General features: G+C 41.9%; 6 protein-coding genes across 16 annotated transcripts; 2 read left to right on the top strand and 4 right to left on the bottom strand.

Moving 5' to 3' along the window:
- Positions 1-10,923: 10,923 nt before the first annotated feature.
- FAM241A (family with sequence similarity 241 member A) lies at positions 10,924-15,359 on the top strand. The gene is made up of 2 exons (XM_021532643.3): positions 10,924-12,938; positions 13,656-15,359. The coding sequence occupies exon 1, from the start codon at positions 11,614-11,616 to the stop codon at positions 11,929-11,931; it is 318 nt and encodes a 105-aa protein (XP_021388318.1). The 5' UTR covers positions 10,924-11,613; the 3' UTR covers positions 11,932-12,938; positions 13,656-15,359.
- Positions 15,360-33,928: 18,569 nt separating this feature from the next.
- Positions 33,929-90,761, bottom strand: SLC20A2 (solute carrier family 20 member 2). Of its 8 annotated transcripts, XM_021532635.3 has the most exons (15): positions 90,661-90,761; positions 80,565-80,780; positions 72,151-72,294; positions 71,417-71,647; positions 69,912-70,102; positions 65,813-66,363; positions 61,038-61,178; positions 59,711-59,796; positions 57,601-57,697; positions 55,491-55,607; positions 54,632-54,835; positions 52,621-53,209; positions 41,940-42,125; positions 41,158-41,242; positions 33,929-35,572 (listed from the first exon to the last, which is right to left on the bottom strand). In XM_021532635.3, exons 6-15 carry the CDS (start codon positions 66,099-66,101, stop codon positions 35,408-35,410), a joined length of 1,959 nt encoding a protein of 652 aa, XP_021388310.1. In that variant the 5' UTR covers positions 66,102-66,363; positions 69,912-70,102; positions 71,417-71,647; positions 72,151-72,294; positions 80,565-80,780; positions 90,661-90,761; the 3' UTR covers positions 33,929-35,407. The 8 variants fall into 8 exon arrangements, with proteins under 8 accessions (XP_021388310.1, XP_077639076.1, XP_077639079.1 ...); XM_077782950.1 differs by lacking the exons at positions 69,912-70,102; positions 71,417-71,647; XM_077782953.1 differs by lacking the exons at positions 41,158-41,242; positions 69,912-70,102; positions 71,417-71,647 and adding an exon at positions 40,570-40,654.
- Positions 90,762-91,377: 616 nt separating this feature from the next.
- SMIM19 (small integral membrane protein 19) lies at positions 91,378-93,840 on the bottom strand. The gene is made up of 3 exons (XM_021532641.3): positions 93,677-93,840; positions 93,475-93,599; positions 91,378-92,267 (listed from the first exon to the last, which is right to left on the bottom strand). Exons 1-3 carry the CDS (start codon positions 93,838-93,840, stop codon positions 92,194-92,196), a joined length of 363 nt encoding a protein of 120 aa, XP_021388316.1. The 3' UTR covers positions 91,378-92,193.
- Positions 93,841-98,113: 4,273 nt separating this feature from the next.
- POMK (protein O-mannose kinase) lies at positions 98,114-104,274 on the bottom strand. The gene is made up of 2 exons (XM_021532632.2): positions 103,721-104,274; positions 98,114-103,211 (listed from the first exon to the last, which is right to left on the bottom strand). Exons 1-2 carry the CDS (start codon positions 104,006-104,008, stop codon positions 102,438-102,440), a joined length of 1,062 nt encoding a protein of 353 aa, XP_021388307.1. The 5' UTR covers positions 104,009-104,274; the 3' UTR covers positions 98,114-102,437.
- Positions 104,275-104,467: 193 nt separating this feature from the next.
- Positions 104,468-116,454, top strand: HGSNAT (heparan-alpha-glucosaminide N-acetyltransferase). Its single transcript, XM_021532630.3, has 17 exons — positions 104,468-104,582; positions 104,854-104,993; positions 105,532-105,653; positions 106,584-106,653; positions 107,251-107,320; positions 108,240-108,343; positions 108,817-108,893; positions 109,528-109,558; positions 110,449-110,609; positions 110,951-111,060; positions 111,766-111,887; positions 112,290-112,416; positions 112,532-112,618; positions 113,770-113,847; positions 113,959-114,029; positions 114,165-114,277; positions 115,267-116,454. The coding sequence occupies exons 1-17, from the start codon at positions 104,499-104,501 to the stop codon at positions 115,446-115,448; spliced, it is 1,749 nt and encodes a 582-aa protein (XP_021388305.3). The 5' UTR covers positions 104,468-104,498; the 3' UTR covers positions 115,449-116,454.
- A 105-nt stretch (positions 116,455-116,559) lies between these two features.
- On the bottom strand, positions 116,560-137,641 carry INTS10 (integrator complex subunit 10). Of its 4 annotated transcripts, none has more exons than XM_021532625.3 (18): positions 137,482-137,641; positions 136,539-136,606; positions 135,736-135,839; positions 134,642-134,781; positions 134,063-134,144; positions 133,630-133,770; positions 133,053-133,224; positions 132,436-132,605; positions 128,754-128,887; positions 127,875-128,031; positions 127,145-127,227; positions 126,135-126,287; positions 124,905-125,013; positions 124,458-124,537; positions 123,842-124,004; positions 122,719-122,812; positions 118,801-118,878; positions 116,560-116,903 (listed from the first exon to the last, which is right to left on the bottom strand). In XM_021532625.3, the coding sequence occupies exons 1-18, from the start codon at positions 137,608-137,610 to the stop codon at positions 116,747-116,749; spliced, it is 2,214 nt and encodes a 737-aa protein (XP_021388300.3). In that variant the 5' UTR covers positions 137,611-137,641; the 3' UTR covers positions 116,560-116,746. The 4 variants fall into 4 exon arrangements, with proteins under 4 accessions (XP_021388300.3, XP_021388301.1, XP_021388302.1 ...); XM_021532626.2 differs by having other exon boundaries at positions 127,875-128,028; XM_021532627.3 differs by lacking the exon at positions 118,801-118,878.
- Positions 137,642-142,802: the final 5,161 nt, after the last annotated feature.

Below are 142,802 nucleotides of genomic sequence, written 5' to 3'. Positions count from 1 at the left end.
CTAGAAAAATGGGGCAGAGCAGAGCACATGCCCGAATGTAGGGTAAGGACAGGACAAGTGCACCAAGGGGGGCTCAGAGTTCTTTCTGTGTCCATAAGCCCTCCTGCAGGATGTCACAGGAGACAAGTAAGGAATACTTGCTGATTCTGGTTACTGTTCTCCCTGGAAGGAGAGGTTCAAAAGTTGCATCAGATCATCTCATGCATTACTGTGCTCAAACTAGTTGTAATTCCTTGCCAAGGAGCTTTTCCCTGCAGTTTACAGCTGCTTCTTAGCGACGGGTGTGTTGTGGTTTCAGGGGATGGTGCAGGCTGAAAAGCTGCCTTCCAGTGGTGCCTAAACACATGCTCAAATGAAACTGATAAAGGTACTGCTTGGGTGGCCACAGCCACACTTGGCTGACAAATTCTCTTCCCACTTTCTCAAGCACAGGTAGGGATCCTGGCCCTTTCTGACAAGTTAGGGTGTAACAACTGGATAGCAGAGATTTTAAATATGCCACAAGGAAGAAGGAGAAAATCCTTCCTGTTTATTGGATGTTTCAATGTCATAGCATAGAGTAGTTTTCCTGCACACAGAGGTGCAGTTAGCTGGGAAAATAATATAATAATTGGATAAATAAGCAGTATGATTCAGTATTATTTTATTTTTATGTGTAGGGAAGACATAAGGACATGAGAGTTGGTGGTACCTGCACTTGCTGCAAACTCTGACAGAAAGTCCCACATTATCTTGTTCAAGAGAAGAACAAACTTGTATCTTGATTTGGAGGGGCTCCTGTGTCACCAAACTTTGTCACACTCAGTACCTTTTTTGCTTTCTTGAGTGTGTTCAGTTTTCTCTCAAAATAATCAGTTTTCCCCGCCCTTTTTTGCTCTTATGGAAGAATTGTTGCTGACCTCTGCTTTTCCAGCCGGCAGGGATCCTGTTTCCAGGCTGGGTCCTTACTGGAGTCTCTGGTGGAGGCCCGGCACTGTCGCTGTGTTTGCTGAGGGTATTTGCTCTGCCAGCACAGACTCTGGTCCTCAGCCTGTGTTTTCCTGTTCCGTGTTCTCTCTTGAGCTATGAACGTGTGCACCACCTTAGTCATATGTGCCATGCAAAAGAAAGGGGGCAAAATCTGCTGTGCTCTTGGTATAAATTCTTATTGCTCTCATCTGGTGTGAAGTAAAGCCTGCATGAGAGAAAATCCTTTGGCCTTTTTTGAGAGGGACTTTTAGGACTCCGAGGCTTCAAACCTGGGTATGATTTGGTTTTTCCCATTTCCTGAAAAATAAACACAGTTTGTGTAAGATCATACCTTGTAACAGAAAATGAAAAGAGTACCTTCTTGACAAGCAGAACCTAAGTAATAATGAGTACACCCTCTTTTAAGAAAGAGTATTCCGTTGGAAATAAATATATCTAATACCATACCCTCTGGCTTTAATTTTTTATTGAAGTTTGTTATTGTGCCAGCACAGGCATGTTTAATGAAATTATTGACAGGTACATTTTTGAAAGAGTGGAAGGATATGTATGTTATACATTGTCTTTGAAATTCGTTATTGCAATCAGCTGTAGAATTACCTACTTCTGTCATTAGATTTACAAACTGAATTGGATGATAATTTGATTTGTATCCTTTGTAGGTTTGCATGCAAAGGTAATTACACCTATTTTAGTCTTCAAAGCACTGCAGGACCTGGGTAGTTTCTTCCACCTCTCCTGTATTGCAGTGCTGGGGTTCAGAAGTAGTAAGTGAAAGCACCCAAAGATTCATCTACTCCTGAAGCCATGGGAGGAGGAGGTTGTTGCTTTGCCCCTCAAGATAACATTTTTTTCCTAATTGTTGATAGTTATTAATCAGACACATAAATTGTCCTGTATTTTCAGTATCACTAGAGATAAAGACCTCTGACCTCCTTCTCTAACCCACTTCCTAAAATAGGCTAGCCTCTGTCACATTACTGCATTCTAATCTCATCAACACCTATAAATTAAATTGTTAAATAAGAATAGAAAAGCATGAGGTGTGTATTAATAAAAGTTGATGCAGAAGTCCTGTGTTTGCATCGCCTGCATCCTGCACATGCCCACAGCAGGACATGAGGTGGTATTAGCAGGATGCAAACCCCCTGTCTGTCTTGAGGGACTTTGAAGCCATGCTGTGTGTCACACTGGAGCTCCTGACAGCTGTGGCACTGTGGTTGCCTTCTGTACTGAGAGCTGTGGGCAGTTCCCTGTCTGGGCAAGAATGGGGTTTAGTTCCTTGTAATCAAAGTTGAAAGCAATAAGAAAATTCCTAGTTGCTTCAGTGAAGCCAGGATCTCCACGCTGGTTTGGGATACACAGAATCCACAGTGCTGTTTAAGTGTGAAACCAAGGCTTCTAGAAAACGTTTAAGTGTAGAGTTAATATGTGATATGTGTATTTGCAGGTAGATTTTTAGCATAGACTATCACCTTTTCATTAACCTAAGTTTGTAAGCCTTTGGGATGTTTAATAATAATAATAATAATAATAATAATAATAATAATAATAATTATTATTATTATTATTATTATTATTATTATTATTATTATTATTACTACAGTGTTTTATGGCTATAAGTTGAGTATTTTATTTTCTAATAGATGACTTCAGATTTAGAGGTGCTCTTCCAAAAGGGCATTGAGAATTGATAATTTTGTTGAGGAGGTATGGGTGTCTTAACTAAATTCAAGCCCTGAACTTTTTGAATAACTTTACAGTATCACTAGTATTTCTCTAGAAATGGGGAGGATGAGCAGAAACAGAACTAGAGAATATCAACAGACCTGTGCTATGCCTTGTGTAAAATCTTCATTAGACTGTTGGGTGGCTGTGTGCTGTGTTGCTGATAATGAATGGTATAATTTCAGTAATAAGTCAGTAATGATGAAAAATGTTTCAAAGTACACTTGTATATGTGGAATTTGCAATGCCTAAGGCTGGAAACCTATTTCTAATTTATTCCACACTGAGATAATCTGAAAATTGTAGGTTTCCCTGGCTCACAATTGTTGGAATTTGTTTCCGAAAGTAGTCATACTTGACAAGGAGGACTTAATCCCAAATTTGTTCTATAGATAAATTCATTCTGTTGCAGAGGTTCATAACTATAAAATAATAGATGTTAATAACTTTCTTAAAAGCATTGTTAAGTTTTCTGGGGCTTAACAGAATTTGCAGGAAAAAAAAAACCAACTCTTCAAATATACCTGTAGCACCTACGATAGGTAGGATAATATGCTCTGTTTGAATGATGGGAAGATCCCATTTTCTTAAAGAAAAAGGTATTCTGGAGATAGAAGCAAATAGAAATATCCTCTCTTTAAAAGGCAAAAATTAACAGCTGTTGTTTTTCAGCAAGCCAGTGCATTTGATACCATGCTGAATGTACGGGGATTACAAACCTTTTTGCTGAGTCAAGCTGATCAGTTTTAGTAGGGGGCCCTGATAAATTAAATCAAATGGAAATTAAATGTTGCAGGTGTAATGAAAAAGTGGATTAAAGACTGCATTTGATTTAGTCTCTGTGTAAAATTGCAGTACAGATGGGATCAAGTTACAGGAACAGCAGGAGCATAAGAGGGAGTGTAAACAGCATCCTAAAATGGGAGAGAGAGGCCATAGATCTTGACATGGGGCAGGCAGGTTTTCTTTCCCATGGACCCTCCGGTGCCAGGTTCCTTTCCTGTCTTTCACACTTTCTCATCTGGTGCTGTATTAGTGGGAAATTTACTCGTGAAATTATGGGACATTTCTTGTGTTTATCAAGGGAAGCTTCTGTTCTTTTTGAAGCTATCTCTGTTCCATCCATAACAAGCTAAAGTATCTGGAAAAGCCTTTTCATCTCTTTAACACAAAACTTCTCCTGGTATTTCAGAGTTTGTTGAAGCAACTGTTGATTTTAAACTTGAGTTGCTGTAAAAGCTGACTGAAGGGAATCTGGCGCTGTTGCTTTTCTTATGTTGTTGCTTGTTTCTATAGAAACGTCTTGCCTCAATTTTATAAATGATTTCTAGATTCCTGCTGTAAAATAAATGTTAACCCAGTCTTTGGTTTGCAATCTTCTGTTTAAACTTCCTCTAAATATGTCACTTTCATTGGTAGCTGCTATAAAGTACCTTTGATATTACGGATTTTTCTAGTTTTCTTGCATTTACTTCTTTTTCCCAGAGGAAGAAGTTAAGCTTAGTTTTTTATGTCTTGTTTTTCATCTGGGATTGAGGTATTATTTTTTTTCATTTCCAAATCTATTGATCTTTTCATAGTTAAATATCAGATAAAAATTAGCCTAGAGAAATGAATGTGCTTGGCTGTTGTTTTTTTTCCCTCTCCAGACAGTTGAAATTAATTTTGTTATCTTTATAGTCTGTTGGCTCAATATCAAGATCTTTTTACTGCTTGCATTTACAAGGTTAGATACTGATTGTTCATTTTATGCTAGCAAAAGGTGAAAGGGAGACCTGTCTCTTCCTGTAGTAAAGAGGAAGAAAATAAGAAGCATTGCCAAAGATTCATTTGCCCTTGGCAAATTTCACTTTTCTTTTAATTAAGTGTAAGATATGTTTTAAGTACAAGAAAGCGGGGTGAGCTCCTGATCAGGTGCCAGGTGTTACTAGTAATGAAACTGTTGTGCCTATGTGGAGGAGTAGGAGGCAGAAAAGCAGTGCCCACCTGGCCAGAGCATCAGCAGGCTTGTGCTGGTGCCCTGCAATGGGCTGAGTTCTGCTTTGCACTGAGAGGAGGCACCAGCTGGGATTCTGTTGGCTGCAGACCTCCAGAGCCTGGCCGTGGCAATACACTGGGTTCCGTGGATGGCCGAGTACCGGCGAGACTGGATCGTTCCTTCCCTCAGGGCTTCCATGGCTGGCTACCCAACTATTAAATATTTGTCGCTGTGTGTTGGCTGGTGTGTCCCTGTCTGCACCCAGATAAGTTGGTCTCTTATTCTAGCGGGGAGGGAACTTGTGGTTTCTTCCATCCTGGTCTCTGTCATCTGCTCACTTTCTTCTCTTTTTTTTTTTTTTTCTTATGAGTGGTCCTGAAGTAGTTTCAGTTTGCATCTTCTAAAAAAGATTACTCTGAGGCACTCTCTTCTGAACATTAACATTCCCAGCTTACTGAAAAATAATCCTATGTTTTTGAGAGTAAGCTTGTTCTTAAAGTTATACCTCACTGCCTTTTTTGACATTTAGGTGTCTGTGGGCTTCAGACAGCAGACACACCACCTGTTCCTAGGAGTAAAAATAACCACGACTGGAGTAAAATAGGTAGTGAGCAGTTAAATACTGCAGGGAAAACTTCTTACTTGGAAAAAAAAAAGAAATGTTCAGATGGGTGTGTAAACGTGCTATCCCTGCATTTCTTTATTAGACGGTTGGGGTTTTTTTAATACCTCATTCAGAAGTCATCCCTGCATTCTTTATTCCAGGGGTTTTCTGATGTCTCATTTAGATGTCATTAAACACATGCTTGCTATGGAACTGAAAAGTGATTTCTTTTATATATAATGCGGAAATAATTCAATTAAATATGCCATTCTTTTTCTTTCTTTTATAACTGTACGTATGATGAATTGTGATCTGGGGCATGTCAAACACTTTGGAGACACTGATACTCTGTGATAGAGGTGAACATTGAGTATACTTTTTGTGTCCTCTCTCATTGCCTTCTTTGCCTAGCAGCACTTTTTTGGCTGTAAAATCATAAGCTTTTAAATGGAGTGTAGTTATTTTTCCAATTCATTGGCTTTTTTTCCCATTGTTGGAGTTCAGTGTTTGTTTAATGTCCTTTCAGGCAGTAGATGCAAGAAAAGAGGCAATTACAGACTTGTACTCAGTCTGGTGCTGTTGTTAAGTCTGTGGTGGGAATTTTTCAAATTGAGCAAGAGAAGACTTGAGGTTTCTTCTGTTCATTAGTCATGACCAAATAGAAGAATGCTACTTGGTTTGCTTTAATGAGCCTTGCACCTTCAGAATGGTTCAAGGGATTTTTTTTTAACATCCTGGATCTTCATGAGGAGCAGGTTCCTTGTGTTCATCTATTCTCTCCTCCCACAAAACAAAGGCTCTTGAACTTTATCCAATTATTTCACTCAAGTCAGTTACTTGGGGTTTTTTTTCCACACACACTCAAAAATCCCAAACTAAACACGCCACCTCAAGATTCTTAGGCTAAGTGTGGAAAACTGTGGCTCAGGCTGCTGCTTCAGCAGATCTAATGCCTGGAAAACCTTAACTATACCTGTTCTCCACACAGCCACAGGAGGAGTGAGGTTACAGAACTGAAACTTGTGGTTACTTTAGAGCTGTTCATGTGCTCCCATGCTCTTTTTGATTACACACATGAAAATAACTTCCCAAGTGTGTAGGGTTGTTTTGTGTCCCTCTTGGATCCATTTGTGTTCTGCATTCTCCAAGGGCTTGGTAGACTTTCTTGGTGTGATCTGCAAATGGTCAGGAGGAGGAGTGGTGTGCTTTCAGCAATTTGAGGGGAAAAGACCATAAACTGGCTATATTACACATTGGAGATACAGACAGGGATCAGTCTTGGGCCATTGAGAAAAGTTCAGTGCTAACTTTATCCTTCTCTCCCAGGGAATAGCATGTGACTCACTGCAAAGATGGCTTCTTTCGGGGGATGGATGTTCTGATGGGATCTCATGTTTCACTGCCTGGTCAAAGCACCCTTTGATAGGAAAGGAGTAAGCAAGAAAAAGGTTGTCCTGTCAGGCTGGTGTGGAGCAGCCTGTACTCGTGACATACCATGTGTTTTCCCGAGTTTGGGAAGCAGTGAGTTTCAGTGAATGTGTGGAAGTTTGCCATAAGCAGGGGTAGTTAGTGGTCGGAGCACAGGGAATTTTGTGTGTTGTGTTGATGACAAGCACAACTGGAAAAGCCACAGTCAGACGTTAGTTGGGTTCAGCAGGATGAGTAGGACTTTACCTTCTTTGTTCTTTTAAAGCTAGTCAAGGAAAAGATTCAGTTACATGTAGGATTTTCTTCCAGAAGCACTTCAGGGATGTAGGAGCATCAGCTGTTCTGGAAGCAGACAGAACTTGGCACTTAGTAGCTCCTCTGTGACCTCCTTGTAGGGTTTCATTCTGAAAAAAGGTGATTTTATGGTGTCCTGCATCACATCTGTGAGGGCCTGTCATGGTTCTCCTTGAAACATCAAAGCCCCTAAGCTATTTGACCTTAACAGAGGGGAAAATTTAGTTCCAGGTTTCAGTATAAAAGGTTTTTAGAGTTTGGATCTTCAAGTTCTGACTTTCTGCCAGTAAACAGTGGGAGACAGCAGACCGTGGCTTTGCTGATGAAAATCTGCCATTTTAAATAGGGAGGGAAATTTTAAAATATCAAACATCTGAAAAGACCAGAGGAAATTGAGTGGTTGGTGGAACCTGCAGATACCAATGGGTTTGTGAAGGGCTTTGTGCATGCTGAGCAGTGGAGCGGATCAGGTGCTTCCCTTTCTGTTCTGTATGATAATTCTGGTTTTCGCTTTAAATAATTTAAAATAAAAAGTTAGAAACCAAATACAAAATTGAGTATAGAGTGCTGCAAGCACTGGAGCTCCCAGCACAGGAAGAACATGGACCTGCTGGAATGAGTCCAGTAGAGGGTCATGAAGGTGCTCAGACATGCATACAGGCTGAGAGAGTTGGGGCTGTTCAGCCTGGAGAAGAGAAGGCTCCAGGGAGCCATTATAGCACCTTGCAGTGCCTAAAAGGAGAGAATAGGAGAGGGACTATTTACAGGGGCATGTGGGGATAGGACAAGGGGCAATAGTTTCAAGCTGACAGTATAGATTCAGAATTCAGACTAAGTCATCCCAGTAAGTCTAAAATAAAATTATATTGATCTAAAACTAATTTAAATTACAATAAGAAGTAATTCATTACAGTAATTTGATAAGAAACATTAGGTTAGGAAACAAATGCAATCAGCATTTCAATACATTCTGGTTTAGACTTCGCTTAGGAAAGCCTTGTTCTCATTTCTCCTTCAGGAATAATACCATATGTGTATATTTGGTGAGTGCCTTTCAGCCAGTTGGAGGAAGGGGGGAAGAGAATTCTTGTCTGGGAGGCAATGCTGCTGTTCTTTTCAGGAGTTATTTTGGGCATATATTAATCTGTATCCATCTAGATCTCTGGCTGCACTGCTGTTCCCCAGTCCCTCTGAATTTCTTCATAAGTCCTGTGTTTTAAAGAGTGAGGAAAGGCAAACAAATGAGTGAAGATGAGGTGGTCCTCTCTTACATTCCCTCCTGAGCTGTAGCAGATGAAGTCTGGGAGTTCCCCCTGCATGGCACCTGTTAATTATGAGAAGAGCAGCGGGGAAAAGCCTGGAAAGCATGATTTCTCTGGGGCTAGGGCAGATCAAGAAATTCCCTCTGCTCCCTCCTGATACACAATCGATTCTTAAAAGTCATGAAGCCTAGGCTGGGCTGTTGAATTTTAAAATAGCAACTTTGAAACAGAAACTTCTGCTTTTACATGAGGAAGCTCTGGTTTTGTAGAGGCAAGGGGGTGCAGCTGATCAGAATGGGTGCATTTCTCTGTCCACATTTTGTCTGTTATGGTAGTGTCTGTCTAGCTTCAGGCTGATTCAGCAAGATTAGTATGAAAATAGCCCTATGAAAATAGTTCAGTAAAAATTAAAGAGTCAGCTGGGAACTGTGTGTTCACTGAAGATGGCCAAATTCTAAAATTGTTTAGGAAAGTATTTTTTGGCCAAAAGAAAAAAAAAATTGGTTCTGAGGTTATGATTTGAGAGCTATGGCACATATATGCGGCTGCATGCCATTTTACTGTTGCCCTGAAGGTTAGTGAGAGAAACGAGAAATTCTAGCTGCAGTGTTAAAGCTTATTTATTACTCCTTAGCAATTTGGAGTATTGTAACTTTACTGGCATTTGCCCTAATTCTGTTTTAGCTACACCTCTGAAGAAATGCATTTGTCCAGCATGTGAAATATTATGCGATAGTAAACAAAAATATGCCATCAGTGTTTCATGACTGATCATCTGTTCTCAGCTTCACTTGCTTATTGCTGAGTTGCCTGAAGCTAGATATGCTTATCCTGAATTAACTGAAACAGACTTTGGAGTATTGAGAATTTCCTTGATCATTTTGAATGGTTTTGTAAGCTATTGAAAAATATTTGGAAAAATAACTTGACACTTGTTTTATAGTTAAACATACACTTGTCAATCTCTGTGCCTGGCAGCTCCCTGTGTGTAATTCCTTTGGAATCCATGAATCTATCCTTGTTTGAGAAGGTGAGGGAGGGGTAGTGAAAAAATAAAAAATACCTGACAGCCTAAGTGAGGTGGAATTTACTATGTCAACTTTGCTTAAGAGAGGGTGTGCAACTTCTTGCTGTTAGCTTATCAAAGCAAGCAGGGCAGCCAGTGCAGTTGTATGTCCTCTGCCTCGTACCAGGAAAGGCACTGTTGGCAGAAGGTGTGGTTAATCCTGCTTGGCCCAGTGGGAGCTGCAGAGGACCTGCAGACCTGTGCCCGCCGGCAGCCTCCTGGCAGCCTCACTTGCTCTGTGTGAAGGCTTCCAGGACCTTGCTGAGTACCACTGAGAAGCCTGGGGTAAAGAAGTTATGTGCATGTTTTTCCCCCTCCTGGTTGCCCTGGCCATGGCTAAAAAATTTAGTGATTTCTCAGCTCTTCTCTCAGAAGTGATCTCTGCACGGCTTGATGTGAGCTGTGCTCTGATCTTCTCCACCATCATCTGTCATGTGCTCCCTCTGATCTCTGCATGCAGGAAGCAAATAAATTTATTTTCCCTTCCCAGCACATCCCTTCACTTTTCCTCTAGTTGTTGTGATCAGTATACCAGTTGTTGTGTGAGTATACTCTTAAGCTAAGAGTCTGTTTGTCTCCCTGTGCTCTTTGAGAATGGAGGAATTGGAGTTCCACTGTATTCCCAGCCCCACTGAGTTTACAGGGGTTCACAAGAGGCTCTGTTTTTCCAGAATAGACTGATCTTGAAACATTTGGATTATCAATGAGTCAATGTTTCTTTGAATTTAATTGAATAAAATAAAGCACAGTTAAAACCAATTTGCTGAAGGAAATCCAGTAAGGGGGAGAAAATAACCTGGGCTTACGAAGTGAGCTGAAAAGAGGCAAGTGTCTGTACTGCAGTTCTCCCTGATCAGGATGTTCTGTAGAACCACAGAAGGAGTGAACAGAATGTTAGTTATGAATTAGTTATGAACACATTACTATTTAGGCTTCCTTCACCTCTCCCTTTATGGGACTCAGTACTGAAGCTTAAACCAGGCTCTTAATGAGTAAGTAAATTTTAAAAAGAAAAAAAAGTCCTGGTACTTTCAGCTGAGGGACTGTTGGGGTTTTCTTTTCAGCAGCAGCTGTAGGGCTTTACCCAGAGCATTCAGCCAGCAAATTCTGCATGGTGGCCTAAAGTCTGACCTAGAAAAACAATATTAGCTTCCATTGGTGTTTGCTGTATGTCTTTCTGTAAGAATGGTAATTCACTTTATTATTTGCTCTCTAATGGAGAGCCTGGTTCTGATGTGAAAGGGAATTTCTGTTTCTCTACCAAGACCATGCCATGGAACAAGGGATGCAGAATAGCATTCATCCTTGAAGATGGAGCATGTTTGCTTTCAATCTGGGAGTAGACTAATTGCACACAGAGCTTTTGGGCAATTTGTACGACCTATTGATCAGTCAGCTGAATTATTTATGAGTACCTGCTGTATGTGTTTTCACTGCTGCCTAATGGAAGCATTAGAAGACTCATGTTCATCATCTTGAAAGCATGTTTGCCCTGTCATACCCAAACACATGGCAATAAGGCTTTGTGCAAAGAATCTCTGGACACCGGGCAGAGAGATGGGATCTCAAGCTCTAATCTAGTTGCAGTTTATATGGTGATACATTCCTGTTTTCTGCAATGATATTTACCTGTGTCATCTTCATTTAAAGATGGATCTCTGCCTTCCTGTGCATTTGCTCTGCCAGTTTTTATTTCACAAAAGGTCCAGAACTTGTTTCTCCTTCCCTTTGGTTTTTATGCCACCACTTTGTGTCTGTGCAGTCCTTGGGTCTGTCTTCCTTTGCTGGACTTGCATGGCTTCTTAAACCAACATTGGGATAGATGTTTGTCACTTTACTAGTCAGATGCAGTGCCCTTCTTTCAGTAGTGATTAGCAGCCCTTCATTTACCTGGCCTTCAGTACACAATATTTCATAGTCCATCTTTAATAGTTTGATATCATTCTTGTAGTTCTGGAGATGTTCTGGAAATAGTTCAGCCAAATCTCCTCCCTGAAATGAGAAACATCTCATTCTGTGGTGGTTGCCCTGACAACCACAGGCACGTTGCACAGACAGGTAAGATGTATGAGCTGCAGGAGAGCTTTACACCTCTAGAGTGGCATCTGGAGGGGAGGGAGGCTGTCATGTATTTGTAGCACCACTTCAAATGTCCCAGGTTTGAACAAGTTACATCCGTAGCATTGTACCAAGGTCACAAGTTATGTAGCATTTTCAATCTTTTGATTTAAGGAGTAGATTTATTGCATGTGTACCTTAGTTTTATGCATTCAGATAGAAACAGATGAGAGACTTGTTCAGAATCACAGTAATAAAATTATACAACATATTTCCTCTTTTTGTCTTCTGTCTGCAGGTCCACCAAGAACAAAGGAACCACACCACGGAACCTGTGATAGATGACTATAAGAAGATGGGGACTCTGTTTGGAGAACTAAACAAAAGCCTTATCAGAATAGGCTTCACAAGGATGTACTTTGGAGAACGGATAGTAGAACCCGTGATAATTTTATTCTTCTGGGTTATGCTCTGGTTTCTTGGCCTACAAGCTCTTGGACTGGTGGCTGTTCTGTGCCTTGTCATTATTTATGTACAACAGTAAAATTTTATAGATACTATTTGGATTATGTATTTCTACACTGTCACTATGTCAGTGGATTTATGTGTTTAAGTAAATGGGTTGTATATCAAAAGCTGCAATGCTTCAAATTGCTGAACTTCCAATGAGGACTAAAATTACATTTTAAACCAAATCAGCACTGCCCTGCTACATCTTTTAGGGGGAAGAAAGGAGATGTTTGTAATATAATGGTGTGAAATGTACCGTTTTCTGTGCTTTTGGGGCCTTAGCCAAAGGAGTGGCTTTTCATTTTCCACTCCCCTCTCCCCATGTTCTTGCTTTGTATAGTGAAAATTTCATGTCTAGTTTTAAGAGAACACGTGCTATGAGTGCTCTGTTTCACTGCTGGGAGGGCTCATGTGCTGTTTGTTCCCTGAATTTGCATAATTTGTTTGTGTTTTGCTGAAAAGCTAAATCTGCATAAGGGAGGTTTGGTACCAAACCCGCATTTGTAAGATGAGTACAATTTCCAGACACAAAAGCAACTCGGGGTAGTGTAGTTTATAGTAAGCTCTTCCCCCAGGAAACAAGCTGTGCCAGTGAAATGTCCTTATACTAATGTTAGTGACATCACACAGGACTTCAGCTGTTGTTCAAGAAAAATTGCAGTCTGCATTGGCCAAACAGTCTGGTGTAGCACTGCCTTGGTTTTTTGGAAATATACTCAGCTCCTGCTGCTATTTTTCTTTCTTTATTTTTTGTACTTGCTCTTTCCCCCAGCCCTCCTTCTTAAGATAAATATTTGGATAATTCATGGAGTTTGTAGGTAGTTCCAGCTGCAGTGTTGGACACTTGCCATTCCAGACAATGTGAATGTTGTCTGCTTCCTCTGGGTGGTGTGACAAGTGGCTGAACAAGCAGTCAGCAGACCAGATCTCTCAGTGCTTCCCACATTTGCTGCAGTGTGGGCCCACACAAGCTAAAGCTTCGTGCACCTAAGCAAACTGGACCTGTTTCCTCATGCAAGGCAAGAATGGAGTTGAAACCAGGTGGTTATTTTATTTAGTGGTCTTACCTGGTTCCTTTCCATACTAGGCAGCAAAAATACCCACCTACAGGTATATGTCATGGGCCACACAGCCTAGGGAATAGGTTCTATAGATTCAGGATAAAATTCACTCAGCTCCCCAGTAACCACCCCAGGGTGTTCTGGGTATTTCCAAGTTCTCTTCTTCTCCTGAAAAGAAACAGAAAAATGGGACAGAATCTTTACTACTTATACTTTACTACTACTGCTGAATGGGCTAACAATTTAATATTTGTTGTACATTACTCTTAGAAAGAAACTTAATTGCAGAATTGATTTCATCTGTGGTAGAGTGAAATTACGTATTTGCTTAAAGAGATGTAATAGGAAATGTGAAATTTACAGAAAATTATTTAACCTTTTGCAGTGACTTTTTTCCTAAATGTTTTTACAACAATAAATTAGTTGAAGATGCTGTCTTATTCAAAGACTTTTAAAGTTAAGGGAGGGTTCCCTATAGTCCCATTCCTGCAGCTGGATTCTCAAGTCCATCTTTTTGCATGGATCATTTTGTCTGTTAGGCTCTGTTTCCAGGACTGCTGGCCCCATTTCTTACAGACTTTCCTTTTAGGGAAATAATTGTTATTTAGGGCAGTGAACATGAAAGTCCTGCTCCTCTAGATTATTTTGTATTGAAATGCCATCTCTTGATGTGTCTCTGTGCTTTTCTAATGAGCAGGTAGTATCCTTCTGAGGAGACAGGTCACCTCTCTGGATCTTCAGATGACTCTGCGTGTGGATTCAGGAGGCTCTGCTGGACCAGCAGGACTGCAGGGCACTGGGACTGAGGCCCAGCTGTGTAGCTAGATGGCAGCCTGTGTTGATTGGCACTGGTTAAATAGTTCTGCTGGTGGCAAGGAAACCTTGGACAGCAGGTAGAGGCTGAGCTCAGAGCCAGGAGCTCTGTACTCAAAAGTGCCTAGGGGTAAGCTTTGGGTTTGTTTCAAGTCCCCTATAAGGAGAACATCTGTTTACATCTTTGCAGATTTGTATAAATAGAATGATGGGGTTATGTGTATTCTCCTCCTGTATAAGGGTTGTATTACAAAAGCATCCTGTTGTTAAAAGTTTAAAAACATCCTTTCTTCCCACAATCCAGTTACTGTACAGAGGATCTCATTTAATTCCCTTCATCCCATAGGAAGAAGTGTTTCTGTGATACCCTTGTTGCAGTAGTTCTGTTGTGTAAAGGTGCTGTGCTGTGAGATAGCATGTGGTATTTTCTTGAAGTGGTGATTGTGCTCTGTACATAAGGAAGGGGGAACAGTGAGCCACGGGTGTGACCAACAGCTTCGTTTATATACATGTGACCTTTCAGCATGAGCAGAACTGTGACTGTTGCACTTGTGAATTCAGTTCAGTTGTTTGTTCGATGTTCATGTTTGTGTACATGTACTCTGGGGAAAGGTAGGGTAGCTTTGGGGCTGGTACTGGGTTTAGTGAATGCCTTAGGTGGTTTCTCTTAAGGGTAACTAATGGTCCTTTTTAGAAGTTTCGCGTTTTTAACCTGAAAAAACAGTGCTAGTGGTGTAAGGTTAGCTGAAAATGAAAAAAGAGGAATGCATTGCATGGTCAATTCTCCTCTCCTGTTTGGTTTCATACATTCCCTTGTGTATAACAGTTTATACTGAAATGTCTGTCCTAGTTTTGTGCTATTGCTGTACTATCTCCTTCTCATTTGCAGGAAAGACAGGAGGAGCTAAGGAAAAAGGGGAACTGGGATAGAATCAGACATAAAGAGTGGAAAGTGGAGTGGGGTGAAATGATGAATATATGTGTCCAAAGAAAACTGATCATTAATGTGTGCCAAAAGTGAGGGGGAAATAGGTGAACAGTCCTTGCTTGTGTTTTTTTATTCCATCCAGACATAGTAGGAAGGCAAAGGAAGCACCAAATGTTCAAAAGATGTCCCTAGTTAAAAAGGCAGGAGGTTAATTTTTAAAAAGAAAAAAAAGGCAATTTCACTGTTGTCTATATAGTAAAAATTGTTATTTATGCTGTTATTATTATTGATAGAACTAAAAGCACCTGTGTGTAGGACTGTATGAAAGAATTATGACCCTTAAATCTGTGTTTAACAACAAACAATATAATTCCTGTTGGTCAGTGTGACATTGCAAACGCTTTACATAACCTCCATTTTTTAAGGGATGGACTCTTCAGTGCTGCTTCACGACTGCCAGATGCATAAATGGTTGCAGTAGTGTGTACAGAGGAGCTCTGCAGGAGAATCTTGGAGAACTCTGTTTGCACTGAAACATCATCACATCAAAACTGTCCATATATAAAGGAAAAATCTCACTTCTTAAAAAACTCTGTATTGAATGAATCCTATGGGAAGCACTTTGTTACTCTTTCTAATAAAAAGTATTTCCATCAGTGAGATCTGTGAATTCTTTGTGGTGCTTTGTTCAAGTTACTTGGGTCCTTTCAAAATGTCATGCTAGGCCCAGATAAAATAGGGCAGTGTTTAGATATCCACTGAAATCAGTTAGCTCAGCTGATGGAGGAAAAACTGCAGTACAAGAGCTGAATAAACTGCATCAGGTCTCTATGGTTGTATGCATCAAGTTATGCTAAACTAAAAGAAAATAAATAGTAGATCTAGATGTCAACAAATAAGGGCAACGTTATGGTGTAAAGTAGGTTTTCTTTCACAGTGTGTCTGTTTTGTATTCAGAGCAGCCTCTGAAGGGAACCAGATGTGGTCAGGAGTGTGAAAAATCCTTTGAAGTGACAATTGCTGTGCCACAGAAAGGTTTGGGTGTTATCAGTTGGATTTTTTTAGATACACATAGAACATCACGTGGTTCAAAACAAATCTACTTCAAGCTGTTGTTTTGGTTTGCTTCTGCAGGTCAGAAAGGTGTTCATTCTGTCATATCCAGCAGACTCTTCAATGTATCTATGTTGCTCAGGATGCCCAGTGATTTAAGGAGTTAATGTTTTTTTAAAGTATCAAAGTTGAATTTTGGTCTTTTGAACTCTTACTGAATGTGCACAAAAGAAATAAGGTTCATTCCTGAATAAATTAAAGCCTTCCGATTTTTTTTCAGTTAAAGTAACTTTGTCAGGCCTTTTATAGAGTGCATGCAAATTCAGAACAACCTGGCTTTGACTCTGATTCTTTCCATCCTGGGCTTTGCTCTGGAGTTTAGAAACTTCTTAGCCTCTCCTCTCTGCCAGAAATGACAGCTTTATCTGCTTTGTCCATTCCTCCTTTAACTCTGGTATTTCCTTCTCTAGGGGTGTTCATGTTGAACAGTCTTTCTCTGTTCAGCCAAGGGTTTAGGCTTTTTCATCATTCAGTCTTATTTAAAGCCACCTAGACAGAAAATCTATTTTCAGATTGGTATTTTGTTTGTTTTACTGTGTGCCTGCTTAGCACCAGAGGGGGAAAATAGAAGATTTTTTAAAAAGATGCGTATGCTGGTCAATCTGTTCTTTTTTACAGTGCTTATCTGCTGGTTTAGATGATGGTTACCAAACTCTGGTTTGCAATCACCAAAGAGCACATTGCAAGTGTGGAGGGTAAGGAGCTGTTGGGAGGCTGGCAGCAGGATTTTGAGAATAGACAGGTCAAGCAGCACGTGGCTTAGGGTTGTTTCAGGCTTAAACAGGCAGGTGGACTTAAGTAGCTTCCTTTAAATCCTTGGTTGCTTCCAGGAATCTCTCCGAATGCATATAAAATTATTAGTTTTCCTTCTACTGAAGGAATCTCACTCTGAAGAAAACTGAGCTTTCACTAGCTCCGTTTTTCACAGAGGAATCAAAGGGAATGGGAAAGGGGAATTGGACTAATAATAGCAAGTTTTAACTTGCATGCAAGCTTCTGGTCTTTTCAAATTCTGGTCTTGTCCTATCCAGATAATATTTGTGTCTTGTGTGCAGTTGTCACTAGTCTTTATCGCCCCCCCCCCCCCCCCAGCCTATATATGTATTTTCTAAGTAGTAGGAAAGTGAAGTTGCTGTGATAATATATATTTTTCCCAATTTATTGAGAACTACACACCCTCTTTTTCCCCCTCAAGTGTCAGGAGGGGTGTGACTGGGTTAAAGCCCTTCTGGTGACAGGAGCTGCTCTCTGCAGCCTCAGGCTTCCAGTACTGTTGAAATACCTGGAGCCCAAGTGGCATGGAAGGGACTGTTGTACCACAGTCCAAGGGATTCGATCAGGCAGTGTTTGAGACAGAGCTGTTACAGAGTGCTGTCAAGATTTTATGTTCTTTTAATGAAATTTAATTAAGCCTCATTCTTTCTTGGCTTTTCCTGGTACCATTACCTTGTGTTCTGAATGAATGTTGCTTGTGGCAAATGGTTCTGCTTCTGGAACCCATCACTATTTGTCTAGGCATCCTTTCAGTTGTACCATTTACTCTTAATTGCATTTTAAAACATTACAAGGGGAAAGGGCTCATCTTCCAGTCCTCATTTGGATGAGGTTTTAATTAATATCTGTGAGAAGGGAGCCAAATTAGTTTCTGGCACACTGCTGAGGGCTTCCTTTCAGAGGAAAAAGATGCTAACTGATGTATGGGGGATGAATTTATGAGGTACATAGATTTGCATGCCGACCAGAATGAGTGGTAGAAAGTGACCATTCTTCTGTCCTAGTTAACAAGTTGTCTGGTTTTTATTGTAGCAATCTTCCTCAAGCTAGCTGGAGCATACCTCCTAGGTGCAAGAAGTCCATAGCAAGGAAGTGAATTACTAAGGAAAATTCTTTGTCAGCCAAAATCCTGGTCTATAACAGGAAGTCTCTTCTTGACTTGAATGAAATTTGAGTCAGTGCTTTGGCTTATTCAATCTTCATGTTGAATATTTTGCCTGCTTATTGTTTTAAACCATCTTTTCATTCATGTCCTTTCTAAAAGCTGGTAATATCAGTCCAAAATTCTTGAAGGCCACTCCTCTGTCAATAGCTGTGACTGGTGGGGCTGAAGGTAGCCTGTGAATATGGAATGACAGGTCACAGAGCCAGACTGATGTGTCTTCAATGCCACCTGGCTGGTGTTACAAAGCCTTCAAGCAGGTTTTTGGCATTTCCTTTGCTGTCACTTTATGTATTTATGCATCGTTAGGTGCTGAATGAGGGTTCACATTAGCCAAGTACCTGATTTCCTCAGGTGTTTCTCTGAGCTTCTTCTGTGCTGCTGAACAGACTCCACAGAGCTGGGCACCCTCATTACTGTCCTTTGCTTCCTGCTAAAAGTGGAAATACTGTTGAGCATCCCACAGTCATGTCCTCATCCTAACAGGGTTAGGAAAAGCATGATGCAGTTTTACTGAGGGAACAAACATTTCCATGCCTCTCTTGATCTTCCTGTTGCAGAAAGGGGAAAATAATTAGCAAGTTTTGGATCTACTTTTGATGCTTTGTAGATAAGAGAACTAAAGGCATGCAAGGGTTTGAGTAATTTTTTTTCATTTTGCTTCCTAGTTTTTTCATTCAGCTTCTGATTACAGAGATAAGACAGTATTTGGCTGAGCTCCATTAGCAATAGAGTTTAATTTGGCTCTTAGTTAACAGGGTATTCAACACTTACATACAAATTGCTGTATTTTTTTACCTTTCCTTCAGAATATCTATTTTTTTATTGTTATAATGAATTAGCTTACCTTTTTTCTTTTTTTTTTTTTTTTTTTTTAAACCAAACATGCTTTGAGGAGCCTCTGTTTCTTGCTTTGGATATACCTCAGTGGTGGTGGGACTGTTGGACAATTTAGTGTTTTGAGCCTCATTGTTAAGACATGCCTATCTTGTCACTGAGCTTTACCAGCTGCAGGGGAGGGGGGTTAAAGTACAGTTAAGACTTGAGATTAATCTAATTTTCTTGTGCACCAGTGGCTTGGCTCCAATTTCCAGGAGACTAAGCCATGTGTTGTAATGACAATGTTTTCCAAAGAACTTTAGAAACTGAGCTAAAGATCCTATAAAACAGAACTGAGGTCTTCATGAGTAACCATTCTGCCATTAATGCTCTATTCTTCCTTTGTTACAAAAAAAAAAAAAAAAATTCAGTGCATTTTAATGTCCTCCACTTAAGTTCTGAGACTGGTAGCACAGATCCTTTTTGATGTTACCCCTCTCCTACCTTTTCTGAAACTTCTTTCTTGATTGCCACCTTTCTTTTCCCCCTCCAAATTCCTGTGTAATACAGATGCTAGAGGAGAAAGAAAAATAGAAAGGTTTAGCAATTCCCATTTACAAGGCACTTGCTTCCTGTTTAGAAGTAGTGCAGCCTGATTTTTGCTTCCTAAGTGCTTCAGAGTTCTCCTGGGGAAGCTCAGAATCTATCTAATTCAGAGTAATCTCTGCTCCTCCTGTATCAAATGTTATTTCTTTTTACTTGTTTTGATGAGTAGCATTTAAAAGCAGGTTTGTGACTGAGCTTACTGGGGCCTGCTGCTGAAAACTCCCTTTGAATCTTCACAGTGATTTTGCAGAGAGGCAGTTCTGGATGAATTATTAAAGAAGACTAAGAGGACAAGAGCAGTTAGAGCAGGGCAAAGAATTGTGCTGGGGTGTGGGAGATGTGCCTTCCATTCCAACTTTAATTCAGCCCTGGGGACTTTTTCAGGGAGCTGAAAGCTGCAAAATCACTGTGAAGATTCAAAGGGAGTTTTCAACATTCAGTAACCTTCCCTGTAACACAACGTCATGAAGATGTGTGCCAGAAATAAGATGTTTAACTGTCATGGGATCTGATAAAATGCAAAGGGTTTTTTTGAGCTTCCCACAAAATAGTGGAAGTAGTTGAATCTTTTATTCCCTTAACTTTCAGCACTGTTAATGATTTATTTCCTGCATTCCTGGTGTTTGGGTTTTTTCCATGTTTGTAGTCAATGAATATTAGAGTTAATTTTTATCTTCTGAGCTCTAACATTCTCCATCTTGACATTTTTGCACTATGCTTTTAATCCATCCATCGTCATTCATAATGAGCTGAAAGCTTGTTAGATACTGCTGTTGACAGGGGATTTCTAGCCCTGCCCAGAAAAACATCCTTGTGTTGCCCTGTGTCAGCCTGGGGCCCAAGATGTCTCCAGCAAGGCTCATTCTGTGGCAGGTTTGAAGCAAATCTGCATCCCGGCTTTTTGGCACCCTAGGAAGAAATCCATCATCCATCCATGTTTCGTGGCAGCACTGGTCTGAGGGATAACGTGGTTTGTGACAGAAGTCACCTGCATCTCCAGTGACCTTCAACAGGGCAGGCACATGCTGCCCTGCCTTCCATAGGCAAGGATAATTCTGGCTCTTTCTGGGATTGTAAAGCATTTGCCTAGATTTCTGACTGATGGTTTAGGTGGAATCCTCTGCCAAGTGCATATTTGCATGGACTAAAATAGAACAGGCTTTGAGCTTTAAAAACAAACTGAGAGTTGGTTTCTGATTTTCCCCTTGGGGGCTTTCTATAAGAAATACATAGAATACTTTATTTCTGAAATAAAGAAGTGATATTTGAACTATTCTTTTGTTAAATGAAAACACAGAGAGTCTAAATATGAGTCTTCCCATTTCACCTCCCAGGATATCCTGGGGTTTCCATATGTCCTAGCAGTTGCCTGAAGAGCCATGCCACAGCCTGTTTCCTTGTGGTGGCTGCGTTTCAGCAGATACCATGCCAGCTGAATGTGTGTGGGTGTCCTCTGTGTGTTGCTGAATCAACATTTTTTACTTGCTGAATTCAAAAGCACTTTATCGCGAAGAAAAGAAATAGATTTTACTGCATGAAAAATGTATACAGGTACAAGGGTCCATGCCATCCTTACTGTAAAAAAGCACTGAAGCATTCCATGGAAAAATTTCACAGTTAATAGTGCCTTACATTGGGATGATTATCTTTGTTATCTCTTCCTACTTCAATGACTTTACAAACAGCAGAAATTTGTAAAACCATTCTAGCATTGCAGTTCACAGATGTGTAATATCTATTACCTTCCTGGCTGGATAATGAGCTGTCACAGTAAAAAAAATATTAAATGTTTGATTTGTTTCTTTCAGGAATGTCCTCTTCCTATTCTGCTACTAGTAATACATACATAAATTAAACTACTGTGTTATTTAGAAGTTTGATGCTACAAAACCCGGTTTAAAACATCTTCACATACTGCACACAGTACCTTATTTTACATAGAATATCGTGTCTTGAAACGTAGGTCTTTCATCTTAAGCATCTGTGCAGGGGCCTCCTTCCTTGAGCTGTGCCTGGCACTTCCCTGGCTCCCAGCCTGGTCCCCAGCCCCACAGTAAGCAAGGGGTTCTGCACTTCTCTCTTCATCAGTCACATAACATGCTGGTCTTGAAAAGTGTCTCTCAGACACAAAACTAAGGCTCACATGAAGATGGGAAGGAACTTCCAAATTCCCTTAAGGGTCACACAGAGGGGTGTTCAGCACTCAAAGGCATCAGTATCAGGAAGCCAGCAGGTGCATAGGTGCCAGCTTAGAACAGAATCAGCTGTAGGCAACTGCCTAGGACTGGACTGACTCCTGAGTTTCAGACAGGCTGAAGAGCTCTTGGCGGTTTAATTAAATTGAGCTTTTATTTGGTTTGTGTTTGATCATTCTAGAGATCTCCAGCTCTTCCCAGCAATGTATAGCTTGGACATGTGTGAGCCAAGCTGCAAATATGTCCTGTGGCTGAGAAACTTTTGTAGCAGTCCTTTATAGTGCCCTCTCTGCATAATTTCAATCCCTATTGTCTCCAAAAATTAACTACTGCAAAGCTTTTTTTGAATACTTTTGGACTCTTAACATGCTAAAGCATGTTTCTGCTTTAGCATGTTATTTCTGCTCTTGAGTGGGACTTCCTGCTTCTTTGTGGGTAAGGGCAAAGCAGGAACAAAGTTCTGCAGTAGCATTAACTTGTGCAGAGAGGGAAAAAAGAATTTAAATTCTTTATCTGCCTCTTTTGAGTTTATCTTCAGCAAACTCAGTTTTTCTTAAGCCTTTGATATTTTCATAGGTGAACCTTCTCCTTTAAAAAATTAAATAAAAATAGTTTTAAACCTTTTCCTGTATTTGGCTTTTCCAGGAAGTTAAGCATATTTGTAACTTTTACTTGGGTTTCCTATTTTGCCTTTTGAAAGTGAAATGGTTGAATGGAGCACCTGAAGCTCAGAGTCCTTAGAGTTAGCAGGAAACTGCTACACTTTTCTAAATTTATTTACTTAAGCTGCCTATTTCCATACCAGAAAACTTACCCCTCTGCACAGAACTTCAGAAAAAAAGCCCCGTGAATTTATTTCTTAGAGTTGTATACTTTTAATAACCGATTTCAGAGCCAGGACTGATGCAGCAGACGTAGCCAATCTCTAAATCAGTAATGTATTTATACAATACAGGAAGAAAAGAGTAATCAAACTTCAACTGAGTTGAGGAAATGAAGAAAAGCTGTCGGACCAGAGTAAGTTTTACAAGAGAACTCTTCACACTGCAGTCTTGTACACCTACCTTGTTCATATTTGCCATCATATAGTGATGGTAGCACAAGAATTAGGCATGTAAGAGACAAAAGCAATAGGAAGGATTATGCAAAATGCCTCAACATTAAGGCCTGGAGTTATAAAAAAAGGGAGAATTTACCATACTATGATGTGCAAGATGATACAGCTCTGAATTCATTCTTAGCACTAAGATCTCAGCTCTTGAAAGGGAGGGACAGAGGATAGCTGGAGCTTCAGTTGCACACTGGATGAACAGGAGCCAAGAATAAGATACGGCTATCAGAAAAAAAATAATCCTAGGATGTTTTGGACATATTTTTATTAGACATGTAATGAACCATAGTATTGCACTGATTTTCTTTTTTTTAATCTTATTTTTAATATAGTGTGGTACAGAAATTTTCAAACATTTTCATTAAAATCTTAATGGAAGGTGGCTTGTTTGTAAATTTAAAATGAAAAGCATGGGGCAAAGCATAAGTGAAAGGGTAATGCTGGCTGCAGGGTAGTTAGGTAAAAACTGTTAGTAACTTTAGTCCACATATTAGGCAAAATCCTCATTTGAGTAAGACTCTGAAAGATTTACAACAGTGACAACAAGAACTGGAAAGAACTTTTAGGATAAAGCTTGGATGTTTCCAAAAGAGTTACTATGGGATGGTTTTCTGCAAGAGTAGAAGACCAGACTCTGCCGCTGAAGCAAATCTCTTCCAGTTCTCTGGTACAGCTACAAATAAAAGCTGAGTTATTTCACTCGCCCTCTTCCAGAAACATCAGTGCAAGGGTCCCCTTTCAAGTTTTCTGCAGAGACTGTCTTTTTGTTCATTTCCTGTTTTCATTGTGAGCATATAGCAGTGTCGGAGTCACAGAGATGATCTAACCTTGTCTTTGCTCCGACTGTGCCTGGTTTAACTGAAAGATTCATGTCTGAGATAACACAGATTATATTTGCTTCATACTGTTCTGTTTCCAAGTATCTGATGTCTCCAGATTGGAGGCAGAAGTGATATTATTTCCTACTGAACAACCCAGCTGATAATGGTCTGTGTTAGACCATTGCAGCAGAAGAAAGAAAGGAGCTACCTTAGGTTAGGTTCTTCTGTTATTGCCAAATTCTTCAGTTATTGCATTTGGTTTGCTCAATAAACCATACATTGTAGCAATATGCCCCCAGCAACCTGGGTTGGACTGGGTTTAATTACTTGTGACCACAAAAATTGATAATCTCGTGGCCACTGGTGTGAGCAGCACTTCCCTTTCCAGCTGAACAGAAATTGCCCAACAGCTACAGCACTTCCTGCCTCAGCAGTGTGGATGCTTGGGCAGGCACAGCCTCCCAAGGAGCATTTGCAGCTCTGGCTCCTGACTCCAGGCTAACCAAGCCAGGAAAACCAGCAGGAAAACCACAACTGCCATCAGCTCCAGGATTGCTGCACCTGCTGCTGTTGGACAGAGTGACTCAAACGCAGCCGGTAAAGCGCTGATCCGCAAGTGGCATTGCTCGATCTTCATCTAGTGAGCCAAAAAATACAGGCTTAGGGGAACATGGAGCTGAAATCAGCTTTAAAAAAGGGGTAGCCCAAAGATTACAACTCTGGCTAAATTTTTCATATAACTTGGATTAATTTCTCCTTTCCTCTGTTGAAGGTGACTGTCTCCTGGTTTGTAAAGGTAAAAGGAAGAAGGGCATAAATAAAAGGGAACATCACTTAAGGAAAAATCAAAGCTATTGTAATGTGGGATGACATTGCAAGACCAGCAAGTTTATGCTGCTGCAACCTGCATATGATAGTTTTCCATTACTACGGTATGCTCTTCAAAGTGTGAAGTTCCCTGGAAACATACAGTTATGCAGACCTGAACTCCTAGCCTGTTGGTGGCTGTGGTTAAAACACATATGTTCTCTTTAAAAGCATGTACATACCTTCTCTGTGCCTGAAGAAAACGCAGGGAAAAAATGCCATTTAAGAAATTTACATCCCAGTAACTAATCTGATACATTATCAGATACCAACATAGGATCAGGGATCTCCCATGGGACAGAGTTTACTACCACAAAGGCAGCATAGGTTATTGTTTTCCATGAGTACCTGAAAATTTCTATGCATCTGATGCTGCAAAATCCTGTTGTAAGAAATGAAAAAAAGGTTGAAAACAGTGATTTTCTTGGGGAGGTATGGAATGGTTGTATCTGGGAGCAGAGATGAACAGAGCATGGCCCTGCAGAGGTCCAGTTTCACACTTCCCCGTGTTGGTTTCCCATTCCCACTTTTGCTAGAGGCCCACACTTCAGACAGTCATTTCAGAATGTGGGAAAACATCAGTGACCAGTGTGAATTCAGTTCAGTAACAAATTATTGGTCTCAGTTCTAGTGAGGAAAACATATTTTTCAGTTGGTGTGTATTTTCCCCAACAATCCCACTAGAAAATTGCCACCCAGCTGCTGAACCTACTGGGCCTGCTTGGGCAGCTGCCAGCAGAATGCCAAGAGCTCTGCAGGAAAGTGCTCCCAAGCATCCAACAGCACTTGATCTCATGATCACAGAAAGAACTTCCCATGTTTCAGGTAATCCAGTGGGAACACCTAGAAATTATATTTAAGTGTTTAAGCACACAAATGGATAAGTCATTATCTTTTATGTGGGAGCCTCATTGAAAGACACAGTTCTTGCTCAAAAAAACAAGCTTGAATTCCAAGATGCACTTAGTAGGTAGTTAGGTAAAGCCTAGGATGCTTATGTAAAGCTACACACCCTCGAATATCAGCCTGAGGGATGTGACTGAGATAAATGAAGGAATGGTGCTGGAGGGTATGACATGAAGTAAAACAAAGTCTGCCATAACCGACTGAAGAAACAAGTGATGTTCACTACCAGTTGAAATACAGCAGGGGCTCCTCTGTCCCACCAAAGTGCGTTTTTAAACATCCATCACTACTGTGGCTGCAGCCCTGTGTGCTGAGCTGTGCCACCATCTCAGGAGAGTGCAGATGCCGCGATGGAAACAGCACAGAGCTTTCCGGGAGCTTGAGGGCTTAACCTAAGTGGACCATTTGTTTATATAAAGGTGAAACTAATTGACACCAGCTTCGTTAGTCACATCTGCCGTCACTACTGCCCCCCAGCGAATGCTACAGAAGACAACCGAGTATGGCAGGCAGGATTTCTTTTTGTCTTCAAAGTGAATCAGGCAGGACAAAAAAATCAAACACATCCTCACATCTGCATTTCTATGGCTCTTTTGAAATGAGACGTGTTGCCAAGCCATTTGTAAGAGAATACTTATTTCTTAGTGTTTGCCATTTACTAACTAGAAAAGGTGTAAAGACAATTCCTGTTCTATTGAAAAATCTTTGCCTCATTAAAATTGTTCATAAAAATCCTAGGCATAAAGAACAAGATATTTGTCTCAGCCCAAATTCCATAAGGGCAGATTTTTTTAATGAAATACACTTTCTGGCAGGGATCTGTTGCTCAGTGACCTGTCTGTGAGGTACCCTGGTGCTGCAGGGAAGGATGACACACACAAGAATTTATCATCACCACCACCACTGCCTCATGAACACCAGCAGGGAATCAGAGCAATGTATGGGAGTCCCTGAAGCACCACATTCCAGGAAATTGTCCAGCTGACCTCCTCATCCAACTGCTCTTCTTAACAGTGTAATAGCCTTCTGGGATATTTTGGGGCCATCAGGATATTTTTGGCCAGCTACCCCTCCTATAACCAGGCTCCTTCCTCCCACATGGTTTCGTCTCCCCAGTGCAGCACCACATGGTCCAGGATGGGGAGATGACGATGATGATTATGACAAAAAACTTAGGGAAGGTGGCAGCTGTCAGGATTCAGATCTGCATGCCCTGACCCCCCAACTCCTCCAGCCATTGGAACAGCACTGGCACTGGGCTGTGTGGACACTTGGGAACTGCCTTTTGCCCCCAGACCTCCCCAGGATCAGCCAGGGAGCCTCAGGGCTGAGCCCAGAGATGCAGGGTCAGCACTCTGCTGCCAGCCAGGGAGCAGCAGCACTATCCTGGTTCCAAACCCCAAAGGAGAATCACAGAATATTCCGAGTTGGAAGGGCTCATGAAGTCCAACTCTGAAGTGAGTGGACCATACAGGGATCAAACCCAAAAGCTTGGCACTACCAGCACCAGGCTCTCACCAGCTGTATCCCAGCACTGGACTCCATCTATGCTTCTGAGCACAGCAGCAGACTTGGTCTCCTCTGTTACAAGCCCCAGATTTGACCAAATGAGCCTCATTTCAAGCCTCAAAGCAGCTCCAGTTAATCCCCATTTCTCAAACCACAGGATTTAGCCTCAGTTTTTTGGCCTCCAAGTTGGCCAAATTAATCTAGTTCCAAGTCCCCAAAAAACACATGACAGTGTCTGTTTCCAAGCTCAACAGTGCAAAACTTGGTCTCCAATTTGGTAATTCTAAAACTGCCTAAATGAGCCAATTTCCAAACCCCAACAATGCAGAGCTTCAGGACAGTTTTTCAAGAAGTAAAACACAATACTTGATATCAGTTCTCAAAACCTTAAACAGCCCCAGATGAGTCTGGTTTCAAATTTGTGAAACACAGGACTACTTCTGTTTTTCAAGCCCCCTGAAAAAGCACAACTTACTGTTTCTAAGCCCTAAACCTAGCCAGTTTGGAAAAGCCTTACTAGTTGCCTGAGGGCGGATGAAAGGAAAAGGTAAATTCAATAAAAACCTCATCTAAACCAGCTTCATCACTTTTAAGGCAGTGAAGAGAGGTAGTACCCATCCTGCTGCTGCTCTGTCACTGGGATTCCTGCTTCCATCACAGCCTTCAGCTTTGATGGCCCTTATTTGACACAACTGCATTAGCAGCAAACTCCAGCCCAACTGGCACAGCCTGGCTGTATCCTTTTCTATCCCTGACCCTAGTCTGACATTTCTTAGCCAAATTTATCTGCTCTGGCATGGCTGGAAGCAATGCAAGGGGGAGATGGAGGATCTCCTGGTGTCCCCATAGATGTGTACAGGTTTCCACCAACCATGCATGTCCCAGTGACGGCTTAGTTTCCCTTCTGGGTTGAATTGAGCTGCATTTAAATCAGTATCATCTGCAGGAACAGGTCCTGCTGCTCCTCAGAAGGCTCATTAGGGAGCTGCTTGGTTCTGTCAGGTGGGATACACACACCTCTCTCCACGGTAATGTGTCTTTGGCACACTCTAGAATGGCTGAACTTTTATATGAGCCTAAGGGCCTCAAAGCCTGCTGAATCCATAGACATCTGTCCCTGTAGCTAGAGCCCCAGTAAGCTCAGCCATAGAGCTCTTTCCCACTTAGTGTTATGGTATCACATCAATAGTTGTGACTCGTTTTTGATGGATAAAAAGGTGGCATTTTAGGGGACACTTGGTCTCCTCTATTTAATAGATTTGAACTGGAGGCTCAGCTCTTTGTCAAGTTCTTTCGTTCTGTACCACTGATGGCACACTTGCATTAGCACACCACAGGCTGAAGGCAGCACAAATCAACCAGCATATCCTGCCTAAAGTTGTTCCACTTAGTTTCTTCTGCATCTTGAATATACCTGTTTAATTGATTAAAGCATCCAACATTGAAGTACTGAGTAAAATAAGCAGAGCATTAAAAATAATTATACAAAACAAGCCCTGTATTTTGCAAATTTTATCACATATTTTACCTGGATAATTTTTTTTTTTTTTTTTTGGGAGGGGGGTTAAGTTTATTTGGTAAGAAACTTGCCATTGCCTTACCTAGACTTGCTTCCCAAGAATGACAAATTTCCTTTGCCCTCTATTTTTTTCTATCAGAAGGTTTGTAGCAGATTTGTGAATCACATTTGTTACTAAACTGTAAATGGAAATTAATTTCTGTCCTCCAAGTAATATAATTATGACCCAACTACATATCAAATAAACAAACTCCAGTGGGCCATAAAAGGATGCAAAGTGTTATCATAAAATATTTTTATTTGGAAGGGCCCTTAAAGGTCATCTAAGTTATCAATTTGCTAGGTACAACTGGAGGGTTATCAATACATCAGCATAAGCTGCAGATGGTTACAGACCACAGGCAGAACAACTTGCTGGTCTGATGGATTTTATGACTTCGTGAAAAATGTACTGTAATATTTATTAGCTCTTTATATGCAGAACCTTAGTGGAGGATGTAAACAAGCTGTATCTGAACTTCAACATCTCCAAGTGAGAGCCTCTCAAATAAGTGTTGTGGGTAGGATGAGAGAGGTTTTGAAGCATTTCCTGTCCTGACTTCCTCCATTACCCACTGAATGGCATTGCCTGTGATAATTAGAGCTTCAGGAAAAATAGCTGATAAACAATGATAGCAGAAAAGCCCTACAGCCATTTTCTCAATTAAATTAAGTGGAAATTTAGTCCTTGAGTACTGCTTCTGAAACTGGCTGAGCAGAATAAGAGCGAGCACCCTGGTGGCTTGGAAGATAATGAGGGCAGGAGAAAGACTGCTCAATTTGCTCTGTGACTATCTCTCTATGCTCCCCATTTGAAAAGTCAGTGGCCACCTCTGCCCTAGAGCCAATACTGGCATGAGAATAAAACCAACAGATTGCCAGTTGAATATACTCTAACAGAGGCCCCTTAAAGCTGGTGAATTTTGAGAAAGTCCATCAGCATCTCTGTACCAATATTCCTTTTCTGGTTTTCTATCAGCAGCTTGTGTTTCTGCCATTATTTGTTTGTCTCAGCCACAACCTCTTGATCTCCGAAGGCTATTTTGGTATTGTAAGTATGCCCTTCCCACCTCATTTATTTCTATCCTTTCTGTTTATCCTGGTACTTGTGCTTTTTATCAACACCATCTGCAAACTCCTCATATTTGTTACTGATTCTTCCAAATTAGAAAATTTTGTCTCTGTAACTCCTTTGCAAAGGGTATCTGGAGTAATTTTCAGTAACAAAGGAAATATCTTTATTTGGTATAAACCATCCAGAATGAAAGGCTGAAGCAAACAAGAAGTCTTTGCCATAATACATCTGACAAAAAAATATGATTCCAGGAGATTTTCTTCTAAAGATATCTAAAAGCATTTACTCCAGCCTTCATTAAAGGAAGGGAAACTGCATTAATGAACATTATTTGTGATAGGACTAGGACAGTGTTTTATGGAAGAGAACAGCCTGCAAGTTGATAAAGCCTTTTAACCTCTTTCTGCAGTGCTTAGAAGCCTTAACCAAAATATATAAAAAGGTTCTTAGCCGACCTTTACATAACGTAGCACTTGAACTGTTGTCTCAAAGATTCAGGCCACAGATTTCTGCATCCAAATTGTTCTACGTGCTTAGAAAAAAAAAAATCTAAAACTTTGGAAAGCAGCAAAAGCAGCACATGGCTGTGACCCAAAAAATCCAGGTGCATTCACCTTTGTATACCATCCAAAGCTTGTCCATAGAACTGAATTTGTGACATTGTCCCCATAAAGTGACCAAGCTCTTCATGGTCCTTGGGTCTAGCCTCAAGTTCCCTTTCATAATTTCTTGTGCCAGGTCCACATTGGTTTGTATTTGGGTGTATTTTGAGCAGCACTTGACCCCAGCACTGACAGGCACTTTATCAGTGCAACAAAGCATCTCTGTTCTCACGGGAAACAGAAGCAGTCAGCTGTCAGAAAGCAGCCAAGACTTCATGCAGTCAGAGACTGAGAAGAGAGGAATTGTCAGCTTTACCTTGATAAGCCTCACGAGTGTGAAAGACATGTCGCATGCAATTTCCATTGCAGAGATCATCAGGATTCCATGAGAAGCAAGAATGAGTGGAAAAATCAGGCAATATAGAAAATTATTCAGACCAGAAACCTTCAGCAGTTCCAGGTGTGCCCATTTTCCATAGGAATTAAGAGGATTCTCAACATTATCTTGCAAGATCAAGAAAAGAACATCTATTACAAAGTACATCAAGATAGCAAGGTAACATTTTCTGATTAACCTTCCTATATTTTTCCCCTTCAGCAAAAAAGATCAGAAATCCTCTCACAGTCAGAAAGCAGTTTTAGTATCATCCAAAAATGCTTTAGTCTTTTTCCACTTAGAACCATCTTCCTATTTTACATAAGAGCAGTGTACTACACCCTCCTCACCTTTCCCTGTCACTGGCAACTTGATCTGCAGGTACAAGCAACTTCTTCCTTCCTGCCAGGGGAAGGATATGGACTGGTGGAGTATCCCTAGTTGGTGAATGAAGTTAGCTTTCAGAGGCAGAGAACCTCAGCTGTCCTTACAGTGAGAGACCAGAAACAAGCTCTTCAGCAGCAACTTGAATTGTGTAAGCTGCATGAGCTGCTCACAGCAAAGGTGCTGGCATGCACTGTGCCATCATGTGGAAAGATCCATCCAGGGGCTGACTGCAACAGGGCAATGAGGAGGACTGGCCATCAGCTGGACACCTGCCACTCCTTTTTCTCTTCCTGAATCACAGCAATGAATAATAATCTATAGTAAATATTTGCACTGCAATAGCACATGTCACATCCTTGAATTTAGGGTTTATCAGATAAGAAGTCATCTTTCTGAAGTTGGATGTTTAGTGTCAGCTGGGGCAGATGCAAGGAGCCACGAAACCCAGACATTGTTTGTGCTTGGTTTCCAGGCTCTGACTTTGTTTTGAAGCTGGCTGCAGTCAAGGAAGGAAACAAGCTTTTGTTATTTGCATTCACCTTCTCACACAAAAAAACCTCTGCACCTGAAAGCTGGTAGCAGCACAGCATATTTGTACAAGTTAAAAATACTATTTCACTTTGGAAAAATAATACCCTCTTGAAAACTGCAATTACTTGAATAAGTTGTGTAATATGCTTATAAAATCTTTCAGACCAGTGCTACCCCTGGACAAAGTGTTTGCTCATCAATACAGTGCTAAAATAGCACCACTGCAGAAGGCCAGTGAATGCTTTAAAAAAAGAGCCTAGTTTTAAGAACTCAAGTGACACATTAGTTACTTTTGCAAGAAAAATCTTCTCATATCAATCGGTATGAAAATGTAATTAAATTCAGTGCAACAGTAATACCTTTTTCTCCTAGAACCTAGGATACTGGAAATGAAACTGAGTGTGCAATATTTAGTTATTTATAATAACTAAATTATAAATAACTAAGTATTTGGTATTTACAATTTTCACCTAGAAAGAGCACAGTCCACGTTTTTGTTACATATAATCCTTTTCTGTTCTGCTTTACTGCTTAGAAAAAGGAGGCTCACAAAGCTTCACATTGGCAATAAAAATCTTACTCCAGTTCAGACTTCTTTGCGATACCCAGCAGGTGGAGTCAAAGCTCCATCAAACCAATCATCAGTGTCACTAAAGCAAGTGCCACAGAAGGAGGAACACAAAACCAGGTGTCCTTAAACTTTAAAAAAAGAAACCCAAAACCAGAACAAACCACTTTCCCCATTATCTACCTTCTCTAGAGAAGCAAAAGCACGGGACACTAATGCAAACACTCTTCTGCCCTCCAAAACTGTGGATCTGTCCATCAGCATAATCTTGCAGTCCAGGAGCATCTAGGTCCCCAGGCCTGGGATGGGATATCTCACAAAGCAGCCCAGGTGTCTCTCTACCACAAGCAAAAGGCCCCTTTGCTTTGTCCTGCCCCATGCACCTCCCCACTGCATTTCCCAACCTTTCTCACCACACATTGCCCACAAGCTCCAGAACAAACCTCAGTGCCTGTGGCATGGGCAGAGCTCCTGCTCCAAGGGGTGCTCAGCCAGTCAGAGCAGTCATGAGCACACAGGACACTCACCTTGGAGGTGGGAGACCACCAGCAGGGAGCTGGCAAAACAGGGCTGTTCTGCTGGGGACAACAGACCAGGATGCACAGGTCACCATGCCACAGCATCTTCACCACCACAAAGCACTTTGCCGAGCAGCACAAGCAGAGCTAGTGGCCATAACATGTCCCAGCAGCATCCCAGTGACCATCAGACATGCAAAGGCAAAGCAGCTCCCAGGGCAAACCATAAAATCTGGTAGTGGGGTGAAAGCTGGAGGTAGGAGGAGAGGTTGATGAGGGTAATTAGTCTATTAGCACCTTCACTCTGCCAGCTGGCTCTCCTCAGGCTGCTTTGAGACAAAGATTTACCACTGGTCTATGAGGGCCAGTAGACACTTTGGTTTCTGAAATTCAGGTTGCATTTCATCAGCTAAAAGAGTTTCTACTTGGAAAAAATATTTCTATCAGCCTTCTGTCTCTCCTGACTCCTGATCTGTTTTTTGTGTTCAGTTTTCCTGCAGCCCCAGCAGCCTGTACACACTTCTCCCCAGCACACAGCAAGGTCTGTCTGATGCCACCCATGCTGTCCTGTGTCCTGCCGGGAGGGCTGCAGCCCTGATGTGAACCACGGTGGGAAGAGCTGTCAGGGGACAGAGCAGCCCTGCAGGGCACCAAGATCCCATGTCTCTGTCGAGGTCTATCAGCATCTGCTTGTTAAACAGGCCTTGGCTAAACAAGCTCAGCTCTCCAGCCCCACTGAGCTCTGATGCTGCTGAAAAAATGCAAACCCCCCAACCCACCATCTCTTCAGCTGAAAATAGACCTATTTTGATTGCTGCCTGAGCAAATGGAGTTGTAACTGTGCCCATATTTGACCATGTTTCACCAGTTGAACAGATTCTTCTTCTCTGGGGTGGCAAAGGACACCTCTGTGGTATGAAGAAAGTTGCTTTGGATTTTCCATCTCCCTCCACATTGAAGGTTATTGTAGCTGGGGCAGGAATATTTTGGAGATGCTTCCTTGCCAGCCAATTCCCTCACAGCAGTTTTATTTATATATGTGTGTGTTGACAGACACCCAGCTGTGTGTGCTGGGGGATTATCACATACCCCCAGAGCTGGCACAGCCCTCTGCATGCTGCCTTTGTCCCTGCTGCTGGAGTGAGAGAACTCTGGTTTGTCTCTGTAGATAAAACAAGGTGGGAAGCTGCTGGGCCACTGGGCAGGCATTTATTTATGCAAGTGCTAAGATAAGGTGAGCTCTTCCACAAGTCCCAAATTGTCTCTGTGCATTTATCGACTGCTCTGGTCATTCAGCTGCTGCCCACCAGTCCCACCCATTTGCCAGCACTATTTATACCACAGCTCTAGTGTTTCAGAGGGGTTGGAAACTGAGCACCACGGTGCCATGGCAATAGGGATGCTTCCAGAGCCCCAGAAAGAGAGCCAGAGTGAGGGAGGCAGTTGGAGGCAGCGAGTGCCCAGGGAATGCGGCTGAAGCAGCCCACGAGCTCCCAAAGCTCGACGGAGAGACGCCTGTGACCAAGCCTGGGCAGAGTGAGGCTGGACACTGGGGCTGCCAGGACAGCAGGAAGAAAAGGGAGGTTTTGTCAGCGCCAACAGAGCATGGTTTGATCCCACTGACCACAGCAGACAAAGGACAAAGGGCGGCAGATGCCAAGGAGTAGGTTTTAATTGCCTGGGGAGCCTTCCCGTTACAGCCGAGTAACACTCCAAAAACGCAAGAGGCAGTTATAGGGGCTGTTTATATTTTTATTATAAATTTGGTATGAATGACCAATGGAAAAATCACAATGGAGTACCAAGAACATTTTATCAAAATTTTAGCAGCATTTAAACAGTAACAGATTCCCAACCTCCTCTGGGCACCCCTTGCCCTTTGCCTCTCATGCATAAATCAGTAACCTTCATTCAAATGTGCTTTCCAAAGGCATCCAGGGGATGTAGCTAGCCATTTTCCCCTGAGCTGCCATGAAAAAAATCTCATCCCAAATGCTGATTACCATTCAACCTCCATCCACACAGGGCCAGGCTCCCGTCCGCTCCTTGCTGTAGGCGGCACAGCGGGAGGCTGGCTGGCTGTGAGACTTGCCAGGGGGGAGGCAGCACCTGCTCACGTCCTCCCCTGCATGGATCACACTCCTGTGGGTGCCCATTACCTCCAAGCACACAGCGAGGGCTGAGCCCTCTCCCGCCCGCTGCTGCCCTTCGCTTCCGTACGCGGGGGTGCCGTGCGCTCCACGGCCCCGCTCCTGTACCTGAGAGTGTGCTTGTGTCTGCATGGAGAGGAGGGAGGGAGGCTGATGGTCCGTCCTCCCGCAGGAATCCAGAGCAGGGCAACCAGGAGCTGAGACTTGAAGGGGAAAGGTGAGCGGTGAGATACTCAAGTATCAACCCACAAAATGAAGTCAGTCTACTGTCAGCTAATGTGGAGAGCCAGGGGCTGCCTACTAAGTACGAGAACTAATTTTTTGTGTGCGCTTTTTTTTTTTTAAGTTACATTAAGACATGAACAGTACTATCCCAGCCTCACTGGCCGGAGCTTGTTGAATCAGAGGTGGGGAAACACAACACACGTGGAGACAACAACATAGTAACGGCAAGCTATTCCCCTGCTTCTTTGGTACTTCCTAAACTTTCTTATCCAAAATATATAAGGGAAATGCACCATTTAAAAGTTACTGTTCATAAGTATTTACACAGCCATAACCATCACGCTATGATACACGAAAATCAATATGATATGAACAAAGTTATTTTATGAAAAGCACTTCTGCACATTTTATTTTGTTCCAGTATCTTAATAGCTTTAAAAAAGTCATGTATTACGCAGTCCTGTACCTCGCTTCTTCTTATATCAAATGGACAAGAAACATTTCCTAATCCATACTCTTCTTCAAAAGATTAAAAAATAGCCACCAAAATGATACACTATGTACAAATTTTACTAAATATTAAGTTCTAGGCAATTATTTTCACCCCACTGATGATATAACTTAGGTATTGTTACCTACTATATGCATATATATTTCTTTAATATATAAGAAATGGCACCACATCACCATGTCACCAATATGACACATTGTTATGTACAGTAGATAAGAAGTTAGGTATGGAAGATGGATCCTCTCCGACTGCTTCTTTCACGGGAACGCTTCTCCCATCGGTAGTAGCTCGGCCATTTCCCCTTTTCCCAGCAGAGGAAGCTCCTCAAATGTAAGGCAGGATCCCGTACATCAGCAGTGCCATCACGCCGGCGCTGAACAAGCCGGCCACCGGCACAGTCACAAACCAGGCCAGGAAGATGTTGCGGAAGAGGCGCCAGTCGACGGCTTTCTTGGAGCGGATCCAGCCGACGGCCACCACGGAGCCAACCTTGGGAGCGTGGGGAAGAGAGAGGGAGACAAGGTGTGAGGGGTAGGTCTGAGCACCTGCAACATGCCCAGGGCCACACCAATGCCAGTCAGCTGATACCAAGTGATGCTCTGAGATAAAGAAGCCCCTGAGGATGACAATGGCACTGTTCTGGTGTGGTGACAGGAAGGTGAAACTTTCAGGGTACTTAAACCTTTGTTTTTCAATGTTGTCCTATTTTTCATGGGTCTTGGCATCTGCCAAAGGCAATAAAATATGTTGGTGAGTTTTTCTCTTCCCTGCTAATTCCTACATGAGCCTTCAGGGCAACTGAGGCAGCCCTCCACCTGGCTCAGTCCACAGGGGAGAGAACAAGTGTCCAGTGGCTCTGGCCTGATTGCAGTTTAAATCAGGAAAACACCAGGAAAGCTGTTTTTGAGGTTCTGCAGGAGAGCATCACATGGGGCAGGCCAAGACAGCTAGTTCCTGTCCCATCTGCCTGTCCTCTTGCTGGCTTGGGATGCCCTGCCTGTTCACCCAGCCCCTGCTGAGCCTCTCTGTGCAGCTCCCAGCCCAGCATACAGCGCTGACTCAAAACCTCACATCCATATTCCAATACTGCAGGCTACAAACAGGATGGCAGTGGCAAGCTAAAAGTAGCTGAGCCCACTCTGTGGCAGTGATGGTGACTTGGCAGGGGGCAGAAAGGCAGTGCAGGCTTAGACCCAGTACATCAAACCCATCAATCTGAGCCCTGTGAGGGAAACAAATTCTTCTGGAACAGCTAGCCAAGCAAAGCACCCAGAACGAAAATCTTGTCCTGCAGACAAAGGCACCAGACTATATTACCGGGTACACTAACTGTTCACATACCAAGAGGATGGTGGGGAATGGATAAAACACCAAGATATCCTTCAAAGACACTACTACCAGGGCAGCTGGGTAGGTCAGTGGTTTTGTAGACAAAAACACACTGTGTTATGGCCAATGCTGCAACCTTTTCTTCCTTCAAAGGTATTTTCAGTTCATAAGCTCAGGAATAAACCCAGCATACCAGTTTTTAAGAAAAGAAACTGGACTGAGAAAAACATTTTCAATGAAAAATGACACAAAAATATCAGAAAGACTACGTTTTCTTTCTGCCCTGGAAGTGCTTTCCATGCTGTTAGCAAAACAGTGTAAGTCTATTCAAAGTGCATGGTAAAGCAGCAAGAAATGTGGATGAAATATCCTGTTTTGAAGGTAAGGAAACTCCAAGACACAGCTGGGCAGGTGCTCCCTGAAGTGCCATCCCTGCCTCCCTGCTTATTTTCTTAATGGGAGTATCTGTCCCTGCCTATAGATCAAAAGATGGGCTGCTCCCCTTGCGCAGAGCCAGGAAAATTATACGTGCCAGGAATACAGGGAATCAGGGAAAGATAGCAAGGGGATATCAAATCTGCATGTTTTGCTAACACCTGTTTAGCTACTGTTTAACATTCATTTTTTGGAGAAGAGTTACTTGTGGAAGACCCTAACAGAAGAAGGGAAAACTAAACTTGATATTCTATGACCACTAAGTCCTCTGTTGAAAAGTTTGACCCAGTAAGGAAATCTGTTTGATAATATTTCATCTGAATACTCCTAGAGTGAACAATATGCTGTTCTGCAATTAGGAGGCATAAGTGTATTTAGGAGGTGGAGGCATATCTAGGTGAAGAGGGACCCAACACTTGTGACTACATCAAAGCATTAACCCGAGGAAACAGCATTTGGGTTTTCAGCAGCTCAGCTGTTAGGCTCAGCTTTACATTTTGTGCGTCCTCAGCATCTGTCTGTCATGCTTGCAACAAGAAGCATTACTTATTGAGCAAGCCTGCAGTGTACGTACGCTAATCTCCGAGTCCTTCCTGAAATTTAAATGGTATCAGCAATGATGGCATTGGCAATCTGTTTTAAATATTATTAAAGTTTAGTTTATTAATAGTGATTTTGGATGGACTAGAGGTTAGGAGAGTAGCTAATCCTTGGGTGTAGGCACACTACACCTTCTGTAGAGTTTCAGATGGTATCTACTTTGAGATTGGTTTGAAACCAGTGCAGTTTGCCTTCAGTATGCTCTGCTTAAAGCATTACAGAAATGCTTTTGACTCTCTTGTTCCTGTGCAATGCTGTATAATAAGAACACAGAACATGATAATTCAATCATAGCAATGGAGAATATTTTTCAAAACCGCAAAATCATAATGGCAGAATGGAGCTGACAGAATGACCTCAGCAAAGTCACTTTTGCAGAGGAAAAGCATTTAACTGCTGCACTCTAAATTTATCTGTACATGAACACACTCTGTTACAGCTAAAAAATGCTTATTTCTAAATCTCCAGTCTGAGAACAAATAACAGGCACTCTAAGACTCAAAATTATCATGTGCCCACCTGGGCAGCAGAAAGGGAAGATATGCATTCACACCACACTGGCTTTTCAGTGCTAAATCCCAGAGGAGGTTGAACTGGTGCAGCCAGAGCAATGTGACTACTACATCCAGACCCACAAATTCCTTTGGAGGCTCAAAAGATAAGGTCTTTCCTACAAACCCTCTTGACTTCGAGGCTTTCAAGGGTCTTTCCTCCCCTCCTTGGATCTATTGCAAAGACAGTGCAGTTCAGGATCTCAGCAGGCATTGAGAGTGAAAAAGCTGCTTGGCCATAGATGTAGGACAGGCACATCAGGCAGTGACCACCTCATGTAGACCAAAAGCTATGATTTAGGACCAAAGGCAGGTCATGATCTTGAGAGGGCTTGACAAACCTTCCCCAGAAGCTAAATGCTTTTATTCCTGCTACCAACTTCTAGTTTGCCTCCACATCTGCTGCAAGATCTGAAAACTGCTGCTTAGAGCTTCATACTTGGTCTTCATTTTTCATTACAGTCTACTGTTTCCCCTCAAAAAGGTTTCCCTTCACCTCATCTGTTTCATGCTGCTCCTTATTTGCCATATTTATCCAGCTGCTGCACATTCAGTTGACTGACACCCCTCCAATAGGGCCTCCACTCAAGCAAATGCTATTTTGCAGTGGAGCAAATACTGAGAAGAATAATTCCCAATCCTTGATGCTGGAGGCTCAAGATTAGGCTCACCTCAAACCTGTTTTCTTTTGTATTTCTAAGGCAAAATAATTTTTCTGCTGATTTTTAAGAAGGCATTTTTGACTCAGTGATTGACAGCACTTTCAGCAAGGCATTTTCACATGGAGCAAATGATAAATTTAACAGTTCTTTTATTTCTTCCCTGGGCCCTCAAAGAAAACAAGGAATACAAGAATACATCAGTTACAAGTGTTTGCATTATCTTGTGCTGCTCACTTAGGATCTTTCAAGTCAGGATATCATTTTGCTGAAACACAGAGACAGTTATAATAACATGACATCCCTGGAATAGTCTAATCCTATTGCAAAGTGGATCTTCCCATTAAGAATGATCCATCTAATGAGATACAGCAAGCTACAGGGAGCAGACACAGACTAACCACATTAGCTGCTTTTATAGAAGTTCTTTTTTAAAAAAGAACTATTTTGCTCTGCAGTTAGAAAAGACCAAGCTTTTAGCTGCATTGAGTGAATGAATACCCCTCTCATTAGCTTCTGGCTTCCAAGACATTTTCTTTTTAAATTCAGTCTATTTGTTTGGACCAAAGTATGTTTTCTCTTTTACAACAGTTGGCTAGAAGTGTTTCAGGCACGCAACTGGGATAATCAAAGCTGTATTATTCTTCCTGGCAAATTCTTCATCATGCATTTGATATACTAGTCAGCCTAAAGGGAGGTGGTTTCAGGCTAGCATTTTTAGAAGTGGATAACATTGTTATTATTTTTCCCCTCCCTGCTTGATTCAGAGGAACCAGAGTTCTGTCAATGCCAGGAAATCTGAACAGCCTTTCAGAGCGGCTCAGTCTTGGCCGCTTCTCAAAGAGCACCAGGGTAGAAGAAATAAATGATTTTGCAATAGAGGAAGGCTTTCTGAAGAAGTGGTTTGCACTAGAAAAAGGCCAATTGAACCAACTTTGGACATTTTGTAGGATGTGTGGATTTCATTGACTCTTTTACTGGAAAGCAGGTCAATGTCACTGGCAAGGCTGCCAGGCTTCTTGCCAGTCTGCCTGCCATGCCATGGAGCAGTTATCCCCAGAAACCTGCCTGTCCCAGCCCCAGCCTGGGGCTCCAAGGTCCCCAGGGTGCAGCAGTGAATCCTACAAGGACTGTCTTTTTTTAGGGCTTGGTCTTGGTGGCATGCAGTGACATGGAGGGACTGCCATTCTGGGGTCTATGATTTTGGAGGGGCTTCCCTACATCCTGCCAGAGGGTGAAAGAAACAAACAGCTCTGCGTGTCCAAGAGCTTGAGAGTAACAAAGGAAAAAAGATGGGCTATTTGTCCTGAGAAGGGAACAAAATTCCAAATTCCTATTCATTCTTCCAGAAGTGTAAATGTCCACATGCTCCCTAATTTCTACAAGCTATATGTCTTCATGACACAATTAAACTGTGCTCATTACTCAGCCTATAAATGTACTATAAAGTGGTCTTTAAAAAAAAAAAGAAAGCAATGTACCTTGTTCAAAGGACTAATTACAAGGGCCAGATTCTGTATTACAATGCACAAAAGTGAGGACAAGTTGGTTTAAAAGAAGAGAGACATTAAAATATTAGCTTAATAATGTAGCAGTGTTTTTCATACAGTGGTTTTAAAATACACTTAACTGGGTTCACACAGACTACAAACCTATGTTATTGTAATATGTCTATATTAGTTCAATACAACCATGTAAGGGTGAAAGACAGTCCAGACTTTTGTGCAATTAGTCATAATGCTGACTTTGCTTGGCTGTACTGCCTTTGAAAGCGGGCCCCGTTATTTTGTGGTCACAGTTTGCAGGGCAAGGCACAGTGAAGGCAATCTGCAACAGTCTGTATCTCCCAGATTTTGTTATGGTTTGTCCTAGTGATGTGATTTACTGATAGTATCACTGCAAACTCCAATACCTTGCAATGGGTGGAGCTTATTGGAATACCCACATTTGAGGCTACAAGTACCGTTAGCGCACACATTACTTCAATGCAAAATCCACTGTGAAGAAATAAAAAAAAAAAAAAAGACAGATGGAAAACCTGTAGTAAAAGAGTTATATGCAGGAAATCCCATGCCATGCACTTATCAAGAAAGTCAAATATAAATGATGAATGGTGCGCAGCCTCTGAACAAGGGAGAAATGTTACCCGACCAAGTTCAAATGGCACTCTCAGAGGAAACCAGGCTCTTCCTCACAATCATTTGTTTTTAAATTGAGGTCAGGCTTTTGTAAGCACTATTTTTCTTCACCAGCAACTATGGAGTTTATTCTGTGGCCAATTCCAGTGACTTTACTGTGACAACTCCAATGCATTTTCTGGAAGCCTGATTACTTTCCCACGTTGCTGGCGTGACCAAGATGTGCTGATGCACCCCTACCTAACCATCCTCTGTCAGCGGCTGTTTTCCCCTCACCGTGCCATTATCCCTGGCTCGAGCAGCACAATTTTAAGATGAATAGTCCAGACTGCCTTGACTGCAGTCGCTGGGCAAAGGCATACCTTGCAGTGTGTAGTACTGACAGGAAGTCCAACATTGGAAGCTACCACAACTGTGAACGCCGAAGCCAACTCAATAGTGAATCCACTGCGGGAAGCATAAGAAAACACTTCACAATCACTCTTTGCATCAGCTCGGACTGATACCATGCAGCGTGCCAAAGTCTTACCCGTTTCTTCTTTCGACTGTTTTATCTCCAAGTGATTTTTGTCATGTGAGTAAGTTAAGAGAACAAGAAAGTTCTTGAATAATGGGAACAGCACAGTCATCTGCAGTACCCCGTCTGCACGGCTCATTGCGTCAGAGACCTTCACTACTCTATGCTGTGGTGAATCGTGCCTAATTAGTAATTCAGTTAAGCACCAGCAGAGGTCGAGTATGCATTAAAGACAAAAATTACTGTAATGAATACATATGAGTTTAATGGTCTCAAGCACACTGGGAAAGCCACTGTAATCTCGCCATTGGCAAATGCACCTTCTACCATGCTAATTAGGTACTGCTGTCTGTTCCTGCAGACCTCTATGCCGTAAACACATTCAGTATTACAGGGTTATCTTTTTTCCTCTCTCTCCTTCTTTTTCTTATGCTTTCTTTTTCTCCTTTTTCACTTATTTCTTTCACTTTTTTTTAGAAAGACAGAGACATCAAAGCCAGGTTATCATTAAAATCAAATCACAGCAAATCCAGCAAACTGCATTACAAACCAAATACTGGAGCAGCAATTTCTCAGATTGCCTCACACACAAAGTTCACACAACCACAATGACACCTGTGGACCTACCTCGATGGTGTGATTGGAGTGAGGTCTTTACCCATAGTCTGGATAACTCTTCTTCCCCAGACCCAGAGGCCCACACAGATCCCAACACCTCCATAGAACAGCAGCCAGATGGGAGTTGATGCTTCCTGCATTACAGCACCTTGCTCGTAGATAAGCCAGAGTGCGACGAGGGGACCGATGGCATTGCTGGAGAAACAGAAATGTGCCACCTGAGTCACAAAAATGCAGAGAGTGGCCTTGAAAGAAGTCTCTTATTTTCTGCATGATTTTTCTTCATCATGTGTGTATCACTACTCCAACTTGATCCTACAGGATCAAGTACCTTTCACCCTTTCTCACTTGGAAAGGGTGCAGCAGGCAACTCTTATCATGTTGCTTTTTCGGTTGTCACTTCTTCACTGATAACTAGAGCAAAGACTGAAATGAATTTCTCTTTTACAAACAGTTTCCTGAAATGTCAGAGTCAATAGTACCTTGTTATGTCTGTTCTGTGACAAAAGTCGGTATTCTCAGTACTACACTGAAACTATCTCAAAATTTACCAATTCAGCAGGTGTGCATTTTTAAAATTCAACTATCAAATCAGCTCTTTTTGTCAAAGAGGAGAAAATAATGAGCAAAATTACCATCACAGACAAGAATATAGAAATATTATCTAGTTTGACAGCCTGTACCATTCACAATATCTGAGTGCAGCTGGGAAGGTGACTTAGTCATCTTCAAGGGTGTTGCAGAGTGAGTTGGACTGGATCAGAGAGGAGCCTTTGTGACACAGAGCTGGTGTAAGCCCTTTTTGCTGCTACTATCTGGAAAAACATTGGAAGTCAGCAACACTGAAGTCCCCACTCATAACGCAGGTCATCTGATACTGGTGTCTGGAGTCAGACTTCTGACTCTGTTTATTCTAAAAAAGCATCAAGTTTCTAGACAGAAACTTCTAGCTAGAAGAAAAGTTGAAAGCCAGTATCCAATTACTTTGGAGGCCTAAATACTAAAAAGCAGATAAGAATTTCAACATCCCTTTTGTTTTCAGATCTTTTAATAAACCAAGTAGCTGCTTGCCTTGCTGAGCAATATTTATTCACCACCCAAAAAGTGTAATTAGTGAAGCAGTGCTATAGTTATGCCTAAATAATCATGAGAAGAGCAGAACAAACCGACCAATGTCATTCCAAAAATCGGAAAATTGTCAGGGAAGTTCCCCTCTTTTTAAACCAATAGGAAAGCAGGTCACAGTGAGCACCACAGGCAGGACTGACAGCCATGCTCACCCTGGAGCCAGGACCTGCTAAAATTAGTTCCTGTTTCCACTCCAAAGCACAGATGGAGTAAGGGCCAGTTTTAATGTCAAATGTTGTGCAAATCAGGCCACTGTATATGCCAGTTAATAATCTCCTTGAATCCTGTCTTTACCAGATATGAGGTGCCAGGGGCTGAGTGGTGATTGCCAAGAGACAAGGGTCAGCAGCAGTGCAAAGCTGGCTCATCTCAGCAACACGAGACCCTCCTGCTTTCGTCTGGCCCCTGAGAAATTGAGTTGTGAACTCTGAGAAGTGATCCTGAAGCAAAGGAATAAAGAAACACTTTTCCCTCGTAAACACACACAGCAACATTCAAGCTGCGAGGAAAACAAAAATAGTTAAAAATGCCCTTTGCTATAAAAAAAGAATTACTAATTGCTAAGGATTTTGAGAAAGATCCTGAAAATAAATTAGTGAGCTAACATGAATAATAAAATCCAGTGGGTTTGAAGATGCTGAGTAGTACAATGAAGAACTAAATGCTCTAAATAAAGAGTCATTTCCACTAGCTAAAACAATTTAGAATTCTGGTCTGATACTGTGCCCAAGTAAGCATTCAATTTGTTCAGTTTTGGAACGACAGTATGTGAAAAGTCCTTAGGGCCTAAATGCAAGAATTATTTTACTTCCATGGAAGAAGAGTTTATTGACTGAAGCATTTCTAATATTTTGAAATCAACCTGAAACTGCTTTTCCAGTGTTTTCAGGTATGGATTAAATTACTTGCACATTTAAATGCCTTCTTGGTCACAGAAAAAGAAAGCTAATTCAATGTGCAAAGGTACACGAATAAACTGATGGATGCTGAAGGATGGATAAAGGCAAATAATACATTGATCAGATTAATAAGGGCAAAACTGATCATCCCTTTTTATAGTGCTGTATGACATGGAAAAAAACTTCCCTGTTGAAAATAACAGCTACATCTGGAGTGAGCTCAGGTATTGATTCCTGACTGTTCTAAAGAGATTATGTATATGTATTTGTCAATCCCAATGTAAATGAAAAGGCAGAAAAGGTTTCCAAAACTGCAGCAGCAAACTATGCTCTTCCATACCAAAACATAGTTTTCATTATTTGCAAATACTACACCTGAATCAACAAAGCTTAACCCTTGAGGAAAAGGCTCTTATTTGTGGCAAGGGAAGACAAGCCAAAACTCTGCCAACTTATGCTCAGCCCCAGAGAATCTGAGTGTCTGATTCTGTCCAATAGATCAGAAGAGATAACACTGCTGCCCACAGAGGCAGCATTTCTGATCCCTCCCTGTAAGAAAAGAAAGCCAAACAGCAGTGGATGTGCTGATGACAGGCTTGGAAAGGTAAAAAGGTAAAAACTAACCTCATTTTCCTTAGTGGGTGTCTGCATCACTGTTTATCTATACCAGAGGGACATTTTTCCTCTCCCAGTAAATCATGTTCAATGTGACTTAAATGTTCAGCTCTTAGGAATAGTGCCATGTCCCAGCCTGAATATCTGCAAGTGGCTACAAACAGCAACGACAGTGGCTTGAATCTAAGCATCACAACAGCTTTCCAAGGGGCTCCTTCAGCTTCTACACTTGTTCAGGAGGTGCAGTCCAAGGGGCTTGTGGTATCAATGCTCCCTATGCCAATGGAAAACAGCTTTAGAAGAAGCTGCTAGGCCTGTCCCACCATGAAACTGCCAAAAGCTCGCAGCAAAGGGGTCTGACTCAAGCACTGCAAAGACTAGGATCTTCTGCAGTGTTAGATAAGAGAGTTTGCTTAACAGATGTCTCCTACAGCTGAGTGACTAACCAGATGAACCACAAGGATGCTGGCTAGACTGGGATGTGGCTTTCAGAATATTTCCCACTGGGTCTAGCTTTGATTCAAGACATGACTAGCAGGAAAGCAGACCTCAGATCTTCCGTGCATTTGGCTAACACTCATTTCACAAGTCTATTTTCAAGAAACTATTTTCTCTTACTCTCCCACAAAGGTTTCTACTTAACTAATTCTCCTGTGTGGTGGAGCTCCACATCTTATCCATGGTAGTTTAGAGAAGAAAAAAGCCTGAGATGGTCACACAGGGGTCTGAACCCCCATCCACATCTATCTACATATAAAACTGCCCTCAGGTTCCTATGAAACTGAAGTGCTTCAGAAAATCTGCTGTATTATCAAGCTATTGGTTTTAAAACAGAAAATAAGCTGCTCCTGTCATGGTATTACTTTAATTTTGCACACCTAATACACATTTTCCCACTGAGCACAAGGGGGTGGCCAATAGGAGTTAATTTTAGGATGAGTTTATAAAATGTTATGGCATAAGAAGCCCATATCCTGAGTCTGCCAGCTGCAGAGTGTATTCTCCACATCCAGCCCTTTTCCCCATCTCTGCTGGGCTCCCCCAGCTCCCCAGGGCACAGGGCTTTGCAGCTGGGGTGCTGCACAGGGGCTGTTTGCTTTCCTGGAGGTGCAGTGTGGGTGCCACCCACAGCAGTAGTTGCACTGGCAGAGTGCTCTGAGGTGGCTCACTGAAGGGCTGCTCCGTGGGTCCGGGGTGCTGCCTGGCCCTCGTGATGGTTTTGCCAGCGCTCTCGATTAACGTGAATTGGCACAGTTCTTCTTTTTCTGCTCGCTTGTGCCAATTTAGAATCTGTCACACAGCATTTATAAAACCCTTGTGAAAGATAGCATTTGACAGTGCATCTGAACTATAAATAGAGCTGGCTTCTCCTCTCCCCTGTGAGACAGATAGTATTACCAACAAAAATAACCACCCCACATTCAGCTATCATGAGGCAAGCTCAGAAATGACAGTTTCCCATGCACACACATACACACACAAGCAGAAATTTTTAGGTACCTTTTGGTCACAAGTCCAAGACCTTCTCTGGAGGAATAAGGTCCAACAGTTTTTGGTTTTTTATTATTTTTTTTTTTTTAGTAAAAAGTAAGGGGCCTTTTCCCAATAGCTCAGCCATCAGCTGAATGCTCTATGGCATTCAAACCCCATCAAACTTGTCATAACATGTTATGAAGTAGCAATATTGCTATTTCCTTGCTGTTTTTTGAGGGGAGTAGTGAGGTGCCCAAGAAGAAAATCTAACTGTATTTGAAAACTACACTCTGAATATACTTTGTGAATAATGTATAGACTCCTTGATGACCATGCTTAGGTTCTCTGCTGCCTGAAAAAGGACACTGCTTTTTAGCCACTTTTTCTAGGTGAGTGAAAGAATCTTGAAACGTACATTATCACAAACTAAAGCTGAATGACAAGCAAAACAGCCACCTGAGAAATCTGTATGAGGTGTCCAATATTACAAGTATAATTACAAAATGTCCAGCCATTTGACTATTTCCCAAACCAGGATTTCACAAACAAACCTTCTACTGGGAAAATATTTCTAAATAGGCTGCAGTTATGCCTTGAGCCAACACCCAGCTAGAGTGAAAGCTGAGTGAAAGAATGAAAGAAAGATACTCCTGTACATAGCAACAGGAAAAAAACATGCTCTATTCTCCAAGGATATCAGATAATCAGGAGAGTTTTAGCCTACTTCAAAAACTGGGCAGTCTTGAAATAGTGCATCTACCACAGCACAATAAAAGTGTGTCAGAGCCGTGCCCTGTGAAGTGCAAGCTTTGGGTGTGTTAATGAGTCAGGGGGGACGTGCTTTTATTCCTGCAGCTCATCTCTGTGTCCTGCAAATACTGGCCCTAAAACCCCACCTCCCTGGGTCCTGGAGGGTTGGGTCCGTGCCCACCAGCATCAGCTTTTCCTCTGGCAAGCCCAGCCATGAGCCCTGCTCACAGAGGGATGGGAAGGGATTCCCATGCCCACTGGAGACCTCATTTCTTGCTGCTCTTCTCTAACTTGCCTGCATGGCACTACAAAAATGTCCTGCACATGCACAATTAAGGACAGAAATGAAGATTCACATCTACTTGGGGCACAGGCTGGACTTGTAGGATGGACAGTTATTAAAATGGAAGAAATCAGCAATCAAGCTTCCCCCACTAACTATAACAGACAGATTAGCTTCCTAAATATTCTAAGTGATCTTGACTGCAGCTCTCAGGGAGGAAATAAGAAATACCTGTTTTGTAATCCAGCCTTACTATAGCTCCTTTAGACTCCTTATTTAGCCAAGGGGCTGAATCCCACTAAGCTCTCCGTGTGCAGTGAGATACTGGCAATGTTCTGGCCCTTCCCTCCTTTAATCCTGTTGCCTTTACTTTAGGAAGAGGGGGAAAGGTGAATCCTACTGCTGTTTGTGTCCTCTGACCTAAAACTCCAGTGAATCTGTATGAAGGTGAGAGGAGAAAGCTCTTCTTCATGTATTTTGGGCAAGCACACATTTCCTAGTTTCTCAAATTGTTTTGCTTAGAAATTAATTCCCTATCTAGTAGCAGTTAGCTTCCCCAAAACCACTGAAAGAATGTGTAGAAATATATTTAAAATATCAAATGTTTTTATTATAGTTATGAAATGGTTTTAAATCCTGCTGTCAGTAATGTAGCCTATATTGTCTCTCAAACTTGTGCCATAAATCTATATGACATTACCTGCAGACTCTAAGTCCAATGTCCCCTTTTTCCTAATACCTAAGCATGAATACGCAAGGGGAGTCCTGAAGTCCTCCACCGGAAATTTAATTAGAGCAGACACACTCCAACAATTTATGCAGCAGGAGCTCAGGAAAACTGAGATCCTGTGAAACGACTGCAGGCAGGTTTCTCCTCCCTACAGCATCTACCAGCCAAACATCAGCACTGCCTGTCCCTTGGCATGCACAGACGCACACGGGTGGTGGCAGGTCCCTGGTCACCCTGCTCAGCTGCAGCATCACGCCTCCTGCCACCGTCAGGGCACTAAATCAACCCTCCCACATGGCCCGAGGCCATGGGCCCAGGTAGCTGCTGCTCACACAAGCCAAGGCACACAGCTTCTTCCAACACTGCCAGGGGTTCTCCTGTGACAGCAGAAGTGATGGCCTGAGGCAGAGAAGGAGGAGAGTAAGGGACAGAAGAGGCTGCCCATTTAGGAGAAGGAATCTGTGTGAGAAATGACTGAACACATGCATGGACAGGTGTGTAGAAGTACAAGGATCAGGCTTTCCTCACAGCATAAACAGCATATTTTAATCAGCAAAACTCACACTGAGCTACAGCATCTCTCTGTGGGTCATCCTGCTTTGATTGCAAGAATTCAAGGAATAACAAGTTCCAGAGATTGCTTGAGCAATCAACAAAAGCATCTTCCCACTTGCTAGGATAGGACTGTGGGGCAAACACATTGTTTGCTCATAGCTTTCTCATTGCCAGCCCAGTAGCACAGCAGCCACAGCCACTGCTGTGCTGGGGACCAGAGAAAACATGACTCCCTGCTCCTTTTAACACACAGCTGCTCCAGCCAGCATCCCTGCTGAACAGGGAGCCCTGATGGCTACAAACATCAGCTCCTACAGCAAAGATGGCTGATTTCATTATAATGCTAAAAAGCATCATCTCAGAAGAAACTGGCGTCTAAACTACCCCGTGAGTTAGTTAAGAATTAGTTCTGCAGTGAGTGAAAAATACTGCTTTAACTCTTCCAGATCTGTGGGTAAATCCTGGACAATGAAACAAGAGAGATCTCCACATGATCTTCTGCCCACCATAGTGCTGTCCAAACCATATGGGGCATTTCTGATCCATGAAGTTTTTCTGAGCTGCATCACAGTTCAGTCTGTACTGTACCTCATGCTTAAATATACTCTAAAACAGGTCAATCATTTACCTTGCAATCACCTGCATTTTTTAAGTTTCATTGCTCTTTTTGGGGTTAGCAATCCTTTACAGCCATGTCTAAAACAGCATGCCCATCTGCCTTTGTTTTTGAGAACTAGGTAATCAGACATGCTTCCAGACTTTAAACCACAGTATAAACCCTACAGCTTCAGCAACTGTTCTGCTATTTTGTTGTTACACAGGTAGGCTGCTGTGGCTGCAGCAGTGAAGCTCCAGATGACAATTCCTGCTGAATCAGCCTATATCTACACAAAAATGAGCTCAGTCCAACTCAACCATAGGTGCATATAATCCCTGCTGGCCAACAAAGCCCAGCCTCCTGGCCTCTCTGGAAAGCTGGCTCTGAACAAGCATTTAGAAGCTGGCAGCTCTCCTTGTGTCACGCTCCTGGCCCAGGTCTTTTTTCCACCCTGCCCTTTTTATTCTCCCATTGCCCTTGCACTGACCTGACGCACTCCCTTTGTGCTCGGGTGCTGAGCCAGTGGGACCTGCTCACTTGGCGCCACTAATTAAGTTCAACAACAACATTTTTTCAGTGGTTCTGTCCCAACACATTTAGTTGGGATTTTAAATTCTTTAGATTTCATTCAGTCCATGTGCATGGTGGTGTCACAAGGCTCTTGGCCTGGTTCAGCTGGTCCCAGCCCTGGAAGGGCTCCAGCACCCTTGACACAGTGCACATAAGCTTGGAGGCAGGAGCAGGAGAGAATGGTCTGAACAAAACAGTCACCCAAAAAAGGAGCTACCATCACTCCCTCTCCTTTTAACACAGAGCTGCCCCAGCCAACATCCTTGCTGATGTCAGCTTGAACATGAGCTCTGATGGCTACAAACACCAGCTCCTACAGCAAAGATGGCTGATTTTGTTATGAAGCTAAAGAGCATCATCTCAGAAAAAACTGGGGTCTAATTACCCCATGAGTTAGTTAAGAATTAGTTCTGCAGTTGAGGGAAAAATCCTGATTTAACTCTTCCAGGTCTCTGGGTAAATCCTGGACAGTGAAACAAAAGAGATCTCCCTATGATCTTCTGTCCACCAAAGTGCTGTCCAAACCACATGGGACACTTCTTATCCATGAAGTTTTTCTGAGCCACATCACGGTTCTGTCTGTACTGTATGTCCTATGCTTAAATATGCTCTAGAACAGTTCAATCATTTACTTTGCAATCACTTGCAGTTTTTAAGTTTCATATTGGCTTTTAATTTTCTCTCTTTGCTCCTCTTACCTGCTCCTGTCCCTTCAAGGAATACCAACAAATAGGCTGATGGAAAATAAATAGAAAATGTGACACAAGAGTAAGTTCCAGGATATGGAAAGAAAATGTTGCAGTCAAGTCCAAAGAAAAAAGATGCAGACAATGGAGGTGCTATCCTAAATACATGAGTGAGGAGCTTAAAACCAAATGCAAGGGAAAGCAGGATTTTAACAGAATTCCAGGCTGAGGAAAAACATTAGAGAAACAGCTTGACAGCAGCACCTAAAATAAGCAGAAGAAAGTGTACAAAGGAGGGAGATAAAAGATAGCAGTCATCAGTGGAAGATGGACTGGCAGGGATTACTTTCTTACACAAATGTGAACAGAAAGCTGTGCTACTCACTTGGTTCTACTGCATAATTTTTTAAACAGTGCACTGCCTTTTGAGCTCTGCAGATCTTCATGCAACATGTGGCAGAGCCAAGACATCTTTTGCTCCACTAGACAAAGACTGACAAAACATCTCTGCTATATGATCCACAGGAGAGATATCTGCATTCCCAGAGAATTTTATCTAATAAATCTTTTAGGTATATGAAGGGGTCTTTAATTTTATTGTTTAGCTGGAACTCAGTACAATTGCAAGGATTGGTTCCTATCCAGTCCTAGACCCATGAGCACCTCCCTGCTTTTTCTTTTTTACCAGCTTTGACAAAATGAAGCCAATTTGTTCTTTAGTTTTGCAATTATATGACTTCAGCTTAAGAAGAGGTTTTGGAATAAACAGGATGTAATAAAAACATGTCTCCTGGCAAATTTGATAAGCTCACCAACAGAACTAGGGATCTGAAAAACACTAAAAGCATATGAGTTTTTAGGAAAGGATATTGCTACAGTAACAAGCTAGTCCAAAAGCAAAATTCTAAGGGAATTAGGCTGTAAGATGCAACAACACATGCAGCACAGAGTCTGAACTCCTGTCAACACCAAATCTGATTTCTGAACTAACTGCATCCTCACGGATCACTTCTAACAACATCGACTACCCTTTCCTCCTACATACCATGCAAGTGATGCTTGCATAAACATGTGAGTCCTTGAGGAGTATGCATAAGCATCACCTGCAGGGAATAAAGGAGCTGTGACACCTGCTGAGGTAGGCTGCGAACTTTCTGCATATACCCTGGTAATTCCCAGGATACATTACAAGAAATATCAGCAATCCTTGTCCTTATCCCTGTGTTCCCTTCAGCACTCACTTCTGGCCACTTGCAGAGCTTGGATATTGACTCCCATGGGTCTTTGTTCTTGGCCAGTATGCTCAGAGCAAAGATCTTTAACAACAGAGACCATCTGAGAGGAAAGAAAGCTACACCACTGCCCTCTGATCCAGAGGATGAGGGGCCTCTGGACTCCTTCCCAGATCCAGATCCCTGTGGATACCAAGGAAGTACAAAATGCTCTTCAGAAAGCTCTGGTCTGAATTCCCAGGATGCGTGATGGACAGGGAGCAAAGAAACATGTTTGTAAGTGTTTTCATGATGAGTTACGAGTTAAATTAGGAGGCTGACAAGAGCAAGAAGCAGTAAGTGTTGTCCTTGTAGAGTGGGAAGGGTTTGCCCAGAAGGCTAAGGACTGAAAGGAGGATGAAAATGATGAATGCTGTAAAGTCCTGCTGAAAACATTGAAACCAATACCATCAGGGCATGGATGACACGGCAAGGGTCCAGAAGGAAGAGGACTCAGTACAGCCCCAGACACAACCCAAATAAGGACAGCTGCTCCAACAAGCCACTTGAGAGAATTTCTCAGGGGACCTTCTATACTGGAAAAAGCATCTGTTAAATACCAAATGGATTGTTCCAGGTCTAGGGAAGAGGCAGCCCAGCCAAATCCTAAAGGAAAAATACACAATGTTCCCAGTGGCACAGCAAACCCACCCAAAGTGCTCTTCAGCCACATGCCACCAAGATGGTGAAGTGCTGTGTGACAAGAAATGAAATTCATCTAATGGCAAAAGTAGTCTAAAACCTCTCATCTACTGAAAGTTTCTGACTTCACAGTTAATATAGGCTTCAAGTTCTGCAGGGCTGGGGTTGTCCTGTTTGCCTTTAGAGTGGTTGGTGTGTTGGGTGGAGTCTTAATGCCTCCAAGATTGCCAAAATTAAATGTAAATTAAACTAATTACTTCACAGTTATTTAGCAGCAAATAAAAGAGATTTTATCCTTGAGAAGAAAAGAAACCATAGACTAGACTAAGCAGTGCAATTCCTGTAAAGCACCAAGGATACTGATGATACACAGCCCTGATGATCATCTACCTGCAGAAATGAATGTGCTTTCCAACCAGCAAAGCTGGTAAACCTTGCTCCATGTACTTGAACTGTAAAACTGCTGGTTTGTGAGATCTCATCCTCTTACCTGACATCATTGCCTCCATGGGCAAAGGATCCAAAGCAGGCTGTTAAGATCTGGAGGAAGTGGAAAAGTAGATGGACCTGAGAGGTGTCTTTCTCTTCCTTATCCTCTTCCACAGGATCAACGGGGGGCCGGTTAGGATCCGCGAGTTCAGAGGCCAACTTCATTTCCACCCCACCTTCCTCTGCCTCAATCTCTGCCTCCGCCACTGCGTTGCAATAGCTGGAGTAGCTGTCGTAGCGCACTCGCTTCTTGGAGTAGGAAACAGTGTCTCCCACCAACTTCTCACTGTCTTCTGGAGTAGATGTATCCGCTGCCTTAAAGGAGGAATGCACGGGCATGCCACAAATAGCAGCAGTGTAACAGGTGTAGCTGTTGTTGCGCCTTAAGAGTTTGTAGTTGTTTTCTGCAGTGGGCCTCTCATCGTTGGCCCTGTCCAGGTGTATTTTGTGGAGCAAGTCTTTGTATAAACCTGAGTCCTTGTGCACAGTGTGGTAAACGTGGCCATCGCTCCTCACGTGGCCATCGAAGCTGAAGGTGCCATTGGAAACAGGTGATTTCACCGAGGTGTGCGTCACCGAAAATGCCCTTCCTAAAAAGGCAGAGATTTAGAGGTTTTGTTTACACAAAATGCAATTCAAAAATCCCCTTCCTCCAATACAAGACAATAAAATGGCCAGCATCTGAGAACACAGGACAAAGAAGATCAATTTGCACTACATGCAGTGAATAAGCCAAGATTCGCTTCACTGCAAAATAAAGTCTCCCACCTTCTGTGAAAAAAGAGCTTTGTTCCAGTGCTGAGTCTCCCCAGACATGCTGTATGACCTGCAGCAAGTCACTTGGGATAAGGTATTTGAATGTGATACTTAATGGTTAAATCCTCAGTTCTTTGAAAATATAAATTTCCATAAAATTCCTTTCTTGTAAAGCAAGCTCTACTTCTTCTGAGCTTTTGTCTATGTTGAATAGGAATAATTAGGATTTCTGAAATGTGGTTTACTGCAATTTCATACTGGAAGTTATCTGTTTAAGAGACATTTAATTAATACTAATTTAAGAAATATTTATATAGCTTTTAAAAATAATTTTAAAAAAAATTTAAAAATTCATGTTCTGCAGAAGTATTTCCTTAGCTATTGCAACATTTTCTATATACTAGCTCTACAAACACGTTGATTTATATTTCCACTGTATACATTTAATGTTAGCATACACTGCAGGACACACATAAAAATGTATCACAGGTAATGTTTCTGAAGAAACTTTCATTTCCTGACTTCCTGGACTTTCACTGTGCAACATTCAGAATTGGGTTTAACTATTTTTAAACTAGAAGCACACACTCTAAGGGCTCCATGTCATGACTTATTTGATTTTATAAGAATCAGTTGAATATATTAGGCATTTATTAACCAAATTACAGGGCTTTGTAGATGTTAGCAAAGCAATATCAAAGTCAGCAGACCGCTAAGTGGAAGGGGGTGTTCCTACCACATGGCAGAACAGAAAGAGCTTTATGCACAAGTCTACTTCTTACAAATATATGTGCAGAAAACAATGTGTGAGATTTTTCTAGTGGATACGCTCCAAATGGTCATACATTTATCAACCAAAGTCCAAATCTTTTCATCTCCTGTTGTAGTATGCTAATCATCTTTATGCTGAATTTAACCTTCATACATCAGCAATCTGTGTGCTCTGTATTTTTCCACTGCTTGATAGGATGGAAACACCATTAAGAATACAAAGTAAAGAAACAAAAAAAGGCAAGTCATTTTTTTTCAGCTGTTTCTAAAACTGAAATACAGCCAAACAAAATGTAATTGATTTTACGTCCTCTCCAGAAAATGTCACTTGTAAATGAGCATCTTTCCAAACAAGCACTGAAAAGGGATTAGAGATGGAAATTCCAAACCCCTATTTACTATTTACTGCAGAGACCTTCTTGCAGTTAAGAAACCTCATTGAAACAGGAAGAGAACAAACCCACTATGTTGTGTTAGCTCCTTACCATAGGGGACACGTGGATGGTTTCCATTTGCAATATTATCTGATGCCCCAGCAGCTTCTGTTACTGAGCCAGTAAGGGGAATAGTGCTCTCATCAGATGCTTTGGCACCAGGAAGCTCTTTGAAGACTGGTGTTTCTTCATCCTGAATTTTATCAAGACTTTCATCTGATATCCTTGACAGTGCAGCATCTTTCTTTAACCGGCCTAAGGAAAGAATGGTACTGTAATTTTAAACCAAACTTATAGCTCTTGTTACTTAAGTTTCCACTGTTTGCATCAACAGCATGGTTTAACTTGACCACGATAACCAAGCTTTGTTTCATACACACCCTATTTATTTACACACTCTACTATGTTCATGTGTGAAAATTCTAGAACATCTATGCTTCTTCCAATAAAATTCACCAAAGTAGGTAACTGAAGAAAAACACCAAGCTGTTCATCTATTAATGAAACCTGAAACTTTCCTCTGCATTTGTTGAGAGTAGCAAAGCAACTAAAACTGTGATCAGCCCAATTTACTGTAAAGCTAAACAGTCACTTAAAGATGATCGTTCTGACAGGTTTTTTCTCTAACTTTTTCTTAATAAAAAAAGAAAGTAGGTTATATTCCAGGTTTTATTTTCCTGTTTCTGCTAGACTTCAGAACTTAGCACTGCAATGGCTTGCCTAACAAGGTTTTCAATTACTACCACTGCAGCTCTTTCAGAACAAATTACACAAATACGTAAGGAATAGTTTAGGCATATCCTGCCCATGGATGGGGACGGGACTAAGTGACCTCTCAAGGGCGCTTCTGCCTCTGAAATGTAATATTCCATGATTTTATGTCCCTTGCATTTCATCAAATAATACTTACTTTCTATTTTTCTCTTCATCCAGGGACACACAAAAATCCAGACTAAGACAGCAAATACTAAGGACACACCAACTGATATTAAAGCAATGGCCCACATTGGCAGTATCAGTCCCAGTACTGTAAAGACAAAGAAATAAAACCAAAGCAAGCCATTAATTAACATGACTTAATTATCCCAGGCAGTGGAAGAGCAGTCTATTTCAGAAAAGCCAGTGTTCACAGTGTATTCAAAGCCAACATGAAGGAGCTGATGACTTTTAACACATCACCAGTTACTGCAGTATTTAAAGGTATAGCTGACAAGGAAACATTGGCAGGTTTAGTCTTCCAGTTTCCTGCTGCCCCACTGTGACGTTATTTCCCAAAGAGCCGAGGGTAAAAGCCCCACATCAGGGCTGCTAAAACAAGTTTGCAGTGCTTTTATAAATGAATGCACATTAAACCAGGTTGCCCATTAGGGTTAAGTGTTTACCTGACCTTTGCTCTGGTCCATAAAGCCTGATGCTTAGCTTGCTCTAAGCCCTTATTTGCTTGCAATATGAGCTTAATGCAGCTGAGGCTTCGTCCTGCAATGCACAGCGACATCAACAACTCGTGTTTCTGTAATTATTCCCCCAACACAGTTCCTTGCACTTGTTCAATGAAACAATCAATGAAGAAAGAGATTGGACTCTGAATTTCAAACCCATATATACATTGCCTATCTTGAAACCTACATGATTTATTCATCCTTGTGAGTAAATGGTGATAGAACAGAGGCCTTGGAGAGTAAATATGCTTTTTCCCAGTATCAAAAATGGAGTCCCATCTTTTTATTCACACATTTTAGAGACTGCTAAGCTGAAACAGAGGGAACATTAAAATTCTTATTTCATTTATTTTGCTTAATGAGTCACTGCAGAGTGCCTGACCTACTTCTGCAGTACAACTAATGAGGAAAAATGTGAGTTAAACAGCTGATTTACTGTTAAACATCTTGGATACATAGCCAATCAGTCTTAAGAGGAATAGCAATATTACCTTCAAATTGGGAATTTCTCAAGTTTTTATGAATTCCAGTAATGTTATGCTATGGAGTAGGGTCTACCAACTGCAATTATCTAGTACATCTAGTGTGTTGAATTTTAGAGAAATATTTCCAATCAAAGAGGTCACTTTCTAAGCCTGCTTTCTTAATTCAGAGCCATGTTCAGAAGTCTATCTTCAATTGTCCCTTCATTCATAGCTCTTGGGCAATAATCTAACTTAAAGATAACATTTAATGACTAGAGTCTTCAACAAAGTAGTTGAGATCACTGAACATCTTTGTTCTGAACTCTTTTGCTAGAAGTGTGTGCCTAAATATACACTACTTCAGTAAACTATACAAATATAAATGCAAATACATAAATATAAAATGTGAGAATATAAATATACAAACATAAACACAACTGTATAAAAATTCAACTAATATAAAAATAAAAATTCAGATATAAATATACATATAAATAAACACAAACATGTAAGTGCACATAAAATATACAAATATAGAAAAATATAAATAAAGTCCTTCAACTTCTTTTCCTTCTCCTGAGTTGCAATCAAAACAGAACAGCAAAGAACGAAGATGCATTCAATGAAGAAACAGGTTTGGGGATTCTTATCATTAAAGGGAAATAAGGAAGTAAATTTAAATAATAGTCTTGGAGCCAGAGTTGCCAGAAAAGCAACTCTGCTGATGTCAGTAGAGTGAAGGTATTACACTGAGAGCAAACAGAACCTCCTCTCCCACCCTCCTCTGAACCTTCACTCCTTGATGCACAAACCTAGAGTACTTTGAGAGCTCAACACATGCTCACAATTACAAAGCCAAAGCTGCATCTCAGTAGCTTCCCTTCCTCTAAAGAGGTATTTTTTTTTGTAGCTGTGCTCTTCTCCACTAACCAGAGTGATCAGGACGTTGTCACAAAAACACACGCACAAACAGAGGCACGTGGGGAGGTGAATGATTTACTCTTGCCCTCGTTAATTCCTAACACAGGAGATAACCCTGTGGTGTCTGGGTGACACTGGCAGAGCATCCCTACACACTGTAGGAAGCCTCCCTCCCGTGCCTCCCCAGCTCACTCACCTGGTGCCCCAGTGTACATGATGGAAAACACATTAATAGCTATGGTAGCAGCATAAAACACTGGGAGTGCGCGAAGGCCGTTGGGCACAGGGTCTTCCTGCAGAGAAACCATGAAAAAAAGGAAATGTTAGCTGGATGTCACACCAGATTTTTCATGCCAGCATGAACCTCCATGAGGAAAACACATGCTCCTGAGTCAGTACCAGGCAGATGGAGCTTTTGGATGTTGAAGAAAGGATGGCCTGCTTGGTTACACCCAAGTTCACAATGCTGGTCCTGGCAAGTACCAGCACTCTGGGGGAGCTTGACACTGTCAGTGGGAACCAGGGACTTATATTATACTTTCCAGTCAGCTGCTGAGTGACCTGAGGGCAGGCTTCTTTCTGCAGGTGTTTTCTCACTTACTTTATGTCCAAGATGAAGAGTCCCTTTAACTTAGCATGACTGAAGGGTGCCAAGCAGGAGAGAGCTTTGCTGTTTTGGACCAGTGCTACAAGCAGCAGTGCAAAGCATCCATCTCAAAACCATATTCCTAAGCTCTCTCTTTCGACTGAGACAGCCTGGCACTTCCTACCAGCTAACAGAAATCTCTGAAATCCCAAGTGTCTGGCTGTATTAAGCAGGTGACACACCCAAAGTGAGTAGACAATGTTTAGCCCAGCACTGTGTCTGCTGCCCACTGCGCTCTCGTGCTCTTGGCACTCACAAGGAAAGACTCAGCTGAGGGTGCAGCGGAAACTCACTGTGTGAGCCACGGACAAAGCCTTTGTGAGGGACTGCTTTGGCCTTTTGAGGGGCTCCATTTGTTTGCAAAGAGCCTGGCAAAGCTGAGGGCTGGCTAATGTGGTTTCATTTCTCGCCGCCATCAGCTATAAAAGGGAGCTGAGAAAAGGCTGTGGTCACCCTGTGCTATGCCCAGTGCCCAAGCAGGATGCAGATGGGCTGCATTTGCAGCTGGGCCAGCTGCTATTCACAGACATCTCCAACAAGGGCATGGAGCCCTATAACAGGCCACAGACTCACAAGCTAGAAAGCTGCTCTTTTTTAATGCATGCACACAAGTCACTACCCACTTATGTCAGAACCTCTACAGATCTTACTGCTTTGTGAATGGCACAGATGGCAATTAGGAGGGAATTTCCTTAACTTGAATTTTTCTGCGTCTTGAATGCTTAAATATGCGGCCTTAATACCACTGTTCACATGATTTTGATGGCTAATTTCTTAAGTTGCTAGGCTTTAAATACAATAGTGGAACCTTTCCTTACCTTTCTTGCAACTTCAGTTATTTTTTATTCAAAGCTGAATCTGATCAAATCTATCATTGTTTTTATCACTGACATTTATTTAGAGCAGAAATAAAGAATGATGAAGCTGAGGTTACAGGTGGTGCTATTTATATCAAAAGAATTAATCCCTCATCTATTTAAGTTCGTTGTATAACTGCTAATATAGTGTCCCTTATTTTAGGTCACTGTCATGCACTTCACCTCCCCATTTTAGCAAGTTGAATGGTGTGAGAGAAATGGAAAAGGCAGTTCAGGTTTCCAGACCATGCTGGGTGGCAGGCAAGTAATCTTTTGCACTGGAGATACATGGACCGATGTTACCTCAGGTCACTAAAACACATTGATTCAGGTTTCTTGAGAATCTATGAAATAGGCAGATGCCCATCTTCTAACATCTGATGTGCTGGAAAACCAAGGCTTAAAATTTCATGACTTTAAAATACCAATTAGAGTATCTCCAAGGAAGGACTGTTCTGTTTAAATTACAGTCAGAACAGCAATCGTGAGGCTAAGTCAATGCCAGCAAACTTGTACTAATACAGAAACAGCCTCAATGTACCATCCTCTGACCAAATAGAATATACAATATTAATTATCACATAGCACCTTCTAAGCCTCAAATACTTGAGTCAAATTATTCACTGTGAGCTTTCAGAACTGCTAAGAGCAAGTATAACTCAAATGGCTATTTAAAAAAATGACTGGTCTCGTTTCCAAAAAGAAGTCATGAACTTTCAACTGTGGAAATGCCAGCACTCAAATGGGAGGCTAAAACACAATCTTCATACTAAGCACTCATTACAATAGTGAGATTTCTTTACCTTGTTTAAAATGAAGAATCTGATCAGCACAAACAGGATTCCAGACATCAAGCCAGATAACAGTGGGGAAATAAACCAAGAGGCAACTGTGTTGAAGAAAGAAAGAAACTTGAAATAAACAGAATTCTTGCATAATAGTTAAGTACATTGTTAATGAACAATAAATTTAAAACAGTTCTTGTACAATTGGAATGAATGTTCTGTATGTTTACTTACAACTGGTGCAGCTCAACATCCACCAACACTCATGAAAGTCACAGTAATGTTAAGCACCATTAGAAACAACAGCAAAAGCATTTCCTGCTAATTTTGCAAGTTTAGCAATCAAACTCATCAGGAAAGTTTCTTGTAGTTTGAATCAAGAGTAGTCCAAGAAAGTGCTGTAATTTCCTAATCATCATGACCAGGAATGTTGCAAGCAAGTGGAAAGCAATTGTATCTAGCAGGATGACATGCTGCTCCCAGGGTAACAGTCTCAAGTTCCAAAATGCCACAGAAGCATCAACTGTAATATATGATTTGTGTACATTTTTTGCAGGCCAGCACTGCAAGTGTCTAGGACTGATTTAACTGATTTAGTAGGTGGCAAAGCTCCCACTGATTTCAGTAAAACCAGATTAGGGCAGCACTCTGGAAATCTCATCCACAGTGATTTATTGTTTGCAGCACGGTTAACAGATGGATTCTGCTGTCACTGAAAACTCTTTTACTATTGACAGAATTTTAAAAATTACATGCATTGCTAAAGTTCTAATATATTACCATGCCTGCAGCATAAAATCCTTTTAATAGAGACTTTAGGCTGCACCTTGAGTTCCAAAGGCTTCCAAAACAATAACAAAACACTCCACCATGTCCCTGCTTGGATGTGCCACTGTTCTTGGCAATGGGAGGCTGTGAGTTAAATGTGCTGTGTGCCCTGAAGGTGGTGGGTGGAGAAACATGACTGTGGGCATTCACATGACAGCATTCATATTGTTGAGAGCAAGAACAGGGTAGTATGAGCTGCCACAAGGAAAATCAGAAGAGGAGGAATGTCACCTTGAAGCATGTTTCTTGAGGGACAGTGTGTCCCCAGCTTACCTGGGGAAGCTTACCTGCTTCCCACTGGGCAAGTACAACTTCTGTCTTACCCCTTTCTCCACTGGAGACACAATGCAGCCTTTAATTAACATGGCACCAGTGCATTTTCTGAATGACACGACTGGGGTGGAAAATAAATTAATGAGGGAGTGCTATCAGCACAAAGCAGATCTCTGGGAATGTTTTTTGCAGGCAGCACACGCTATTTCACATACCCTCATACATTAAAGGAGACAGCACTTACCAATCTTGACAAGCTGCATCCACTGGACACCCTGTGTACCAATTGCCACCAGAGAAAATCCAATCGTAGCACCTACAATGCAATGGGTCCCTGATATTGGGAGTTTCAAGAATGATGCAATTAGCTGCCAAACAGCAGAACCTAGAAACAAATGAACCATACGGTATAAACAACAACAACAATAATGTAACACAGAAAATTCTTTGCCATGTGCCCACATTCTTTTACAAGTGCTGCCTACACTTCTCATGCATAAAAGAGATCTTCTAAAGAGGGTTTTGTTCCTGTTCTGTCTCTAAAAGCAGATACTAAGACAGTTTAATAGCAGCTTTGAATGCTACATCTAACTTATGACTGTTTATGACTAATGGTGTCCTACAATTCATGACAGTTCTGCTTTCAGTATTTCCAGCCTATCTGAGTAAGTACACAAACTGCTCCCAGTGCACATCAAGCTTAGAAAACCTCATTCTTGATAGCTGACTCTGGAATCCTCCAGGTGATCAGCGTGAGGAGGCATTCACCATTTCACTAGTGAACTACCCATGCTCCTAAAATTGGATACTACTAGAGAAAGGTTAAAATTGTGGGAGAGAGATATTTTTTTGCTTCATCTCAGTGCTACACAGCCATCCAGTCCTCTATAGGAAAAATGGACTGAGGAAAGAATAAGGACTCTCTCACCGCCTTTATCTGCAGCTCATTGTTGCAGAGAAATTGAAGAAGGATTCAAGGAGAAATTCAAGACTGCTGAAAAGACTTATGTTAGTCATGAAGAAGCCAAGGATACTCTGGCATAAGGAAATAAGTTCCCCATACTAACTAAGGGGCAGTGGGTAATGGTCTGTAAAGTAGATGCAACATCTGGCATTTCAACCAGACATCCAGGAAGGAGGCTGCCAAGAGTGCAGGGGAAAAAAAAAGTACCCCAAGCACCGCTTTCTTGTGAATGCAGCTCCATGCTCTGACTCCTTTTCACTTTGCAAAGACACAAGATCCCTGCTCCTCTTGCAGTGGCACTAACCTCAGGACACCAAAATACCTTTGAGAGTTGCACAAGCTTTCTGTGAGCCTCCCCTAATACTAGAGAATTTTTACAAAGATCTCTTCTTCATTGTAATACTTCATGGCCTTAAGACTAAATCTTCATATATTGAGTTACCAGTGGCAGCAATCAAAATGCCATAAGAGATCCTGAATTTTCCGGCTCATGCCACCTCCCTTAACAGATCTGCAGCAGATATAGGTGATAAAGCAAGGTCACTGAACATATGCTGGCAGACTATCCAAAGTTTCAGCCTCCATCCTCAGTTCCAACATAAGAAGATGGTTTGAAGGTCTTGAAACAGAACCATCTGCAAACGGTGATTTGCTGGTATCATTATCTGGCTGCATTTGGAAATCAGTTTGTAAAACTGATCTCTCCTGGCATACTATCCCAAAACAACTGTTACTTCTCTTGCTAGTGGAAATTCTAGATCAATCAAGGAACACCTGCTCTTTAATCCTTTGGCTTCTTTTCCCCTAGACTAAAATAAAAATAAAAACACTTTGAAACCTTTGACATGAACTTAGAGACCAGGAAATGGAAGTGAGGAGAAGGAGAAATCAGATGGTTACATCTGAAAGATGTCAAATAAAAAGTTAAGCTACCCATAGATACGTAATTGCAAAATACTCAGTACAAAAAGCAGGGGAAATGCAACCAGGCCACAGCTGCACTTCAAATGTCTAGTGAGGACTGGGTTTATTGTCGGGGGAAATAGAGGAAGTATGGAACTATTTTTTGTTTATTTAACTTCATAGAATCACAGAATGGTTTGTGTTGGAAGGGACCTTAAAAATCATCTAATTCCAAACCCCGTGCCATGGGCAGGGACACCTTCTACTAGACCAGATTGCTCAACTGAAAACAAACAGTCCAGAAGGAAACAGGTGGTGAAGGATCAGTGGATGGTCTGAGAAGGACAAAGCATAATCTAAAGAAGTTTAAGGAAGCATGTTAAGAAACAGAAGAAAATACAAAGGAAGCCAGAGGAGGACTTTACTCTGGGACTTGCAGTGCTTTAACTACCTACATCAAAGCTTTAAATCCTCTTTAACATAAAATGCTTGTTCTCAACTTTTACCTTTGCAAAACTAACTTAGGAAGCAGGAAGCTCACTAGGCCAGGTCACAGAGTCCCAAATTCAGACCCTTCATGCCTGTGGACACCGTGGCCCACACCCTTTCCTCTCGGTCAACATCCCCAAAGACAGGGGCTGGCTGCAGACTGCCCTGACCAGGAGCTGCTGCACCAGCGCTCGGCCAGGGCGCGTTTCACGCTCCCCTGCTGCCGAGGGCTCCCCATCCATTCTCCTGAGGCTCTGGTGCTCCGTGCCAGCTGTGAGCCCCCAACAAACACCACGGTCTCCTGCAGGATAGATTAGTACTTGGCTCTGCTAATCCTGGCTGGGATGTCCCCTCTGTTGGTGGCACTTCCTCAGCCACATCAGCTGCTGGCTTCAGCTCGCACCAGAACCTCCAGAACAACACACAGGCAAGTCCTGACAATAACCTGACAATTAGTTGATGCTGGGCAAGTACTACAATTTACCCCCAAGAGCAACAATCCTTAACTTCTCGTCTGCCTAATAAACAACATTATAATTGCTCCAAATTACTACAAAATGATACATATTAAAATTTTAATCCCATTACTTCTCGCTTCCTTTTCTCTTAGGAGAAAAAGGTTGACCTGAAAATTACATCTGCTGTTTGCTGCAAGCATCAAAGGATATTCCACCAACATCTGGAAAGAGGATACAGTGACTTTTGGTCTCTCCCAGACTGTTGACTCATTTAAGCCTCATTGAAATTCAGAAGCTAAATCCATTTGCAAAAACATAATCATGAGGCATGAGAGAACAGGGTGGGGGAAAATGCAGAGCGAAAACAGAAAGAGGAAAAGAAAACACCCAAGAAGGTCCAGAGAAAACACAGAAAAAATATCATACATCCAGATAAAAGCTGGAGATTGATTTGAGGAAAAAAAAATGGAAATCTGCATTTTGTAACTTGTCATTAACTCTGAGACTTATAATGTGGAATTTCTTCTTAATGCCCCTACTGGAGGAAGGGAATGTAACTGGTCATGAAGTTCACACAGACTTATGTAAATACACATGCAAATAAGTTGTTTTCTTTGAGCTTCTGGCCAGTTGCCCCTGCAGGGGGTATCTGAGACTTAAAACTTTGCCCTGCCAGGATCAAGATACCAGAAATAGATCCAGAAAAGAAAACCCTTCCTTCAAAGGGACCCAAGAGCACACAGGTCACTTGCACTCAGACGGTGTGCAGTGCTCCTGGCTCCATGGGAAGAGACAGAGCCATCTCAGCAAGCACAAGGATAACAGATGCAAGTGGGAGGCTGCTAAAAAGCCACCCTACACCTTGAGGGAAAGAGGAAATACCTACAGCTGACCCTGCAAGCTATCAGGAAAGAGGAACTGATGGGGTGGGGAGTGGGGGAAAGTGGAAGTGGCTGCTGTCCCAGTGATTTCTTGGTAACCAACCCCTCTTCCCCTTAGGCAAGGAAAGGTGGCCAATCTTCAGGAGGCTCAGGAGCAGCCAAAGAACCAAGGGAACTACCTTCACACTCTCAGACACACAAAGCCACCTCTGACAGCTCCAGAAATTGTCACTCAGTGTCCATTTCGAGCCATAAAAATAATTTTTTCTTTAAAGGCACTCAATTTTCCATTTTTCCAAAGGAAACAGGAAAATAACCCCAGGTAGTAAATCTCTGCACAGACTCACCTAACTCCTGTGCAGTCTTGCATAAAAAGTGTGAGGAGGTTAGAAGGGATGGAAGGTGCAAATAATATTTAGGTCAGGTTTAAGTAGGTTTAAGGAAGAAAATCTTTAAGTGGAACATCCCTCTCAAGCAGAGGATGCTGCGATGCTTGTGTAAATCACCAAGCTGCCGGACTGAGGTGGGAGGGCTGGCCCCTTGCCGGGGCTGCCTCTCCCATAGATAAGGGGTTTCCTCCCTGCTGCCTCTGCCCTTTAAAAGCAGGTTTGCTCCCGGAGGGAGCTCTCTAAAAGCTCACAAAGCCTCTTGCACATAAACAAAGAGTAAATACTGTGGCTTAATGTTACTTACCTCAGAATATGCTGTTTGTTCTGCACAGAGATTTAGTTAACTACAAACACAAGCAAGGGGGCAGACTCTAAGGGCTGCCCTGCTGTCGTTTGGGTCAGAAGAACTAAAAAGACCTTAAATGTCTGATTATCTTTACTGCTCTCTTAGTTTTGCCGTGGGGTGGGCAAGGGTGACGTGTAGGACTAATTGCAATCACTCAGCCAGGCAATCAGTTTACACAAAAGTGTTTGGATTTTCTGTAACTTTTTAAAAAAACTATTCCTTCTCACACACGTTTATTGCAAACTGTTGATTCTGTAGGATCTTCTGTGCAGACACAAATACTATACTTTTATATTTTCCATTTACCATCACAAAAATCTGAAAAATATTTTTTTTCAGTATCTTGTACATATATAGGATCCATTGTGTTAACTATTTCTTTTCATCTGTTAGTTAAGTGGCTGAACCATTGAAAAATGTAAATTATTAGAAGCATTTTAAAAAAACATAGGAAACTTTAAAACCCTGCATTCACACAAAAACAGATGTACAGGTCAAGAAGATGGGAAGGCTTAATTAACAATGCTCACAATTAACAGGATGACAAATACAGAACAAACATTACTTGGAATAGGAAAGTGTTACTTACCAACCATTGCACTCACTTCTCCTGCCATCAGCAGTGGGACAGTGTTGTTGTACAGGTTAACATCAATGATACCTTTCCGAATTGTTTCTCCTACTTTTGCTCCCAGTAATACTGAGCCAGTGGTTTCAAAAACTGAAGCCAAAATGCAAGCCTGGCGTAAAGTAACAACACCAGAGCCCACGGCCGTTCCGAAAGAATTTGCAACATCATTCGCACCGACAGAAAAAGCTAAAATAAAAGCAATGATAAAACCCACAATGACCATCCACAGGTACTCATCCATTGCCATCTTTCCCCAAACTGCAGATTTGCTTCCCCTTTGCAAATAGTTAATAGTCAAGGCTGGAGGGCACCGCAACGGATTTGGAAAGCAGATTTCTTGTAAACAATGAGTTCTCTCTGGAAAGTGCTGGGTAGTGTTAGAATGTGAAGAAACTGCTAACTGCTGATTTTCGAACTACTATAAATACTGTTCATTTGGCTGCCTTCGGTCAGCAGTGAAACACATTCCATATTTTGCTTCCAAACTGGTAGGACTGCGATGTTCTGTCCTGCAACAGAGAAAAAAAAAAAGAAAAAAGAAAATAAAATTGAAAAAAAAAAAAAGGCGAATACTCAGCAGAGCTCATAACAATGCGTGTTTTCAGAAGTAAACAGATGATTTAAACCCACTAATGGGGTCCTACCTCAGCATGTGACTGCTCTAATCATAAAGCAATTCAGAAAAGATTCAAATTAGGTCACCTCCAAAGCAATATGTTTCTTGCAATATCACTGACTGAGAAAATCTTTTGAGCAATTTAAAAGGATTTAGAAAATTTGAGAATCTTGTTCGTGTGGAATTTACCAAACACAGCAATAAGCCCTCTTTCCAGCAGGAGGATTCCTCTTGGCTTTTTGCACCCAGTGAACATAAGACATACAGAGTACATGAACCATACCACACAGCCTGACTGCCAGCTGATATAGAACACCTAGCTCCACTGACCTCAGCAGAACTCTCAACATTTTATCAGCTGCAGCCATGGATATGCTCCTTTGAAAAATTATTTATATGCATGTCTAAGAAATACCATTGAAAATACTCTGAAGAACATTAATATTCATCTGTTGTTATCACATCCCATGCAGTAAGAATACAACTTCCTTACAGCTTTTCGGTCTCTGAAACAGCATAATAATTTCAGTATTTCCATGTAGCTCTACTGGTTTAGAGAAGTCTATGAAAAAGGTGCCATGAAAACACTGAACTCTGTTTTTTCCTATAGATAGTTACCGATTACTAACAGTTATTAGATTTAAACTATTGCCACAGATATCTTTGAGTACTTATTTTGACAGTTTCAGTTTTATGGCTGCCTTTTGAATTACATCTTTCTTAGTCTGATAAAAGAGTAAGCTCTTTCAAAGCAAAAAATGGACACAGAGAAAGGGAGTTTAAAAAATAAAACCTTCATCATCCAAAAGACTGTTGAATAGTGTGATAAGGCCCACAGTGACATGAAGATGGTCAAAAGCTAGAAGCACATTTTCCCAAACCACCTGCCTCCTCCAAGGGCCAATTCTCTTCTGTTACTGGCCACCACAAAGACATCCTGTGGTCCTGTGGCAAGGGGTCAAACTAACATTTAGCAGCAAATATGCATCAGCCAACTCCACCTCTTCTAGTTCTAGAGAGCAGGAGATGTCAGATTAAAGCCCTGAGCCCACCTCCTGTTCACTCTCTATTTCCACACAGTCACTTCAATTTCATACAATATTCCCACATGCACATTTTCAAGATCATGCTTAATTTCTTTCAATGGCCCAAATGCAATTTGGGTCCTGCAGTAGCAAGGAGGAAGGGTCTCTGAAACCCCTGAAATAATAGCAAAATTTAAAAATTAAAAGAGATTTTGCATACTCCTGAGATGCTGGATCCTTGAAAACGACCAAGAGGAAAATAAAACATCCATCCATAAGTGTTTCCTAGAACACTCTAAAACTGATGTCAAGGATTGATGCTTTCTCTACAGACATATATCCAGCAAAAAAAAAGATGCCCCTCTTTTTTTCAGCAGGCTCCAAACTGGCTGAACAACTGTTGCTTCAGTCTTTTCCAGACATGGAGCAGACATCAATCTTTGAATGCCTTACACTCTAAAATATTCTAAAATAACATTTCAGAAGGTCTAAATGGCTAAAAACATTTGTATAAGGATTTTTATACTATGAGATAACATGAGAAAATGAAGCACCAAAGCATGTTTTCTGTTTGTAGACTTGTTGCTTTTTTATAATTCATGAGCACTCAGCCCATTGAGTGGAAAAGGACTTGACAGAAACAGAAAAGGCTAATGATATTTGGAAGAAACAATTATAGTTAGCACTTGTTTGCCTGTGAATGAAGACAAAACCCCACTAAAAGCATTTGTTAAAAAAATTCTATTATGCATGTCAGATTTTTGCTAGGAGATGAAGTACTGGACTAGGGTCCTTCCTTGATCCTGGAGATTAATGATTAAATTCTTCATCCTGCATGCATTTCCACAGTACCTTTGCCAAGTTAGCCTCAGTGCCCCAGTTTCTGTTCCTGAAAATGGGCAAAGTGACTGAGGTCCATGCATGCATCCAGACTGTGATTATACAAGACCCATTTCTTTGGACCAGCTAGATAAAAGCACACCCTTATTCCCAATAGAAATCTGTCTTTTCTCCACTTATCAACCAACCTATCAACTTACTATGGTGACCCAAATCCTGGGACTGAAGGAAAGAGCAGGGTGATTGAGTCATTCCCCCACCAGAATTCATGGGACAATGTTTGCCATAACTGGCTCCTCCAGCCACAGCGAGTTCTTGCAGTGTCCAAAATAAACCACTAAGTCACAAGGTTGCCTTTATTAGCTTCCCTGGGAGAGGGTGGGGTGAACTCCTCCAGATGGTCCCAAAGAAATTAAGACTTCAAGCATGCATATGTGTGCTCCTAAATTGCCTCACGAAGGCCAAAGAGTCTCCAGGAGACTGTCAGCAGGGCTTTTGGCAAAGGGCTCAGAGAGGCAGCTACATAAACTCCCTCCCTGTAAAATAGAATATATGGCCTCAGGAGAAAAGGATGTTTTAAGTAAGAAGTCACCCCTCCTGTCATTTTATGCAAGGTGATGGTTCAAAATAGAGCTTTCTCCAAAACTTGAGAGGCTAAACTTGATGTCCTCTGTGTTGGCACAAGCAACAGCACAGCAGCAGCCAAGCTGTGTCTTTAACAAATGGAAATCAAAAGGAAAAAAGGAATAAACACATTTTTAAAAATTAATATGTAGGCTGCCTTCGAATGGCTAGGTGTTACTACTTTCAACCTTAAAAACAGTAAGGGATTTTAAATGCTTACCAAAAAAAAAAAAAAAAAAAGCACATCTCTGCTGAGAAAGTTTTCAGAAATGCAAAATATCCTGCAAAGCAGGCCAGTGACTAAATACAGACTAAATCTTGTAGCATGCTTCTTTCTAGGGCCCAAAATACATTTGGCATGCTCAGACACGCTGAACTATGCCCCATATCACCTAATGTAACCCAAGAGCCTGTGGTGTTTCATGCTGTTACTGGGATGAAAAAGAAACTGGAAAAAACACCATGCAGGAGGGAATAGCAGGTGATCTGCTCCATGTGTGACACCTGGAAGTCACCAGCCTGTGTCTCTCCTGTTCTCACTTATATTTCATCAACGTGCCTCTATGCAACTCCACCTGACCTGCTGGATGCTGGGAGATCTTCCCAGTTACCTCTGCGACTGATACCTCCTCTGCACTCAGGTGTGTTGTGCTACCACAGCAGACTCTGGATGGAAAAGTACATTTTCCTATTTAGGCTTTGGCTAACTCGTCCTGAACCAGCCCAACCTGTTCTGCCATGCTGCAAACTCACACTTGGCCATTAGCAGGGCAGAGGAATTGTGTTAGGACCAGGAGCTGCAGGACCTGAAGCTGGAGCGTGCATCTCTGATGGCTGGAGAGAAACGCATAGAGATGTCATTTCAAGCTGGAAGAAGCTAATTCTGCATTAAGGCAAGTTTTTTTAGCTAACAGAGTTTTCTTATGGTCCACAGACAGTGTACCATACTTACAAGGTTCAGGTTGAAGCCTTTTAAGTGGAATTAGAAACTTGCACCTCAGCGAGAAAAATCTGATATTTGGAAATGCTCAGCACGTCCCTCTGCCTCACTGGCAGATGATCCAGACACCCCCCTCAGACTGCATTTCGTTGTTCACTAAACAGCTTGTTATAACTCTGTCAACACAGAGTGCTATTTTTTCCCTAAGGGAGAGATGAGAACAAAATCTAGGTAAAAAAGCATCTCGATTCATGCACAATGACAAGTGAATCCTCAGGAAAAAGTTAGGATTTCATGGTAAGCATGAGATCACTTTAGGACATGTTTATATATGGACATTTACTAAGACAGGTCTCCTGGAAGCTATTCATGGTACACTACTAAGCCTAGACAATTTTTAATGAAAAAAATAATACTAAATTTGAAAATCAGAGATGCCAGGGTTTAGGGATTTTTGGTTTTGCTAAACAAACTGCTGCTAAAGAGAACAGAGAAGTATCTAACAGCAGGAATGAATGGATAAATAAAAGCTCAGTACTAAGTTCAAATTCTAAGGAAGTAATCAGAGTGCATTACCCTTCAGCAACCCATCTATGTGACATGAAGGAACAGAGATCCCATAAAAGTCCTTCAATCTTCTCTTCACCCGAAGTTAGGGAAGAACCTACAGCACTTGTGAAGCACTGAAAGGTATGCAGCTCATACCATATATAAATCATGCTGCATGCAGCTCTCATACTCTCAGAAGTTGCCCCATGCTGCAGCTGAAAATTTTATTCTGCTCTGGATGGGACAGAGATTCTGCAACATCCCAGTTTTAACCGATTTGTTGTTGCCCAAGTATGAACAAAAATCAAAGAATAGCAGCTAGTGTAGCATTTCCCAAAATAATTTTTATGACTACTCCGCCTTGCATTATGGCAAGGCAGACAAGGAAGGACAATTTCTTTTCCTCTGCCGTGCTGAAAACAGTAGATGTTTAATGATTGACAGCAACACTGGATTTGTACTGACAGGCAGGTTCACTTCTAGTTTCCAGTGGCGGAAAAGTCTGTCTAAAATGCTTACCAGACAGCAGCTTCTGGGAGCTTAGTCCATATCCTCACTACTTCTGTCTGTTGCTTTTTATATAAAACTGCTCTGCCAGGTTCCCACCTATGTGTATAAACTCAGGCCAGATCCGGCATTCCAGTCTGCGGGTACTGAACGCAGCACTGCATAGAAACCAAGCCTGGTTTATAACCAGAGCTACTAACATCACTCTTTATCAATAGTCCTTATCATTTCCAGTTCATGCTCAGGCCACAAGGCTCACAAATTATTTACTTTAAATTACTAATGCTACATTCATGATATGAAAGGTGGTATTGAATCAAGTGGTTCAAGACTGAGAACATCCCTATATGGCTCTAAATTACATGCACAGGACTTGTCACAAGGCCAAACATTATGCAAGTTCAATGCTCCAGTACACAAAAAGCACTCTGAACTTACTATTAAAAAAAAAAATCAATTACCACATCAGCAGAAGCAGGTTTTGTATCAATCAGTTCCTATTTTATCACATTCACAATGTGTTTAAGCATACTTCATGCTACTACTTCATATGGAAACAAGACTGAAGTTGATAGCTTTCCAAGGATTCCCGTCCAGTTTAACATTGCAGAGAGGGACTGTCACTGTCAGCTCCCAAAACTTCCAGAGGATGCTTCCTTTTCCTAGTCCCTATCAACCTTCTGTTTCCACCACTAAAAGGTCACAAATGGATATAAAATATCTAGCATGAGATTTTGCTGCTGAAAACATTCACTAAAAACACAGATAGAAGTCATTTTAAGCAATTCTACAAACAAGTAAGAAAGGTGAAGTATCAACAAATTCTCATGCACTTGCTGATATATTTTTCTCTAACTAAAGGACAATTTGATCCTTCAGTGACTGAACAAAGTCTTGCTAACAGGCAAGTTGTTTTTAAGACTCAATACTAGAGATTTTCAAGATCCATTCAGAGAAAACTAGTGTTCATGCTTACAAAAAACATGTTTTATAAAAGAAAGCCATGCAGAGAAGTCTTTAAAACTCACCCAGTATTTAAAAGTTTTTCCAGGAGAAAAATGAGCTAAGTTCTTCTAGCAACCTCCCCTCCTTATCAGAAATACAGGTTGAAGTCTAAAATAGACATCCTATCATTCAGCACAGTCACATCTGAACATGCAAACTTTCAGAGGGTAGAAAGAGGGCTGTAACTTACACCAGGCAGTCCGGGGATACAATTCACTCCGGCACAGGAGAGCACATAAGACAACACTGAGAAGCATCAATGCGAGTCCAGATTCTTATTCAGTAGGTGAAAATCTGCCTCCTCTTAAGCAAAGAATTCTGCTGGGGGTGGGCACTGATAAAACACAACACTGCGTCACGGCTGCACCAGAGAGACAAACCAATCCAATGAAGCTCGTATTAAAAGCAACAAAACGTTCCCTTCCCCCCTCCCCACCCCCAGGCATAGGCATAGACAAGAAAGGAAATCTCATTTTTGACTGTCAGATGGGCGTTTTGGTGAGATCAGGTAATCTCTGAGGAGTCTCAAATCTTCTATTTGCAAGCACACTTAAATGCACTTTTAATTCGAGTGCATGTGACAGTAGGGTATGTACATCCAATTTGGGAATAATGTTGCTTGCATGCTTGCTACTTTATTCATGTCAGTAGAGGTCCCACAGGCTACACAGACTGCAGAAAGTTAAAGATGTGCACAAGTTTTGACTGGATCGATGCCTAAGCAAACAACTTCACTTTCAACAGTTCAGCCTAAATTACCCAATCCAGATTCTTTCAACCGCTTTCCTTTAAGTGGGAAACATTTTTGCACATAAGTCAAGGCAAAACTAATGTTTGCCTAAAAGTACCCGCCTTAGCTTTATATAAAATAATTGCTTTAAGACAATATCATGCAGTTAAGCTATCATATTCAGCAAAAAGGAATTAAAATCAAAACTGCATTGTCACAGTTAAAAATCTGACTAACAAAAATTTACTTGGACACATTTATGGTTTATGAATTTATCTGATAGGTTTTACTCCATTCTGAGTCACTAAAATGTGTGTAATGCTATTACAACTTAATATAATTAAATCTGTAAGTTTCCCACATTTTGAACATTTGAGAAAAACTAAATCAATTCAGATTTGTAAACACAGACTTCGAAACATGCTCCTTTCCTATTTTTTCAAGCTTGAATAAAGGATATTTCCTATCAAGAAGTCAAAAATTTTCTGAATTGGTTAAATTCAGCTGCAGGGCTTATTTGATAAAACTGAAAGTGTTTTACATTTCTTAAGAAAACTCACATGGAGTAGCAAGCCTACATCACCTTCTAAATATAATTAGGTCAAAATTCCAACTAGAAATCTGCAATGAATAAATGACATTAAAATCCTCCCACAAAAAAAATTATACCTATTGGGCCATGATTATTTTTAAGGTCTATACCCAACTACAATTAAGTCTGCAATACAGCTGCTACCTTTATGAAAAGCTACATCTCTCAAATCTGGTTGTGATGTCTTTCCTTTTGCTTCTGTAATAGCTGGCAAACAGGCTTCCAGTTTTTAGAAAACTGAGAGGCTAAGACTTTCACAGTGGTTTTCTCTTATGGACAAAAGCAACATATTTTATCAAGCATGTTAATGTTTTCCTGCAGATTATATATCTTAATACCTTTTTTTACTTTTTTTTTCTAACAAGTAGCATCAATCAATTCAAGTGAGAGCAACCATAATCGTAAACATTAAGTCAGCTTGTATTTATAGATCTGGATTCCAAAGTTTTAAGGAAGTGAATAAATAAGCACAGAAACTTCTTGTAGCACTTGTTTAACTTTATAAAGTAAAAAAAAAAAAAAAGAGAAAAGAAATTGCAAAATATTATTCCATGTTCTCTTTATAGCTGATGTCTGCCTCCAACCCGAACAGCCCCAGTAAGCATTAAATCCATCCTACTTTTCCTGCAGAGAATTAGGATGGCCCATTCCCCCAGCCTAGAGCAACCACCACCAGCGTGCAGGTAAAAACACTGCCGAGGGGACATGTCATTTGAGAGGTATCTATTTCAATTTCAAACCTCAGAAGCTGCTGGCCTGACCTGTGGGAAGCATCTCAGACCCAGGAGAGCTGCAAACTGGAACCATTTGAGTGCTGCTTCCCACGAGCCAGCCTGGCCACAACGGTGGTTTCTTGTTGACCTAAGCTTCAGAGCTCGGTCTACACGCAAAGCAAAGGATATAATAAACAGCACAGAGAAAAGGAAATATCTTCAAAGCTTTTGTTCTGCTACATCAGCATTGTGGACTTCAGGCATGGGAAAATTCAAGCCAAGATCGGTTGACCATTAGAAAAAGTTATAATTTGGGACACCACTAAAGAAGCAAGCAAAGGAAAATTTATAAGACCACAGAATAAATTACAAGGATTGGTTTTTGGAAATGGCAGCACCAGTTTGGTTCCCATCAAATCAAATACTTGTAGAAATTATAAATTACAATCTCGATCAGATATCATAATTTTGTTTTAATTGTAATTTATTTTGGTAAATCCACAATTGATAGATTCTTGTTTTATTCAACAAACTCATGTCAGGCAGATTTACATTCAGGTTTAAATAATGTAATAGGACAAGCCAATTTAAATATTTTTTTAAACCCCCTTTGTTTGCCATTTCTGCATTAGCTATTTTCTGAAAAATGCCCAGGTTCTCATCTCCCATTGACCACTAAAACAAAGTTAATTTTGCAACTAAGGGTAACTTTTATATCAAATGTAACTGGCCTTTTTTGCCATTCAGGTTGGAAGGCTACATATGTAAATTATTATTCATATTTTAAAACACATACATTTTGAGTAGAAAATAATGGAGGATGAGTAGAATTTTCTAACATAAAAACCCATAAGAATTGGAACCTGGATGCCTGTAAAATGCATTTACTCAGGAACAGAAATACAACAAAAACACCCAAAAGCTGCAAGGTTAGTGACCAGCTACAGGAGCTTCTGGGCTCTCACATACCTACTGGTACTCTAAAACTGGGAGCCATAAGCACCTGGGGACCCTGACCCTGCCTGGGAACCCTTAATCCCTTTCAGTGTATAAACAAAGAAAATAAAATTAATTAGGAGGCATGAAAATGGGTGGCACATGGCAGCCCATTGCACCTCGAAGAAATCTCCAGCCCTCTTCTTTCTCGTACTGAAGGCCTCCATGACCATCTCCACCATGGGAGCCTTGAAGCCAATCATTACCTAGAAATCAGCCCTGAGGTCCTTCAGACTAACGGAGCTTTAACCAAACCTGCTCTACCAAACACAGCACCTCTTCTTGGAGCTCTGGTAGTTCTATTATGCTCAATGAATACCAACAAAACTCTGAGCATCTGCTCTGCAGAGAGCTGAAACACAGTTTAAAAGAGCCAATGAAAGCACATTTGCTTTTGCATATTGGATAGCAATTTCCGAAACATTCTGTTATCTATCAGGATAATGTCCAAAAGAGATGCATCCATGTTTCACTGCAAGAAAACCATCTCAGGGACTCTTTGGAAAGTTTAATACAGTAGACATAAAAATTAAGAAGTCATTTAGCATTCAGGGATGGAGCAACTCCTCTACTCTAAGGAATCAAATCCCTTGGATGGGCTTTCTTGATGGCTCTGAACTCTGTCACCCAGTCATCCAAACATTTTTTTTTCCAGCAAGCTTGTGGCCTCTCAAAGAGGACATCCCACCCCAGTCAGGGGACTTCCATTCCCAGTGGTCGAGGTGATTTAGCTGTGCTTGCACAGGCATACATGGAGAGCTGCCATGTTACAGCATGTGACTCTGCTTGAGATCACACTTGTCTACTGAGTGAGCCAGCCCTGGGAAATGAAAGGGAGGAACCCACAAGTGGAATTGCTGGAGGCCAAGGCTGGCACAGAAGAGGATGACACAGGCTCCGGGTGCTGTGTGGCCTGGGAGAGCCATGCTGACTCCAGCCCCTACCACAGCACAAGCCCATGTCAAGCCAGGAGGAGTTCAAAGGCAGCAAAGCAATTCTGAAGGGGCAAGGCTCTGGCCAGCGCTGATTCAAGCACTGCCCCAGTTAATGCTGGGATGGGAACTGGACTTGGATCACCTGTGACTCCAGCCGACTGACCAGAGACCAGGGCACACCCATGACCATGCTAAGACCAAGGAAAAGTGTGACCTGATGTTCAGAGTCACCCTGAGCTTGATCTTGCCCTCCCCAGACCCATATCCAAAAAGAACCTATCAACATGGGCACAGTACTATAAAAGCCCTGGCTACTGTTCACAACTCAAGGAGCATTATCCTGACATACTAACGGACCCATACCGACTTTACACAGAACATAAAAATTGCCCATGAAACACTCCTGTGGCAATCCAAAAATATGCATTTTGCAAATTCAGAGGCTTATGCAAAGATGCACTTGGTGAAAAGCCAGAGTGTGGTTGCCAAAAGTCAACAGTGCAAATTTTTCAGATAAAGGAAACCTGACACGTCCAGCCCCAGATTGCCTGCCATTTCCATTTCACTTTGGGTTTCAGAGAACAACCACTGTGGAACCTTCTGTTTGAGCCAGAAGAGATGGCTGGAGCTCCCTTGAGTCCAGCAACCCCCTCTCTTCAAACAGAGCTGGAATGAGTGAGTAGCTATCAACATGCCAAACCACACCAGCTGGCTCTCACTGCCATCCTCCAAAATCGGTATGGCCCACAGGACAGAAGACCAAGCACTCCTGAAATGATCTAACTGAATGGAAAAAGGAGGAAAGGACCAGGGGTATAACCAAACAGAGAAGGGATGACACTCACAGAGGTGTCTACCATAGAGGTGTCAACCAGGGTTATGGGGATAAATGGAAGTAGATGAGGCCAGTACACTCTGACAATGAAAATTTTGATGGTGTTTTTTTTTTTTTTTTTTTTTTCCCTATGAGAATTGCAGTAATAAAGGGGGAAACAGCAAAGCTGTGACCTTGGCTTCCTTTCAGAGGAATTGGAGCCAATCTTATGCTGCCTGGTGACCATGCAAAGCATGGCATCTGCCAGTTAATAGGCCTGTTGCCCCCTCAAAGCCCAATAGCTGCTGATATCTGTTCTTGAGTCCATGTAATATCGACATCTGTCTCCTGCAGTCTTTGCTGCTAGAGGCATGAGGAGCATGATGGTGAAGCAAATACCTTGAGTTCCACATACCGGGCAGCATTAACATCCTGGTAGCTTCACCATAGGTTGACAAGACTACTGAAGCAAAGAAGTGGCCAAAAGACTTGTCATTTAATCTGGGTTACAGATTAAATCACTGTCAATGCAATGTGCCAAAGAGTGTCCCACAGGGTTCCTGGCTTAGCAAACACCTCCGAGAGGACTTACTAAGGGTGTGTGGTCATATGAAGCAGGTCGAGAAAAGTTAGGCTTTATCTCTCATGGAAGGCCAGGGAGCAAACCCAGTAGTCCAGTGCCAATGTCCAGGTGGAGTGCAAAGAGTCTTCCTAAATGTTTGGGCAAGATAAGAGGACACATAGACTGTATTCATCTTCTGAAAGAGCTTGAACAACTAAGATTTCTCTTCTTGACACACAGGCTGTAGGGAAGAGGAAGTTATTAGGCAGCAGACTGTATTTAAGTACTTGGCACCAGCAAACAGGGCCAGTGGCTGCTGTGCCTCATCCTCAGGAGAAGGCACTCCTAGCTAAGCCACAATGATGACAGTGATGCACTTCAGAAGCCCGATGGCTGCCCAGAGGAGAAAAGATAGAATGGGTGCTGCTGAGAGGTCAGGAATAGCAAAGGGGATTCCATGAGGAACCCTCCCCTCTTCCCTGCCTTGGTGTGAGAACCAGAGCTAGTCATGCCAGGATCCTGCTATGGCCACCACGGCTCAAGCTGGGGCTTCTCTAGACTGCATCTTCCTTGCAGAAAATGACCAACAAAAAATGGGAGTGGCCCAGCACTGACAGGCCTCTCTGCTCCACTCAAGCACTGTGAGAAGAGCCACATCACTCCAAGGAAGGGTGCAAATTCCAGAATTAGCTGAAAGATCAAACAGAAAATGAGAAAATAACCCTCACAACCAAATAAAATTTAGTCTATGGCAGCCACACACGACAATCACACCATGTCAAGATTCTTCTGAAATACAGAACATGCAAAGCATATTTCTTGCGAGACCTGGAATCACTGTCATCCTGATAAGGAAAATTTACCCACTGTTATCCATAAAACAAATGAGCAATAGATAATCATATAAACAAAGAACCCTGAATACACAGGCAAAAAGACTATAAAGTATTTTTTCCTTCAAGGAAGTAATCAAGGAATCTATAATTAATAAAAAAATGGTTTCTTGTCACCAAGACCTTCAGAAGTCACATAAATCATTTCCTCTTCCATCTCTTCTACACATAAATTAAAAAGGGAAAAATTAATTATGCCATTTCTTCATCTATCAATCAGTTTCTCCACTTTGAATTAAGCAGATCTTTAATTAAATCAAATTAATAAAATTAGGTGAGGAAAAGAGTTGCTCTGAAACAGTAGAATACATTACTCCCAAAACGAGCTTAATATTTCAATCAACACTGTCTCCAAGCCTTTAACCGGATATCTTTCACAATTTTATTTTTTCTTTAAAACTGCAGCAGACATGACAATATCTTAATCACTTAATTTAATACTAATAACTAAATAGATTACAATAAATTTGGGCTATATTACAAGTTTGTTGCTTTCAAATCCATAGTACTATGGTTTTACAAGAAAAACAATCCTTTTCAGTTTAAAAATTCCTCAGTTAAGCAAAAAGTATTTTCCATTCTCTAAAGTAATCCAGAACCTGGACTGTATTGTTCACTAATATACTTTCTGTCTGGGATACATTGGTGCACTAATCATATGTGAAATTCAGGGGTGCAGAAGACCATTCTATATCTACTTGCAAACACTATCATCCATTACTGAAAAATCTATTTAAAATTGGAAAAAAATTGCAAACTCATCCTCTGGCTACTCTAATCCCAGGATTCTATTTTGACTGAGATTCTCTAGGTTTCATTCAGAAAACAGATTAATTGCAGAAACTCGAATGCACAGTTCTCCATCAATAAAGTCTTCCACAAGAACATGCAGGAACCCACACTGAGTGTGCCTCACGGGCAAACACCATGAAAGGAGTAATGCTGGGAGAAACACTAGGTGAACACAGAGGTACAGGTAACATGAAGAAAACAAATGTGCAGATTTACTTGTTCCAGTCAACAACAGTAGCTAAAAGTTTATTGATTTCAGTTTCAGCAGCTAAAAATCCATGAAAACATTCTTAAATTATACAGACAATACTAACCCATATTCAAATTTCTATCAAAGTAATAAAATAGGCTAGGATTTTCTCACAGTCATTGCAATTTACTTATCAATTAGTACAATAAAACCTATTTTAAAATGTAAATATCATAAAGTGCAAGTAGCTTTTGTATCCCATTGTGATGTAGCAGCTCAAGTATATGGAAATATCTAAGTAAAGAGACTGAAAAAATGTAACTGGAAAAATATAACTACAAAAATAGCTGGACACATTCTCGGCCACTGTCTCTCAACTGTTCCCTTTATATCCACTGTAAAACTATTTCCAACACACTAATCACATCTATTCGGAAGAAACTAAAATTATATGATTTCAAACTATTTTCATTTTAAAAAATAGTCCTTTAACAACTGCTTTTACTCTTCTATCTAATTATATACTCTTAAAGGCCAAATATTCAGTCAGTATACAAAAATAACTATAGTCTTTTATTAAGGATAAGACACCAGATAGGAGTTCATAAGAAAAATAAAGATGTTCTTTGCCTGCCACTACCAGCAATACTTTTCAATACAGGAAGACACATTTACTTTTAAATTTTTAAATACATATACACCAAAGTCTTAATAACTTTGTATCAGAGACTTACTACAATCAAATCTGTTCACAGCATCATTAAGTTGTTGGACTGCATGGCCAGTATTTCCTTTGAGATACTTCACGGTGCAGCCAAGATGTTCAAAAAACTATCTCTCCAAAAAGCTCTCTCCTAACTCAATACTAAGTAATCTGCACTTGTAACTCCACAACCCTGCCAAGAAATCTTACCTAGAACATTTTTCTAACCAACAGTCAGATAGAAAAGATAAAATTGATTAATATTTGATTCTGGCATCTGTCTAAGGACACCATAAGAACAATACATTATAAGGTTACTCAAATTAGAGGGATAGCACTATTTTTTTCTTTTACCTATGCACCTGTCGTCATACTTTCTATACAAAGGGTGTTTATTGCATGCAAGCAAAACCCCTAACTTCCTACTTTGTAATGATCTGAGCTTTTCCATATTCAATGTATGTTTCAAAAAACAAAAGCCCCAAATTGATTTCAAGTACAAAGCAGCAGCTATCTCATCCACAAATAAAAACTACAGCGATGTTCTGCTCTTCCTAAAACAAGCTTGAAGCCATGATTATATTAAAGACACAGATGTGAGGGGATTTTTCAACTTCCAAACAGACATGCAAACAAAGTATTACAGTTCAGGGGTGCAGGTAAATGAATAAGCAAGAAAACTACGTGACGTTTGTGCAGCGTCCTCTCAAATCCTGCAATCCCTTCTAGAAAGTCTGGGTCTACATCTCCCTCTTCTTTACTCATGTTCTTCTCGCATGGCTTGGTCTCAGAAACTTTCCATGCCTGTAACGGAAACTTGAGCCAACTTCTTAAATGTATGATTTCTTCATCTCCACTCATCATCCACTTCTGTTTCTGAGAAGCTCCTCATCATGACACCTGTATCTCAAGAAGCAAAACAGGAAACATCACAGGGATGAAGCAATGAAAGATGAATAATAATATGCCTCTGTGTCTTTAATAAAATCCCAACTTTCATTCAAGTTCCTTTTAGGAAATCAGAGTTCCTTTCACGAGTGCAAAGCTTACAAATGCAAACATCGTGTGCCAAAAAACGAGGTAACCAATGCAATCTCCCAATCTGCACCTCTGATCTTGACACGATGAGCAGGAGAAATCCTGTACCAGCTAGCTTTACATACTATGGAAAATATGACCGGGTGCCAAGCTTGCAGAACTAGTCTGCGGCAGCCAGCTCAACTAAAAGAAACTGCTGACCCATCTGTTGACTTACCCGCTACTGAAAACAATGCCACTTATCTTTACTCAGGACTCATTTGTCCAAGTAGAGCTCTAGCCCACAAGTTAGACAAAAAACAAAGATGTAAGTAAGCCTCTCCTCTACTTTCCCATTGCTCCCTAACCTACACAACTTCCACAGCACACAGTTTGTGGTTTTGTACACTTATCAGGTGCAAGAGAAGACAAAGCTTTCTCTGCATTACAGCAGCTTAACTACAAGGCAACAAAGGCCTAAAGTATTTTCAACCCATCATAAAATTTGGCACTGGGGTGGAGGGCACTCACCTATCTGTTTCTGCCATCCAAAACTTGGGGTCAAGCAGGCCCAAAGCCAAAAGCAGCACTGTTTAGAGTCTAACAACAAAACAGCAAAGGGATGGCTCATCTGCAAAACAAGAGACACAACCACCTTGTGTCCAAAGACGCAGCTTAAACCATCTGCTTGCCTGGATGCTGAATGAGGGGGTACAGGAGAATTCTTTCTGCAGCCTCCCCAGCCATGAAGCCATCAGAGCAGATAAGCAGGCACCAAAACCATTCTGCCAGCCAGCTCTCAGTGAAACAGAAGCATGAAAGCAATTTTATCTCTCCCTTTTAGGGTTAAGGCCACCTTTAAATAAACATAAGCATCAAAACCGCTTTGTACCAGAAGAAGAGCAGACCCTACATCTTATCAGCTACCATCTAAACTTCTCAGAATTCCACATCTCATCTAAAATCCTCCCTTATTCTGCTAAAGCACTTGACAGCAGCATGCTCCATACAAATGAATCAGAAAGACAGCATAGTCCTTCCCCAATTGCTCCCTGTGAAACGGGACACATTTCAGCTTTCTTACAGCAGAAACAAGGGACAGCTGTAGGGACAGAGTACCACCAGAGCACAAAGTTTTGGCTTTGCTTCTTGCACATCACAGTTAAGAAGATAACTGAGCCTTAGACAGTCAAAGCAAGAAGCCCTGAGAGTGCTCTGGGTATTGCAGAAAAAAAGAGCTTTTACATAACTGGACAGAAATGTATTTGCTGTGCTGAGATTACATGGCAAAGAAAAATACATATTCCTCCAATTCTGAACTCTTGATTAAGTCCTTACCTTCAAAAGTGTTTAGAAGGAAAACAGTCCCGAAAGCTTGTGCCTCAATAATCATGCCTGTTACTGAGACATGCTACTGCCTACTCAGGAAAGGTAACTATCACAGATTTCAAGAACTTAAAAGCTTTCAAAAGAACTAAAGCTGAGGAAACCACAAATGTCTAGCTGTCAGAACATCCAGAAATATTTTATAATATATATACCATCCAATTATTTTACACCACAGTGATTCTTAATCTTTTATCATGATGATCACTGTATACAAGAAACAGAAACCATAATTTTAATGGTCCATAGTTATTATAACTCCATATTCCCTCTGAGCAGCAGAAATTAACTGAGAACAAGTAATTCAATCTATTATTGACATCTTCACTTGTTAATCTGTTGTCTACAATCAGCTTACACAGCATACAGACTACAAGACATCCAGGCTGCTCACTGTTGCATGCAGAAAGAAAACTGCAGGAAAAGGTTAATAGTTGTCAAAAACATCTAATGCTGGCTGCCACCTGAAATAACCTAGGAATTTTCAGTTTTCTTTTGAAGAGACAATTTACTGGCAGGCTGGTACTTCTAACTTTGATCTTCCTTCCTTCTAACACCAGCAGAAGTTCAGTAACAGAAGTTCTGAAGCTTTGTAGCTCAGTAACAAAACACAGAAACCACCCAGTATGTTAACTCAATTACAGTATTTTGGCAAGGAAGCCTTCCCCTTGTACCTTGGGGAAAATCTTAAAAAGATTAAACAGTGCATGTTTTAAAAGTACACATGCCTCAATTACTTGGTGTAACTCTTCATTTGCCTCACTGCTTTGAGAGAAAAAATATTCTTCAGTAACTTGCTTGAAAGACTGAAAGTGTTCCTTATTTCCCAAAGAAACAATGGTTATACAACCACACAGATTGTTCCATGCATGGAAATGTAAATTATAAGGCAAATTTCAACTTCATCTCAGGCAAAAGCTAGGAGATTTCAGAGGTGTTCAATTCCTACAGCAGAACTGCAAAGTAAGCAACCAAGACAGGAACAACAGGTATGGTTCTCAAATATCAGGGAGACAACATGTTTTGATAAAATATACCCAAGAACTAACTATGAGGCAGGGAGAAGCCACTCAGGCGCTGTGCTGTTGGGAGAATCAGGGATGCTAACAGCACTGCTGTGTAATGAAGAAAAAGAAGGAAAATTGTGAAGGTACTGCAATGCCACCAAAACCAAGAAAGCTGCAGGAAAGTCTTATCTTCACTAGTTCAGCTGCTCACAGAGCAGCTGTGGATAGCTGTGGTAGCTCAAAGGGCTACCTTTGGATCGATGGAGCAATGCTTCATGAGCCCATCACATCTTCCATTTCTATGTGGGCTGCTGCTCACATGTGGCAATTATCAGGATTCATTAAAGGCACTTGGACTCCAGCTGTCCTGGAAAAGCAGACATACACTGCAGCATAGGTGGCCTCAGAAAACCCTAAAAAAAATATGCTTTTCAAACCCTTTCAACAAGATCCTGCCCAGGCAGGGTAAGCTAAACACTGGCATGACAGGTCAAACTGCTGGTCCATTTGTTTGAGAATCCTACCTCCTGTGATAAGGACCAGATGCTTCAGAAGGTAAAGCAGCTCAGGTAGTGAACAGTGATGTAATTCCCCCAAAAGGGAAATTCCTTCCTGACCTCATCAATTAGCATGAAGGTTTATGTGCTTAATTTATTTAATCCTATTTACAGCAACTCTGGACATTGTAATTATATATATAAATGTCCAAGTCTGCTTGGAATCCGAATAAACTTTTGCTCTCGGTAATATTGTGTGGTGTATTTGTGCCTAATGTCATTTAAATATTCCTTTGTTCTTGCACTATGGGAACTAGCATTACCATTAACCACCTCTGTTCCCCTTCCAAGACTCCAGCCTGCCTTGCACCATAAATTTCCATGCCACACTATGCCCTGTGACAGGACACAATCTGAGGATCTTCAAGGAAACTACTGAGCAACTTCTATCAGATATCTAGCAACATTTAAGCTACAATTCTGGGATCTGCAGGAAAGTTGGCAGTTGCACCAAGATTTCAGCAGGCCCTACCTTCTTCTAGATCTTGCAAGATCACTTTCATGTTTTCCACTCCAGGGCTGCCACCCTTATAAGCAAGATGTTTTGTTCTGTTGGACACTTTGAACCCCCCCTCAAGATTCTGATAAATTTACTTAGAACAGAGGGCTGTATAGGAACTTTTCTGACCAAAGAACTGCCCTCTCATCTCCATACCTGAATAAAGAACAACAGGCCCCAATCATGCAAAACCAATCCCATTTTGCTCTTGGCTGACGTTCTTGTGGGGCTGCAGGTTCCCCTGTGCAATAACTTTAGCCTATGTTGCTACTTTTGTTCTTTAATGGCTCATGGCACATTCATCATGATTATTGTGTCAAGTACTTATTAAAGTTCCAGTGCTCTCTGCTGTTTCTGCTCATACAATGCTCATCAAGGTATAAAGCCACACCTTCATTCAACAAAAGCTTGGTGGGAAAAAAAAAAAAAATATATATATATATATGCAAGCAGCAGACAAGAAAGGGAGACTCTAAAAGTACACTTGGCTTTCTGGATCCTCTTGTATCCCCGAAACACAGACCTGCTTTCAGTCATTATTTGGGCTGCATTTTCTTCTCCAACCCTTTGAAGCTAAAACTTTGGACTCCAGGCCATAGGTTCTCAGTCCAAGTCTTCAGGAAAGAAAGAGAGAAAGGCTGGTATCTCATGGGAAGATGGCCTCCCAAGGAGATGACAGAGTTTTTACAGCATCTGTGAGAAATACCACACAGTCATCAGTGTTTTACCACAAATGTTGTGATTACGGGCTTGGAACTGGTGAGTTATGGTAAGAGAATACTTCTTTGCCTCAACCAAAATGAAAATTATACCATTTCATCTCTCTTTGGAACAACCTTCAGGCAACCAAGAGGGTGAGAGGAAAAATCCTGTTCCAGCTTACGGTTCAGAAACAAATGAAATTCTTTAATGATCAAAAAATAGCATTAACAGAACTGGCAAAAGGCCCCACTTCGTCAACAGCTACCTCATTAAATAATCCAAACACATGCAACTTTTTTCTCTATTTGAGTATCAGAGGCTAATTAGTCAAAAAAGTAACAGGTCTCATAATAGCAGTAAAATTGTCTTTTCACATATTTCTCAAGGACCTCTCTGTGTTGTTTAACAGTTATAGTGGTCTTAGAAACTCTGTTTCAGAGCAAGGATCTCGACGCTTTCTTTCCAAAAGGCCATAAACGCTTTCCTGTTCCTCTGGCTCACATGTGTAAAGACAATATACTGAGCTGGGTACTTGTACAATGCTCTTAGGCAATGCTGAAAGAGTGGTCCAAGCCACAAGGCTCCAAGCACTGCCATACCAGCACTGCCAGGACCTCTGACCAGCCAGCGAGTGGTTTGCCTTCGGCATTCCAGAATGCGCTGAGGTTGAAAGGGAAGACAATAATGATACAGAACAATTCTCCCATCAGTGGTGGCAAAAGTAATCTCAGAGGCAGAGTGCAATGCTTTCACCACTTCAGGGTCATTACTGACTAAGAAGTCAAAAAGAAGTGATATTTTCTGGTTGTCCCACACAGAAGATGAATTTGGGTAAGGAGACTTTTTTAACAGACTCAACTAAGGTATTTTTGGTTGCTAGAATTCTCAATCTGTTGTGATAAAATTAGCTTTAAATAAATGTACAATACAAGCAGTACATACTTTGCCTAAGAAAAAACCTGCTGGCCACTTACAGATCATGTGAACCCATTTATTTAGCTGAGCTAAAAACAACAATTATTCCAAGCCTTATCTGACTGTAGATTTAGATCTGTTTAACAACAGCACTGCCACATATCAAAATACATGACAACCCACAGCTCTTTACTAAAGCAAGGAAAAGTTCCTGCAAACAATGATTGCTGCCTTTTAACAACAGTCTTGAAAAAAAGAGGTAAGAGTGAAAAACCTGCACCTTTGCCTCTATCCTTCAGACCTTTTCCTGAAAAGAAAATGCAACTTTTCCTCTTCTGTCTGTCCACCCTTCCATCCATATTACAGCAGAAAGAAATGGGCTGCCTTCAACTATCACTCCCTGATGTCCACCAACCAAAGCTATGAAAGATGATAATCTTATTTTCCCCCTGCAAGGTTTTCATCAACCAGCACAAGTTCTGCTCTGTTCTTTCAACCAGTGTCACAGAACCTGGCTCTGTACTGCTTATCACCATGATCCAAGCAACAGCAAAATAGTTGCTCAAACATCCCTAGTGCTCAGTGCTGGGTAAAGTTCACAGCAGCTGTTTGAGTCCCAGAAAGACATCTGAGAGAAGCACCATAAATAACGACATCACATGGAGTCCCCCATTGCACAACCCACATACATCTTCCCTGCTCAGGCATTCACACCTCGCACCCTTCGCTGTCAGTCAAGAGCATATTACAAACCATGTTTCCAAGATGATCCAGAGGATATTTTGGAAAGTAATACAGCCCTCCTGTTGGCTGAGTCTTTTCAAAATACCTGTTCTACTCCATTACGAAAATTACAAATGCTCCTATTATCTTATCAAAACCATGGTCTTTCTCAGGAGCAAACTGTAGATCCATATGCACATTTTATACACCATGGATGTCCAAAACCTATTCCAGCAAGTCTGACAGCCTGGCAGAAACTGAAGGGCACTACTCCTTCACAGACTCGGGATCTAAGTTCTTCATCAGATATGCAAATACCAAGTATTTTCTCGGACTACAGATTCAGTAAACCCCAAATTTCAACAGCTCCTTTTCAAGATCAATATTCATTTTACTGTTAGATTAAAATAAAACCAAATTCTCTTAGAACACCTAATTCCTAGGCATCTGCAAGGAGAGAATCACTTTTCGAAGCAGTGTCTAGGTATAATTGAGAAAGAAGATATACAGTTATTTTGTAAAAATGAGATTTTTTTTTCCTGGAGTTTTGCCACAAATTGCCTTTGAGGGCTTGGTTCAGAAATTCCAAAGTTAGTTTATTGTTTTTCATATTGAGAACTAATTCCTTTTAGCAATTCTGTTAATCTTGGAGTTTGAAATTATTTTTATTAAAGTAACGCCCAGAGTTTAGATATTCCATAAAAAGATCAGGAATTATTTTTATTAAAGTAACACCCAAAGCTTAGACATTCCTTTCAAAAATAAGGCAATGCACCTTCATTCTTAAAAAGGTTCTTAGTCTTTTCACTGCAAACACAGATTTCACAAAGACAGCTGAGCATTGCAAAGTTTTATCAGCCATTTTTTATCAGAGACTTGAGAAAAAAAGTAATTTTCTGCCTAAAAAAATCATGAGCCTTTTGCTCCTAACAGTACGTGTGTCTTTTTTTTTTTTTCCTCTCTTCTTGCCTTCTGTTACAGAAGAAGTAGCACCGATTTCCACTCCCTGATGTCAGACTTCTCTTGAGACACCTGTGCTGGCTCTGGGCTGCTCTGCCAGCAGTCAGTACCTCTGGTCATCCTCCGTATCTCTCCCTCAGCCAGCAGGGAGTCCCCTCGACCCAGGCAATGCCAACTTCTGGTGAAACTTGTTAGACTACAAAAAAATGGATTGCAGCCCTTAACTCTTATGCCACAACAGATGCAGGGCTGCAAAGTGAAGGATCTTACCTCCATTCTCAAGGGCCTGAGGCACTGAAACCTTTTGCTCTTCAGTAGCAGCTCTCTCTCAAGGACAAGACCGGGTGCTGCTTTTTGTTTGAGTGACTACGTTAATAAACAACACTCAGGTTCCTTACCATGACTAAAACACAGTTCAAGTGTTTGGAGGGGAAAGGGAACGCCTTTTGATGACTACTTCTGATCTGGAGCATAAGCAACCATGACTGAAGACTCCACTTTGTCAGCAAACCTCCTCCAATTGCTGTTGCTCTTTAGGCATAACAGGCCAAAGACATCACAGATTTAATAACACATTTTCTAATGTGCTGCTTCCCTGTTGAAGAAGGCACACAATGACAAATTTCAATTTCTTTAATGCAGAAATTAGGGCTGGGACAAAATCTTTCCAATTCCTCTGAAAGGGATGTGGAGTTGCAACATCCCCACCTTTCTCCCTGCAGCGTGTATAATTTCAGCTTGCTCAATAGCATCGGCACTCCTGAGTTCAGGAGGACTTTAAAAGGAGCGATTAAAGCTCACGGAAGTAAGCTAACATGAATAAACTGCCCAGGCAACAGGGAAACATTCCAGAGCCCTGTGCTGTCACCAGGCTTTTGTCCAATGCTGCTTAATCATATATGCAAAACATAATTTACAGAAAGATCCATCATTGGTTAGAATAGTCTCAATTAATAATTTTGCATTGCACTGAAGAAGCTTTCCTGCCAACTGTTCTCAGACAAAAGCACTGGGATCTTCTCCTCATTCTCAGAGCTTCTACCTGCATCATCAGTACTAGTGGCACAGCAAAGGCTTCCTCTCTGCATCTTCTCAATGTGTCAGGCAGTTTGGAAGGGAAGTTTGAGAGCAAGTCGAGGACCACTCAAGCATCACTCTGCTGCAACTCCTACACCCTGTGGCTGGCTATAAGTCATCATGGCAGCTACTGCAGGATACGTTCTCACCTGGGCTCAGATTGCACGTATCAGTTCACACTATCCGGGCATGTAACACTGGGCCAAAACTCAAAATGCTTGTGGCACAGGGGAGGATATTTTCACTACAAGGCCCTCAGAGTTTATGACATCTTCTTTAAACACAGATGTACTCATAGCTTAAATATTTAAGACCCTCTTGAGCCTTGTAACAGAATTTATACAGCTCTATCAAAAAACCTTTGATCTTCTGCATAGTGCTGAGTAAAAAACCTTGCCAGCCACATTTTGGGTTACAAGGAGAGAGATTACTTTTCCAGCACTTAACAGAAGATTATAGTCTTCACATAAGATTATAGAGACATGGTTGTAATGCCATCTGAAGACTGCATTTACAAAGATCTGACATTTGGCAGCTCACATGAAGACAACAGAGTAGTCAGATCCTCAAAAACTTTGGAGTTATAACTGAGAGCAACTTGTTAATGACTTTCTGCAATATCTTACAGATGTAAAGTTTTAACTGCTTAGAAAGCCTTCCCTCACATGTTTCATGTGATCAGACACCACTAAATCTACACATCATAATAGTTTTTTAAACAGTATTGGGTAAGCTAGAAACAGTTCCCTCTGTACAGCATTCTCAAAAATAAATGTAACTGAAGATAACTTTGGCCCAATTTTTGTTAGGTCATAAACTTTCCCCATCCAACACATCCAAAGTTCTGCATTAATTAAGTTCCATGAGAGTTTAAGAAACTGCTCCTGTGCATACCTATATGCCTGACTACCAAAAATGGATGCAAAAAAAAAAAAACCAACAAAAAACTGTTGTCTCTCTGAGTTTGTTTTCAGAACCATGAATTAAGAGGTAAAAATCAGTGCAGATATTTGAGCTAAAATTTCAAAAGCTGACTACACTTTCTGTCCCAACACATACTTGTACTGTACAGCTGAAAACATAAATCCCCCTCCAGAACAGGGTATCGTTTCACTGGGACAGAACTCCCGTGGCTGCACTTGCCCGGAAAACAAACCACGACCTATCCTTCGCTCATGGGTCAGGCAACATACTTCGAACAACCTAGCACATGCAAAAGCCACGGGCCCTAGTAAACTTTTTCCTTTTGATACTTCTCCTTACAAGCTTTTTGTTTTGGACAAGTAAGTTTGAGATGCTCCTGCCACCGCCCCAGGTCCATGAATACAAACGAAGCTGCACGCTGCTCCAGATCTGTAAGCCCTTCACGGTGCTTTTAGCTGAGCTGAGAGGCAAACCGTGCAATTGTTATCTGCAGCCCGAAAGACGCTGTGCTGGGTAAGCGGCACGGCGCGGGCTCATCTCTGCCACACTGCTCCGCTGAAGCGAGCGGAGCCGCACCGGGCGGCTGCGGCGGGCAGCGGCGCCGGCGGAGATGCGCCACTGGAAAGGCTCCGCTCCCTGCCCGGCCGGCCGGGTGGGCAGGGCCGGTGGGAAGGAGGGAGGGCTCAGCTGTCCGGACAGCCACGAGCCCCCGTGCCGGGACATCGCTGCGGCGCCCGCGGCGCGAACCCGGGCACGGGACTGGCGGGGAGCGCTCCCGCGGGGACGGAGCGGAGCGCTCCCGCGGAGGACGTCCGTTCCGGCCCAGCGGCGGCACGAAGCACTCCCGCGGGAACGGAGCCGGACCCAGACACCCCTTCCCGCCCCTGGCCGTGCTTTCTCCTCGGGCGCCCCTTCCCGCCTCGCCACGGCCCCCGGCGAGGCGCCCCATCCCTCCCCTCGGCGCGGACGGGGCGCGGGGGCGGCGGCGGCTCGGGCGGCGCGGCCCCACTCACCGCCCGGCGGGCGCCTCCGGCCTCCGAGCGGCGGCGGCGGCGGCAGCAGCAGCAGTGGGAGCCGGCGCGTCCCGGAGACGGAAGCGCGGGAGGAAGTGAGGTCGCGCCAAGGGGAAACGGCGCCGTTTCCGGGAGGTGGAGGGGGATGCGCTCCGGGGGTTTCCCCCGCGCCCAGCCGGGCGTGGATCTCTGTGCCTCGTAAGCCCCGCCGAGTGACGGGGACGCGCTGCGGAGCGGGGCCATCACACGGGCAGAGTAACGCGGGAAGGACGCGGCGCCGGCGGCCCCGGGGCTCCGCGCCCTCCCCGCTCCCCGTGGCCGCCAGCCCTCGGCGTGACCCCGCTGTTTTCCGCGGTTCCTTACAGGGAAGAAGCTGTCACAGGGGGCCACCCTTCACCCAAAGGAGCCTTTCCATGGTGCAAAACCACGGAGCCTTCTGCCACTGTCAGTTCGGGCCAGGTCACGTTTTACAGACCCTATAGACACTGAAGTACAGCTCATTTCAATATAGTACAATTTGGTGCTCAAAGCCAAGTTTCTTAATATCCAAATATAACCGCAGTGGTGCTCACCACTACTCCAGGACTTAATAGATTTCAGCGCAGAATAGGTGAAAACCTCTGGACATAAACTCCTAGCACTGTGCTGGTTGTTCATCCCTTGGCCAATTCAAGTTGTGTAGCCTTAGGAATTACAGCATGATACATCTTCAAATAATTTTCATTATTAGATGCTTTTATTAAAAAGTAATTTCTGCAGAATCCTTTTGAGATTTACCTAGAAAGAAAAAGTAAATACAGTGTGAAGTCTCTTCTGGACAAGCTATGACCTGCTTATACTGATTTTTACAGACAGACCCATTCTTTACAGCAATTTAACTAAATGAAACTAACCACCTTTGTTATTAACATTAGAGTAGTGGCTTGAAGTGTCTTCTAGACCTGTAGTTCACTGTGTACTTCTCAAAGTGTCTCCAGGAAAGGTTCACAGTATTGCATACACAACTCCCAAATAAACAGAGAGAAGAACTTTTCCGCACTACCACCAATGACACTGGGCTCTCAAAGTTTCTTCTTCACCAGGCAGTACGGCCACAGTGCCTTCATTCACACTTACTGACTGTATTCAGCAAATTCAACAACTCATCATCAAGGAACACGAGACTTTCCAGGCAGGTAAGTACTGCCTCGCTTTCTCTAGGGTGCTGTTGCCAGACAAGGTAGCTGATTTCCAAGGAGCTAGCAGAGAGAAATAATTTCAGACATTAAGACTGCACTTCCCTACCCTCAGGTTCCTCTGAGCACGTTTTTCCCTGTGCTGAGTACCTCCATGTTGAACGTTCCAGTGGGCACCCACTTCACCTCATGAGGGCTCAGAGAAAAGCTACTAAAAACAAACTTCTAGGGACAGTCCCCTCCCTTTCCCCCTTGCCTTCAGCTAGGTGTCAATTAAAAAAGCATTGAAAACAGCTCCACACTGACTGTTAAAATTGGCACTGGATATATGTCCTGCGTTCCTACAGAACTGTGGGCTTCATTCCACTGAGAGCTGTACACTTTCAGCCTGTTTTGGTGGCTGCTGCTGCTGCTGCTGTTCATACTTCCTTGCTGAAAAAAAGAAACACCAATCAACACTGATTGCACAGTTTATTTTATATTATTATTACTATTATTATATTATTTATTACATACATCTATATATATGTACACATATATGTTTTTATATATATATTCATGTAACTATGACAACAATCAAGAAACAGACGTAGCATCAGAGAACCTAATTTCAGCCACACAAGGGGAAGTTTCAGTCACCATGTAGAACTTCACCTTTCACCTATGGCTTTATAAGTGCTGAACAGTATAGTCATAGCAAAATGTCAGTGAATCAATGGCAGAGATTATGATTCCATTCAGGTCCTTTTATTAAAATAAAAATAAATAAAATTAAAGGCTATGGCTTCAGAAGTTCTATTACCGATGACCTGAACGGCTCAATAGTCACAAGGCTGATGTCCGCATTTCTCATCTCTTCCACAATGCACAAGCCACAAGCTAACAATTACATTGACTTCAAAATTAATCTGGTCAGCAAAGCAAAGGGAGATCAAAGAGTTGCATGCAGTGGTACAAACAATGTACCACCACATGCAAATGCCAGGAGGAATTCCACTGTAGGAAGAACATCCAATTTTCTTCCTACAGAATGCAATGGCCTGGTGTAAGAATCTTTACATCAAGTCTTTGCATTTAAAAGGTGGTTTCAGATCACTAAGGTTGTTGTTTGTGGTTTTTTTTTGCCGTATTTCCTCCAGGCATGCATGTAGGGCAGATGTGAGGCAAAGCTGTGTTTCTCTGAATTGGACTGCTGGAATATTATGTGATATTCCATATTATGATATTATGCCCCCTGGGCATGGGGCTCTTTTCTGCCTCCATCCTCACCCTTAGCATTGATATCGGAGCAGCAACACTTGTTGGTTCAGTAAAATTGTAATTTATTTTCAATTTCTGTGGTTGCCTTACTCATGATTACACACTCCTCTCAACTTTTACAAACCCGTCCACGTTTCCACAACATCCAGACCTTCCTGGTCCTTTCAGAGTGCAACATGGGATTGGTTTTGACACTTGCTTTAGGATAATTGCACAGGCGCTCCCTCGCTCCGTGCTTCCTCCCGCAACATCCCGCGGCCGCTGCAGAGCCGCCGCTCCTCACGGGGCCGGGGCGTTCCGCTGCACAAGGCTCCAGCCGCCCCTTGAGGCGGCCCCAGCAGCCGCAGGCCCGCGGATCCCCGTTCTCCCTCCCACTTACCGATGGAGTACATCTCCAGCTGCTGCCGCAGGCGGATCTTCTTCACGCTGTCGTAGAAGTTGGGCTCGGGCGGGGTCTCGGCGGCCGGGGGCAGGGTGAAGATGCGCAGGATCCTCCTCTTGTTCCTGCCAGACGAGGGGCACGCCGGTGAGCGCTGCCGCCCGCGGGAGCCCCCGCCCCGCCCCGCCCCGCCCCCGCTCACCGCCGCGCGTAGACGAGGAGGGCGAGGCTGGCCAGCACCACCAGCAGGTACACGTTGGTGGCCTCGTTCCACGCCTCGTGCACCGAGTAGTCGATGGCGCCGCCGTCGCCCAGCGCCGCCGAGGCGCCGCCGCCCGCCCCGGCAGCGCCGGCCGCCGCCGCCATGGGGAGCGCGGCCGCAGGGGCGGCCCCGCCGCCGCGGGAAGTGACGTCAGCGCGGGGCGGGCGCCATGGCGGGGGGGGCCGCGGGGCGCCGGGCGTCGTGATTAGCGCTTACAATAAACTAAAATAATGTGCCGGGAACATTAATGCCAAAACGTATACACGGGGAAAAAATCTGATAGTCGGCCCGCCGCGTTTGTGGGACGCCACCCAGCAGCTGGGCTTGTGCTACTCTGAAATCATAGAATCACAGAATCGGTGAGGTTGGAAAAGAGGGCTGAGACCATCGAGTCCAACCTGTGACCGAACACCTCCTTGCCAACCAGACCTCGGCACCAAGTGCCACATCCAGCCTTTCCTTAAACACCTCGGGGAAGGTGGCTCCACCCCCTCCCGGGGCAGCCATTCCAGTGTCTTGTCACCCTTTCTGTGAAGGAATTCCTCCTAAAGTCCAACCTACACCTGTGCTGGCGCAACTTAAGACCACCACATCCTCTTGTCCTGTCACTTGTCCCCCGGCTACAAGCTCCTTTCAGGGAGCTCTAGAGAGAATAAGCACTGTCTCTTTCAGGTATTTAATTACTGCCTTGTCGCATGCTAGGTAACAAATCCGATTTTTCTGGACTATACATGAGGCTCTGGGTGCCTTCCCACACTTTCACTTCCCCTCCAGCTACCGGACCCTTGGGGAGAGGGCATGTGGAGGGGACCACTTCTGTCCCAGGGGCACTGGAGATACAACAGGTCCTTTGGTTTTGCAGTGCCAGCGTCCGAGGGAAAGGCACAGATGGGTTTGGGGCCAGGAGAAGTGTCAATTCAGCAGCTCTAGGAGCCCGGCAGGCGAGGAGTCATCTGCCTGGGCTGGTGCTTATGCAGCAGCACTGGAATTATGTAGAATGCAGTTTTGCAGTGCGTGGTGTCAAAAAAAAAAAAGGTTCAGATTGTCATGAGCTCTCGCTTTTCACATAGAAACTAAATGTGATGGTTTAAATTTGTCAAAATAGAAAGAGCACTTTCTGAAAGACTTTGCACTTTTTTTTTTTTTTTTTTTTTTTTTTTTTTCCAAAATGGGAGTTGCTGGATATTCAGGTGCTGGAATAACATAGCTTAATTGATGGTCCATATGCTCCTGATGCCAAAAAGCACAATTGTAGGATTATGCTTTGGCAGAGCAAGTGTTTCAGCTCAGAACCTTGAAAAGTTTTCTGAACTGCTTAATGAGATGTGGGTAAAATTAGACTGCTCACACTCACATACGCACACTTTTCCCCTAATGCCTGATGTGGAATGTTTGAGCTACATGGGAGGTTAGGTGTGCTTTTCGCTAGGGCCTTCGGCTTCTTTCTATCCACCTCTGCCCCCAGTACTTCCTTTTACTATATCTTCCTTCAGATACTAGAACTGTTACAATCTGGATATCAATTATATGGTCCATGTCCCTCTGCTTAGCATGTATTTGAGGTATGTGCTTGTGTTATGGTTATCCATCTTCACCCTTAATAAGACAATAAAGGAGGGAAACCCCAAGTATTTTTAGGGTGTGACTTATCTAACCTGTGTCAAATTCAAAATCACACCTCCTGTGCCTGGGAAATGCTCTGATCCCTTACTGAGTGCAAAGAGTCTAGACACCTCATTTGGATGACACTTGCTTTGCAGATGTGTAATCAGCCTGAGGAAACTCTATCCTTTGGGGAGCTGTGTTCTCACTGCAAGATGTTCCAAGTCTTTCTCTTTCCATGGTATGGAACAGATTTATTTTAAGAGGCCTTAGATCAGGACATAAAAGAATATGAGCGAAAATGACAATATAAAAAATAAAAACCTAAGGCACTGGTGTCATGAGAAAAGTTCCTTGCCCCACACGGTGTGGGAAAGGAGGATAGAACAGCAGTTAGATATAATTCTAGGTCATTAAATTGGGATGGCACCCATGCACAGAACTGTGGAAACCACTAAGAGAGATTAAAAAAACAAGTCACTTATGCAACATGACAAAAGACATTTAATTAAGCACGGTTTCAGAGGGATTTTAAGCAGTTTCTTGTGAAGTTGAGGATTTTTGTTTGCCTTTTTTATATGTTGAACTTCTCTGCTAACAAGCCTGACAATAAAGCACCACACATCTTTGAAGAAAAGTGGAAAGAACAAATGTAAGTAACTTCAGTGCATACATAGTACATTACTGTCTCTGGACCTCAGCTGAGATCAGGCTCCCTTGGATGGGGAGGAGAGAAGCTCTATTTAAACTGTAACTAAAGGCACTTTTTGTACTAACCCCACAGCTCGCTCTGGACAAGCCAGGAAGGGACTGGACACCCCAGGACTCTGCACACAGCCTCCCATGCAGAGAAAACCAAGGCCTGTATCCACAAAGCATGACCTCAGGTCCTGGCATCTTCTCTGCAGCCTCCAGCACACAGAAACAGACTGCCTCACTCAGCATTGCCCAGTTCATTTGATTTAATTAAATGTTTGATTTCAGACTTTGATTATCCACCTGCCCAACTTACAAGACAGGCAGAGATGGATTTTCTGCTTCCACATACCCCTCTGAATTTAGTAAATGTGAATCAGTGGATAGGACAGGGTTGGACTGAGGAGCACAACATCTGGTGCTGCCCTGAGTGTGACAGCCTTGCAAACCTGAGGAAAAGGGGTGATCTTCCCCCTATTTGACTGTAGAAATAGAAGTTCTGGAGGTGCAGGCCTTCTGCATGACTTCCTTGAAGAATCTGGCCCAAACAGCAAAGTTGTCTGACTCTTAGGCCTACAGGTTAGCTTGTCTGATACACTGTTATTTCTTTTTAGAGCTTGGGCTTTTGTTTCAGTCTTGGGCTCCTAAAGCACATTCAGAAGTGGGAATGCAAGCTGCTGCTCTTGAATTCAGTCAGAGCATAGTCAGTCCTTGCAGTTGCAATTTTGTGTGAGAAATTGTTACCTGTCCATGTAGGTTAGGTAGCATATTTATTTATGGCTTGGATGAGGCAGGATGGGATGACTAATACTGGTGTATGCTGTTCATACCTGAGGACAGATGTTGTTTTATATTTTCTTGTACAAAAGCTGCACGTAGGGAAAAGACTGTCATTTTGTGCTGTGCCTTTATAGCATCTGACCTACAGGATCCTGGCCCATGTCCAAAGCCTGTAGGCACCAAACTACCAATATGTAACGATAATATATGGCACTGGCATAAACTCAACATAGTTGATGGAGACCCAAGCTTAGTGGCCAGATTTTAAACATTACAGGCAAATAAGCCTGGGAGGTGTCAGTTTGAGTTAGACACAACACCCCACTCTCCCTCCATACCAGGAATGAGCTCTTAGGGAGACAAACACTTAAAAATCCCAACTTTTATGGAGACTTTGTTCATTCCACAAAGAAATCCAGAGAGTACTTGATAAAAATACTCACTTCAGTCTCATAGATTGATCAAGAGAATTACTGAAAAGGGTCTTCCAGCTCTACAGGGAAAGAATTCATTTTTCCAAAAGTCATTAGCATCCAGCAGCTACTAGAAATTTGACTGAGAGCTACTGAATATTATCAGTTTTGAAAATCCAGTTACTGTATATCCAAAATGTGAATGCTTGGTCTTTAAAAATTATGGCCAAAGAATATGTGTGTGTGTGTGTCTATATATAAGTACATATTTTTAAATGCATTTTGAGTTACCCGGAGATAAACAGAATCAAAAATTGCTGATACATAAATATTACTGTAATGTAAATATATTCACCACTTAACCCTGATAAATACTGGATTATAGACTTCTGAACAGAGACTGACAATTATTGGAAACCATGTGGTCATCTCAAGTATACAGTGCCTCGATTAAAAGAAAACCACAAAATCCTTTTCCTTTTTTAAAAGTACCATATAATTTATTTGGTTGGACTCTACAAATATACACATTATATCATGCTAGAAGAACTTGAAAACCACTTTTTTCTTGTTCCCAGGGTTTCTTGACTGTTGGTAAAACGTTACAGTCATAATGATAGAATCAGCTTACAGTTGCATATTCTGCCAAATAGCTCACAAATTATATTTGGCAAACAACAGTGCCTCTGTTTCACAAAGATAATGATCAGATGTTTTGTTTATGTGGAAAGGAAAATATTATTTTAGAGCTTGTGACAGAATTTCAAAAACTTTGTGTGGTGCTCTCAACATCTGATACATTTAAAAGTTACCACTCTATTAAATACAGAGTAACAGATTTTTCAACATATCCTTCAAAAAGGAAAAAAAAAACTGAAACAAATGCTTGCTTAAATACATTTTATCCATTTTATTTCCTCTGTATCTATACACAGACCTAAACAACAGCTGGCACAGATATCCATGCACTGCTTTTCATATCTGATAGTGTCAAACATACAGATGAGTTGCCTACATATAGGCTGCTCACCCCTACAGCATTTGGTGTTATAGGAGTGCGTTCAGGATGTATTTTGAAATCCATAGCACAAAATGGGAAATGCTCCATCAGACTTGACCTCCCAGAAGCATGCAGCCAGCAGGCAGTTTGGAAAGGAAAACAGCATAACCTTGACAGTGCTATTCTCTGGATGGTTCTCAGGAGAAAATGAAAGGAGCAGTGGATTTGAACTGAATCTGGGACTCTGCTCTGAGAAAGAGACCTCTGAGTTTCCATTCTATAACCTGTGGTACAAACCTGCCTGGCAAAAGCTTAAACTTTAATGGGAAATCCACTGGGAATTTGTTTTGGCAACGGCATTGGGCCAAGGATAGAGTGCACCATACCAGCAGTGGGCCCTGACACAGCTGACACCCACAGCCAGACTGTCAGCAGGCTCAGCTAGCATGCCCTAAGTGTCCTGCTCTCCTCCACTGCTAGCACAGCAGTGTCCCAACAGAGTTCAGTCTGGAAGCCAGGTGCTATTTCTTGAGTCTAGGAGACAGCTTCTGCTTTGATTCTTTGTCTAGCAGCTGGGTGGTGGGAGTGGGTGAAATACGCTGTGGGACTGCTGCAGGGATGGCAGAGGAGGCGTTGCCCAAAAGAGAAGGGTAAGGTGGTTACACTAACCTCAGCAAAAGGGTTGCCCTGACCCTTGAAAAGGGGCCAGACCCAGGGCTTTCATCTTAATAAAGACAGTAAACAAAAGCCCTGGAATGTCTGGGATCATATCTGCCTTGGCACTGACTACCTAGGGTGGTTTGGGTAACGTCCTCCGAAGTTTTCTGAAGGAGATAAGCATCAGTCACTGTCCTTCTCCTTGTGTGACCTGCATTTTTGTGCAGTTTCTTTGACTGGACTTTCAGGATGGAAGAACAGTAATACAGTAAGAAACACGGCAGTGACCATCCCCAGAGAAGCATCTTTTGTGGGAAAGGACAGGGAATGTGAAGCACTTGATCTGAGCTTGAGATAAGAACCAACAGCTGTTGTTGAGGTTAGGCAGTGGTCTTAGCAGGGGAGGTCATGGCCACTGGTTTAGAGCTGGCTGGCTCTTACAGGCCCCCAGCTGTGAACAGGCCTCTTCCTGCCCTTCATCCTTTGATGTTTGCCACTAGATAGACAAGAGCCCCTTGTACTGAGGCAGCAAAGTCCCTGAATGTTTATCAAAAGCTGTGACTGGTAAAGACTGAAATGCCCAGAAAGGAGAACTGGAAAGAGGGGACACCACTGTATGTAGGGCTGTCCTGCCTATTTTTCCCTTCTCTGTGATGCCTTGCCTTTTCCCTTTAAGGGAAAAAAAGCTGGAAATGTGGCAAGGACTGGATAAATGCAATCTTGAGATTGCAGGGAAGAATAGACAGATGCATAGGGTACAAACATCTGATTTTACAGAAAGACTGGAAGGAGGTGCCATGCGACCTTGGTTTTGGTCTCACCAAGTTGAGATAGAAACGGACAGTAACGTACACGAAGACCATAATCAAGTTAAGGGGGAATTGGCATGTATGGTTAATAGATCAGACCCTATACCTATCTGTCTCGTTCCGTTAGACTCACTAAAGCAAACACAATGAAATCTTTATGGGGTTTAGGGAAGTCTGTTATGAAAATACTGGCTTCAAGGCCACATTCTGACTATGTCTGGGCTTCACAGGCAGCTGCTAATAACTAACTCTAAACTGACCTTCCTGCTGCCATCTAGTGTTTCCTCACAGACAGAAACAACATCCCAAAAAAGAAACTGCAGCTCCATAATTTTGTATTCAGAACAAATCTGATTTGTTCCTGCTGAAATACAACGCTGGACAACACACAAACTGAAGGAGAGGGAATGGGAAAGAGACATGGAGAAGCTACTGCTCAGGGTGAATGTTTAGGGAGACACATTTTCTTAAAAAAAAAAGTAACTATTTAATCCAGGAACAGGGAATCATCTCCATGGCAAGACAATTATTCCACCCCAGAATTTTTTTTTTTGGTGGATTTTTTTCACTCTGTGAAATTAATATGGCTGTTTGCAAGGTGCAAGAGTACACAACAGGGCATGAATCCCAGTAGAAACTTGTCTTAACCAAGAGAGACCAGCATGAGATGTTTGTCAGGTTCTTGTCTGTCCTTGCTACACTCTTAAAAACCCTTCATGGAATTGTTATTTACAGCCATCAGATGATGATTTCCCTTTCAAGTATACATGATGGCTAACAAAAGGTAGCAAGTTATTGTGCGGGAAACATGCAGAAGATTTGACTCTTGGCCCTTTAAAGCCTTATCCCTGGCTTCAAGGAGGTGTAACAACAAACTTTTCCAACTGCTGCACATGCTGTATTCATACTGGAATTGTAGAACTCTCACCCTAATAAGGACAAGTCAAGAGGTCATGGGCTGAATGATGCATTTACAAAGAGCATTTCTTTCCCCCATGCTTCTTTTAGGTGTTTTGAGTCAAAGTCCAAAACAAACCTGAAGCATCCACAGTCACTGCTCTCTTTTGGAGAACTTGATTTCTGAGCTTTGTCTCCTGACAACCTGAGTAGGAAAGCTGCAAGGAAGGAATGGACAAGTGAAAAATGGCAAAAATCTAATTTAAGAAAACAGACTGTCCAGGGGGAAAGGAAAGGCACAATCAACAACTTTTAAAGGGCTCCTGGTGGCATTGTGTGATAGCAGGAATGAATTTACTAATTTGCAGGAAATTTTTCCCATTTATAATAAAATTCTGATACCGGGATTTGAACATTATACATATGAAATGACTGCACAATCTCAATGCAGTCAGAACATGGCTGGTTTATGTGAAGAGAAATAGCAGCACAGAAAAGAACAGACCCAAACTCTTCAAAAAGGACAATGCACTTCTCTGCTTACAAATCACCTCTCAGGTCACAACATGGAAGTTGTCTCTTAGGCCTTTCAAAGATTTAGTCCACAGCACAGAAAGTCCTCAGGTGGACAATGGTAGAGTCTATGATTCTCATTCATATTATTCCTGTTTTTTCACCAAGAGAACTACATCCTGGATCCCAGTCCCACCAAACACAGCCTACTGCTGGATTAAGGCATCATTGTTCTTCCTCTCCAGCTGTTGGTACCAGGCTGTTACATCCATGTAGGTTACCTCAAGCTTTTTCCTAATACACCAAACAAGGCTACTTTTTAACAGCCTTCCTCTATCCTTAGTGAACTTTGTATGCTCTGAATACAGAAATTTTCTTTTCCAAAGCTTGTGTTTAATGCTCATTTCTGTGAAAGTCACATTCTCTTTCAGCTCCTTGTTATCGTCCTTTCCAGCAAATTATGAAGATACTAAACCAGCATAAGTGAATGAGAAAAAAAAAGAGACACACTTCAGCTCTCTTCCAAAGTGTTCAGCATTTCTGTGGATTACAGAGGAGCAAGAGACTTGCACTCGACAGCTTCATCTCTAGAGAGCCCATCTGAGAATACCACAGGACAAAGGCTTGAAAACCAAGAACCTGTGTCTACAAGCAGACTCTTCAGAATCTGCATGACCTTCTTGCTTCCAAAAGTGGCCACACACTTGCTGGTGTGGGATACAGGGCATATGGCTCCAAAAACAACCTATGCCCCAGCTAGCAGGGAGAGATTGCCACTGCAGCTCTGGCACTGGAGCTCACCAACATCTGAAGTAAAATGGGGTACTCCCTTCTGAGTGACTGCTGCTTTTACTACATGGGAAAGTAGGTGATACAACATAGGCCACAGCCACAGCTTTGTGGATACAACATAGGCCAAAACCACAGCAACCAGCACAAAGCTTGTGGGGGGCGTGCCATGGTCTCTGCTTCCCAGTCTCCACCAACAAGTTAAGGTAGATCAATATTTTTTAATCTGTTTTTTCTGTAATTTTTAAGATACTTTTTGTGTAAATATTGCAAAAGAAAATTTATCATTTCTTAAGGAACAAATTTCCCCTGTACCTATACAACTTCCTTTCTCTCCCTTCTCCTCTTCCAATGGTAGATTAAACATGCCAATGGAAAGCTTGCACAGCAGTTGGATTGGGGGGATTTTTTTTCTTTTAATCAAGAGTTACAAATTCAGCTGTTCTTCTCAGTTTTGGGGACAGAGATTTTGCCCATCAGGCAAGCTACATAAATAGGAAGGACATCAACTTAAAACATCAGTATGTTGTTTGCCTTGTGATTCACTATAACATTTCTCTAGTACCAGGCATGGCTGCCTCCCGAATAAGCAGAGTTAAAACTTTCCTGTAGGTGTCTAAGACCTCTTGGGCAGAGGGCCGTTCTGCCGGGTCCTTCTTCTTACACGCTGCATGGATGTCAAACAGATGCAGTCGTACAATGTCACTTCCTTCAACGTGGCCCAAGAAAAAATTGGAGACATCTGGGATTTTCCAGATGTCCGTTTTCTCATCATAGGGAGGCATGAGGTCATCTTCAAAGGGCACATCTTCTCCATAGGGCCAACGCTGCTCAGGAGCTACAAACTCACCCCGGAGCTCCCTGTGACCACACTTCACCAGCCTGCCAGCACTCCTGTTCACAAGAGGCAAAGCGTCCAAATCATTCACCAGAACGTGAAAGTCACTTGTCAGGAGGTACTGGGAGAGAACCTTGTCCAGGTCATTCGAGTCACACATCACTAAGGTGCCCAGGGGGCTGCTGTGCAGGTACCGAATGACACTCACGTAGTCTATAGCAAGCATCAGCCTGCGATGCCAGGTGTTCATGCCCTTGTACTTGGGAACGTGGAGAGTTTCATTCAGGCTTCTCAGTGAACCAAGAGGATGGTACTCAGTGAGGATCGTGAACTGCTGCTCACAGTAGCCAAGCAGCCGGACAACATGTTTGCTCTGAAGGGCTTTCAGCATCTTCAGTCCATGGAGAAAGTCCTCCTTCAGCTCTGAGTTGGTGAGCTGTGAAAGGACCACTTTCTTTTCCTTCCACTCAGAAAGGAAGACCTGAGAACACACAAGAAACACATAAGATACGTGGAGAGCCCTCTTCTATGAACTGCTACCAGCTGCTGCTGACCTCTTCCTGTGACTGATTAGTCATAACTGCAAATTACAGTCACCAGGCCGTCAGCTTTAGGTAGAGCCATGTACCTGTCACAGCAAGCCCTTTCTGATGCCACAGTTATATCATGATTCCCTAAGTTTTCTTTGGAATGGACAATGCATATTAATTAAGCTATTTTATATCACCCGAACAGCCAGTCTTACTCTGCCATGACTGTACCAATCCATGATTTTGCTTGTGTAGCTGGATGTTGTTGGGTATCAGAGAGGTGGCCCAGGTCTTGCTCTCGTACCTGTTGTGTTCACCTTATCAGTAGCCGTATGGTCCCAGATGCCTGCAGTAATTAGCTGCCGAGAGGATAATCATAACAGTAGTGCTGGCTAATTAATGCTAGCAAACTGTGAAAGCTCTTTATCCAGAGGACAGAAAACAGGAAATCCAAACTCACCTTTTTCACAGCACCTTCACCAACACACTTGAGCTTCCTGACTTCCCTATTTATGGCATCGCAGGAAAGCCACGGGGAACAATTCTTCACCGCTCCGAATTTGAAATGCCCAAAAGGACAGAGGCCAGAGTCAGTTTCGACACGTCCCAGAGAGCTGGAAAACGTGTTGAGATACAGGTAGAGAAGGGCATTAAGGAGTAGGACGGCCGCAAGCAGTAACGCCAGCGAGATGGATGACACCTCTCTGGGAAGAAACTCCCTCCTAACGAAATGCGGTTTCTTTTCCATGGCCGTGCCTCCCGCATCCTCCGTGGAAGACGGAGGCTAAGCAGGACCCTTTTCCCAGCCCGGGAAGGAACGCCTGTACGGCTTTTTCAGTGCCGGCTGCCCAGCCGTCCCGCGGGCACCGCGGTCCGGAGCCTGCAGCCTACGACGAGAGGCCACGCGTGGCAGCGGGACGCGTTAAAGGCGGCCGCAAGCTCGACGCTGGCCGCGCTGCGCATCGCGCCGCGTTTCCGCGCGGGCGGGCCCGAGCTGCGGGCGGCGCGGGCAGGGACGCCCGACCCCGGAAAACACCGGGAAGCGCGGCCGCGCGGGGCGGCGGCGGTCCCGCCCCGGGGCGGAGCGCGGCGCGATGGCGGCGGCGGCGGGGCTGGCGGCCGCGGTGGCGGCGGCGCTGGGCGCGCTGCTGATGGCGCCCGGCCTCTCGCAGCCCGACGGGCAGGGCGCGCCCGGGCCCCGCGGCGCGGCGGCGGCGGCGCGGCGGCGCTCGGGGCGGATGGACCAGGCGCTGCTGCTCGTTCGCAACGAGCTGCCCGCCCCGGGCCTGAACCTCGCCGCCCGCTCCGGCTCCTGCCACCAGGTGAGGGGCTGTGCCGGGCGGGGGTCGCCCCTGGCCTTCGCTTCTGACAGCCCGGCCAGCGGCGGGGCTGCTCGGCTTCTCCGGCGTCTCCCTGTGGCTTGTCAGGTCGCTTCGCTTCGGTTTTACGTTCGAGCAGCATGCAGGAAATTCCCGCAGCTGGAGATGCTCCAGCCCCGTGGCATCTTTCCTTGTCTTTGCCACCAGGCAAGGCAGAACTCCCTTTCACTCTCCTTTGGCACTAATGTGCTCCCTTCACCCTCTTCTTCCACAGTGCTTGTATCAGTTCCTGGCGTTTGTCCCACCAAGCAACGAGAGCCTGAGAAAACCGGGCACGGTGTCGGTAATGGTTGATACGCAGCATCCACTCACCCTGCTGCTCAACAGCTCTGTGGGTGACAGAGATCTCTGCAAGTAGGTGGCCCAGCCCCATGGATAGCTCTATCCTGTATTTGTGTTGGTTTGGTTTGTTGTTGTTGTTTTTTTTTTTTTTTTTTTTTTTGTTTATTTTTTTTTTCCCTTGGAGCCATGTGCCTCTTCATTGCCTGCTCATCTCCTCCTTTTTCCCAACTGTTTAGACCTAGAGCTCAGTCTTCATCCCACTGCTGTAACAGTGGTGTACTTTGGAATTATGCTGAAAGGATCTAGGTGCAAGCAGGAGCAAAAATGGTCTTCACTGAGGCAGCATGTGCAAGCACCTGGTTTCTCTTGCAGGGAGTCTCTAGTTCAAGAAGACAAATGATGGCAGTGCATGTGTGGTAAAGAATTGGTGCTGGGCTAGGGGAGGGAAATGCTTGGAAGAGGCAAGTTCCATGTTAGATCACAGTGTTGGTCCAAGTTTTTGGCTTGCCTTTCCTAAAGCATTCAGGTTGACAGCTCCCCTAAGTGCCGCAGTGGTACCTGCATGTACTGGGGATGGCTCATCAAGTTTTATTTCCTTTATCATTTGCAGGATTCAGTATCATTTTGGAGAGTTTGGCAATTATTCCCTTGTGGTAAAGACCCTAAGTACAACCACCCAAACTGTTTCTTGTGACCTAATCATCAATGAAGGCCCTATCAACAGCTACCTCCGTATGTAGAGCTCTCTTTTTCCCTTTCATTCTACAACTCATGTCTCCCAGCAGAATCAGCTTCCTAAGAAGCCTGTATAGCTACTCATGCTGTGCTGAAGAGTTGTCATGGGCTTGCTCCTCTTCTTTCTTGACATCCTTACCTCCTTAAGTTTTATACACCCATCCTGAGGTCCTGACCAGGATCAGGCCTCTTCACATGATATTCTGTCTGCCTACAACAGTATTGCAACAGGCATTAGTACAGAAAAATCAGTGGGTATGTGTCTGGAAGGAAATATTACTTCCTGTTTCCCTGCATGTTTTTGTATATACACAGAATCCTCCCTCTTCTTCCCTCTATCTTCTCTCACAAAATGGGAAACAATTCACAGTGTTTGTTTGGATTTTTGCTTGTTGTTGCACTTTTAATTTAGAACCTGACTTTCTTTTTTGTTCATCTCTTATCCAGGACTGTTTCAAACTCTTGTCTATATTTGTTCTTTTCCATTACATTATTCTTCAGTTCTTCCAGCTTCTTAACTGTAAAGAAAAATTCTCCATGCTTGCTAACTAGGTGTATTGCTCTTTTCTCTATCTCCTTCATGTTCAGGCTATTATTAAATTTCTGCTTCCTTCTTCAGAACATATCACAGCACATCAGCTCTTCTCTCACTAGTGTCTTGTGATGCAATGCGGTTTTATTTTGCTCTTTTTATGCTGAGACGAGGTATCACTGAGCTACACTTTGAAACTAACTTGCTTTTGTGTTGGGTAGTTTGGGGGTTTTGCTGTGGGTTTTTATTTTCCTTTGGGATGTATATTGCATGGAGAAGGTGGGATGATGATCAGTGAGTTGGGCTTTGTGTCATGTTTGTGTCACACTTGGTCAAACCCAGGTTGCTGAATGGTTTTGTTAGATCATTTATAGAGTTGTGTTCTTTTCATGTAGCTATTCTCTTTGCTTTCCTGGTTTACATGGGGATCCTTGCTATCCTGATTACTGGGCGCCTTTTAATGAAGTAAGTGAACTTCCTCCTTTCATGTACCAATTTAAGACCACACATCTCAGTGTGGTAATACTTTGGGACTCCCACTTGTAGCCCTGCTTGCAGATCAGATCCTGTTATCAGATGCCATGTGTACATTGTGGCACATGTGTCAAGAAACGCAGAGTAATGTGATTTCACTTGAGGGATATCTTGCAGCCTTGGTAGTTTGTGTGCAGAGCAGCGGATGTTCCACTGTAAGCTCACACACACCCTGCTGCACCCTGATGTTCCTTGTCTAGCTCTAGATCAGTAATCCAAGGCAGTGGGACCAAAGTGCATGTAACAAATACAACTTTCTACCCTTTATTGAATGATGTAAGTCATGCTTGCCTGTAAGCAACCCGAGAATAAAACCCCCAAACATGAGCTTGTGTCAGTGTATTTCCACAGCTGGACTTAACTGGGATCCTAAGTGCTGGCTGAATCTCAGTATTACCTATGTGAGCTGTAAATAGGAACTGTCAAGACTTCTGTTTCATTCTGCTAAATAGCTTCTATTATGGTGAAATTAACTATAAAGTACTTTTGGCTTTGGTTTGTGTTTTAAACTGTTACACTCATTTTCAGAATTGATCCAGTCAGAAACTGGGTTTACAAGAAACTGAATCCCAGAGCAACTGATCGTATGATTAACTCCGTGAGTGACCACAGTATCTTTAGTTTACATTCTGTAGTGTTTGCATCTCTGAGAAACACACTATCTGGACATCTGGGGACTTGTTTATTACTATTCATCTTCCCCTTATGTGGGGTCCCCTTAGCAAATCTTGTATTGATGTCAGATAGGCAATTTTATGTCAATGGAGAGTGCTAGACTGGGTTTCCATGCAAGTGTAGTGGATTCCCTGTAAAACTCTTGCAAGTTTTGAACATACAGCTTTATGCCCTCTTTAATTCCCTTGAAGCAAATGTGTTGGTGAAAATACTGTCCCCTTCTAACACAGTCAGTGTTAGAAATCGCAGCCTTCATTGCTGCTTCCAGTACGGCAGGAATTTAGCAAAAAAATGAAGTCAGAATTTCTCCGGCACCCCAAGAACCAGCATTTCTACGGGATCCTCATTTTGTACTAGAATATAGATAGTTTATCACAGATCACAGTCTGGGCTTCATATCTAAGAGGTCTAGAATCAAAAGACTTAGAAGAAAGCTCTACAGCAATCTCGAAACAGTCTCTCTGTGGTGTCAGACAAGTGCTGATAGGTTGGGGGTCCTGTTTGAGAGTTAGCAACTGGATCTGCTCAGCTCTGTTGTAAAGCAGTTCTCAGAGTGTTGCCAGGTCTCTGGCTGATTTGGTGGGGACCCGGCTTTAATGAGTCTCAAGCACAGGCTGATTTCACTGCATTCTTGTTTCTACCTGGTCAAAGGTAGAGTCAGGAGCACCTGCAAGCATTATTGCAATGTGGTGAAGCCAGGAAGAGGTTAGAAGTAGCCAAAAGGAAGACAGGGAGAATAGAGACAGAGTGTGTGTGAAAGTTTGCAGTTCACTATCCTTTGTTGTCAAGTCAGCTGGTGCAGCTGCTGACTTGCTCTTCATGTGTCTGGTTTGTTCCCGAAGGAGCTCGGATCCCCGAACACAGACTCCATTAACTGTGATCCTACCCCGCAGTCCTGGAGCGCGGGCTCTCGGCAGCGGCTGCGTTCCCTTGACACCTTCCGAGGGTGAGCCAAGAGCTTGCTCAAAAGCAGCTCTTCCAAGGGGAATGAGATTTTCCCAGTGGCGATTTGACAGTGCATGGCAATATATAGCAGATGGATAGTTCAAGCTGGTCTCTTTTACTTGGAAAGTAAATCAAGATCAAGATTTTAATTATCAGATTTTCCAAAATATTTTGTAATTGATCTAATTTGAGGAAACGTCAAAGTTGTGGCAGAGGGTGCAAAAGAACAATGTGTTCAGTGTGAAAATGCTATGCAAAGGAGCTTGCTTTGGTTCACCACCACCCATGATTTTTGAAATGTGGCTTACTGGTTGGTAAAGCTGGAAACCTTGGAAATCTTACTTTAAAAATAAAATAAATCAAATCTCAGAGTTAGAAATGTATTAGTGGGAGTAGTAATCATTAACTTTGTGTTCATAAATATGCAAATATTTCATTGACATATAATACTTTGTGGTTTTGTTGTCTTTTTAGGCTCTCTCTTGCAATTATGGTGTTTGTTAACTATGGAGGAGGGAAATACTGGTTCTTCAAACATGAGAGCTGGAATGGTAAAGTACAATTGAGACAGTTGCTCTGTGTTTTAACTGCAGCAGTGTCCAGAAATGGCTGGTGTTGCAGCTGCTGCAGCCAGCTGTTGCTCAGCTGAAGGCTGGGATGCTGTGCTGGTTTGCCTCAGCAGGGAATCTGCCTGTTGGCTAAATGGGCAAAGCAGAGTATGGTCCTCCTCCTCATGCAGTGACAGGATGGTTTCACATCACAGTCTGTGTGTAACCTTTTCTTTTGTGATACAGGGTCGCATCTTTAACTTTCCTGTATTGCTTAATGACCACAGTCAAGCTGAGTGCTTGCTTTACGACTCAGTGCCATAAAAGCATAATGCCTTGATTGGTAAGATGATGGGGATGAAGTCAAGCATTGTAATGCCCTTGTGGAAAATAGCAAGGATCCCATACCTGAAATTTTTCCCAAGGCATAGCAATCAGTTCTGACCCTATTCTTGAAGAGTGGCAAATGCAGTGAAGCAAGATGATGAGCTCTTTGTAGGTTTTGTTTATAACATGTTTTAGATTTTGAGACATGAATAATTGCTAGCAGCCTGCAATTCCTCTAGAAAATCAGTAATATTGTTAAATTTCAGGAGGGTTCAAGGTAAATAACATGCTCCTTTGTATTTCTCTGTAGGATTAACAGTGGCAGATCTGGTGTTTCCATGGTAAGTTTTCCTGAAGAATAGTTTTTTATCAAGTGATTCTTTATATTAAACATTGCAAGTGGAATTTTCTGTGCACCTTGCCTTCATGGGGAAATGTATTTGGAGGGATGAGTTTGTGTTAAACAGTTAATACAGTTAATAATAACAGTTAATAGCAACATAACCTTTATGAACCAGTAGATGAGCTAAGTGGTTTTGGTGCCCCATATTCTCCTTCTTCCCACACACAAGGCCCAGGGCTACACTGCAAGTAGAAGTGCAGTATCCCTGCGAAGTTCAGCGCCATGCTACTGTGTTAAAAGCTGCCAGTCTGGCAAGATTTGAAGCTGGACTGGTGTGTATCCATAAATAAAAGAGCCAAGTAAATTTTGGATTAAGCTAATATTTCTATAACCAAAGAATGGTCTTATGGGGAAGCAATTATTCCATCTTCCCCTAACATGCTTCTCTACACCAGCTTTTTCTCTACACCAGTGGTTTTCTGTTGGAGTAGGGAGCTGGACTTGGAACTGTGAACCTATTCCAGAGGAGAGGGTCAGTTCTGAATTTGAATTACAGATTTGAAGCTGGTGCTTGACTGCTCTGAAAATTCTAATTTAATTTTGGGTAATGGAATTTTTTGGTAGCATATGAATTGCTGGAAAAAGAGCAGACTGCAATTACAACCCTACCTCAACTGACCACTGAAAAAGGTAGAAGTGTCCCATAGTGCAAGTTCAGTAGCCTGGAAATTCGTAGCACTGAGAGGAAATAAAATCACCCGGTTTCACTCAGTGCATGCACCTCTGTTGGGCCAATGCAGGCCACTCTGCCAGCTTTAGTGTTTGCTGTTACTCATACATGTTATGAGACATCTGTCAGCTCCATTTCCTATCTGCTCCATTCTCCAGGTTTGTGTTCATCATGGGGACATCAATAGCATTGGCACTGGGCTCCATACTGAGGTGGGGAAGTTCCAAGTGGAAGGTGCTTAGAAAAATCATCTGGAGGAGTTTTGTGCTAATCCTGCTAGGAATCATAGTTGTGAATCCCAATTACTGCCTTGGACCTTGTGAGTGGAACTTGCTCTCTTTTTTGCATTTCTGTAACTTGTTCCTGCCTCCTTGGCTGGGCTGTTGCAAAAACTGTGTTAACAGTTGGATGGTATCTTGTGGAGTGATGTTCGATTCTGCACTGATGCAATTCTCGCTGTTAGACTCTGTGCCAACCACTGTTTTTTGTCTTAGTGACTTTCCCAGGATTTTGATGTATAGAAAATTGGGATGGCAGAGTGGAGGTGTCCCTTGTATCCGCAGGTGCAGTGATCTCAGCTCTCTCTGAAGAAGGATCACTTTTGTATTTACAGCAGAGCCTGTGTCTGCTCCTCTTCCACACTGCTTGCATGTCTTCCAGTGTCCTGGGATAATCTGCGTATTCCAGGGGTGCTCCAGAGGCTGGGATTCACATACCTGGTGGTTGCTGCTCTTGAACTTCTATTCACAAGAGCTGATAGTGGGACTTGGGTGAGTTATGTGGGGAGATGACAACTGAATTGATACTGGAGCAGGGTTTGGGAGCCTTTGCTCTTGTTTGGGCAAAAAAAACCACATGAGAAACAACAAGAAAACATGTAACATCTTACTTGATGTGTAGTGCAGTGTGACCTGGCAGGGTTCAGTGTTGGGTATGTGCACCCTTCAGTGTCACAGTCTGCGTTTTGTCACATGTGGCTTTACTATATTTGAGGATTTCAACAATCCATTCAGATAGTGCTTGAAAATAGGCATTCCAAGACACTTTTGATGACTTTTCCACTGCCAAGGAAGCCCAGGGACAGGCATCTCTATGCTGAATCCTGTAGTCTGCATTTTGTAAATTTTGGCAAGGATTTTTCACAAGGAAAAGTAATACTGGGTTTTGGCCTTTCTAGAGGCTGTTTTCCCAGAAGGCTTTTGTTCTACACATGAGTCAAAATTCCTTTTGACATTTTCCAAGTTAAAAAACATTAAGGGCTTTTGTTTTGGTTTGTTCCCCCGCCTCCTGCCCCAAGTAACTAAGTGTCTGGAAATTGCTTGTGAAAATGAAAGGTCTGTTGGTAGAACCCAGTTTTGTAATGACATCTCCCTCTTGTATCTGGGGTACAAAACTGCCTGCCAGGAAGTACAGGTTGTCCCCAAGGGCATGGTTTTTACTTGCCAGCTAACACCCTCTCCCTTCATCTCATGCAGGAAGGACGATTCCTTGCTCTGCAGGATATTCTCCCCTACTGGCCACAGTGGATTTTTATTCTGGTGTTAGAAACAATTTGGCTTTGCCTGACCTTCTTGTTACCAGTGCCAGACTGTCCTAGGTAAGACCGTGCACTTGGTCAACTTAATGTGGGGTATGAGGTTGGTTCTTTTCTACTGAGTAGAAGGTAGATTTCATTAGCCATAGGTAAAGAATGAAGGGAAGAGCTTTCAGGCCAGCAGGGTTAAAAGAAGCATTCATCATGTGAAAAAACTTGCTTTACTTTGGTATTAAAGTACCAGGTGTTACACAGGTGATGTCATTTTCCCTTTCTATTTAAAGAAGAGGATTAAAATCTCCCTGAGGTCTGTGTGCAGCAATATATGATCAATGCAATGCCATCAATGTGTGCCTCTAGCCTGGGAAAACATGGAGCATTTAGTGTGCTAGGTCAGTGGGCCAGTTGCTGTGCAGCTGGAGTGTAACAACACTTTGCACTACAACCTCTCTGCATCTGTCCTAGGGGCTATCTTGGTCCTGGGGGCATTGGGGACTTTGGAAAGTATCCCAACTGCACTGGAGGAGCAGCTGGTTACATTGACCGTTTGATTCTTGGAGAAAAGCATATGTATCAGCATCCCTCTTCAGGCGTAAGTAGTTTTTGGTTTGAAGTATGTCAGGAGTGGCTTGGGAATTATATGTGCAGGGGGATTTAAAAGAAAGGAGTTTGCTTGGGTGCTCTGTAACAGCTGTTTTCTCTCTAAGGTGACTTACCAATCAACAATGCCATATGATCCTGAAGGGATCCTGGGGACCATAAATAGCATTGTTATGGCATTTTTGGGACTGCAGGTACCTCTTTTTCTTTCTGGCTGCATGCTATAATGGGAAGATTTGAAGCAAACTTGGAAGTGAGGAGGCAACTGGGTTTCTTTACTTAAGGCTGAGACTGGTTCTAACAAAACCTTTTTCAAAGCAATGCTTTCCATATAACTTAGCCTGAGGTGAGTGCCAGAAAAGTGGAAGCTAACATAGCAGTAGTTTGCATTAGATATACTGAAACTTCTCCTCAGATTTTGTAAGGGATGGACACAAGAAGCTTGCAAAATAGCCACCTGGTATTTCAAGGTTGGTTTATGCTGGTAGTAGGCTGGCTCTATATGTTGGAAAACAAGAGTTTGTTGGACACACAAACTTCACAGCTTCATTGTAATGGTTTCGAAAGTTGCAGGTGTACTTTCTCCCCCTTGCTGATTTTCTGCTTGTCATGCAGTGATAACCATCTTGCACAGGTGCTGTGTGCTCACCTTCCCTGACAAGAGAGAAGCAGGGCTTCACACTGGTGTTACCAACACCAAAAGCTCACAGCTCACAACTATTTAAAGTATGGCACTTTTTGATGCAGCTTTGATGCACTGCTGGCTTTTCTGACAGTGCAGCAGCTGTGAACAAAACTGGAACTCTTGTGCTGGGAAAGGAATGTTACCACATGTAGCACTGGGTAAAAATTGATTGGGAATATCTGTGAGGCAGAGCTTGGAACAGAAGTGTGACACTGAGGAGCGAATTATCAGGACACATTGCTTAGTGGTGTATGAAAAGAAGCATGTGCTCTGGGCAGGTCAGGGGTGCTGCGGAGAAGCTCTTGGTTCTGGAGAAGCTGGTTATGATGTTGTTCCTTCATGCACTCCTTACTGAGGGAGAGGGAGCTCAACTTTTGTTGACCTAATAAAGATGCTTGTCCCCTTCCTCAGTTAACATAGTAAGAAAGGGAGAAAAGGTGTACCTCTACTGCTGATTGGGTTGTATTTATGTATTTTCCCCTTATGTGTCCATTCCTTACAAAGAGTCCCCATTTTGAGCCTTTCAGCCACTTGGCTGATAGAAATCCCAATCATGGTCTCTGCCTTAGCACAGGTAGCTGGTGGAAAATATATCTGGCTCTTGAAATGTGGTTACATTAATGGGCATTATTTTTTTTTTTTTTTGTATTTTTTTATAAGGCAGGAAAAATTACTTTGTTCTACAAAGACCAGCCCAAACAAATTATGAGTCGGTTCATCATATGGGGCATAGTAATGGTAAGTCTGATAGTTACGTAGCTCTTTAAAAGACATGTATTTTAATGCAATGCAAATATTTCTGAAACAAGTTGCAGTGGTTATATAAACTTTACCGACTTTCCGTTTCAGGGAGTTATTTCTGCTATCTTGACAAAATGTTCTAAAGAAGAAGGCTTTATTCCCATAAACAAGAACTTATGGTAAGCAAAGAGATAGAACATTTGTATGATTTTGTTAAAGTACTATTTTAGCTCAGAGAATGTTTTACCTTTTGTACATTGAGATCTGTATCACATAGTACTCTAAATATTACTTTCTACTGAAAATGTTTGTAGGTCAATATCATATGTGACAACCATGAGCTGCTTTGCCTTCATCCTCTTATTGCTGATATATTACCTTGTGGATGTCAAGAAATGGTGGTCAGGTGCTCCATTTTTATACCCAGGTCAGTAAAACACATCAGGAGACATATTCCTTATGATTCTTTCTGCACTGATACTATCCTTTTGTTTTCTGTACTTCCATTGTCTGTAAGAAAATAGGGACTTAGACTGAGGTAACCTGAAGGATTCTAGAATTATTGAGCAGAACCTCTGCATAGAACTGGGACATTTGAGACCAGATATTTAGGAGAGAGGGACAATCAGTTATTTAAATGAGGGCTAAAAGCTGCTATTGCCTAATGACTGTTCTGAGTTTGGTATCAAGTCAAGGTCCCAGTGAACAGCTGCCTAGTACCAAGCAAAATACCACAGCTGTTCAAAGTTGGTTTTGGAAGGGACTGCTGAGACTTGTGTAACCTAATGGGAAACTCAAAGGCCTGTCAACAGAGTAATACCACTTCTGAAGATGTGGGCAGCTGTGTAGGTTGTGTCTCTGTGAATTTAGATAAGCGTGCTTCCCAAAGTATCCCACTGTGGTTTTAACCACACTGGGCACACAACAAACATAAGTAGAGAATGCAAAGCCACAGCAGAAGGGACCTTTCAGCAGCTTTGGTCCCTGTTGTTTGGGAAGGAAAATAGGCAGGGTGACAGCAGGGTATCATACCTCCTACCAGAAACCCCAGAGCTTTGAAGGGCAGTCAGCATTTGTTTGTAAAGGCAGCAGATCTGACCAGATCGCTTGGCACTCGTCCACCCTGAAAACAGTAACTGTTATTATTCTCCTTATCAATATAATTGCAGCATACTGATTTGGTTGTATTTTCAATTTAGCACAGAGGTTATTTGTATTTCTTTTAATAAATGTTTTGGAGGAGAGAACCCCTCAGACTGTATTTGAAAACAGGGTGTAGCATCTTTGGGCAAATGACATTAACTGCTGTTGTCTTGGTGCTGCTCTCTTTTATAAGCCTGGCACACCTCTGCCTGCTTGCTCTGAAGCAAGCCCATACCTGCTCTTTCAGATGGTATAACCTGTGCTTCCTTTCAGGAATGAACTCAATCCTGGTATACATTGGACACCAAGTGTTTGCAAACTACTTCCCTTTTAAGTGGAAAATGCAAGACAGCCAATCCCACGCAGAGCATCTGATTCAAAACCTCACTGCAACAACTCTTTGGGTCATAATATCATATATACTTTATAGGAGAAGGATATTCTGGAAAATCTGATAGAAATGGTCAAGGTCTAGCGGGCCTAGATTCTGATGAGGCAAGTGGATTAGCCTGAAATATGGTGGATTAGCCTGAAATATAGCCACTCAGGCTATATTACTAAAAAGGGATGCTAGTTCATGTTTACAGTGCCATGGAAGTCATTATCAAGACTTTTATGTGACTTAAGGGACAGTATTTTCCTATTTAACAACTTACCAGTCTATTACAGTTGCTCTCTGTTTTCCATCTTTTGTAAATATTTTACTGATTTCCCTCCTTCATATAGAGAAGCTGAACATGCCCTAACAGCTGGGCAGCCTACAACACCCTGATGGTGTTCATGAAAGGAACTGCAAGGGATGGGGGATGGTGACTGCAAGGGGTTACCAAAAAGTAACGGTCCCTGCATGTGACACAGAACCCCCTAACTCAGGTGGTCTCAGGTTTGTATATACCCTTGGCATCTCTTGTATGCCTGACCCCTCTGGCTACTGGCACACATTTAACTTGGACAGTGACTATCTGGGAAAGCTCAGGGGCACCTCTGTGTCACAGCCTGATGGTGCTCTCAGCTGTTCGTGCTTCATTGTATTTTTCCCATTTCTTTGACTAAACCCTTAGGTTTAGGATCCTGCTGAAGCCTAAAATGTCTTCAGTTGGCTTACTAATCAGCAGGCTGCTCCTGCAGTTTTAGCAGCCCACCTGTGCATGTTCTGGGTCTTTGTGTAACACACCTCTTGCATGGATGAGGTCTGAGTTTCATGTGGTACACTCTAGGAGTGCAGAAAGGCTATTTCTTACTGACTTTGCATAATCACTTAGGTATTGCCAAATTTAAATCAAAACAATCCTCTTTCTACATGAATTTACTTACGGACCCTGAATCTGAAAACCAGCAATACAGATAGAATTCTGCTGACAAGGAAGACCTAACAGACCAATTCAATGTAAGATAACAGTTTTTGGAAATTCACTCATGCTGTGATTTCCAAACTAGTGCTAATAAAAAACCTGAAATACCTTGCTATGTTCTCTGTGTATGTGTAAAGATGGAAAAACTATGACACACACCTTAGTATAATGCTATGGAAAAAAAACCCAAAAACAAATAGAATATTACAAAAACTTCTTAAACAACATTTTATTTATAAAGTTTGATCTACTCACATAAGATATCAAGCAATGCAGAACCTGTAACTTACAGGGAACTTCTTGACCCTCTGAACAAGAGACTTTCCACTGCTATGCTGCTTGTTCATGCCAAGAGCCTTCCCTTCTCTCCATAAAAGACACTGCATCAGGATCCAGTCCATTCAAGCAAGAGTCTGCAGCAGCAGTATTTTCTCATTAATGCAGAACCTATGCAAGACCACCATGAGATTTTCCCCACAGCGTGAGACCTGGCGCTCCATGGCCAGGCGGAAATCTTCCTTCACTCCTTTAGTTATACCCCGGGTAACTGTGTGGTGCCTTAAGCCATGAAGGAGAGAGAGACAGACAAAATCAAATCATGATTATCTTGTGAACGACAGTCTTTTAAAAGGTACTGTGTGCCACTTACTATATATTTATGGTCCATATCTGAGTTTATTTAATGAGAGTCAAAGAACCTGTGCTATGCTATTTTTTAAAAATCATGTTTAATAGGTTACAAGTCTTTCAACAGTTAGAAGCTGCAAAAAAATATATGTTCTCACTGCTTTGACTGTGACTGCTGAAGGGGGAAATAATGTCAATCTTCTGAATAACAGGAAAATCCATTCTCTTAACCCAGTAAGCAGAGAGTTCTCTTTGCTTAGGGAAAGGATTTTTTTTTTCCCTCTCTGCTTTTGCTGCCCAGGCCACTTCTTCCCTGTAATCACCTCTATATATGGTTGGGGTTGAAAGAAGAGTGAAAAGATAAAAGGTGAACTTGCTTTCAAGTTCAAGGTGGAGCACAGGTGCCACCATAAAGAGCAGAGGGCATCTTCTACCAATATCAAAGTGCAGGAAGGAGCTTTATAATGCTTTATAATCACACTGATAATGCTGTGACTAGTGGAGGGCACAGTGAGCACAAAACCCAAATCAAGCCAGGCTGCATCAGCAGAAGCCAGCTCTTATAAAGATACTAGACATCAGGCAAGGGGTTACATTTATTCTGAGCACAAGTTCAGGACTTATTTTGAAACAGAACAAAGGTCCAGCTACTGAGCAAGGTAAAGCAGTGCTGGCTGGGGGAAACTTATGGGATATTGGCCTGTTAAAGGACATTTTTATGAACAGTTCTTTGTCCTTACACTGGCCTCAACACCTAAATCTTGTCCTTAAAACAATGTTCTGCAGCACCAAAGCACTTTACTTGCACTGGTCCAGAATTGGGTAAGTAAGATCAAGACTTTGTAACAGCTACCTGCAAGCCCTGCTTGGGAAGGAGAGAAAAAGACATGCCCTGAAACGAGAACCTTAACACGACTGAAGGAACCAGCATAAATTAATTTAGAGAGAAAAGCATAATGCTAATGCTGAGATGAGTCCTGAGTCATGGGTAAGAAGGGAAGAGCTGGTCTGAACCCAGCAAGCCCACTGAAAGACAGAAAGAAAATAAAAAATAAAGGGTGAGGGCATCTGTGCCCATCCAGAGATGCTGGGAACAAGGAAGGGAAACATCTCAGAATTACATTCACCAACAATACCACACAACTTTTGTGTAAATAAAGAAGTCCAGCATTTGACAAGAGACTTCTCTGCCAAACAGTAGAGACCTTTGCAACACATGAAAAAGGCAAAGCCTACTGGGCAATTTCTTGGTGAGCTATGCTAAGTAAAGCAAACCTGCACTGAAAATATTCAGAGGCTATGGGATAAGTCCTGTTTTCAGTCTTTATTGTCTTAAGCATTGCTGGCAGCTGAGTGCTATGGTCAGTTACAGCCTGAAGAAGAATATGCAACCTACAGCTACTGAGCAAGCCAGCAGCACTTTAGAAGATGAGAGTTCTATTACAGCTGGAAAACACAAAACAGAATTCAGAACAAACTAAATGAAGAAAAGTTTCTGCAAATGGATCCAGGAACCAGTATCTTGAAAATAAGGGTTATGCTCTTGCTAATATATGATGGAACAACAGTAAAACTTTTGAGGATTTCTACATTATTGTTTAAATTCAATAGTGATTACTAAATTGACAGGACACAGATACTGGCAACTTATGGGAAAAAGAAAAATAAATGTCATTATAGAACAACATGGTTTGCCAGGCAATGTAGGCACAAATGAAGAAATTAAAAAAAAAGATAAATATTGAGTAACAAATTGCTGAAAACCATGGGCAGTAAAACATGTTGACAAAACACAGCACACTATGAGCAGGGTTTTTCCACTTGGTACCTGTCAGCAGTCTGTATGCTGGGCTGTAGCACAGGTATGAATTCCTGCTGCAGTAACCCCATGGGAGGGCTAGAGGTCCTTTAAAAAACAGCAAATAGCAGCATTCAAACACCCACACACCAACTCCCCCTCTGGTGCAAAACAACTCTCCAAAAAAGGAGTAACAAAACTAGGGTGAGCTCACACAGCAGTATGACCACCGAGCAGCCAAAGGGGTGCAGGACTCTTAACAGCATCAAACATGCAAATATCCCCAGATTTCACTGCAAGGCTGTTCTACATTTGTGGTCTAAATATATACACATATTTTTGGACAGTTACACCAGGAGAAAGGACAGCAGCAGGTGCAAAACCAATACACAGTTGTACTACGATGAACTGTCACAGCTCTTCCAAGGAAGCATGTCAGTCAGAAAAGATTTAATCAGAGGAGCACTGCAGATACCACAGCTTCCCTCCAATACTGGCAAGAGCATGTCAGCAAAGTGGGAGAGCCCACACCTTGGAGCTAAAGGATTGACTGCTGAGCCCAAGCTGAGTGCATGCACAGCGGGTATCGGCCAGGTTGAGTACATGGCAGTATTTGTCAAAGGTTGGCCAAGTATCTTTTCATTAGCCCACAGATGGACTCTTCCACCTTTACAAATTCTAACTGCATATAAAATCAGCTCTTAGAGCATGGTACAATGCCAGAGCACAAATGCCCGCTCAGAGCAAGCTCCTATTTATGACCAGGGTCACAGGAACTAACCACCAAAAGCTGTCTCAGCTGAAAGACAGTTTGTCTTCTTCAGGAAATGAAATTTTTATCTCTATGTACTATCTAGAACAAGATACAAGAACCTTAGAGATTCAGTCTAGAGCAATACCCCACTTAAGGAGAAGAGAAAGGAGAAATTTGGTATATAGGAGAGAGATTTAGCTTCTTAATCTAAGTCTCTTATAATGTCACCTAAATCTTAATAGGCACCTGAGTATTGAGTGCACCCCCACTGATGCTATGAAGGGAGCAGAGAAGCAAAACTCGCAGTTAGATTCCTGTAATTCTGAGTTAGGTGCCTACCTACAGATCTCACAGGTGGGCATTTGGCTTAGAATCTATGGTTTATTGATAAATACGAAGCTTATAAAAGTCAAAGATGGGACATTTAAAAATCTAATACAGCTACAATAACCTGAAATAAAATAGCTAAAACAATTATTCCATCAAATGAGATAATTTTTAGAGAGTTCTTGGCATGAGTAAGTCCAGTATTTGCAAAAACAGACATGGGAAACAGAAAATACAAAGGACCAGCAAGATGTTATTGGTCCCAGAGTGGCAGATGTTTGCAAAAGCAATTCTGTGCAATTGTGTCTTCACTTCTATTTGCAAGATCTGCAGTCAGAACTAAGCATACACATGTCCACAGAGTAAAAATTACACTTTCAAGATACTTTGTTTCACTTCTGACACCAAGGAGAGATGTGATGGGAATATGAGTAAAAATAAGGACACAGCTTTCGGATCAAGTTTTAGGCCATTAGGGAGGCTACAATGAGATTAATTAGAGTAAGACTTATCAAAAAGAGGAGCAAGATATTAAGCAGCAATTTCATGCATAGTGCTCTTCTCCTCTTTAGCCTCACTAACTAAACTGCCCCTACTGATATGAATATCAGAAAACAAACTTGGCTTTTCTAGAAGGGAGTTTAAAAGCACTCAATGGTGCTGGATTCAAAGCTCATATAACAAATCTTGTTACCACCACAAACAGAATGAGCTGGCTGTATCACCAGTTAAAACCAAAACCATGGACCGTCTCATTACCACAGTGGATGCAAGCAAAGGGAAATATTTTGCAGAACCTAATTATAAGTCTGCAGACTACCAAGATCTTACTTCATCTTTTGTAAAAGCACACTGCAGTTTGCTTTACGGAGTTCAGAAAAATGAATATAATTTCCTATGAAGTATAAAGTACTTAGAAAAAAGTACTGGAAGAAGAATGAGGAATTCACCTGGGGAGAAAATACCCTGTAAATCATCAAACAAAAAGCAGTCCTTGTAAAAGATACATAGTATCTGCAATACATTTCCCATCCATTAAGATGCAGGATTACTACATTTATGCACAGAAAAGATCAGACAAAGGAACAACTGCTTTATCTTTGGCTTGTTGTGTTGAACTCAGAGTCTTTGTCAGCATGAATCAACAGCATCTGAGCTGTCCCTGCTAATTCATGGGAGGATGGTGCAGCAGCTCACCCAACCAGAACTGGTGATAGTTTTGAAAGATGTAAGCAGTCTGCAGATACTGAACCTACCAACCATTGTCCCAGGAAACAGGGCTACACTGGCACACTTTACCAAAAACCCCAGCTAGAGGAGGCTGTGAGCTAACCAGGTCAACACTGGTGGGTGACACCAGCCCTGGGCTTCACACCAGCCCAGCTGAAAAAATACCTGCGGTACCAGGGGAATAGACATCATCTCCAACCAGTGGCTTATGCCCTCAACTGTCCCTTCCTTCAGCTCTCTGGTGAAGTGCTTCCAGCCCTACACAGCCACATGAAAGATGCTGTGCACAGCTTTTCCAGCTGGACAGGATATTTGACTGTTTTGGCCCAGTGAGCACAAAGAAATGGACTTCTACAAGCCCTTCCGTCATTGAGGAAACATCACTGATCAAAAGAAGGTCAAAGAGGGATTCTGTCCTGCTAGCAACACTTCTCCCTACCTCCTTCCTGACTGGGGGGGTCAGAACAGAAAGTAACTGTGGCCACGCCAGTCAAACGGAGCCAAGAGAAACAGCACTGAACTACTGCAATGAAATGGAGACAACAGGTAAAAGTTACCAGATGGAGTCTTCAGTGCTAAGCCCTCTTGCTGGCAAAGCTTATTACTTAACACCCTGTGTGGTGCAGCAAGTCCTGAAGCTTGTTTTCATACAGCTGGTTACAAGCAGTGAGATATGGCAAGGGTAAAAGTTTGAAAATCTAGAGCTTAAAAGAGAAAATTCTCCGTCACATAATTAAGCATTTGAATTTCTACTTTTCCTTTAATTACACCTAGTATCTCATTTTTGTGTTGATCACCTAGATCTCTGGAAAATCTATTTACTTGTTAAAATCTGGATCCTGTTGTCTCATGTTAGACTCCCATTTTGAAAATTTCAGCCCATTTCTGGTTAGTGAATAGCAAGAATACACTGACCCTAAGTAGTCAACAAACTTTAAGCAATCCCCCTTTTAGGAAGCAAAATACTACAAGTTCTCATAAACAACCAAGATACTCCAAAACATTATGCCACTAAAACCTTGCAGCAGATTGTTTTGAATCAAGACTGAACAAGTAAGAACACCCAGGAAGTTAATCCAAATTATTAATTTACTTCAGCATCTTGTAATAAGCTAAGCAGAATAAGATGACCTGCTGATTCTAGCAGGTTACTGGAGTGTAGCTGGAATATAATTTAATTTATATTTTTACTTAAGTTTTTCATCATTCAGTGGACTTTCATGGATTTTGCTTGCAAAAATTAGCAAAAATAGTGCTTTTTGCTCAGCATTACTCTTCAGCAAAATTAGTAACAACACCTTGCACTCATGCCTAATTATTTGAAGAATTCCTGCAAAGTGCAAGTGTCTACTTGAAAGAGCACAACTAATCACTTCAATATCAATCACTCTAAAGCAAACGCCACACTCAGAAATAAAGTCCTGTAAAAGCAGGAATTAAAGCTGAAGAGCCCCCCCAAAAGAATACATAGATCAGCAGGAGTCAGAAAAAGAAACTCACGGCCTTGTTTGAACTGCTTAAATTTAAGCTCAAAGACATGACAAAGTATCCAGAAGATAACATGAAAGCAAAGACAACCAGAATATACTCCCTTTTTTTTTTGCCAAAGAAAACAGTAAATGCTTTTTTATCCTTACTTGATCAACATTGCTTGATTTGGCAGCAGTTCCAGATGAATTTTCCCTCCTTCCTGTGTTCTTAAATAAGCAAATTCCTCCAACATATCAATATCTGAAGAAAACGTTAAAGATTTGAGTAGGGAAACAATGATTGAGAACATTCTTTCTTATGCCTCACATCTGAAGCCACATAGCTGAGTCAAACTGAAAAGCTATTGAAGTACCTCATTATTAAAAGTGATAGAGAAGATCACAGCATGTATTCCTAATCCTCCACAAATGGATGAGAAATGGCTTTTATAAGTGAAGAACACATCCGTTAGTTTCCTTTCTTTTTTTCTTCATATGTAGTCAGAGGTAAAGAAGGCTGATCTCAAAATTCCCTGGGTTTCACTTCCTTTTCCTGTACTCCAGATTATGAAAGCAGTGCAAACTGAGGCTACATCTGAAGCAGGTGCCACCACGGTGGCACATTATCACCCTTTTTAGTTTTCTATTTTGATCTCTTATTTAGCTGCTTGTTTTGTGTGGGCTCTTTCCTTTAACACCACAGTTTATTTAGTTGTCTCAGACAGGAGTTAGACCCCCCCTTGCTTCCTGAGGCCCATGGCTGGATGTCTATTTAGGTTAAACATGAAACTGTCCGTTTGTGTGTATGATGATCAAAATTTATGTCAGATATCTGAATAGATAAATCAGATGTGCTTTGTATGATCTTTGACATAGCTCATTATCTTACTCAACCCAAACATGTTACCCACAGAAAGCATTTCACAAACAAGAGCCAAAATCATTCAGCTCTGCAGCACAGGTGCCACCTTATCTTTTTTGTTAACAGCCTTGTACATAATGCCCTGTATTTCTTAATGAAAAGATTGCTATCACTCACATGACGAGCCTGAGTTCCTGTGGTTTTCCTGAATGGAAATGCAATGGCAGTGTACTTAAGGGTACTCTCAAGTGCCAGGGCACAGGAGGCATATTTACAGTCCATTGTGTACTGAGCCTACTACAAGAGGTTTTCTTGGAATGAAAATTAATACAGAATATATTTCAGAGAGAGAGCTACTGTGGAAACTAACACCTTTTTCAACACCACAGCACAAGATGTGAAAGACATTCTTGGTTAGAGAAAGGATACTTGTGACATAGTTGAAAAAATTCTCATACTGGAAGTTTCCTTGCTGGCAGATTTTGTTGATGGCTTTCAGGAACAAGTTCTCACCCCTCGGCCACTCATGCTGAAGCAGAACAACTACGTGGCCCAGTGCCATATCATCTCTGTTGTCTGTGAAAGCTCTGAGCTTCAGGGAGAAAAATTACATTCAGACAATCAGGAAATATATGTTGCTTTCAAAAACACATAGGATTTATCTCACCTAGACCTGTGCAAATACAGAAGTTTTTTAAAAGTATATATTAAAGCAGAATGAAATACATTTTTAAAGTAGGTTGGAAATTTCCAGCTAAAATACCAAATCCTCTCCACTGACCTGTACGAGAAGTCTGAACAGAGACAAAAATTTTGAGATCTGTTCTATCTTCTCTGCTCAAAACCAAAACAAATAGAGAAAAAAAAATGAAAACAAACCCTCCTCCATCAAAACTCCACTCCCCTCTCCAAATGAAGACCCTCCCCTAACCCATTTAGGTAAGAAGGACTGAGACACAGCCCTGGGACACAGCCATGCAGTTTCAGGATACATAAACTAGGCCTTAACGACAAGGAAGTTCCAATTACCTTGGAGCTATCTTACCTTGAAACAAGCTAACAACAGATGAAGGCAGTAAGGCATGATAGCTCTACTGGTACATGGCCAAAGCTTCAAATCAGACCCTGCAACAGAGCAGTTCTTTAGGGGTCTCACAACAGGTAGGTTGAAAGAAATTGAGATGGAGCAAAACAAGTCCAAAATTACCACATCCCAGTCAGGGAGGAAAGCTTTAAATGTAAATTATGACTGATGCAGAATGTGAAGTGAAACATTTAAATTTTTCTTCTTCACTTCTCTTTTCTCCTGGTAGAACTTTGCCACCAATATACTTTAAAAGGTACAAGCAAGAAAACCTCAATACAAACCCAACAGGGAATAAAAAACTTCCTCCCTTTTCATACTACAAAATGAGAATAATTATATACTCAACCAGAACACATTAACTAAAATTCAGCTAACACTGAGTTTAGGGTAATAGCAACTCCATACCTTTCCTGAATTTTGACTTGACTTTAGGTTGCTCCTCTTGTACTTTACTTCCTTCTTGTATTGGAAGTAAAATACAGCACATGAGGTCAAGCACTTTTTCACACGTTTGCTGTAAAAGAAGGGACATGATAATGCTAAATTTAAATTACAGTTCTTAAATATTCATATATGTTAATAATGATAAAAAATTTCAGACACCACAGAAGGACAAAACAATCACAAAATTCTTTGCTAGAACTTGAGTTTACTTAATATACAGTACAGCCTGGCTAAGTAAAAAGATTTAGCTGTCACTAAATAACCTCTGAGAACCTACATACATCATTTTAATAGTGAAAAAATTGTATTGACATTCTTCATTTCAAGAGGGTAAGACCGATATAACTGCAATCAAAAATTATTTTGTTTTGAAGGATTAAGTTTTTTAATGAATTCTTAAAATAGTTTTGTAAAACTTATTCTGTTCATGGTAAAAATAGAAAGGAAAATAGCAATCTGACAGCATGACAGAATTTCAATGGATTTTCAATGCTATTTCCTAGCAAGGAGTTTGTGGGAATATATGATCATGCTTCCACTGAAAAAGTATTACAGTGAAAGGAACAAAAACACTTGTCCAGCAGTACTAGGATGATGTTAGACCCTAAGAGACAGAGCCTTTATTGTCAGTGCTGACTCTGACTGACCTCAGACCACCATGCACTCCTGCAATACTAAAAACATAAAATATCTATTGTAAAACTAGAACAAGTTCAGAGGTCAGGCCAGACAATATTGTTCTGGTGTCTCTTATATCATCAGCTAATAACTAACTCTATCGTAAGATGATCACAGAAGTTCCTTTGCTTTTTATTTCGTCTGCCACATGAAGCCAGTATCTAAAAGAAATCCCCCTCAATCTAAGGAACTAATTCAGTAAAGCTAAGGAATTCAAATTAAGCCTACATTTACAGACAAGTCAAACACATGTAGCCATGAAAAATCTTAACTAACCTCCCAAATCTTCACTATCAAAAAGACTATACACATATATAAAGAACTGCTAATGGACGGTCAGTTAATGTGGCACAGAGTATAATTCTCCCAGTAAAGCACAGATCTTTCAGTAGACCCTGGCTTATGTTTGGTATCCTGCTGAAAGCAGGCTCACAGGAATATTCTAAGGAAAAAGAGAAATGGGAACCACAGGGCCAGCTGATGAAGGCCCAGGGTGTGCAATGCTGTACGTACCCGGTATTCTCCAAGGGCAAAGTGGCACGATGCTAACTGGATTAGTGCTCTCTGATTTTCTAAAGATCCTTGTCCTGTAATTTGCTGGGGAGAATGAGAGCCCTGAAGAGCTGCTAAGTGATGTAGGCTGCTAATTGCTTTTTTGTATTGTCCCTTTGAAAAAGAATAATAAAAACAACATGTTAGGGTCTTTTCTATAAAATAGGTAGAGAGAGAGTAAAAATTCTCATACAGGAAGCTTTCAAAATGGACTGTGTCCAAGTAACAAGCCTTCAAATTTTTAACCTAAACTAATAATCTCCATTGATGAGTTGTGTACAAGACTGTGTGTGGGTCAATCATTTACAAGGCAGTCAGAAGACAAACAAAACTCTGCTTGAAAAAGCCAGTTAACAAAATCATATTTGTGACTGAATCAAATAATTATATTCTTGAATTAATCATTACTTTATATAGACTATAAAAGTTTGAAGTAGCCCTTGTTCAGGCACAAGTAGAGCAAAAATAAAAGACTCACAAAGAAAAAATAAAGAACAAGCTTTCTTCTGTAGATGGTATTGGAATGAGCATAGCCAGCCTAATTTTTGTGGAGAAGTACAGATGTTAACTGACATATGTTAAAACCTTTCACTGTTTGAAAATTCTTCTCTCTTGATTGTGTTCCAATATAATGCACTCATAGACTAATAAAATGCATTTATCTTTCACAACACTATGTATACATACACTGTCAAAACACCAATATAGATGTTTTTACACATGCCAAAATTAGCTGGACTCAACAGCTACTGGGACAGAACCATTCAAAGCAGGGCACCAAGCTTGTGGTACAAACAGTGAAGTTCTATCCCCGGAAAGGGATAAAGGCATAAAACCAGTAGATACTATAAGCAGTCAAGCTGGCTAATGAGAATTACTATTTACAAGAAAGAAGTAACTTGCTATTCACTAGAAGGAAATATAACATAATGGTGGTGTTTTTCCTAGTTTATACAATAGTTTTTTTTTACCTGGTAGATGATCATGTCCGTAAGAAAGATTCTTAACCAAAGCCAAGTTTCTGTCTTCCATGACAAACAAATTCTGGTGAACTCTGTGTTACATGATTAGAGAAGAAAAAGCAAAGGAGAAACATTTCACAGCTTTGGGTTAAACATCAATAATATATATATAAGCTGAATTTAAGAACGGAAAAAATGATACCAAAACAATAAAAGGATTAAATCCTTCACACATAGGATACTCTCTTTCTATACACATTTTTTGATTACACTTCTCTTCATGTGTCCAACAAACCTAAAAGCAGCTGGTGGTCCTGTTCACCTGCTTTTTAGAAGATAATTTTTTTTCAAAATTATCACACCCATTATTCTCAGAAAGGGAGACACAGTAAAAACACATGTTCTTAATCATGAACTAAAGCAGCCATTAGCAGCACATCCTCACTGAGCACTATCAGCCCTACTACTGACCAACTGCTCCAAGAGAAGTAGGGGTGAATAAGCAAAGATGCATCAAGAATGAAATGCAATACAAGAACAAAATATTCAGAAAAGCAACAACTGATAAAGATTCTTACTGGAACTTCTATCAGAAGTACTCAGGACCCAAAGCCATTTCAATTTTAAGGATTCATAATGGCAGAAATTCAATTTTAACAATAAAGAAGTGATTTCTAAGCAGAGCAATAAAGATGCAATTATTTTGTTTTAAATGCAGTTCTAAATGCAGTTACCTTACCTTTGTCAAGTGATTCCAGAGAATAAAGCAGCTCCCAGCTCTCTCTTGCCAGTTTGAAACTCTCTAATACTTCAATGGAGTTTGCAAGATCAGCCTTATTTACTGTAATATGGCGACTTCTTGCCTTCCCAGAAGGATCCTCGTCATCTGAGCTCTGCTTAGAAGTTAGTATAAACACAAAGATGAACTTAACTTCAGAGGACTCTAAAGTCATAGCAGTTCCACTGAACACAAGAAAACAATTATGTATAGAGGTACCACGGTCCTAGTTTAAGTGGCTTTAAGTGATTTTTCACTTAGCTTGTATTAAGGTTAGATCCATCTGCTTTGCTACCAAGAACTCAGTGGCACAGTGTGATGATCAGTATCCCAAATCAACTTATTCTGTTAAACATGGCATACCACCAAGCTTCAGCCAGATTATCTGTTGAAGTACATACACACTTCACACTTTATAACTCAATTTAAGCCTACAGTGGCAGAAAGCAAAGGAAATCCTTGTGTTCTCTTTATAGGAGAGAAATTCTATAAGGTAGTGATTTTCTATCATTAAAGCAGTAGATATACTGTCATGAAAAATCAATTACTTTGGAAGTTTACTTGTAGAATATCTGACTGCTATAGGTACCTTTCTAAGAACCTCTGCTGAGCTCCTTCATGTTAAAGCATTCACAGCAGTACATCTGTCTACAGCAACTGCTGCAAAACTGGTTTCATTCTTGCTGGTCTTAGGAAAAAATGCTTGAAAATTGTGGTCATAAACAGATAATTCATGGTAGCTCTAAAAATATGTCTTTTACATCTATGTCAAAACCACTGTTGTCTAAATCCCAGTAGCAATGCTATTCTTGTTATGAATTTAAAAGTTTACAAAATTACCATTGTTTTTTCTCTTCCTTCAGCAAGTTTCCTCTTTTTGTGTATGTGTTTGTTACGATCGATATCTGTATCACCATAGATGTTGGGTACATCCTCGAGAAGAACCAGTGGAGTTTGGTTTGGAGCATTTGGACCTGGATTTAAAGATAAATTAATTCACAGTTGCCCTAAACTGATCTGAACGGTCTTATGGCTACAGCAAGCTGGTTGTTTTTTTTTTTTCCTTCACAAGTAATTACTATAAAGCTACAGAAAACAATCCTAAATTAAGTCTTAATTTGCTTAAACTATGTTGGTAAAGCTAAGGTTTCCTCCACACATCCATATAGTGAAGGTCAGAGTGCATTTACCAGACATCATCAGAGTCTGATTGAGAGCTTCAGAGTATTTCTGAATCCCTTTCTTCTGGAGCAGTCACAAGATATACTCAGGTAGCAGGTGTTCTCTGATCGAGCATTATTTGGTTTAAATAAGTACAATTATTCAAAAGATGAACTCTAAAGCACAAATGACTCTGAAGCTAACAGCCACAAATATGGCAAAGCACAACAATACTCTCAAAATATTTCTCATGAGAAACCAAAGCAATATGCTGACAGGCACAGACCCCACAAAGAAGTTTGTGTATTTTATGACAAGATTTCCCCAGTAGGATCACCCAGTGTCAGCTTTGCCCCCACCGATTTTAGTAAACAGAATTAAACCTTTAGTTGACTGCCAGAGCTCATCTTCACTCCTAAAAAATAGAAAAGCCTCATTTTGAAACACAGAAAACAATTTCTACTTTCACTGTTGTCACAGAATATTCAGCGGGATCTGGTACCTATTATTTCACACTCCAGTGCTTAAGTTTCATTAGACATAAAATAGGAACAATACTTCTTAATCTCAAACAACATTGATATGTGATCCCTAGTGAGACAAGTTTTCCTTCCAAAACCATTTTTTTCCTCTGCAAAATCAAGCTGCATATAGATGTGCAAAGCTCAGTAAAAGAGAAATATAAAGGGAAAAGGAATCCTTTAATCTGTGTTCTTCTGAAATCTCTGTCAGGTAAGACAGTACTGCAAACAAGTATTTTCAGTTTGTGCATTTCTTCTATTTGCAGAAATATATGAAGCTAAGGTCTCATTCATAACTGCAAAGAACTAATCTGGGAGTTTAGGAGATGATTCATTTCATCTCTTGACAGAAAAAAAAACTTCTATTAAGCTTTTCCTATCTAGTCAAAAGTGATGTGCAAGGAGTTCACTACAACAGAAGCTCCTGTCAGAAGAAACAACCAATTTGCTCTACCTAACAAATACAGTAAATAACAAATACAATAAATACAACCAGAATAACCAGGTTGATAAATACCACCACTGAAATTGCACCTACAGCATATTGCAATCACCTCTCCTGTACCATCATGTATTCCACTATGTCAGAATCTCATGTGCGAAAACTGAAAATAGAGCTAAGACATAATGCAGAAGATTCATATCTGTTTCTCATGGATGCAAAGTACCACAACTGGGATGCTGGAAGAGTTTCACCACTAGAACCTCAAAAGCTATCTAGTTCTAATATCTAAGAAGAAAAAAAATTGGGTTTTTCTTTTACTCATACTGACTGAAATTAATGCCAGCTAAGTGCTTTGCTTTCCAAACAAGTGTTCTCCTCCCAGCACCAGAAGTGCACTGCAGTCTTTATTCCAAAACCTCCAGTCCTAAAACAAAAGAAAATCCACTGTCACACTTGACTGGGGCTGCAGACCTCTTACCATACCGAAATTTACACAGACATACAAAGAGTAGTGTTGTATTCTTCTGTCTGAGCTCTAGAATCAAAGCTTACAGAGTTTTTAATTGTTTTCTAGCAGAGAGTGTTATAAATAAACCCCAAAAAGCATAAGCCCAAACAGCAACTCCTGCCAAGCCTGGAGGCAGCCTCAAAGTTATGAGAGGTGTGAATTGCCTCATTCATTTCTCGAGTCTCCAGCAAAGTAGATACAAATTATGTAAGAGAAATGCACTGAAAAGTTTTCCCTCAAGAGGCCTCTTGCAAATCCATGCACATAAGAGTCACAGATCTAATCCTCACAGATGAGGAGACAGCGTTTTTCTCTACAACCATGGTTCCAAAATATGTAGGATTCTACATTTCTACAGTAAGACCTCCAGAGAGAAGGAGGAAAAACTGTAATGACAGAAAAGATATGAAAGGCACTGAATACCACTGGATTTCAATGCTAAAGCAGAAATGAGTAACAGATGTCTTGGAAATAAGCTCCTGGTATCAGAAAATGACAGAGGGTATCAGAAAAGTTGCACCAAAGGAACTGCACTCTCTGATCTCAGTCTACATTCTTTTTCTGGTGGTTCAGTCAGAAAATGTTAGCTTTGAAATACTCAATTGTACAACTTAAAAAACAACATTTTCACTAGTTCTTTACTTCCTTTCTTCTTTAACTTGGAAGCGAGCAGCTAAAACTACATGCACACCTGAAATATCCTCCTGCCCAGCATAACCCTTCTTTCTTCTGGACAGAACAAAAAACTCAATCCATTAGTTAATTAGTTCCTGTACTTGTTAAAGTGACTCTATGTTCTTTGCATACCAGTGACCAAGTCATTTGTCCTCTGAGCTTAGCTATCTACTGACACTGATCAACTGATCACCCAACACACTGTAATCATCAACCAAACCCATCATTCGTACTGACTACTTCCTTACTCAAATGACCATTTGCTCCATACAGAAAAATGTAATGAAACTTATGTTCACAACACACAGAATTAAAACTGTAATTTTAACATGAACCAATAATTGTAGTATTAATAAGTACTAATTACCTATGGTGACAATTGTTTTATTGTTGCAAGGAATTTTCTATCACATCATTAAGAGCTGAAATTTCCTCTTTGTGATGCTGTTTACTTCAGTAAGTTCTAAAACAAAATGGAGCTTAAAAAAACTTTCCTCAGCTTCTGGGTCACCCCTGGAAAGTCCAATCAATCCCAAAAAAAGCAATCCAAGGTGCTCCAAGCAATCTAGTATGTCCTCAATGCAGATGCAAGTGGGTAGGAAAACGCACAGGTAACATACATATGTTAAACATTCCATTTACCAAATAATTACAAATTAGGAGTCATATGCAAAACATTCCTCAAAGATTATGCTTAAGCTATATAAAGAAAGACAAGTTGGAAGCTTATGAATGTCAGGAAAGCTTTCCCTATTCAGCTTTTATTTGCTTAATTACAAGTTTGTGTGTTCCCAATACAACGCTATCTTCACTTATTTTGACTGAAGGAAAGCAGGAAAATGTCAGCTTTGAAGAAACAAAATCAGAGGAGAAATGAAACAAACATGATGCTCATGGAAGAGTAGGAATTAACCCTAAGGATGTTTCCTATAACATCTGGTATGTTACTTTTCTCCTTGCTAGACAACCAACTACTACTGGCCAAGGCTGAAATGTTAAGCTAGATTGATCTTTGGTCTGTCGAATACACATTTGTTATGAACGACTGTTGGTAAGATTAATGGCTTGGGAGAATTATAACAAGTTATAACAACATGTAAATGTTGCTTTGTGAGATGACATGTTCAAAAGACTAATAAGAAAATATCTTCATAATATTAGCAATGAAATCATGAAGGGCTCATTACAGAAGTTGAAACAAAGAAAACTAACCTTGAAAGAGTGATGGCTGGATGTTGCTGACATACTGAAAAGCATTTTTGAAGAAGACCAACATTGTGGAATACACAACTTGATTCTTGTATTTAATGTGGGCTTCACTATCAAAGTTACTGATGTATCTGCAGAGATCTTTCATTCGATGCAGAATGTCACCGTAACTTCTGAGGAGAAGAGAGATAGCAAGAATTCAGGAAGTTAAAGGGAGTCTGCAACTAAAGAAAAGAATATATAATGAATATGAAAATCTCAATGTTTCTGCTGAGGATATCCCCCAGCATCAAGTCAGTGGAGGCTGGAAATACATGCTAGTGAAATTTCACAAAACATTTACCATGTTTCTCTTTACTGTGGCACATAGAGAAGGTTACCCCACAGCACTAGAGTGCTTATGCACTATTTCATGATCAAAAGTTGATTTTAGAGACTAATTTGAAAGTGATCTCCAGAGCACCATTTTTGCTTTACATTGTACAGTCTTGAAAGAAAAGCTGCTGTGAACTTACACTTCTTGTGTTAAACTTGCTCTTCAGTGGGAATTGTTCTTACTAAGAATCAAAAAGCCAAATTCTCCATGAGGGGAAATACCCAGCAAAGTAGAGCTTTCTTACCTTCTTCCCTTATCCATTTGCCACTCACATCTCATTCCCACCACGGACAATATTTTAAACAGCCTCTCCCAAGGATCTGTAATCTGGGATGATTTCTCTGTGAGACCATCTATTACATATTTCTGAGAGCTGCGCTTGCTCGGAGACATAATATCAGAGGAATCTTGTGAACCTAGAAAACCACCAGCACATTTTTCTCTTCATAAAGAAATCAAACAAATTAATTCATTTTCAAGAAGACATGTAAAAATTCTGTTTGTGCTTTCAGGATAACCGTTCTTTACACAGAAGGCTAATAGGGAGCAGCAGGCATTTCTGCCTCTTTGTACAAGAGAGCTGATAGGCTGGATAAGGACATTTTGGACATTTTGTCCCACCTCTCATATGCTGAAGCATCATGACTAAGTAGTTGAAGCACCATTTTGGTATTTTGGAATCAAAGAACTAGGAAACACTAAATACTACTAAATGTTGTCTGTGGGATACATTACATAAAAATAATGCATTTTTTATTTATGGACATCAGTGATATTAAGAGACATTCTAAGAAAACTTGATTTTGTAAAGATATTCTTACCTTGATATTGACTTTCTGTCTGTGTAGATCTAGTTACGTAGTTAATATAAAATTCTGCTGCTTTATTCAGATATTTATATAACAAACTGGCAGGAAGTCGTACATCAGGGTTGTTAATTATCAGAGGAAGAACATCACAAACTAAAACAGAAAGTATACAGAAAAATCCTTTAGGTTTGCGGGATTTTTTGTTCTATTTTTCCTACGTAATGTTTCTCAATCAGCAATGGGAGCCTTCATTTCTGAGTGACCATACACCAGAAAGAACCTCACATGAATGGCCCTAGGACCAATTTGTACCATATGGCCAGCCTGGATTAACATGGCCTAAGCCTCTTCTGACTAAAGCAGTTTTCTAATCCCAGTATCATAAAAGAAATTTACTGACCTCAGAACATTGCATAGGAAAACAAGAACATTAGTATTTTCTTACCAAATAATTTTCTAAAACAATTCACTGGAGATTCTTGGTCTTCAATACTTTCAGCATCTAATAATGTTTCTCCAAGGCCTACCTGTGTGAGCAGAGGTGACAATCAAACACTGGACCAATGGTTTTAGAAACTTTTTTAACTAAATTCAATGGGGTTGAACAGTAATTCAGTTACAATTCTATGGCAACAGCATGTGCAAGTCTCCAAACATACAGTTAAACTATCCACACTCAACAGCAGGTGAAAAGCAATGTCAGAAGATAGCAAAACAGGACCAATGGAAAAACTGTGCATGAAACTGTTTCAGTAAAGACATGCACAGACAGGTGAAAGTGATATATGACTGATACTCTTTCATTTACAAAACAAACTATTGTTTTATTTGCTTCCATGTGTATTCTGCCCAATCCCTTCCTGGTAGTAAGCTCGAGATTCAGCACTCTGAACTACTAGCTGCAATTAAACATGAATAAAAAGACTCACCTTCTCATTAAGGCAAAGGAAATACATTTCAGCAGAAACTCAAAAAATTAAGTGCCAATATCCTGAATAATTACTGTGAGTTTCCCTCCTCTTACCCCATGTTGCACCACAGTCTCTGGGAAACGCCGCAGAAGTAGAAGGAGCATTTCTGCCCTTTCTAATGTGTTAAAGCACTGCTCTGTTGCCTTCAGGAGCATTTCACACTGGACCCGACCAGGAAGGGTCTCAAATAATCCTTAAAAAAAAGAAAACATTTAACTTGTTGTGTCTGAATTGTAAAGATGACTGACAAAGCATAAAAGACCATCAACATCACCCTTGCTATGCTGAACAAAAAGGTATTTCCTTTTTAATACACATACCTGAAAAAAGAGAAAACCAAATAAATATTTCTCTGTAATAGTGTTTATTTCAGTGTAAGGAACTTGACAAGTAAGACTGCTAATAAGTAGAATATTCAAAATCCTAATACTTCTGTATTTGACATTTCAATATGATTTCTCAAAATTGTTAATTTATTTTTTTACTTACATTCTATTTCTACAATTAATACTTTCATTACTAAAATGTAGGTTTTTTTCAATTTAAACATCCAGTGAGACACTAAAAAGAAACTCACATATTCTCCCTGTATGTTTTATGTTTTCACTCTAAAAAATAAATACACCCCATGAAAAATCAAATGTTTTCTTAACTGGAATATTCTTAGAGCTTCTGGAGCATGTATTCAAACAGCAGATTATAGTTTGTCAGGTGTAAATCCTGTTTTCAAAACTGCCTGTGGTTGCCAGCAGCCAAGCCCTTCTGAACACTATTCATTTTTATATCCCTCACTACATCAACAAGAATTCAGCCCATTTTCACAATCGTACACTGTTCTCTGCAATCTGTGGGACAATGATTTTTAAGTCCCATTACACTTATTTCTTATTCAATTGCTCTTCTATGTGCTTCTTGTTTTGGCAGAGTAAGCCTACCCATATCAGAGACAAAGCAATGAGAATCAGCTTGTCATGTCCCTTTGTTTTCCTAAGCCTAACACACCAAATGAAGTCTGTACAACTGAACTGAGGGGAAAAAAACAAGCCCTGCAGTCCACAGGCAAAGTTAGAAAACCTGACATTTACTTGCTAAACTAGATAAATAATCAGAGGGTTATCCTTCGATTACTTCAAGATAGAATCCTTACCTCTTAAAAACTGTGTCTGCTTGTCCTGGGAGTCATTCCTTAATGCTGATGTAATAACGCTGATCTCCCTCCACACAGCAGGTTGGTCTGGAAAATTCACAAACCTGTAACAAAGTTTAAGGTAAGGAATGTACAATGATCTCAAAATCTGTCTCAAAGACAAAACCTTCTCATAAAAGTATGTGTTTGGGCAAAATTGAAAATGAAACCTTCCTTTTTACAATTTATTGTAAATTAATTAGACCTTTTGTGCTTAATTTATCCACACAGACTTTAAAAAACTCTAAGTTTATATTTTTGGAAATCCTGACATTTTTCTGTCCACAGAAGGGCAGTGCAGCTGGTGAAGGGTCTGGAGCACAAGTCCTGTGAGGAGTGGCTGAGGGAGCTGCGTTTGTTTAGCCTGGAGAAAAGAAGTCACAAGAGTGACATTATCACTCTCTACAAGTCCCTGAAAGGAGGTGTAGACAGGTGGGGGTCAGTCTCTTCTCCAAAGCAACCAGTGACAGGACAAGAGGACACAGTCTTAAGATGCACCAGGGAAGGTTTAGGTTAGACATTAGCAGGAATTTCTTCACAGAAAGGGTAATTAGAATGGAGTGGGCTGCCCAGGGAGGGGGGGGGGAGTCATCCTCCCCAAGGTGCTTAAGGAAAGACTGGATGTGGCACCTGCTGCCATGGTCTGGTTGACAAGGTGGTGTTTAGCCATAGTCTGGACTCAATCACCACAGAGGTCTTTCCCAAATTGATTCCATGAATGGAGCGCCTGGAATAAAGGTATAGTTCCAGCTCTGATTACTTACATATCGTAGAGCAGCCTGCCTGCAGATGCTGTCCTTTCAGCATTCCTCTCGATAGTGTACATCTCATACTGCAGGATGCAAGAACAGAACATCAGCTTTCCCAAATACATTTATCAATCACATTAGTCCCTCCACTCTAAAAAACTGCCCTCAATTTGCCACAGCAGTCTGCATAAAAGAAAATTAAAGGACTGCAACATTTGCTGGAGAAATTAGAAGGTGCATTTAGAATATTTAATCACACATTAATTTAAGCATAAAATTCTGCTTGACAATGTATTTTGTATTATTAACACTAACGATCTTCTAGTATCTAAAGAAGGCCAACAGAGAAGTCAGAGAAGGACTCTTCATCAAGAAGTGGTAGGACAAGTGACATCAACTGCAGTAATGGGTACAAACTGAGAGAGGGAACTTAGATAATATATCATGAAGAAATTCTCTAGGGTGAGAGCGGTGAGACACAGGAACAGGCTGTCCAGAGAAGCCATGTGTGCCCCATCTCTGGAAGTGTTCAAGCCCAGGTTGGATGGAGCTTGGAGCAACCCAGTCTAGTGGTAGGTGTCCCTTCCCACGGAAGCGGGGTTGGATTAGATGATCTTTAAACCAGCCCTGAACGTTCCATGGCTCTGTGAATATGCTACCTTAATTTCTGCACGAACTAAAAACTTGGAATTCAAAGATCTCTTTGCCCAGGACTTGAACCCGGTCAAATGCAATGCAAAGCCCCGGGCTGCCGCAAAAACCCCAATGAGGAGAGGCACTTTAACCAGCAGCAGCAGCAAAGGATTTTCTTTTGCTTTTTAACCGCGCACCACCGCGGCACCCGGCGGCCCCGCCCCTCCCCGCTCCCATTGGCCGAGCTGCCTGTCAATCACAACCGGCCGCAGAGAGGCCGCGCGGGGCCCCGGTACCGAGCGAGTGCGGCAGCGGCGGCGCTCACTTGGATGTTGAAGTCGGCGGGGTAGAGGCTCCGCGCCGTGATGAGCCAGGCCTTGGCCGCCCACAAGTCCCCCGGCACCAGCTCCCGGGCCCGCTTCACCAGGAACTCACAGTCCCCCTGCGCCGACATCTTGCACCCGGCGCTCCGCCCCGGCCGCCGGGCGGCGCGCATGCGCCACGGCGCTCCCCGAGCCGGGCGAGCCGCGGCTTCCGCCCAGGCTGGCGGCGGACGGCGCCCTCGGCGGGCGGGAGCGGGAACGGGAGCGGGAGCGGGAACGGGAGCGGGAACGGGAACGGGAGCGGGAGCGGGAACGGGAACGGGAGCGGGAGCGGGAGCGGGAACGGGAGCGGGAACGGGAGCGGGAGCGGGAGCGGGAGCGGGAACGGGAGCGGGAGCGGGAACGGGAGCGGGAACGGGAACGGGAGCGGGAGCGGGAGCGGGAGCGGGAACGGGAGCGGGAGCGGGAGCGGGAGCGGGAACGGGAACGGGAGCGGGAGCGGGAGCGGGAGCGGGAACGGGAGCGGGAGCGGGAACGGGAGCGGGAGCGGGAGCGGGAGCGGGAACGGGAGCGGGAGCGGGAACGGGAACGGGAGCGGGAGCGGGAACGGGAACGGGAGCGGGAGCGGGCCGGGAGAGCCCCTCGGGAGCGCCCCTCCGCCGGGCGCCGCCTTCCTAAGGCTGCTGTTGCTGCAGGTCAAAGCCGCTGTGAAAGTCCAGTGCACTGCTGCCTGGGCTAGCGCTTCTCTAAAGTTCTTACAGTCACCACAGGCAAATGCGAATGAAAAGCAGGATCTTTCACCAAAGACTGCATCCACCTTTCAGCAGCTTGGAACAGAGTCTTGCTTCTTATAATTAGATTTTAATGTTAGGACGCTTGATTACAAGCATAACCCTTAATGTTACTTAGCAGGAATTCTTAGTTTCTTTCCTTGTCACTTTCTTCTTTGCTCCTTTCAAGTAGTCTCTTCCTTTCTGATGTTGCAACAAGACCTTACAGACTTTGTACTTGGGAACTTCCACTCATCAAATCCATAAATCTACACATCTAAGAGTCAGTGCAATAATCCCTTCAGCAAATAGTTTTAACAGACTTGTAACCTCTCTTACAGATAAAAGGTAAGGGTCTTGCTTTCCTGCTGAGGTGACCGTGGCCATTCAGAGAGACGACAAAGGCTCAGCAGAAAGTCAGTCCCTCATGAAACAGGTGTCTCCTCCTCTTCTTCTGCTCTTTCTATCAAACTACAAACTGCTGTAGGATGGCACAGGTTCCTAAAAAAGGCTTCCCAGCCTGGCAATCCCTGCAAGTGCAGCAATCTTAATCACTGGCTGGTGCGTAGGTCTACCCAGAGCTCTTCCCCATGTGCCTGTGCAGATGTATACAGCCAAATTTGATTGAATAATAATAATTTCATAGTTTTGAATTGTGGGACCGAATATGGTAATAAAGTTCTGTATTTTGTCTCTTCTGAAGCTGCCCAGTAAGAGTTGATGGGCTACTTGGGGCTCCCCATATGCTGCTTGTGAGGCCAGAATCAGGATGTTGCAAGAGTGAAATGGATGGTCAGGGGATTACCAAAAGTTACTTCTGAAAATGAGTTGATGTGTGAGGAGTGCCCTGAAAAATTGCTGGTGCTGAATTACCCCTAAGATATCAGCTAGGCAAGGGAGATGGCAGTTTTTGAACCAATTTCACAAGGTGTCCTAAAAGCAAAATGTTGCTGTATTTAATCCACTAGACAAGGGGGAATACTTCCAATGAATTGGACACACCCTTTTTGTCACCCTGTTCTGTTGAGAGTTTTAAAGTTCTTCTAAAAGTTTCAATGCCTTCTGATATTTACATATTTCACCTGAATTTTCTCACACATGTTCATGTAAATAATTATTGTTTGCCTTCTTTTTTGTGGGTGGAGAGAATTGATTGACTATTAGTTTGACCAGTGTGATTGGAGAGGTGGCAGTTTTCACCCTCCAATCCACTGTCAGTTTTGCCATTGTATATACACTGGAGTCAGAAAATAAAGTTTGCTTTTTCTTCTTTTTTTCTTTCCTTTTACATCTAGCCTGCTTCTATGAGTTATTTCGTGTCATAGTGTGACACCCTTTTATCTTTTTTTTTTTTTCTTGTGTGTTTGCCTGTGTGTCCTCTGGACACTGGATTATTTTTTTCAATTTCTTTTCAAACTGTAAATAATCTGGTTTGTGTTTTTGTTTTTGTTTTGTTTTTTTCCAAATGAAGTACTGCTGTCTCTTGTGGAGATTTGTTGAATCCTTGCTTCTGCATTCTGAATGCTCCATGTGTTTGCCAGTCCACTCAGCCCTTCCAGGCAAGGAGAAGTTGAGAGTCCAGTTTTGTGTGGTACAAACAGCATAACTTCACAGAAGAGAAGTCTGAAGGGGACATAGACAAAGGTGGTTGGGGCTTGTAAGAGTTTAAACCTAAGAAAGGATTTACATTAAGGCTGCCTGACCCCTGAACTTAGGAGGTAAAACTGTTTGCTCTGTGATCCTCACATAGACACAAGACAAGCAGCAGGATCAGACTTGGAACATGAACTTGGTTTTCAGCCAGGCCAACAGTTTAGAGCCACTGCTGTACTAAACTTGAACTACTGATGTGCCAATGGCACTGCATGCTCATCTCCCATTCCAGGAGCCATGCATGTAGGTGGTGGTGGGGTTGGGTTACACCTGTCAGGGTCTGAAGCTTCCTCACCACTTACAGTGGCCTTCCTGAGTTCTTGCCCAGATTGTGCTGTTTGGATTTCCACAGTGCAGGACATGCTGAATCTCAATGTTTTAGCCAGACAATTGGAAGTGCACTCAGCCTCCTTCCTGCAGGAATACAGGACTCAGCTGAAATGCCTACATGAGCCTTGTTTTTCAGGAAGAGGCTTTGTGACCTTCTATAGCAGGAAAGAGGCAGCACTGACCTCAAGGCAGTGGTGAAGGATGATTTTTCCCTGGGAAGAATGTCCCATTTCTCGAGGAAGGCCTGTGAGTAACAGAGATAATTCAGGCAGTGTAGCTGATGCAGCACAGGGACAGATAAAACATGTGTGCAAAGGCCATATTTTAGACCTTGGTGGTAGTGCTTCAATTTGCTTCTGCATCACAAGTGAGTCTTCATGAGCCAGGAGAGTGTTTGAAAGGTGTTAGGTTGGCACTTGGCAGCAGCAAAGGGCTCTGAATATCATTCTCCACCTTCCACATTTCTGGATCAGTATAATCCCAGCAGACAGCAGTTGTTCTGTGTTGGATTTCCTGGCTCAGTGCCGTAGGCTGCTGTAACTTACATTGGACCGAAGTATTTACAACAAGCCCTAAGGGTGCATAGGTTGGGTTTTAGGTATGGGACAAAGTGGTCTATGATGTGGCAGTGCAAAGGTTGGGATAACTGCTGTGCTAAGTGGTGAGGGCTTGAATTGATAGCCACTCCTTAGGCCTAGGGAGCAGGAGTTGATGTCTAGCATGGTAACAAGGAAGCTAAAGCTTAGCATAATACTGAAAAGATTTGAAATGGGTCATCTTCTTAACATCTGAGTGAGGCCTTGGAGAAGACAATCTGTGTTGAGCTAGCAGTGTGGTGGAGTCTACAGAAAAACTAGGGATCATGCAAAAGGTTTTGTTATTTTGTAGATTTTTTTCATCAATTCTGTCCTTTGCTTCGACAGAGGAATTTCTACAGCTGACATGAGTTGTCTGGGCTTTCAGTCACTCGGAATTCTCAGTGTCTTCTTTGTCTGTTGCAGCTGAAGGACACTAAATTGAGATTGGATGACTGGGTGCTAGATAAGAAGGGGGGAAAAAAGGAGATTGGGAACCCAAGAGTGGAACAGCAAGGAATGTGTGGGAACCAATACAGCCCTCTGCATAAGGTGATATCCATTAATGACCTCATAGATGGCAATATCATTACAAATGCTTATGGTTTATGTTTCAGCAGATTTGGTAGCTTCTCCCAAAGTGACATAATGGAGATCTTTGACTCTGAAACTGCAGTTGACAGTTGAATCCAAATTACGGCTTCAAAACACTGAAGTTGGCTACAGTCCACTTAATTTCTGTAATAGCCTAAGGCAGCTTTTAATAATTGACCTCATTTTCACAGAATCAAAATAATTTAGGTTGAAAGGGACATCAGGACATCATCTGGTCCAGCCACCTGCTCAACATACAAATTAGTCTACTTTTATTATATTAAAATAAACAAAAAATCAATTTCAAGAAAATAATGAGTATTACCAATTGCTTTCAGCCTACAGTTTGACATTGATGAGTGGTGGGGAGTCTGGATTTGTAGGGGGAAACATTTTGGTAATCTTAAGAGCAGGTATTATTATTGTGAGATGTGTGCCTAGCTTTTAGATCTGGGGAACCAAACAAGATTGTAATTATCTTCCACACAGCACAGACAGAATTATTAATCACTACTCTCATGTGGCCAAATCTATGCCCATATGACTCCAGTGACACTCCAGCTGGGGCTTTGGACACAGTGAGTTGTCTGGTGGTGTGAGAACACAATAAAGTAGCACACTGCTTAGTTCACAAATAGGACCTTGCATTAAATTTACAGGGCTAAAAGCTTAGAAAATGCTGTATTTCACTACTAAGTAGAAGGTACTTTTTTGCAGAAACTTAGTCTGTCATTTATGGAAACACTTTTCAGGAGAGAAATTCATTTTCACCTGGAAGGATTTCAAGAGAAGCTGTTAAATCAGTAATTTTTCCATATAGACGTTCACTAAGTAGAGAAAGAACACAAATAGAGAGAAATTAACTCCTGCATATACTTCATTTCCTTCTGCTGCCTTCCTACATATTCAGGCTCATTATATCCCTGTGGCAACTCCGAAAGATATATAAATAGAAGAGAAATTCTAAATTAACCAACTGCATATGTTTGTCCCCACTTTTAATTCTGCAGTCACATTGAAAAGTGCATTCCACAGTTTGTATTTTCCCTTTTCTATTCTTGTCCCTTACCCATGCCATTCTTCCTTGCAAGTTCTTTCTGCACACATGTTGCAGGCATTCATCGCCTTGTCATTTGGAGTGGCACACATCTCTAAAAATGTTGCTGTCTGCAACCTCTTTTTGGGAAAGCCATCATGGGTTCCCTTGTAGGCAGTGAAGCCCCGAAGGCAGCTCAGCGGACCAGATGCAGGTTGGACTAGGTTGAACTGTGCTCTGAAAACCTTTGCTAGGTCTCCATGGCTTGTAAAAGGAATGCAGGGAGCTGTCCTCACCTGCAGAGATCTGTGTGGCAGTTTCCTGTATGTGGTGATGAGTGTGGCTTTACCAGGTTGCTCAGTGTC

Source organism: Lonchura striata, chromosome 4, assembly GCF_046129695.1.
Source record: "Lonchura striata isolate bLonStr1 chromosome 4, bLonStr1.mat, whole genome shotgun sequence".
Taxonomy (NCBI): domain Eukaryota; kingdom Metazoa; phylum Chordata; class Aves; order Passeriformes; family Estrildidae; genus Lonchura; species Lonchura striata.
This window is presented reverse-complemented; position numbering and strand designations above follow the sequence as displayed.

Bases quoted from the DNA above. Each gene is read 5' to 3' on its own strand.
- FAM241A (XM_021532643.3), top strand. From the start codon at position 11,614: ATGAGAGACTTGTTCAGAATCACAGTAATAAAATTATACAACATATTT.
- SLC20A2 (XM_021532635.3), bottom strand. From the start codon at position 66,101: ATGGCAATGGATGAGTACCTGTGGATGGTCATTGTGGGTTTTATCATT. The intron at 55,608-57,600 runs GTGAGTGAGCTG...TTGTCTTTACAG, and splicing joins CATGTACACTGGGGCACCAG to TACTGGGACTGATACTGCCA. The intron at 35,573-41,157 runs GTATGCCTTTGC...CACGCTCCCAAG, and splicing joins TCAGTACTACACACTGCAAG to GTTGGCTCCGTGGTGGCCGT.
- SMIM19 (XM_021532641.3), bottom strand. From the start codon at position 93,840: ATGGCGGCGGCGGCCGGCGCTGCCGGGGCGGGCGGCGGCGCCTCGGCG. The intron at 93,600-93,676 runs GTGAGCGGGGGC...CTCGTCTGGCAG, and splicing joins CTCCTCGTCTACGCGCGGCG to GAACAAGAGGAGGATCCTGC. The intron at 92,268-93,474 runs GTAAGTGGGAGG...TCTTTTTTTCAG, and splicing joins GCTGGAGATGTACTCCATCG to CAAGGAAGTATGAACAGCAG.
- POMK (XM_021532632.2), bottom strand. From the start codon at position 104,008: ATGGAAAAGAAACCGCATTTCGTTAGGAGGGAGTTTCTTCCCAGAGAG. The intron at 103,212-103,720 runs GTGAGTTTGGAT...GTGTGTTCTCAG, and splicing joins GTGAAGGTGCTGTGAAAAAG to GTCTTCCTTTCTGAGTGGAA.
- HGSNAT (XM_021532630.3), top strand. From the start codon at position 104,499: ATGGACCAGGCGCTGCTGCTCGTTCGCAACGAGCTGCCCGCCCCGGGC. The intron at 107,321-108,239 runs GTGAGTGACCAC...TTGTTCCCGAAG, and splicing joins CTGATCGTATGATTAACTCC to GAGCTCGGATCCCCGAACAC. The intron at 108,344-108,816 runs GTGAGCCAAGAG...TTGTCTTTTTAG, and splicing joins TCCCTTGACACCTTCCGAGG to GCTCTCTCTTGCAATTATGG.
- INTS10 (XM_021532625.3), bottom strand. From the start codon at position 137,610: ATGTCGGCGCAGGGGGACTGTGAGTTCCTGGTGAAGCGGGCCCGGGAG. The intron at 132,606-133,052 runs GTAAGAAAGCTC...TCTTCTCCTCAG, and splicing joins CAAATGGATAAGGGAAGAAG to AAGTTACGGTGACATTCTGC. The intron at 126,288-127,144 runs GTAAAAAAAAAC...TCTTTTTCAAAG, and splicing joins CGGACATGATCATCTACCAG to GGACAATACAAAAAAGCAAT.